The sequence below is a fragment of the Geotrypetes seraphini genome, chromosome 9 (genome assembly GCF_902459505.1).
Source record: "Geotrypetes seraphini chromosome 9, aGeoSer1.1, whole genome shotgun sequence".
In the NCBI taxonomy this organism is placed as follows: domain Eukaryota; kingdom Metazoa; phylum Chordata; class Amphibia; order Gymnophiona; family Dermophiidae; genus Geotrypetes; species Geotrypetes seraphini.
The window spans coordinates 120,234,907-120,376,131 of NC_047092.1; the positions used below are offsets into that span (position 1 = coordinate 120,234,907).

The 141,225-nt window shown below is 44.3% G+C and overlaps 2 protein-coding genes across 3 annotated transcripts; one reads left to right on the plus strand and one right to left on the minus strand.

Moving 5' to 3' along the window:
• Positions 1–4,662: 4,662 nt before the first annotated feature.
• ERFE (erythroferrone) lies at positions 4,663–94,146 on the minus strand. 2 transcript variants are annotated; one of them, XM_033958454.1, is made up of 8 exons: positions 93,302–94,146; positions 90,619–90,741; positions 75,551–75,671; positions 52,088–52,314; positions 47,463–47,571; positions 22,085–22,175; positions 16,714–16,792; positions 4,663–6,690 (listed from the first exon to the last, which is right to left on the minus strand). In XM_033958454.1, exons 1-8 carry the CDS (start codon positions 93,488–93,490, stop codon positions 6,592–6,594), a joined length of 1,038 nt encoding a protein of 345 aa, XP_033814345.1. In that variant the 5' UTR covers positions 93,491–94,146; the 3' UTR covers positions 4,663–6,591. The 2 variants fall into 2 exon arrangements, with proteins under 2 accessions (XP_033814345.1, XP_033814346.1); XM_033958455.1 differs by lacking the exons at positions 90,619–90,741; positions 93,302–94,146 and adding an exon at positions 67,609–68,990 and having other exon boundaries at positions 75,551–75,673.
• Positions 94,147–101,258: 7,112 nt separating this feature from the next.
• LOC117366409 lies at positions 101,259–105,873 on the plus strand. Its single transcript, XM_033957752.1, has 2 exons — positions 101,259–101,681; positions 105,167–105,873. The coding sequence occupies exons 1-2, from the start codon at positions 101,348–101,350 to the stop codon at positions 105,742–105,744; spliced, it is 912 nt and encodes a 303-aa protein (XP_033813643.1). The 5' UTR covers positions 101,259–101,347; the 3' UTR covers positions 105,745–105,873.
• The last annotated feature ends 35,352 nt before the right edge of the window (positions 105,874–141,225 follow it).

Sequence of the window (141,225 nt, forward strand, 5' to 3'; positions counted from 1 at the left end):
CTCAACAGAAGAAATCAAGGTAATAATGGATATATTCTCCTAAACAAATATATGCCCTTCTATACGATTAAAAAATGCAACTAAACATAATACTGCATGTACACAACAAATATGCCTTGATGACATGCTTGCAGTTAGACTCCTGAGGGAGGCTGGTAAATTGTCAGTTGTGGTGTTATCAGGCTGACAGAGCCTAGCACTTCCAGGTAGGGTGACGGCAAAATTTACCGAGAAACATGTAAAATGAAACTTATGCAAGTTATGGATTCCACTTTATCTCTTTGACTTGTGTTTATATTGTCTGGGAGTTTCCATTCAAAATGTGGGAGGGGGAGCAAGTTAACTTAATAATGATATAGGAAGATTCCAGCTGCAACATGTTTTTTTTTACTATTTATACTTGACTTCATTAAAAGGTCCTTTAGCCAGTCTTTCTTCTGTGTTGTATATGTTTTAACTTTTATGGCTCTAAAAGTGATCAAAAATTGACAGTTTGTGTAGCTTCCATTTTTATAAGGCTGTGTATGCAACAAGTTTCAGAAGTGCTTCTGTACTGATCTAGTTTCTTTAGAACATTCTATTATGAAACCAAAACACTGGTTAACTAATTTATGCTGGGTAAGTGCTCCAACACTCATAGAATTCCTATGAGCATCGAAGCATTTACCTCGCCAACCCGCGTTAGAAACCTCTACCGCTATTTAGTAAAATGAGCCCTTATTTATTAATATACCTGTCAATAATGAAAATGTTAGGATCTGATATTAATCTTTTTTCCCACAGACATGGAATTAAGAAAAACCTTAGTAAACCAGGTCCTCTGATTGAGTTACATGTGGTAGTTACAGCGCCCAACATACAAATATTATTTTTGAAAAATTAGCCTATATATAGTTTTATTTAATTTAATATTCTGTGAAACTGTGGTAAAAACAGTGATGACCCTAGCATATATGACACCCGGGCCCCCCCCCCCATCTGTATGGAAAAACATGATTTTTAGTAACAATCCACACGTCACACAAGAGTGTACCTAGGAAAAGGAAGCATCTTACTTACTGCAGTGAGCAGTACATCAATACAAAACTAAACAAGCCAGACTAGTACAGATCAATCCTACACAGTCAATCCTAATAGAAAACCATGTCTTTTTGAACACAAAGAAAACATCTTGGCCTAGTATGGAATATGTAATCACAAATTAACCACTCCCCCTTTTACAAAACTGTAGTGTGGTTTTTAGCCACGGTGGTAACAGCTCAGATGCTCATAGAATTCTGAACATCAAAGTTGTTACCACCACAGCCAACGCTAAAAAACGCTCTACAGTTTTGTAAAAGGGGAGATAAAATAGAAATACGTAGACAAAGGTTAAACTGAAGTACCAAGAAGCTGGACTCTGTATACAATGCAACACCACAGAAACATCTCCCCTAAAGCAAAAAAAAAAAATATATATATATATAATTTTTTTCTACCTTGTCTTCTCTGGTTTCTACTTTTCTCATCTTCTTGTCACTCTCTTCCTTTCATCCACTGTCTACCCTCTCTCTGCCCCTTCTATATGGCCTCTCCTTCTATTCCCCTTCCAGAAACTTTATGCCTCCCCCTTCCATCTCTCCCTTCACCCCATTGTTCTGGCATCCATCTTCTTTCCTTCCCTCCTCCAATGGTCTGGCATCTCTCTCCTCTCCTTCCCTCTCCCTCACCCCCATGGTCTGTCATTTCACTCTCTCCTCTCCCTTCCCCCCAACTTCCATCAGCATCTACCCCCTTTCTTTTCCTCCAACCCAATTCCATGCAGTATCCTTCCCCCTTGTCTCTCTCCCCTTTCCCTGCACACCAATTCCATCAGCATCTGCCCCTTCTCTTCACCACCCTTCCATACCACCCTGACCCCCTTTCTCACCCTTCACCACCTCTCCATACCACCCTGACCCCCTTTCTCACCCTTCACTACCCTTCTATACCACCCCGACACCCTTTCTCTCCCTCCACCACCAACCTCCTTTCTCACCCTTCACCATCCTTCCATACCATCCTGACCCCCTTTTACTCCTTCCACCACCCTGCTACACTCCTTTCTCTCTCCATCCAAATCAGCAAGGTCCCGCCTCTGCTCCGGAAGAGATAAGTGAGATCAGAGGGGAGTGAGCTGACAAACACAGGTAGTTGTGGCAAGGTCCCACGATGACTGCGGCTGCCAGTCCACCCCCTCCGACGTCACTTACCTCTTCCAGAGCAGAGGTGGTAGACGCAGGCATCGCAGGACCTTCCTGCCCAATAGTAAGTATGGCAACCGCGCTGAGGTGCCATTTAGGGCAGCGCAGGAGGCTCTGGACCCGGCCGGCTGTGCACCCCCCTTGGGCTGGCACCCGGGACGGTCTGCAACCCCCGCCTCGCCCTTGGTATGCCACTGGGTAAAATATATTAGACTGTTAAAATGACAGAAAAGAAAATAGCAGAGAAGTAATGAAAATGTATGTGTTTTATTTTTAAAATATTCAACGAATATAAATATTGAATAAAGATAATATTTACATAGAATATTTCAAACTACCATAATCAGGGTTTTTTGTCATTACAAATGCTGTCTGAATATTGCACAACCTCAATACAACAGCAGAAATTGTACAGAAATTCTGACTACCATTTAATTAGTTCATCATTAAGTTGATGCATCCGAAGTTTGGTAATTACATATTTCAGCCTTCCTTCATTATCTAAGTACAGAATGCCAGATATAATTAAGGGAATTTTGAGGAGACATGTGATGAAGCTTAGCTGAGTGGAGGCTTCCAGCCTGAGCTCCGCTTCTCTCCAGCTCCTAAGTGCTCTATTTACCATCTATTTGGACTCGAAAGATGAGATTTTCTGAGTGATTGGCAGGATAAATGAGTGCTGCCTCTATTTAAGCGAGTTTGCTGGTGCAGTATATCATGACATCTAAGACCTCACGGCCAATAAAACTGAAGGGAATTTTCCCACCTTCATATAAGGGTGATTTGCCTTTATATGGAACACTGACCCCTAGTGGTAATACTACAAGATTACTGCTGGGGTAATCGGTGCCATTTTGGAAACTTGAACCAGATTAGAATAGAGGGGGATTGCTCCTACCCAGTTCTACTAGCTCATGAAGGATGGCGCCAGTTAGTTCCAGGATTTCTCAGTTGTCCAGAGGAAATGTGGGAGGGGTTTTGTATAAGGGGAGGGGCTTGGGGACCAGATAGGGGATGGGATCAAATCCTCTAGGGTACAAGAGGGGGGACTGGACTGACTTGGGGGGATCGGAGGGAAGAAATAGGGGAGTGCACCACCATCATGGCAGTGCACTTTAAAATGTATTTTTAAGTAGACTTGCACCATATTAGTGGCAGATTGTATGTAATGTGGTGCCCATGAGGCAAGTGTCTGCTCTATGTGGTCAGATGGTTTTGATGGTTTAGAGAACCAGAACAATCACAGAGTCCCTGGAGAATAAACCCACCGCAATGAGTTTCTTTCAGAGGTCCGAGATGGGTATCAGATAGCCCAACCAACCACAGCGGTTAGAGGGAAATATGTTCTTCATATACCCCACGGAACCTCCTCCTCCGTATTTACTCTTTTATATTTTTTTATATTTAAATCTTTTTCATCTTGTCATAATATATCTTGTAAATATCTTGTAATAATATTATGGATTAGATTAATAAGCATTCATGCTGCCAGTGCTACATAAATTAGTACTTAGCTTTCAGCTGTACATATTCCCCTAAACGCCGACGCGTTTCGGTTCCTTTATCAAGGCGGCATAGGGAAAGCTAGTCAAGTACATAACACACAACCGTAAAGCTGGCCAAAAGACTTTTGGTCTTTTGGCCAGCTTTACGGTTGTGTGTTATGTACTTGACTAGCTTTCCCTATGCCGCCTTGATAAAGGAACCGAAACGCGTCGGCGTTTAGGGGAATATGTACAGCTGAAAGCTAAGTACTAATTTATGTAGCACTGGCAGCATGAATGCTTATTAATCTAATCCATAATATTATTACAAGATATTTACAAGATATATTATGACAAGATGAAAAAGATTTAAATATAAAAAAATATAAAAGAGTAAATACGGAGGAGGAGGTTCCGTGGGGTATATGAAGAACATACTTCCCTCTAACCGCTGTGGTTGGTTGGGCTATCTGATACCCATCTCGGACCTCTGAAAGAAACTCATTGCGGTGGGTTTATTCTCCAGGGACTCTGTGATTGTTCTGGTTCTCTAATATATTCGCCACTATTTCAAGGACTTGTTAGTTCGATGGCTTTGATGGTTTAGAACAGCAAGACATAGAAACATGACGGCAGATAAAGGCCAAATGGCCCATCTAGTCTGCTCATCCACAGTAACCATTATTTCTTTCTTTCTCTGAGAGATCTCGCGTGCCTATCCCAGGCCCTCTTGAATTCAGACACAGTCTCTGTTTCCACCACCTCTTCCGGGAGACTGTTCCACGCATCTACTACCGTTTCCGTAAAAATGTATTTCCTCAGATTACTCCGGAGCCTATCACCTCTTAACTTCATCCTATGCCCTCTCATTGCAGAGTTTCCTTTCAAATGAAAGAGACTCGACTCATGCACATTTATATTACGTAGGTATTTAAACATCTCTATCATATCTCCCCTCTCCTGCCTTTCCTCCAAAGTATACAGATTGAGATCTTTAAGTCTGTCCCCATACGTCTTATCATGAAGACCACACACCATTTTAGTAGCCTTCCTCTGGACTGACTCCATCCTTTTAGTACAAAGTGGCATGTTTTTCATGGGAAAACATCCAAGTTATGATTTTTGAAACTCAGATCTGAGACTGTTTTCTCCACAGTTCATATTTTGGGCATTTGGATATTTTCCAGAGATAATGGAACAAGATAAAAATGTATAGGGCAAAAATTGGTACTTTTTATCTGAATCCGTTTCAATCATGGCTAAATAAAAAGGTGCCGTAACTGACCAGCTGACCACTGGAGGGATTAAGGCATGACCCCCCTTTATTCTCCAATGGTCACTGACCCCCTCCCACCCCCAAAGATATGACAGAGACAGTACATACCAGGCTTGTGACAGTTTCAGATATTAGAGCACCAGGCTGGTCCCAGAGGTAAGCTAGTGGTCAGTACAGTGAACTGTAGAGAAAGGAACCCAGGTCCATATCTCACTCTAACTAGTACACTTATGGTGGAAATTGTGAGCCTTCAAAAACTCATACAATACCAACTGTACCTTTAGATAGATACCTGCAGACTTGAGGGCATATTGGTGTATAGTTAAATACATTAATTCTAAGTTTTACTAAACTGTGGAAAATTTTCTTACTGTGGGCTGGCGAGATAAATGCTCCGATCTCATAGGAATTGAATGAGTGTTGGAGTATTTACCTTGCCGGCCCATGGTAAGAAGCTCTTCCGCAGTTTAGTAAAAGGAGCCCCAAGTTTGTAGGTATTCCTTGAGGGCTCACAATACAAAATAAAGTGTGTTAAGGTAGAATTTTGCCTGGGTCCCATTGCATTGACCACTAGGCTGCCCCTCTGCTCTGCTGAGATGTCTGTGTGGCTAGTTTACTAGGAATAATGTCATACAGCCATTCCTATGGCTTGTTTTTGCACATTTTTTCTAGGACTTTTTTATGGTACCTAAAGAAATACAAACTAAGCACAAAAACATCTTGAAAATAGCAATTTTTGTAACAAAAATAAACATTCTTTCAGTTTAAAAATTGTTATGTTCAGGTTGAGAAATTTAGATGTTTTCAGAAAAACTTCTACAATTGGACATCATATCAAAAATGCTACACTAAGGGAGAAATCTGTGTGTGTTACTGTTAAGGTGTGTTATTTTACTACAAGTTGTGCTATTTTAGCACAGGGTCCCATTTTATCCAATGAGATCTTGTGTGGTAAACAGTAGCAAATATTGATAAATTCTCCCCTAAGTATCCATTTACAAAAGGGCATTTTAAAGAAAGTCTGACTGGCCTTTGACATAAATGAAAAATAGACTGGAACAAAAAGCATACTTGTTCCACTCTTTATAGAACACATACATGTTTTTAATGCTTCTGAAAACACTGTTAAAATAACATTAGAAGACTGTTTTCTGGAACTTCTTAACTATAGCAGTGGTAAGACTTTATGAATTCAGTTTCTCAGTAGCTGAATTTATTTTGAAATTTAGTGGAGATATTGCTATTGCATTCTAGAAATAAAATAAAGATACTCTATTTTAGAGTTCTAAAATTAGGTTCAAAATACTGTACAACAGGATATGGAAATTAATGTTAGTAAATGTTTCACCATAGACATAACTTATAGTTGACCCAGTATACATACAATATGTATGGATATTTAAATGGAATATGTCTGTGGTGCATGCTGCTTAATGCAGGCTTCTTTCTTTGCTCGATAGCAACCAAGCCAGAAAGTGACTGATACGTAGATGATGTTGACATCTGCAGAATGCTGTATCATTCTGCTGGCTTCTGCTCTAGCCATTCTTGTCTCTTGGAAACCATGTACATGTGGTTTGCTGATGGTAACTGAGAAACTCTCACTTGCTTACACGCCGAGTAGAATGCCACTAAAATCAGAGCTGCATCGTATAATGAGCGATGACCCTGAGGCATTGTCCACAAAAACAGAGGCATATTGACCAGCCTGAAAGAGAAGATGGAAATCAAATAAAAAACAAGATTTTCTTTTCAGTAGAGAATGACACGGGGACAAATTTTTCCCAGTCCCCACAGGAACTCAATTTCCTTGTCCTGTCCCTGTTAGTTTTTGTCCCTATCCCTGCCCCATTCCTGTAAGCTCTGCCTTAACCGCACAAGCCTCAAACACTTATGATTTTAAAGTATTTGAGGCTTGTGCAGATGAGGACAGAGCTTGCAGGAATGGGGCAGGGACAGGAAAAGAACTTGCTGGGATGGGAACATGAGTTCCCGCAAGGACGGGGAAAAATTTGTCCCCTTGTCATTTTGCAGCCAAGAAAACTCAATAGTTTATTAGTGCTTTGCCTAGCCCAGTGACAAGAAAATAGCCATTTTTATTGAAAGTTATCAAGGTTTCAAGTTTATTATATATTTGATATACCGCCTATCATTATGTCTAGGCGCTTTATATTAAAAATACAAGATCCCCCCCCCCAAAAAAAAAAAGGGAAAACAAAGGCCTGACACAAGGGGATGGTGTGGTAAAAGGCAAACTTTTACCACACTTTGATTTATTACGGGAGTCAGCAACATGTTGCTGACTAACATGGTAAATGAATAACACTGCTTGTGAGCTACCTTGCAGGCAGTATTATTCCAGCAGCCTAGGAGCATCTTGCCTCAAAGCCACAGCCCAATGCTCCCAGGCCAGGGTCTATAGGGGCTGTTTGTTCCCATTCGATCAAACTGCCTCCAGCCCCCTCAATCACATCCCCCCATTGTAAGAAAAAGACAATCTGTGCTAGAGCCCTGTAAATCGTAAGGGATAAATAACATGACTTAAGGCCCTAATATAGCTTGATAACGTTCCCCCATTAGAATTACCAGATGTCTGGGAAAACCTGGACATATCCTCTTTTTAGAAAGTTCCTGGACGGACTTTCCAAAACCTGGGAGTTTGTCTGGGTTTTGGAAAGCCCCGATGAGCTCCGGGAGGGCCTCTGAGCATGTGCGAATGACGTCACACACATCCACGCATGCTCCAGGCTCTCCAGTCACAGCTAGAGCTCGGGAAGAGAGAAGGCTGCATGGTAGCGGGGATGGAGACGGAATGGGGCAGGGTCATGTGTCTGAGGTTTTGAGGAAGAAAATATGGTAACTCTACCTCCCATAAATGGTTATTTTAAAATCCTATTCACTATTTATACATGTAAATATCAACATTTATACCTATATCTTGGATACACTTTAAAAACCCCAATTTTAGAAAGATGGTATTTACACATGTATGACATCCCCATTTTAAAAAATGCCTCTGCTACAGAGCAGAAGGCATAGGTTTCGTCAGGTATTCACTGAGTATGTATGTGTGTGGATAGAAGAATTATGTGGGAGGAGTTGGAGGACCCTAACCAGAACGGGAGGGGGGAGTAGCATAAAGAGTAGAAGAGGAAGGAAAGCAGGGTTTTTGGTCATCCTGATTCTCCCACCAGAGCAGTACTGAGGGAGACTCCTGAAAATGCTGACTGCTGTTATGGCAAACCTACACAGCCTTTCACTCCACAAGCTAACAGCAGAGTGTTTCAACTTGGTGGGAAGATCTTGGTCCCAGGCTGAAGGGCAAGGGTGGGACCCAAAGCAGCTCACCAAGAGAGTAATTGGGATTTTACTTTCCCAAGGGTATCATCAGGAGAGGACAGAACAAGGATTGTGTGGAAATCCATCTCAGTGGGAAAGCATGAGTGTGAGAGACCCTGCTTACAGCAGAGCGCGTGTAGAGTGTCAGCTTGGTGGGAAGCTAGCGTGGTCCTGAGCTGAGGAGCCTAGGGCGAGACCTGGAGTGGCTTGCCATGAGTATTGAAAGAGCTGTGTGAGGAGTTGGGAAATACAGTGAAGGAATATTTGAGTTGCCTGCACTATTACAGCTTTTGCCAATTTCTGTATTCATGAAGTTGGAAGAAGAAACTTCAATCGAGTGGTAAAGTTGAGTTATAAATTTGCATTCGGTCTCAACTTAATTCCTTGATAAGAGATTAATTAACTACTGACAGGGCCGCCATCAGAAATTTCTGGGCCCCTTACTGAGCAATCCTATAGGGCCCCCCACGCACCCCTACCCCCCCCCCCTGACCCCCCCCCTTCTTCCATGGACCGAATACACACATAATTTTCTCTGTCGCTGCACTCTTTGACCAAAAGATTTGTAAGCCTGCAACCACGTCAAGGTAGACTCTTTCAGCAGGGCCCTAACCTAACCTAAACTAAACTAATCTATACCTATCTATTCTAAACTAACATAAGTCTAATACTGAAATAATAACAAACTAACAAACATCTGCATAATAAACAACTAATAAATAATAGTGCTAGTAGCTATAATTCACTTTTGAATGTAAAATCTCAGTTAAGGATTTCTTTTGACCTTTGTAGGCCAGAAATAGATCACAATTGCACAATATTTTTTGTAACAAGTATTAAATGTGTTTTTATAAATACTGTAAGCTTAATAAATATATCAGAAAAAACTACACATCTTAGCACATATCTAAACATACACATCTGTATGATCCCATCCTCCTCAGCTTGCCTATAACTGCATCATGCATGTTAAAAATGTACGATATGTTGATATGTGCACCTTCCTTCCTTCCCATCCATCCTCCTCAGCCTGTCCTTACACATCCACAGCTGCATGTTAATGATGATGTATATGTTATGGTGATAAATAAGTGCATATGAGCACATCATTAACATGCAGCTATGCATGAATATAAAAAAGAAACAATATTCTGTACAATTGTCAATTTATAAATCAGTGTCTTCTCCGCACTCTCTCTTCCCCATTTCCCTTCAGCGTCCTCAGCCCACTCTCTCTCCACTTTCCTTCAGCGCACGCACATAAAAACAAGCAAGTAATTTATATCATTTTCATTCTATTCATTCATAGAAATTAAAGTCTAAATAATGTCAGTCACATAACAAAACATGATTTTACAAAAATAATTCCCTGCACAGTCAAGCCTGCAAGGATTACTAGATGTCTTTCAGCAGCTCCCCTCCCTTCCTCCCCCTACCTTTGTGGCCAAGTCAAAATGATCTACCAACAATAAAATTTTAAAAACACAAAGCACGCTGTACACAGAGAAAATGTTAATTATCATTTATATTCCGCGGGTTTTCAAAGAGGTCAAGGCAGATGACTTTATGCAATGTCACCTCAGTAACAACTATACAAAAATAGATAAATATTCCCCCTCCCTTTTTACTACAACGCGATAGCGGTTTTTAGCGCAGGGAACTGCGCTGAATGCCCCACGCTACTTTCAACGCTCATAGGCTCCCTGCGCTAAAAAACGCTATTGCGGTTTAGTAAAAGGGGGCCATAGTGCACAATATAGACAGCATATATAAATTCTCAAAGCAGACACATTTTGATCACTAAATTGAAAATAAAATCATTTTTCCTACCTTTGGTAATTTCATCAGTTTCTGGTTGCACTTTATTCTTCTGACTGTGCATCCAATATTTCTTCCCTTCTTTCAGCCTCCTTGTATGCTTCCTCTCCTCCAGACCTCATTCCCTCCCCAAACTTTTTCTTTGTTTCACCCTGCCCTTTCTTTCTTTTTCTCTCTCTCCATACCCCCTTTCTTTCTGTATGTCTGTTTTTCTCTCTCTCTCACCCTGCCCCCTTCTTTCTTTCTCTCTCCACACCCTCTTTCGTTCTGTATGTCTGTCTTTCTCTCTCTCTCCATGCCCCATTTTTCTTTGTTTCACCGTGCCCCCTTTCTTTCTTTCTACCTGCCCTCCCCTACGCCACCACCATTGGGAAAATGCTGCCACCGCCACTGGGGAATAGGCTGCCACTGCCGCCATCGAGAACAGGCCGGCGCCGAGTTCGCCCTGCTTCTCTTCCCCGCAGGGCCGACCAACTCTCACCACCCGATGTCAATTCTAACATCGGAGAGGACGTTCTAGGCCAGCCAGGCAGCGACTGGCTGGCCCAGAACGTCCTCTCTGACGTCAGAATTGACGCGAGTGGCAAGAGTTGGTCGGCCCCACAGGGAAAATCAGGGAGAACTTGGCACTGGCCTGTTCCCGATGGCGGCGGTGGCACTCAAGTGGCTGAAGAGCCGCAGTTTGCCGGCCTAGGGAGAACACTGGAGGGTGGCCAGCTGTGCACCCCTTGGGACGTAGACCCGGGGCGGGGCCGGGCGGACTGCCCCCCCACCCTCCCCCACCTTGGTATGCCACTATCTGTACCTCACTTCCTCCCTATGACCAAAAATTCTCCTTTCTTCTATTCCCCATGTACATAACCATCTCTTTCCCTCCCTTCCTCTCTCCCAAGTCCATGCCTTCTGTGTCCAAAAACACATTCCCTCCCCACCTCAGCATCTCTTTCCCTCCCTTCCTCTCTCCCAAGTCCATGCCTTCTGTGTCCAAAAATCCATTCCCTCCCCCACCTCAGCATCTCTTTCCCTCCCTTCCTCTCTCCCAAGTCCATGCCTTCTGTGTCCAAAAACCCATTCCCTCCCCCAAATCAGCATCTCTTTCCCTCCCTTCCTCTCTCCCAAGTCCATGTCTTCTGTGTCCAAAAACCCATTCCATCCCCCACCTCAGCATCTCTTTCCCTCCCTTCCTCTCTCCCAAGTACATGCCTTGTGTCCAAAATGCACTCTCTCCCCCCTTTTGTGTTCCGCGTTTGCCTCCCAGCCCATCTTTGCAACTTTCTCAGCAAAACGGAGCTCGAGCCGAGAGGCTTGTCTCCTGTTTCCTGCCTGCCCTGCCACGCACAAATAGTCAACCGGAAGTATTCTCCGATGTCAGCGCTGACGTCGGAGGGCAGGCTTTGCTTAAGCCCTCCCTCCGATGTCAGCGCTGACATCGGGAAACACTTCCAATCAGCTTTATGTGAGCGGCAGGGCAGGTAGGAACAGAAGACGAGCCTCACAGCTCGAGATGTATTGAACTCCGCGGATCCCCCATCCAGCTCTCTCCTGTGCACCTGGGGCGGACTGCCCCCCCACCACGCCCCCTAGGTACGCCACTGGGACCGGCACCGGTCCGCGGACCGGCGGTTGAAGAACTGTGGCCTAGGACCCTGGAGGAGCCCAGGCCCCCTGTCAGCTCCGGGCCTCTGAATGCAGGACTGGTAGTACTGCCCTGATGGCGGCCCTGACTACTGATTGTGATGACTGAGTCCTGGGAAAGTGATCCTTCGGCCTTCTGGATCCAGCCCTGTTTTATGCCCAGCTCCAAAGCAGAACTTTTATTTTTGTGAATCCTGGTCATGGGTCTCTGACCAGAAGAGCTAGCTGGTGCCTGAGACTGCATATGAGTGAGACCAGGGTTACACATGCAAAGCTGAACTACTTGCAAGATATAGAGGCAGAGCTTGGTTGAGACTAAACTCCTACATGTATACGCCCCATTTCAGAAAGAGAATGTACATGGATATTTTAATTTATCGATGTTAGAATTTACTCTACTCCTGGGTACATATACAGTAAGTTTTCTAAAAGGTGCTCTTTTTGGGCAGCTTTTTAAGGAATCATCCTCCAATTGTTTTTTCTTCCTCAAAATTTAAAGTACAGAAAGATTGTGAGGTGTAGTTATCAACATGGGCTATCATTAAGGCATGTTATTATACCACTAACTTGTGCAATGAGACCTAATTGCTGCTAATAACTGGGTTTATCCCAGGACAAGCAGGCAGCATATTCTTACTAATGAGTGACATCACCGACGGAGCGGACACTTGAAAAGTGAATCGCAACTTTAAGTTTAGAAAGTTTGCGATTAGCCCATACCACGCATGCGCGAGTGCCTTCCCGTCCAACGTAGGTGCGTGGTCCCTCAGTTTTCTAGTTTTCGTGGAGCTAGAAAGATGCGTTTTTCAACATCTGTTGAATTTTTTCTCTCGTTTGCCTTCCTGCTCTCACAGATTGTGACTTTTTTTTATCACAGTTCTTTCGGTTTTTTCTTTACTTTTCTGTATCAAATTAAAAAAACACAAAAACAAACCTTTTTTCTTTTTACTTTGCCGTCGCGGGCTTTGGCCCAGCGGGGCCTTATGGACTCTTTTCGCCATAGAGTTTGATTTGTCAACAGCTGTCTTCCCGTCCATGTCCTGCCTGCCGACTGGTTTCTAAAGTGTGGTCGCTGTGCTTGGGCCATTTCTGTTACTGACCCTCACCGCTGGTACTTGTAGTGTCTGGGACCCGAGCACCGTGCCGACTCCTGCTCCCGCTGCTCATCCCTTCAGAAGCGCATTCTCAAAAATCGGTTGCTTCAACAAAAACAACTGTTCGGCGCCACAATGGACACGGATCCCAATTCATCTCCGACACTGTCTGCACCGACCAAGACCGCACTGACCAAGATGGCACCAACTTTGACTCCGGTGTCACAACTCACTCTGGGTAAGCCGGCTAAGAAGCCTTCCACTACCCCTTCCGGGACGCAGGTCGAAGCTGCAGTGAATCAAGTCCTGTCGACCTCGCGTAAGTCCCGTAAATGCACGGCTCCGATATCGCTGAGCGCCTCCTCTTCAGCCTCATTATCCCTGGACAGTGTTGACCAGCCGTCCATACCGGCCAAAAAGAAGCAAATGATACTGGCACTTTCTCTTAAGCAGAAAATTGACAATCTGCTTCGGAAGGAGTTAGGAGAACATTTTACCCTCTTGGTGCCTTTTTAGCAAGCACGGCACCGACCCTCCAGACTCCACCGGTGCGGACATCCTCGACCCAGGACTCGAGTATTCCACTTTGGCACTGATTGACCACATCTCAAGAGGCTACTCCAGCACGGTCAGGCAAAATCTCCAGTAAATCTAAACATTTGTAGACCTCAACACCGAGCCGTCGACACCGATCCCATCATTTCAGAGATTCAGATTTATTGGGAGATACTGAGCCTGAAAAGCCATCCACTACAGATGTGGATTCTTCTGAGTCACCTAGACGTTCACCTACCAGAGCTTCTTCTCCTTCAGAGAAACTTTCTTTTTCCATATTTTTGCGACAGATGGCACATGATCTGGATGTTTCATTGGAGGCTGATTCCAAATACAGCAAGCAGTACTTGGACACATTTGATTATGATCTTCCTCCTAAGGAACTGTTAAACCTTCCACTCCATGCCATTCTGAAGGAAACTTTCTATAAAAATCTGGAGACTCCTCTCTCTGTGCCAGTGGCTCCTAAACGTTTGGAATCTCTGTATAAGATGGTACCCTTACCCGGCTTTAATAAGCCTCAATTGCCCCATGAGTCTCTCGTGGTTGAATCCACTTTGAAGAAATCCTCTGGGGCAAGTGTGTATGCGTCCATTCCTCCTGGTAGAGAGAGTAGGACAATGGACAAATTTGATAGACGTCTCTACCAAAACTCAATGTTGGAAAACAGAGCATCCTATTATACCTTTTTCTTTTCCTGTTACATGAAATATCTTCTTAAACAAATTTCATTGCTTCAGTAATATCTGCCTTCATGAAAAGTCAAAAAATTTTAATCTCTTGTCTCTACCTCTCTGCAACTTCAAAAGTACACAGTGAGATCTGTTTATGATACTTTCAAATTCTCATCTCGAGCAGCAGCTATGTCGATGACAATGAGACGTCTGGCCTGGTTACGTGTTTCAGACCTTGACGTTAACCAAAAAGACCGTCTAGCTAATGCTCCATGCTTTGGAGCCTCCACTGCCACTGCCACCCAAAAGCTGTCCACTCATGAGACCAGATGGGATGTGTTGGTTAAGCCCAAAAAGAAGCCTCCACCTGCTTGACCTTTTAAGCCTGCTTCCTCTTACCAACGCAGATATACTGCCAAGTCTACTCCTCAGGCACCTATCCAGTCTCGTAGACAACGACAAGAGCCACGTCAACAACCTAAACAACTGGCTGCTCCTCAGAAACCTGCACAGCCTTTGTCACTTGCTCCTTCAGAGCATAGCCAGCATTCCTCTGCCTCAACCCATAGGGGGACGTCTTCAGATCTACATCAATCGCTGGGAGCTCATTACATCAGATCTTTGGGTCCTCAACATCATTCGTCAGGGGTATATTCTTCATTTTCACACCCTTCCTCCAGACCATCCTCCAAAGAGTCTGCTTTCAATCTGGCACAGTCCTCTCTCCTACTCCAGGAGGTTCAATCTCTCCTCCTCCTCAATGTCAGCGAGGAAGTTCCTCCCTCTCAACATGACCAAGGCTTTTACTCCCGATATTTTTTGGTCCCCAAAAAGACAGGTCTGCAGCCCATTCTGGATCTCCGAACTCTCAACAAATATCTTGTCAAAGTGAAGTTTCAAATGCTCTCTTTCGCCCTCCTATATCCCCTATTGGCTCAGAACAAATGACTATGCTCTCTGGACCTCAAGGAAGCCTACACGCATATACCAATTCATCCGACTTCCAGGAGATACCTTCAATTTCAAATCAGTCGTCGTCACTACCAGTACAAAGTTCTTCCGTTCAGCCTGGCATCTTCTCCCAGAGCCTTCATGAAGTGCTTGATTGTAGTGGCAGCAACCCTCCGACCCCATCATCTCACGAGGTGACCCTGGTGACGACTCACACCCTTTCCTTCAAACCTTGGGCTTCAAAATCAATTTCTCAAAGTTCAATCTCCAACCAACTCAACGTCTTCAGTTCATCGGGGCTGTTCTGGACACTACTCTCATGAGGGTGTTTCTTCCTCCAGATTGCCTAGCTATCTCCTATGGGCGGGGCCTAAGGCAACTGGACCAATTCCGGTTGGCCCAGGCACCTAATGCCCCTCCTGTGGACGGGGCCTTAGGCGCCTGGCACATTCAGGCCCTAAGGCCCACCATTCGGAGGATTGTGGGCCTGCCGGGCAGACGGGCTTGGGACCCGTCCGTTCGTCCAACTTACTGTAAGTGAAGGGGGATGTCGGGGGTAGGGGGTCGCAGGGTTTGGGGGGGCAATCGGGGGTTGAGGGTATTCACGGGGGGTGCGCCATGGGCAGAAGGGCATGGGATCCCTCTTGCCCATATTTTAGGGGGGGTGGGGGGTGCGCCATGGGCAGAAGGGCATGGGCTCCCTCCTGCCTGTATTTTATCAGGCTTCGGGGGTGGGGGTGGATCGCGGTAGGAGAGATTGGGCATCTCTCCTGCCGCAATCATGATTCCCCACCCCCAAACTGCCACGAACCGTGGTAGGAGAGATTGGGCATCTCTCCTGCTACGGGTCGCGGCAGTTTGATGGGTGGCGATCGTGGCAGGGGAGATGAGCCATCTCTCCTGCCGTGATTGTTGCGGGGGGGGGGGGGGTATTCTGTAACCTGGGTTGTTTTTGACAGACACCGGTTACAGAATCCAGCTTTTAGGTGAAGGACTGGCCTCTCCTTCACCTAAAAGGTCTTGTTTTGGGCGTTTGAGACTTGGCCAATTTTTTGGTTGATAATGTGTTCTAAGTTTAGGCGTAGTGGTGGTCTGGGCGATTAAACTGCTGATCATAGAGGTAGGCCATTCTCAAAAAAACACCTAATTTTGGATGTTTGGGGTTTTTTTGAGAATGGACTTTTTCCCTGCTGCTACTTTCAGCGTTTAGGGCCTTAGGCCAAAAGGTGACTTAGACTTTTTTTTTTAATTATGCCCCTCTATTTGTTTATGCTGATTACCACAAGATTAGAGCATGACCATTAATCCCAAAAAAATAGAAAATCAGCCATTTTACTGCTACAGTAAAAAGGGCCTTGTAAGGGCACACTAAGGCTACATTTTACCACAGCGTAGTAAAAGGACCCCTATGTCAGCCAGCTGATTCTTCCCATCTAGAAAAGAGGGGATCCCTTTCACTATCAAGGGGCCATTACGAAAAATACACTGTATAAAAGTGAAATGTAATTGGAGTGTTCTTATGTAGATACACCAATCATCACTACCAATATCCCTAAGGTACCACCTACATGTCCTTATATAGAGAGTTTGAGGTTAGTCAAATTTTTTTCTAGTGTTCAAACATGGATGAGTTTTACAATGCTGTGGGAGTCCTCGTAAGTTTACCTGCAGGTACAGGACTCCACTGACTGTGACTGTGAAGATCTCACTGTTGCTTTCTAGTCCTGTCATGGTCTCCAGAGATCTGGATACCAAAAATAAAAAGACAAGAAACTTAGTTAAAAAAAGGTGTAAAGTCACACCTGGAAGCAGTTTCCTATTTTATGTCTCTGATTCATTTACAAGAGAAAGTAGCTTGAAATTCTGGAAATGTTAGCTGATGAATTGCATGGACAATATAATATTCAGTAACAGACCATGAGGTGTGGTAGTAATGCCCAGTGAAAAGCTGAATTCCAGTAAGGCTGTGAATTGCAGTGAGGTCCACCGTATGATACAGTTCTGCTTAATAATAATGTCCTGTAGCTAATAGATACAGTAGACTATGCTAATTAATACTCAGGTGCTAACTGAAACTAATGCTGCCCGAGTCAGGAAAAAAAAATTTGATTCGATTCGATTCAGCCTATTGAATTGGTTTTTCGATTCAATTCGATTCGATTTTCCTGCCCAATTGGGTGTTTTTTTCAAACATCCTGGTGGGTTTATTTTATAGCCTCTTCACTCCCTTTGCCTTCTCCTAACCACACTGGCACTGTGGTGTAAACAAAATAAACAAACAAAAAAGACTTTTCCTCTCTCTGTTAAATCCTAGCTCACATTTGCGGTCTAACACCAGCTCTGGCAGGATACACGCTTCAAATCTGACATATTGTAATCACAAAACAGAAAATAAAATTAGTTTTTCTACCTTTTGTTGTCTGATCATTATTCAAATCTTGTTGGTCCCAGGCTCTGGTTGTCTTCTGATAACTTGCTTGCCAGGATCTCCTTTCTTCTTTTTCCGTGCTAACCATCCATCTGCCATCTCTGCCCTCCCCTTCCGTTTCCCTTCCCTCCCCCGGAGGTCTGGCATCTTTCTTTTTTTTCATCTCCATCCACAGATCCACCTTTTCTTAACTACCCTTTCATCCAGCATCTCTCCCTCTTTCCCCACCATCCCAGGGCCCACCATCTCTCCCTTTCTTTTCCCAACTACCCTCCTATCCAGTATCTCTATCCCCCCCTCCACACCATCCCTTGTGTCCAACTTCTCTCCCTTTCTGTTCCTTCCCTCCCTAAATCCCATCGTCCATCATCTCTCTCCCTCTCCTCTATTTTTAGACCCATTATTTCTTCCCCCCCCCCAAAGTCCGGCATATGCACATCTCTTTGAAACCCCCTTCCCTCCCTCCCTCCGTGTACTTCTACACCACGGCCCCCCTCCCCTGAAGGCCTGCACCCCACCCATGAAGGCCTGCCTCCCCCCTTGAAGGCTTGTTCCCCCCTTGAAGTCCTGCCACCCATTGAAGGCTTGTCCCTCCCTTGAAGGCTTCTCCCCCCTTAAAGGCTTGTCCCCCCTGAAGGTCTATGCCACCATCCCTGGCCTGTCCCCCCTTTGAAGGCCTGTCCCCCCCCCTTAAAGACCTGTCCCCCCCTTGAAAGCCTGTCCCCCCCTTGAAGGCTTGTCCCCCCCTTAAAGGCTAGTCCCCCCTGAAGGCCTATGCCACCATACCTGTCCTCCCCTCCCCTTAAAGGCCTGTCCCCCCCTTAAAGGCTTGTCTCCCCCTGAAGGCCTGCCTGTCCCCCCTGAAGGCCTATGCCACCATCCCTGGCCTGTCCCCCATTAAAAGCCTGTCCCCCCCCTTGAAAGTCTGCCCCCCCTTGAAGGCCTGCACCCTCCCCTTGAAGGCCTGCACCCCCCAAAGCCTGTCCCATTGAAGGCCTGTCCCAACCCAAAGGACTGCGCACCCCCCTCCCCCGGGAAGGCCTCCGTTCCCCTTGGCCTCCCTGCACCGTTTACCTTATAGGTGAAGCCTGCAGAGCAGATCGCGGTACTAGCATCTTTGCAAACTGCTTTGAGCTGTTTCCTCTGCTGTGGTCTTGCCCCTCCTCTGACGTCAGAGGCAGGATCGCAGCGGAGGAAACAGCCTCAAAGCAGTTTGCAAAGACGCTAGTACCGCGATCTGCTCTGCAGGCTTCACCTATAAGGTAAACAGCGCAGGGAGGCCAGGAGAGAAGCGGGAGGCCAGGGGGGAAGCCGGACACCAGGATGGGAAATCAGATGCCGGGGGGTAACCAGACACCGGGGGGGGGGGAAGATGGACAGCAGCACTTCCCGACTGACCCTCCCTCTTCGCCCTCTAAAGCAGGTGTGGCAACGACCAGCCAGCAAGAGCAACGCTGCTGCTCCTGCTCTAGGGGGCGAGGGGGGAGGGTCCAAATTGGGAAGCCGATTTTTGGGTGTTTTAAATCGATTCAAATCGATTCACCCGAAGTGAATCGGTGAACCGATTTGAATTGTGAATCGGGCAGCACAACTGAAACCCCTTAAACTTGAGGCAGTCACTGGACAAAACAGTGCCCTGGGCCAGAGTTCCTTTCAGTGCCCCTTAGCACTCCAGGCTCACTTGCTATTGGCATCTCAGACTGAGTCAAAAAGGTAGTGAAGGTCCCTTCCTATCTTGGCACCCAGGAGAGTCATCCTTCTTGAACATTCCTTATATCAGTCCTAAGTGGTACCTTACGAATGGGTGAATCTTGGTGCAGTTCCCTGAGATACACACTGACAAATTTGGTGCTGAAGTGAATCCAGCATGATTCTCACAGGGAAAATAATTTTCAAATTGATTTATGCATGTAAGAAGCAATTTTAGCTGGCTATCTGAAAATAATTTGTGGGCTAATACTAGCCATGGACTTTGTCCTGGTGCAAACAGTTTGAACATTCTGCCTGTAAGTCCAAAGCCAGAGGCAGGAGTGGATATCTTTCCTGTCTCATTTAGAGGTACAGAGTCTGGAGGGCCTGGGCATGAGGTCAGGTGGCGGAGGGGTCTCCACTAGACACCAAGAACTATTTTTTTTAAAAAAATCAAGTCAGGTCAGTTGAGAAAGATACCACTAGATATCAGGGCAATATTTTAAGTCAGGAGAGAGGGGGCTGATCAGTTTATTGATCCTTTTGAGGTACAGAGGAAGGGAGGGAGAGGTCCAGTTGGTCCCATCAAGGGGAGGGTGATTGAAGGGTTCATGTCGAGGGAGTAGGGGGAAAGTCTCTAGACATCAGGGACATTTGTTTTTAGTAAATTGGAAGTAGCCATTGTTTTTATTCTCAAGGTGGGCAAGAGGGGTTTGGGATTTTTTTGGTTTTTTTTGGGTTTTTTTCAAATATCACCTTACTTGTTAATACCTGAATCAATCACCACTCATACACTGACAGGTAGGATGAGATTTTTCATTGAGCTCTGGATTAGCAGTAATTTGCATGCTCACTGAATACCACATCCTGTGAGCAATTTTTGCAGAAATCTCATGGTAGAAGCCCTGCAGACAGCAGCTCTACTGCACAGCTTTCTTTATCAGCTCCATTGTTTGTAGCTTCACTGCAGTGTGAATCAGTCTAGCACAGGGTTCTCAACTCAGTCCTTGGGACACGCTCAGTTGTGTTTTCAGAATCTCCACAATAAATAGTCATGAGATGCAATGGAGGCAGTGTAGACAGATCTATCCGTCTCATACATATTCATTGTTGACATCCTGAAAACCTGACTGGCTTGGGTATATCCCAAAGACTAGGTTGAGAACAGAGCAGCATAGTAGAACTTTTTATCTGAGCAGTACTGACTCTAATTCAATCTGCTGTTCAAGAAAATTTACAAAATCTATGCAAGATTGGCTCCCAGACAGATAATAATAATAACAATAATTTATTTTTGTATACCGCCATACCCAGGGAGTTCTAGGCGGTTCACAAAAAATAGATGAGTTACATACAGTGCAATTAAAAAAGAAGAACATAACAAGGCAATCGAAGGGTCAAACTAGTTTACATTGACAATGTAAGTGAAGGAAGGGCTAATACAGAGCACATACAGTATGTACTGTAAGAGAGTACAATTGAATTTATGAGAGGGGGGAACAAAGCATATTATATGAGAGGGAGGGGGCAGGGTTCTTGGAAGGGGGGAGGAGGGGGAAAAAGTAAAGAAAGGTGGGCAGTGTTGAGGGGGGAGGGGAGAGTTAAGGATTTGATCTGATGCAAAGAAGAGTGTTCAATCTGTTTTCTAATGTGGAGAGGGGGAGCGTTAAGGTGGAAGAGGGGAGCATTAAGGATTTGGTCCATTGAAAAGTAGAGTTTTGAGCTTTTTCTAAAGTGGAGGTATGAAGAGGCGTCAAGTATAATTTGGGCGACATCCTGTGAAATGGACATCCTGTGAAATGTCCATTTGTAAACATTAATACTTTTTACCTTGTTAGAAATACCACTTTGCCAATCAAGGAGCACTCTTCTCCCCAGTGGTATACCAAGTATCTCCTATCCAGCATGTTTCCACCTCTCCTCCCTGTCCACGGTCTTCATCCTTCCTCCAGGCAGCTCTCAGATAACCTTGGCATGGGGACATCAATGAGGTTGAAACACCCCATAGGCAACCTAAGAGTTGCCTGGAAGAAGAGTGCAGGACCACGGATGGGGAGGAGAGGTGGAAACATGCTGGATAGGGAGAAATGGTAGACCATTGGGAAGAGGAGAAGAATGATCCTCGATTGTCATTGAAGTTTGAGAGTCTGTTCGGCAAACTGATAATGCCAACGAGGTAAAAAATTATTAATGTTTACAGGAAGCCAATAGACACTTCACAGAATGTTGGCCAAATGTCCGTCAGCCATCTGTCCAGCCACAGCAAGATCAGGTTCCTAATAGGCTTGTTCATTAAGTGATATGATTCTGTTTCCTTGTAGTCCTGTTCCATACCCTAACTTTTTATGTATGTATTTATTTATGTACCTTCTCCCTGAATAACATTCATTTGAAGTGGTTTACACAATGAATAACACATTCAGAGGTTGAAATCAAAAGATATTCAAAATATGCTCTTCAGTCACTGAACACAGAAAAATGAAGGCAGATAAAGACCATATGGCCTATCTAGTCTGCTTATCTATGCCATCTATTATCCCTTCTTCTCCCTTAGATATCCAATATACTTATCCCAAACTTTCAGATATTCTTTTTGCCTCCACCATCTTTGCCAGGCCATTCCGTGCATTCATCACCTTTTTCATGAAAATTATTTTCTGAGCTTACTTCTGAGTCTATCCCCTTTCACTTTCATCCTATGCACCCTCATTCCAGAGTTTCCTTTTAATTGAAAGAGACTCGTTACGTTTGCATTTATGCCACATAGGTATTTAAACATCTCTATCATCTCTCCTCTCCTGCCTTTGTGGCTCATTTTCAAAGCATTTAGACTTTCAAAGTTCCTTAGGTTACTATGTAACTTTGTAAGTCTAAGTGCTTTGAAAATACACCTCACATCTGTCTATGGCAATTACTTACGCATTACTTTGGCAGAGTGACTGGATACAGATTAAGACCCGCAGACAGTCTCGGGGACGCTGCTGTCCTCTCATCTGGTGTTCTCCATTAGCTAAAAAGAAAAATGATTTGAAAAATAAATGTGACTTGAAATCAGTGGCATACCAAGGGCAGGGTGGGAGGGGTGTTCCACCACATGTGCACACTCTAAGGGGGAAGACAGTGGAAGAGATTGAAGAGAAGATGAGGAAAGCAGAAACCAGAGAAGACAAAAGTAGAAAAAAATTTCTCTTTATTTTTTTGCTTTAGGATAAACTAGTATTGTAGCTGTATTGATAAATATTTATAAATAGAAAATGGAAATAAGGTGATCTTTTTATTGGACTAATTGTAATACATTTTTGACTAATTCAGAGACCAAAAATCTCTTCCTCGGGTCAGAACAGGATACCGTAACAGCAGTAACCTGAGAAAAGAGATTTTGGCCTCTGAAAGCTAATTTAAAAATGTATTAGTCCAATAAAATGGTATTAACTTATTTTCCATTTTTATTTTACTCCCTCCCCCCCCCCCTTTTGGCCCCTTTTAATGAAGCTGCGACAGTAGTAGCTCAGACACTCGTAGGAATTCTATGAGCGCCAGAGCTTTTACTGCCAAGGCTGGTGATAAAAAAGGCTAACGCGGCTTCATAAAAGGGGGGGGGGGATTTATGAAGCCACATTAGGGTTTTTATCGCTGGCCATTATGGTAAAAGCTCCAATGCTCATAGAATTAATATGAACGTTGGAGCTTTTACTGCCGTGGCCTGCAAAAAAAAACCCCTAATGCAGCTTTATAATTGTAAAGTGATGATTGCTATTTCTCTGTTTTTTCAAATTTACATCTGCTATCTTTATATTTTGAACAATATTAGGGGACATTCATTACTGTTTCTGTGGTGTTGCATTGTATGCAGAGTCCAGCTCCATGGTGGTTCAGTTTAACTTTTGCCTACATATTTCTATTTAACCCCCCCACCTCCCCTCTTTTACAAAATCATAGTGCATTTTTTTAGCACCAGTCGTGGTGGTATCATAAGAACATAAGAATTGCCGTTGCTGGGTCAGATCAGTGGTTCATCGTGCCCAGCAGTCCGCTCATGCAGCGGCTCTTAAGTCAAAGACCAGTGCCCTGAGACTAGCCTTACCTGCATACGTTCTGGTTCAGCAGGAACTTGTCTAACTTTGTCTTGAATCCCTGAAGGGTGTTTTCCCCTATAACAGCCTCCGGAGGAGCGTTCCAGTTTTCTACCACTCTCTGGGTGAAGAACTTCCTTACGTTTGTACGGAATCTATCCCCTTTTAACTTTAGAGAGTGCCCTCTCATTCTCTCTACCTTGGAGAGGGTGAACAACCTGTCTTTATCTACTAAGTTTATTCCCTTCATTATCTTGAATGTTTAGATCATGTCCCCTCTCAGTCTCCGCTTTTCAAGGGAGAAGAGGCCCAGTTTCTCTAATCTCTCACTGTACTGCAACTCCTCCAGCCCCTTAACCATTTTAGTCGCTCTTCTCTGGACCCTTTTGAGTAGTACTGTATCCTTCTTCATCTACGGCGACCATGGCCAATGCTAAAAATCGCACTATGGTTTTGTAAAAGGAGGGGGAGGTGTTAGTTTGTGATTAGATATTCCATATTGGACGAAGGTGTTTTCTGTGTGTACGAAAGACGTGGTTCTCTGATAGCAAAGACTGCAGGATCAATCTGTACTAGTCTGGCTTGTTTAGTTTTACAGTTGGTGAGTATATAAGATACTGCCTTTTCCTAGGTACACGCTTGTTATACAATGTGTAGATTTTTACTAAAAATCATGTTTTTCATTTAGATGAAGGGGGTGTCAAAAAATGATGGGCCCAGGGTGTCACATATGCTAAGTATGCCACTGCTTGAAATTACTGTTAAGCTAAACAATAGATATTAACTATGTCAATTCTATTCAATTTGTAACATTTTTTTTAATCACTGTAAACCGCATAGAACTTCACGGTCCTGCGGTATATAAACCTTTATTATTATTATTAATTCCAAAAATAATTTTCTATTTCATTTAAATCTGGCCTATTCATAGTAATTGAGACATGTCTTTTCAAATTACCTCTATTAAAAATAGATTAAGCTACATATTTTATATCTTATTGCTGTAAATATCAGTAGACTAATCAGTAACATCCATAACCAAAGTTCTTAAATATTTAAATATTTATAGTCTCAGCAAGTAGAGAAAAGATGTATACCATCTGGTCACAGCATCCCCTTTCTGTGGATAGCTGCAATGGTAGTGTTTACTCCAGTGATTCTTAAACCTGTCTTGGGGGACCCCCAGTCAGTTCGGTTTTCAAGATATCCCTAATGAATATGCATAAATTCAATACAAAAGAGCTATGAATCCAAACTAGTAATATATTTTATAAATATTTATCATTTTATTTAATTATCTTTATTGCACCATCATGCCTTAAAAAGTTCACTATTAAATAACATTGCTTCATACACTACATACAAACAAAAACCGTACAAGTGAAGCCCTCCCAGTCTGCCCAATTCATCTACAATTCATGAAATGTTCATCCACTAAATGAAGTACTCTCCAAACAGCAAATCGTAAGATCTTCATCACTGAGCCAACTCTCAGTTATTTTTCCTCATTCAGTTGTTAACTCTGGTTAACAAGCACCACAAGCACCATACTCGGTAATGCTTGATCATTAGGAGCAATTAAGCCTGACACAGTTCTGTGTTTCGCCCATCGGCATCATCAGGGGCTTTAGACTGATAACAGCTCCACTTCTTCACAATCTCTATGATACATAATATCATTGTTCATATCATACTAAACCAAATATGCTTACCATTTAATCAAAACACATCAATCTAAATAAATCAAAATAAATAAATAGCCCTAACATACCTTATAATTCATAATACTTTGTATATTGGAAGCAAGCAGGAATGAGAAATACAATCCAGGACCTTTCCACAGCTAAAACGCTGGTGAGACTAAGTTTCTCTCTACTAAATCATTTCCTTTTCCTTATTTATACTCCATCCATACCTGCCCCTAATTATAGCAGGTGCCAATCAACTTCTTTATTCAAACCAAAGGGTTCAACTGTCCCCCAGCAGTGGATTAATTTTTGCTCTTTTCTTAATAATATCTCCAAAACATTACTACCACGAGCCAGTTGAACAGTGATCAATACCATGAATATCAGATCATTCACCTCATGCTTATATTGAACCCAATGAGCCACCAGCTGGAGATCAATTTTCTCCAGCCGCAAATTGCTCACATGATGTGCAATTCACTCTTTGATTTTCCTCCTAGTCTGACCTAAATACCAGAGTCCACACGGACACAAAATCCCATACACTATTGATATGGAAATAAAATACCTTGTCACTATTGGGAATGCTATTGCTGACTCTATAAACCATTAATGCAAAACCATTAATGCAAAACGACAATAAACATACCCACTACATCTGCAATGCCCAACCCCACTCTCACTTCTGTCACTACTCTTATTAGACAGCAACTCACAAAGATTACGCCCCGAGTTTATGCAAACCTGGGCATATCCAGAAGCCCCTCATTAAGTTTCAGGATGTGCCGTATCACCTGTCCCAACTGACAGGACTGGAAGGAACAGGGGAGAGTGCATGTCAAGTATTTATCTTCAAAACATATTGTAAATTATATTTAGTAGAAGGGCTTCATTCATACCACATAGAAAAAAAATACGGACATAACACAATCTTAGGTGAAAAAAATAATAAATAAAAAAACGGAGAAAAACAAACCTCAATTGCAAGCAGCCGGGACTACACAAGTACCCTAAGCCGCTTGCATCATCACAGGATTGTGAAAAAACTCCGTAAAATTATATTTTACTTTCAATCATCCATGTGCAATATTTTCATTCATGTGCAACAAAGCTTATATTCTTAGTGTTCCGTTGATCTTCAAATATCAAAAAAGGTGAATGAGAGCCCAATCTATCTAAAATATAGGGGAAAGCAACAACTCCAATTCAAACTTTTAACAGGGACTGACGGCGTGGAATCAGAAGTACTAGTGTCAGTTATTGAAAGGTATCACTTATCTAAAAATGTTCTCAACCAAAACCTTCTCATCCAAAATCTGGCTTCTTCTCCCGACAGAAAAGTCTTTCTGTTTCGCCAAACTGGCTACTTCAGGGGATCCATTTAATGTCCAATTTTCTCCACGCTTTTGCAAAACACCAACAATGGAACTGACTCCTCTCAAGATGGCTCTAGGACTGTGAGACGCGCCCAGCTTGTTCAAGAAGGCGAAGGAGCCAGGCGTCATGACATCATCACAAAACGTGATGCATATTTTGCTAAGCATCAATTCAAATCGGAAGGGACATTGTAAATGGAAAATTCTAAATATGCGAATATATTCCAGTACCCCAAAAAAACATAATAAGGCCAATTCAAAAGAATGGTTGCCACTCATGGGCAGTATTCAGCCCCTGAGGATCAATTGTTTGCAAGCGGTGGATCCACTGTTGCTCTTTCTGCCATAACAATCTTCTAATGTCTCCTCTCCTTAAGGATGGAACTAATTTTTCAATCACCCAGCATTTTAGATTTTCAAATTTATGTTCAAACTGAACACAATGAGTAATCATAGGAGCTGTCATCTTGCATGTGTTTAGACAGCTTTTGTGTTCAGTTAACCTCACACTGAAAGTGCGAGATGTTTGGCCTATATATAATAGGTCGCAAGGACATTGAATTGCATACACAATGTTAAAGGATTGACATGTGGAGGTATGTCGTAAAACATAGTTCTTACCATCACTGGGGTTGACAAAATTGGTGATTATGGCCATTACTTTACAGTTAGAACAGTGCCCACATGAACTATGTCCCAATATGGTCTCCCTTTCATCATGATCAAATCGTTCTTTAGAAGTGTGACATAACCAGTCACTCAAGTTTTTATTTCTCGATTGAGGAAAGATAAACTTTCTATTTTCAAAACATGGAAGGGTTTTAAGTAAAGAAAGATTTTTTTATTCTTCTTAATAACTTGTTGAGACATTTGAGTTTGCTTAACTATGCATGGAATGACCTCTGTTTCTTCCTGGGGTCTTCTATAATCCAAGAGAGATTCTCTAGGGTTGTTAAATGCTCGTTTTTTTGCTTTTTTGACTATCGAATATGGATAATTTCTGGATAATAATTTTTGATCTAAGATCTTAGCTTCTTGAACAAAGCTTTCTTTAGTATTACAAATCCGTCGATATCTCAAAAATTGAGCAAAAGGGATACTGGTTTTAAGATGAGCTGGATGCATACTGTAGAATCTCAATAATGTGTTTCTGTCCGTACACTTCCGATAAATAGTAGTTTCCAGACTATTTCCTTTCCATTGGAATAAAACATCCAAAAAGCACAGTTACTTACCGTAACAGGTGTTATCCAGGGACAGCAGGCAGATATTCTTGACTGATGGGTGACGGCACCGACGGAGCCCCGGTACGGACAATTTTAGAGTGATTGCACTCTAAGAACTTTAGAAAGTTCTAGCTAGGCCGCACCGCGCGTGCGCGAGTGCCTTCCCGCCCGACAGAGGCGCGCGGTCCCCAGTTAGGATAAGCCAGCTAAGAAGCCAACCCGGGGAGGTGGGAGGGACGCAAGAATATCTGCCTGCTGTCCCTGGATAACACCTGTTACGGTAAGTAACTGTGCTTTATCCCAGGACAAGCAGGCAGCATATTCTTGACTGATGGGTGACCTCCAAGCTAACAAAAAGAGGGATGGAGGGAAGGTTGGCCATTAGGAGAATAAATTTTGTAAAACAGATTGGCCGAAGTGTCCATCCCGCCTGGAGAATGCATCCAGACAATAGTGAGATGTGAAAGTATGAACTGAGGACCAAGTAGCAGCTTTGCAGATTTCCTCAATAGGAGTGGAACGGAGGAAAGCTACAGACGCTGCCATAGCTCTAATTTTGTGGCCCGTGACAGAACCCTCCAGTGTCAGGCCCGACTGAGCATAACAAAAAGAAATGCAAGCAGCAAGCCAATTGGATAGAGTGCGTTTAGATACAGGGTGACCCAACTTGTTAGGATCAAAGGACAAAAACAGTTGAGGAGATGATCTGTGAGGTTTGGTGCGATCAAGATAGTAAGCCAGAGCACGTTTACAATCCAAGGTATGCAAAGCCTGTTCACCTGGATTAGAATGAGGCTTTGGGAAAAAAACAGGAAGAACGATGGATTGATTAAGGTGAAACTCAGACACAACCTTAGGAAGGAATTTTGGATGTGTACGAAGGACAACCTTATCATGGTGAAAAACAGTGAAAGGTGGATCAGCCACCAGTGCATGGAGCTCACTGACCCTCCTGGCAGAAGTGAGAGCTATCAGAAAGACCACTTTCCAAGTTAGAAATTTAAAATGCGTTGTGGCCAGAGGCTCGAAAGGAGGCTTCATTAACGCAGAAAGAACCACATTAAGATCCCATACAACAGGAGGGGCCTTAAGAGGTGGTTTTACATTGAAAAGGCCTTTCATGAACCTTGAGACTAAGGGATGAGCTGAGAGGGGTGTTCCATGGATCGGCTCATGAAAAGCTGCAATGGCACTAAGATGGACCCTTATCGAAGAGGATTTAAGACCAGAGTCAGATAAGGACAAAAGATAGTCCAACACCAATCCCACTGCTGTAGATATGGGATTATGGTGATGTAACAGGCACCAGGAAGAAAACCGAGACCACTTCTGCTGGTAACATTGAAGAGTAGACGGTTTCCTGGAGGCATCAATAATAGAACGGACAGGCTGAGAAAGGAGAGCATGAGGTGAAGTCAGCCCGAGAGATACCAAGCTGTCAGGTGCAGAGACTGTAAGTTGGGATGAAGAAGCGTATGCTGATTCTGTGTAAGTAGTGAAGGAAACAGAGGAAGAGGTATGGGTTCCCTGGAACTGAGTTGAAGTAGAAGGGAAAACCAATGCTGTCTGGGCCACCGTGGAGCGATGAGGATCATGGTGGCTTGTTCCCTCTTGAGCTTGAATAAGGTGCGCAGCATGAGCGGAAGAGGAGGGAATGCATAAAGGAAGAGATTGGTCCAATCCAGAAGAAATGCATCGGGTTCCAGACGGTGAGGAGAGTAAAGTCTGGAGCAAAACAGGGGCAGTTGATGGTTGTGGGGAGCTGCAAAAAGATCCACCTGAGGAGTGCCCCATTGAGAGAAAATGAACTGGAGAGTCGAGGGGTCGAGAGTCCATTCGTGAGGTTGAAGAATTCTGCTGAGATTGTCTGCTAAGCAATTCTGTTCCCCTTGGATGTAGACTGCTTTCAGGAATAGGTGACGAGCAGTCGCCCATGTCCAAATCCTTTGAGCTTCCTGACATAAAGGACGGGATCCCGTCCCTCCTTGTTTGTTGAGGTAATACATTGCAACTTGGTTGTCTGTGCAAATGAGAAGAACCTGAGGAAAGAGGAGATGTTGAAAAGCTTTGAGGGCGTAAAATATCGCTCTGAGTTCCAGGAAATTGATGTGGTGCTTCTTTTCCTGGGTGGTCCAAAACCCCTGAGTTTGGAACTCGTTCAAGTGAGCTCCCCATGCATAGGGGGAGGAATCCGTGGTGATGACTAGTTGATGAGGAGGTAGATGGAACAGTAGACCTCTGGATAGATTTGATGAGTTCAACCACCAAAGAAGCGACTGTCGAAGAGACGAGGTCACAGATATGTGTTGTGAACAAGGATCCGTCGCTTGTGACCACTGAGTCGCTAGGGTCCATTGAGGAGTACGCAGGTGGAGACGTGCGAAGGGGGTGACATGCACTGTGGATGCCATGTGCCCCAAAAGTACCATCATTTGATTTGCAGAGATGGAAGTTTTCTGGAACACCTGCTGACAGAGATGAAGGATGGTGTGAAGGCGGTTTGGAGGAAGAAACGCCCTCATCTGAACAGTATCCAGAATGGCTCCAATGAATTGAAGTCGCTGAGTTGGAATGAGGTGTGACTTGGGTAGATTGATCTCGAACCCCAACAGTCGAAGGAAGGAAATGGTCTGATTGGTGGCTATGTGAACGGACTGAGGAGAAGGAGCCTTGATGAGCCAGTCGTCCAGATAAGGGAAGACTTGAAAATTGTGGGAGCGGAGATAAGCTGCGACCACAATCAGACATTTGGTGAATACCCTGGGAGAGGAGGCTAAGCCGAAGGGTAGCACCTTGTATTGGTAATGATGTTGGTTGACAAGAAAGCGAAGGTATTGTCTGGACATCAGATGAATTGGAATGTGAGTATACGCCTCCTTGAGATCGAGGGAACATAGCCAGTCTTCCTGAGAGAGAAGAGGGTATAGGGTGGCAAGAGATAACATCTTGAACTTCTCCTTGACCAGACATTTGTTGAGATCTCTGAGATCTAATATTGGTCTGAGATCTCCGGTTTTTTTGGGTACAAGAAAGTACCGGGAATAAAATCCCAGGCCTTGCTGGTCTAGAGGAACTGGTTCGATGGCATTGAGAAGGAGGAGGGATTGAACCTCCTGACCGAGAAGGAGGGACTGAGCCTTGTTGGAAGCAGACTCTTTTGGTAGACTTAACGGTGGAGGAGTCTGAAAGTTCAGGGCATATCCGTGAGCGATGATAGCAAGTACCCACTGGTCGGAGGTAATTGCTTCCCATCGAGACAGAAAAACCTGTAGTCGACCTCCTATGGGCTGAGGTAGAAGGCATGAGGGAGGAAGACTGGCAATGTTCTCGAGAAGAGAGTCAAAAGGGCTGTGTAGACTTAGGTTGAACAGCCGGTTTTACAGCAGGCTGTTGTTGTTGACGAGCCTGTTGCTGCTGTTGACGCTGCCTGCGAGGTTGAGGAGGATGAGTCTGAGCCGGGCGAGCAGAAAACCTTCTTTGATAAGAAGGTTGTTGCCTGAATGGACGAGGAGGAGGAGGTTTCTTCTTGTTTTTCAACAAGGTGTCCCACCTAGTCTCATGCGCGGAGAGCTTTTGTGTGGCGGTATCCATGGACTCCCCAAACAGCTCATCCCCCAGGCAAGGCGCATTGGCCAGTCGGTCCTGATGGTTTACATCCAGTTCTGAGACCCGTAGCCATGCCAACCTTCTCATTGCTACAGAAATAGCAGTGGCCCGTGACGTCAGTTCAAAAGTATCATAAATGGAACGGACCATAAACTTCCTGAGTTGCAAAAGACTAGAAGTACATTGCTGAAAAGCAGGAAGTTTACGGTCCGGAATGTACTTCTGAAAAGAGGTCACCTGTTGAATGAGATACTTCAGGTAAAACGAGAAGTGGAATGCGTAATTACCTGAACGGTTGGCCAGCATGGCGTTTTGGTAAAGGCGCTTTCCAAATTTATCCATGGCCTTTCCCTCTCTGCCAGGAGGGACAGAGGCGTAAACACTGGCACCTACAGACTTCTTCAGGGTTGATTCCACCAACAAGGATTCATGGGGAAGTTGTTGCTTGTCGAATCCTGGGATTGGAATGACTTTATAAAGAGATTCCAATTTTCTTGGGGCTCCCGGGATGGTTAAGGGAGTTTCCAAGTTCTTATAGAAAGTTTCCCTCAAGATATCATGGAGGGGCAACTTTAAGAACTCCTTAGGAGGATGATCAAAGTCCAAGGCATCTAAGAATGCCTTGGACTTTTTAGAATCAGACTCCAAAGGAATTGAAAGGGTGTCTGACATTTCCCTTAAAAATTTGGTAAATGAGGAGTGCTCTGGCTTAGTAGCAGGGTCTTGCACCGATAGATCCTCCTCTTCAGATGAATAATCTTCCTCGGTACCGAGGTGATCATCCGAGTCATCCCACACAAGTCAGGGTCCCGTACCGATTGGAGACGGCCCTGAGAAAGTGGAGTCGAGGTGCCAACATGTTTAGTCTTGCGTACCGATTTCCCCGAACGGTTGGAGACGGTACCAGGGGAGTGTAGAACGGTACGGGGTTCAGAGAACGGTACCGGTTCAGAAGTGTCCGGAGCAGAACGTCGTTTCGGTTCCGCTGATAGAATAGGCATGGACATGGATTTGTGCGGTGCCGACAAAGTCGATGTCAATAAAAGGGGTTGATCGACGGTCGGCACCGAAGGCTCATTGGGTACCGACACTGGAGGATTCGGTGTCAACAGAGCCGGGAGCAATTGTTGTAGTTGCTGTTTAAGTTGGGCCTGGAGGATAGAGGCAATGCGCTCATCCAACGTAGGTCCCGATTGCACCGGTACCGGTCTTTTCTTGCTCGGTACCTTCGGTGCCGCTCGACGCTCGGGTGAAGTCGATGCCGATGACGAGGCAGTGACTTCAATGGGAGCGGAGCGTTTACGGGGCCGGCGCTCAGTCTGCAGGACTTGGCTCACTGCATGCTCGACTGGTGGCCCTAGGACAGTAGGGGAAGGCTTCTTAGCCGGCTTACCTACAGGGATCGACGTCGGCGATGTATCTGTCGGTGCCGAGACAGTCGGTGTCGATTTGGAGGAAGTTGCCGATGTCGATACTGGTGCAACTTCCATGTCGGTGCCGAACAGAATTCGTTGCTGAATCTGTCGGTTTTTTAAAGTTCTTTTTTGTAAAGAACTACAGCGGGTGCAGGTGTCAGCCCTATGGTCCGGACCCAGACACTGAAGGCACCACTTGTGCGGGTCGGAGAGGGATATAGGGCGCGCACACCGCTGACACTTTTTGAAACCCGGTGACGGGGGCATGAAGGGAAAAACCGCTGTAGCAAAATCGAAGCCGGAGGCTTCGATGGTGCCAACAGGCCCCGCCGGGGTAGTCAATAAAAAAAAGAAAAAAATAAAACAATTTTTTTTTTTTTTTTTTACAAACGTTAAAAGAACAAGAAAGAAATAAAATGAAGAGAAAAATACGCGCGAGCGGGAAGGCAAGTGAACAGTTTAGAAAAAAACTTCCAACAGCCGTTGGAAACACGCGTCTTCTTAGCTCCGCGGAATTAAGAAAACTGGGGACCGCGCGCCTCTGTCGGGCGGGAAGGCACTCGCGCACGCGCGGTGCGGCCTAGCTAGAACTTTCTAAAGTTCTTAGAGTGCAATCACTCTAAAATTGTCCGTACCGGGGCTCCGTCGGTGCCGTCACCCATCAGTCAAGAATATCTGCCTGCTTGTCCTGGGATAAAACTTATTTCACTCATGTTATAAGACATAGTGAATTTAATGGAATGATGACACTGATTTATTAGTTTATCAAAATCTTGGAGTTATTTAACGTACCTGTCCATATCAGGAATATATCATCTATGAAACACCACCACTTTAATGTGTATTGAAATTCTGGTAGTGTATAGATGAAAGTCTCTTCAAACCACGACATGTAAAGGTTGGCTATTGTGGGTGCAAAAGCACCCATCGCAATGCCGGAAAGTTGCTTAAAAAAATCTCCGTTAAAGATGAAATAATTATTTTTTAAAGCAATAGCACTCAGTTCTTTTAAGAAATGTATTGAAATGCTATCTAAATCTGATTGGGAATTCCACAAATTTTCCAAAACCTGAAGGGCTTCCTCTTGGGAGATATTTGTATAGAGGGAGCAGACATCAAATGTTACCAGGATGCAATCTCTGGGGATATCAGATTCAAGATCATTTAGTTTTTTAAAAAACTGTGTAGTGTCTTGAATGTAAGACTTAATATTTTTCAAGAAAGGTTGCAATTTTTTTATCTATATATTTACTTGTTCGTTCCAAAAGAGACTCTCATGCTGATACTATTGGATGTCCAGGGGGTTGATGGAGATTCTTGTGAATTTTAGGCAAAAGATAAAATATAGGTATCTTAAAGTGTTGAGGGGTAAGAAAATTATATTCTTTTTTAGTTAGAAAGCCCTGTTTCATTGCTTCAGAGCCAATTTGAGCAATTTGTTCAAAAATTTCCAAAGAAGGATCATAACTCAGTTTCAAATATGTTTTTACATTAGAGAGTTGAGAATTAGCTTCTGTAATATATAAATCTTTACCCCAAACAACCACAGCTCGCCCCTTATTGGCACATCTAATGACAATAATAGAATCATTACTTAAATGTTGCAAAGCAGTTCTTTCAGTAAACGAAAGATTATTCAAATATCTATGGTTTTTGGAAACATCTTCGATATGTTGTAATACTTGAATCATAAGATTTTTAAAGGCTTGCACTATAGGATTGAGGGGGCCCGGGGGGTTCCATGTAGACCTAAGTTGAACACAAGATCTATCAGATCCAGAGCTCGGATGTTCATGAAAAAATAAACATAAATTAAGTTTCCGTAAAAATTTTTCTAAATCAATGCGGGCCTGAAATATATTATGAAATACTGTAGGTACAAAAGTCAGGCCCTTCGATAATACAGCTGTTTCTTCCACTGTCAATATTTTGGTCGAAATATTAATCACTATGGATTCCGTCTCTTCTGGGATCGAGTTCGAGATCGTCCCCGATATATTCCTCTGCCTCGAGTGCCCCTGCCACCGCGAGGTTGCCCTATAGGTTGTCTGCTTCGACCCTGATCCCCATCTGGATCTTCTGATGTGGATGTCCCTTCACTGTTCATATTTTCTGAAGATTATCCCGATGTTGTAAATCTAACGCTTTTAGTTCTATAATTCATATTCATCCATTTATATACATATCCAGTTTGATAATCTTTTTCATCTCTTTGAAATTTCTTAAGTTTATTTGTTCTTACTTCTCTGCGTAATCTGTCCATTTTACTATTAGACTCAAGTAGTTTGTTTTCAAAATCATCACTCTTACGTGCTTCTCCTAACAAAACCTCATGTTGGATTTTGGATTTACTTATCTTAGTTTGTAAAGTTTTAATCAATAACAACATTAAGTCTAAAGAGCAGCGGTTCAAGATTTGATTCCAAGTTGTAATAAAGTCATTATTATCAGTAAACATTTGGGCTGTTCTCATTCTCAGGCCCCTTGGAATAATCTCATGTTTACAATATTCAACTAAACTTGCACTTTGTAACTCAATTTGAATAATTTGTTTCACTGATTTCTCAATATCCAGCCATGCTAAATCAGTATCATGGGTTTCTACATTAGTCGATAATGCTGGTGCTTGCAAAATTTCAGTCCTTTGCCCATCTGAGAAGCCAGAACCACTATCCCAGAGTTGTGCCATCACAAATTCCCACAGCAGGAAGTTGTAAACAACTAAATGTATCAAGGGATACAATCGTATATAATAGCAATAATATAATCCAAAACGTATTGTAAATTATATTTAGTAGAAGGACTTCATTCATACCACATAGAAAAAAATACGGACATAACACAATCTTATATGAAAAAAATAATAAATACAAAAAACGGAGAAAAACAAACCTCAATTGCAAGCAGCCGGGACTACACAAGTACCCTAAGCCGCTTGCATCATCACAGGATTGTAAAAAAACTCCGTAAAATTATATTTTACTTTCAATCATCCATGTGCAATATTTTCATTCATGTGCAACAAAGCTTATATTCTTAGTGTTCCGTTGATCTTCAAATATCAAAAAAGGTGAATGAGAGCCCAATCTATCTAAAATATAGGGGAAAGCAACAACTCCAATTCAAACTTTTAACAGGGACTGACGGCGTGGAATCAGAAGTACTAGTGTCAGTTATTGAAAGGTATCACTTATCTAAAAATGTTCTCAACCAAAACCTTCTCATCCAAAATCTGGCTTCTTCTCCCGACAGAAAAGTCTTTCTGTTTCGCCAAACTGGCTACTTCAGGGGATCCATTTAATGTCCAATTTTCTCCACGCTTTTGCAAAACACCAACAATGGAGCTGACTCCTCTCAAGATGGCTCTAGGACTGTGAGACGCGCCCAGCTTGTTCAAGAAGGCAAAGGAGCCAGGCGTCATGACATCATCACAAAACATGATGCATACTTTGCTAAGCATCAATTCAAATTGGAAGGGACATTGTAAATGGAAAATTCTAAATATGCGAATATATTCCAGTACCCCAAAAAAACATAATAAGGCCAATTCAAAAGAATGGTTGCCACTCATGGGCAGTATTCAGCCCCTGAGAATCAATTGTTTTCAAGCGCTGGATCCACTGTTGCTCTTTCTGCCAATCTTCTAATGTCTCCTCTCCTTAAAGATGGAACTAATTTTTCAATCACCCAGCATTTTAGATTTTCAAATTTAGGTTCAAACTGAACACAATGAGTAATCATAGGAGCTGTCATCTTGCGTGTATTTAGACAGCTATTATTGCTATTATATACGATTGTATCCCTTGATACATTAAGTATTTATCTTCACCACCCCTTTCTCTTTATAGCATTAATCACCTTCTGTCAGTGCGTTTGGCTCTCTTGAAAGCTTGTTTAATTATTTTCTGGGTGTAACCCCTGTGATTGAAACAGTCCGTCATAAGACGAAACTGAGACTGAAATTCTGCCGACTCACTACACAGGCGCTTAACCCTCAAAAACTGCCCCAACGGAACGCTGTCCTTCAAAGACTTAGGATGGTAACTATTATAATGAAGGACAGTGTTCCGTTCGGTCAGCTTACTGAGATTGATGTCATAAACTTTTTATGGGACTGAGTGATTTGAATATCAAGGAACTGAATAGAAGTAAAGGACTTTGTGGTGTGAAACGATATGTTGGGGTCGCAGTTATTAAGATATTGCAAGAAAGACTTCAATGATTCCTCATCTGATGACCATATTAATAACACATCATCTATGAAACGTTTCCAGCTAGCAATACTGCCACTGAACAAACTTACATATACAAAATCCTTGTTCAAACCGTGCCATGTAAAGGCAGCCGATTGATGAGGCCATCGTGGCACCCATCGCCACACCTTTTACCTGTAAGTGATGTTGGTCAGCAAAGATGAAATAATTGTACTTTATTACCAATTTACTAAATTATTTTAAAAGATCCTTGTGCCCCCCAGATAATTCCATAGAATCAATCAATTCATCTAGTAAATCAAAGGTCTGTTGCTGGGAGATATTTGTATATAGTGCCATGACGTCAAGCTTGACCAGTATTACAGGTCCATACTATCCAGTTCCTTGATCAAATGACTTGAATCCTCAATAAAAGAGGGAATCTGATGAACTAAATCTTGTAAATAGAAATCAAGATATTGCGACAGAGGTTGAAATAAAGAGCCAGTGCTAGAAACTATTGGTCGCCCAGGGGGAGACCTTAGTAGACACTTATGCACTTTTGGGGCAAAGTAAATGAATGGTACCTTAGGATATTCTACCATAAGGTAGCGGTATTCTTTCAATGAAATTACTTTATTTACTTTAGCCGCATTCAAACATTCATTCACCTTGCTCCAAAATTCAGTCGGATCACTAGTACTCAGATTTTGATAATATTCGGGATCATTAAGCAGTTTCACTGCCTCTGTATTGTAATCATTCATATTCAACAAAACCACCGACCGCCCCCCCCCCCCTTGTCAGCCCTAGTTATCACACCTGATCAATCTTCTCTTAAACTATTAAGGGCTATAACCTGTTTCTTTGACAAATTGTGAAAATCAAACAGTGTACTGCACAGCATGTGAGCAGTTTGCGGCTGGAGAAAATTGATCTCCCGCTGGTGACTCATTGGGTTTAATATAAGCATGGGGTGAATGATCTGAGATTCGTGGTATTGATCACTGTTCAACTGGCTCGTGGTGGTAATGTTTTGGAGATATTATTAAGAAAAAAGCAAAAATTAATCCACTCCTGGGGGACAGTTGAACCCTTTGGTTTGAATAAAGAAGTTGATTGGCACCTGCTATAATTAGGGGCAGGTGTAAATGGAGTATAAATAAAGAAAAGGAAATGATTTAGTAGAGAGAAACTTAGTTTCACAGCGTTTTAGATGGGGAAAGGTCCTGGATTGGATTTCTCGTTCCTGCTTGCTGTCAACATACAAAGGATTATGAATTATAAGCTATGTTAGGGCCTCATTCTTTCCATCTGCTTACACTAACTGAAAACTGCCTGTGTCCTGAAGATTCCGCTTCAGTTGCGGCCCTATGTCATAGAGGTTACTTCTTCATCCATATGCCTCACCCAGTTGACTACAGAGGTAGTGTAAAGCTGTAACTGTCACTTTCTTGAAGATTTCAACTTATCCTTCCACCTCAGTCTCACTGCTTTTCTTCCTTTGAAGCCCACTCCATCCATCTATTTTCTCCCCTACCTATCTGAGTAGCAGTCACTTACCGACCCCCTGATAAGTCCCTTTCTTCCTTTCTCACTGACTTTGACTCCTGGCTTTCTTTTTCTTTTGAACCTTCATCCCCTTCCCTCATTCTTGGTGATTTCAACATTCATGCTAATAACTCCTCTGACTCTTACACCTCTAGGTTTCTGGCTTTAAAGTCTACAGTCAGCCTTCAGCTGTCCTCTACCACCCCTACTCACCAAAGTGACCACTCCCTTGATCTTGCCTTCTCCAACAGCTCAATCGCCAATTTCTCCACCTCAGTTCTTCCCCTCTAAAACCATCATCTGATAACCTTCACAATTAAAAACCCACCTCTCCCTCCTGGATCTGACCTATTTCCACCAATACATTTAGGAATCTTCAGGCTATTGTCCCTCTCTCCACCATTCTCTCATCATCTCTTCTTTCAAACACTGTTATGCAAGTTTCCAAGAGGCTATCTCTTCCAAAAATTCTATTTTTTCCTCTGCTCTAGATAGCCTCACTTCTCCTATCTCACATTCTGTGAGGTGTACAAAACCCCAGCACTAGCTGAGCTCTAAAATCTGCTTACGCTCCTGTGCCTGATCTGCTGAATGTCTTTGGCTAAAGTTGTGTACTCATGCTGACTTCATGCATTTCAAATTCCTGTTGATCTCCTTCCAGTCTGTTCTTTTACTTGCAAAACAAGACTACTATACCCATTTGACATTTTCTTTTCACCTTCAAACTCACTACTTGTTCCTCTATCTTTCCTACTATCATTCTATCTGTCATATTCTCATTCTTTCATTTTCCACTGCAATTGTTCCTGATGCCTTCAAACATGCCATAGTGATGTCAATCTTTAAAAAGCTTTAACTGGATCCTACCTGCCCTTCCAACTATTACCATATCTCCCTCCTTGAACATGCTCTTCACTGCCATTGTCTTGACTTTCTGTCATCTCAAGCCATTCTTGATCTGCTTTAATCAGGCTTTTGCCCTCTTCACTCTATGGAAACTGCCCTTGCTAAAGTCTCCAATGTTAATAATATTAAGGAGTTAAATAGTAATTACTTGTGTTAATAGGTCAATTTCATGAAAATACTCCACAAGTTATAGAAAAAAACACAGTATACTGTGTAATAGTAATAAATATTCATTAATATAAGTGAGGTTGTACCGTTAAAAGTACAAGCGCCGGTTGTACAACAGGGACCATCATAGCACTCACAGTCCCTAAACCTTCCTTATACAGTAATAATTGTCAAGAAGAAATGAAAAAACACTTATCTTCAAATAAGCAAAAAGAAGGTAGCAAATGCTTTGTTCAAATCCAGCGCTCGTAACAGATATCCATCTCAATAAAGACTCCCCAAATTTGAAACTCCCATAGCCTCCCTTCAACTCGAGTTTCGCAAAAAGCGTTGTCAGGAAGGGGGCACTATGAACAGAAAAAGTGCTACAGCTTAAAGATAAAAACTACAAACTAACTAAATCTCCAACTACACTTTAAACACTACAGTTCAACCAAAATTACCCTCATCCAATTTAAGCATAAATTCATAATCCTTAACTTCATATAAATCTTAATACAACTTACTCAGCTACAGGCTGGAGGCATTCTCCTATCCAAACTGGAGATCAGAGCAGACACAGGAGACTTCATTTTGCAAAACTTTATATACATTCAACAGTCATTCATTTTCTTACAATCAGTTACACAACCAATCAGAGCATGTCATGGGAGCCGAGGAAACCAAAACCCTCCCTCACATTAACCAATCACAGCTGAAACCACTCGATTTCCTTATTCAGTCCCAGGGGGCTCAAAGTTTGCCATTCATAAATAAATCTACATTCCTCAGACAGAAGTCTGTGGGAAATATCTCCCCCTCTAGGTAAATTAATTTGTTTTAGAACAGTGTATTGAAAATCATGAATGGAATGCCCCCTCTTAACCCAATGAGCCACCAAAGAGGCTTGTGTCTGCTTGCGTTTAATATTAGATAAATGTTCCCCAATACGGATCTTAACTTTACGTTTGGTGTGCCCAATATATAACTTCTCACATGGGCAGATTACACAATAGATGACACCCATAGAATTGCAACCTGTATGAGTTCTCAAAAAGAATTTCTTATTTTTATGGGGGATCATTATGTGTCCCTTAGACCATATTAAAGAGCAATAAATACAGTGATTGCAAGGTTTGTGAGGGGATTGCACCACAGTACTTCTGTCAACTGAATCATAATTAGAATTCAACATTTCACCTAATTTCTCCCTCATCTAAATGCAAATTTAGGAATTTGTTGAAAAGGGGGATGTATTTTCAGAATAGGCCAATGTTTACTTATGATTTTGCAAATTTGATGGCTCCGAGGAGAAAAAGGAAGAACACAAACTAAAGGGTTATTAGTTTCCTTGCTAGAAGATTTTAAGAGCCATGTCCGTTGACAAAAATATTTCCGTTTCCAAGCTTTTTTAGAATTTTATCCGGATAACCTCTTTGTTTAAATTTATCAAAGAGGATACTCGCTTGAATTTTGAATTCCCTGTCATCAGAACATAAACGTCTGATTCTAAGGAATTGGCCTATAGGGATACCTTCCTTCAGCTTGGTAGGGTGATAGGAAATTTTTTCATTCTCGATGTTGAAAGTGAACTTAATATTTTCATCAAAGCTATTTAGTTCCATTATGAACATCTTTAAATCATCTTTTGTCCCATTCCATATAAAAAAGATATCATCAATGAAACGTTTCCACATAAACACCTTTCTAAACATCCGGGAAAGGTACACATGAGTTTCTTCAAAACATGTCATAAAAAGACAGGCTATCGATGGTGCTATAGTAGCTCCCATGGCCACTCCTCTAATTTGATGGTAAAATTGATCTTCAAATTTAAAAAAGTTAGATTAAATTACCGAAGCTCCAAAAGTTGCCAATAATTGTTTTTTAAGATTAGAAAGCTCAGTCCTTTGAAAATATTCTTTACTCAGCCGCACAGCTGCTTCCTGCGGAATATTGGCATATAGTGCTGTAACATCTGCAGTGACCAGCAGACAATCCTCCAGCTCCAAATCCTCTATTTCATTAATCAGATTTAAGAAATTGGTAGAGTCTTTAACATAAGATTTGGCTAACGGAACAAAGGGTTTCAAGTAAAAGTCTGCATATTGAGACAAAGGCTCTAAAATAGATTGAATACTAGACAATTGGGCGTCCGGGAGGGGAAATAGTCGACTTATGTTTTTTTTTCTTATTTGAAGATGTGTTTTTTTCATTTCTTCTTGACAATAATTACTGTATAAGGAAGGTTTAGGGACTGTGAGTGCTATGATGGTCCCTGTTGTACAACTGGTGCTTGTACTTTTAACGGTACTTTATGCACGGATCAGTTGGTGACTGAGCACCTCACTTATATTAATTTTTATTACTATTACACAGCATATTGTGTTTTTTAGATATATATTGGTTCTATAACTTGTAGAGTATTTTCATGATAAAGTATCCAATGACCTGCTCCTGGCCAGATCCAAAGGTCTCTCCCCCCCATTCTCTATTCCTATGGTTAACACTCTTATCTATAGAAGCCAGCTCTGTGGGTGTTTGAGCACTCCTAACATTGAGCAAATTCCTTGACTAAGGCCAAGGAAGAGTAATTTCTGTTGGGTTTAAGAATGCCCAATCATTTTGAAAGTGCCTGCTATGCTCTTATCCTCCCAGTCTCATCAGCTCGCAACCTCAGTCATCTTTCACTCATCTCTCCCTTTCTCTGCACAAATCCAACAGACCGCTAAAGCCTGTTTTTCTTTCTCTATAATATCGCCAAAATCTGATTTTTCCTGTCTGATCACATTACCAAAACCCTTATCCATGCTCTTACCACCTCTTGACTAGACTACTGCAACCTGCTTCTCACAGGATTTCCACTAAACCATTTCTCTCCCCTTCAATCTGTTTAAAACTCTGTGGACATCTTATATTCTACCACTGTTGCTATGCTCACATCACGCCTCTTCTCAAGTCATTGTATTGGCTCCCTATTGTCTTCTTCATACAGTTCAGACTCTTCTTATTGACCTACAAGTGTGTTTACTCTGTAACTCCTCTGTATCTCTCCCTATACTCCTCCTCAGGAACTCTGTTCATTGGGTAAGTCTCTCTTAACTGTACCTTTCTCCTCTACAGCCAACTTCAGACTCTGTCCCTTCTATCTTACTGCAACATATGCCTAGATCAGACTACCTGAGTCGGTACATCAAGCTCCGTCTCTGGCAGTTCTTGTAAAATCCTATTTTTTCAAGGCTACTTTTAACTCCTAACTCTATCCCACCTGTAAAGTACCCATATCTATTGTCGCTCTCTTTATAATTCCCTACCCTAGTTGTCCTGTTTGCCTGATTAGATTGCAAGCTCAGTCGAAAAGGGACTGTCTCTTACATGATTGATGTAATTTACAGTGCTGTGTGCATCTGGCAGTGTTACAGAAATTATAAGAAGTAGTATAGTCAGAACATACTGGTTAATGTGCAAATTCTGATAATATAAAATGAAGTGTGGGACCAGTTTTAAAAGGCACAAAAATTGGGATAAACAATTTTCCTAAAAGATGCAGAGCCTCTTAGATATTTTGCTTTATTTTAATACAGGATCCCCCAGTTCTATAAAGTTGCATCCCCAGATTTCTAACTAGCATGCATTTTATAGAATAGAGACAGTTGTATGCCTAACTTAATTGTTAAATTAGGTATCAGTTTGCCTTGAGTACCAGTAATAGCCCTTTAGTGCGTTAATTAGTGCATATTGGCACTATTTTGAAGTTATATGAATAACTGCACTTAGGCTTTAGGCTTATAGAATAGCACCTGATTCTATATGTGGCACCCAAAAAATTGGTGCCAACTAGAGTGGCGCTAAGCATGATTCTATAAAAGTTAGGTGCACTTTACAGAATCATACTCTGTGCCGCCTAAGTGGCCTTAGGCATTGCTAGGCATCGTAACTTTAGGTGTACCCTATTTATGCCAGGGTTTACATGGCCTAAATGCCTGTGCCAAAAAACAACTCGGAAATGTGAAAAGTTAATAATATTAGAATAAACACTTTCACCAAAACAATAGAATGGATGTCACAAAAAATCAGTGCTGCTGCAGTTTCAGTAAAGGAAGTTTCAAATGAATGGAGGAAAAAGCCTCAGATTGGAACCCTTCCACCAACACAATGGTGGTCCAAGGTGGTTGGGCGAACACCTCACTGGCAAAAAACCTCCAGACCGACTCCCAATAGTTGTAAACTTGAAGCAGGGCTGTTGTGCAAAAGATAGAGGAAATATCCACTTATCTAATTAGTTGATCGGTACACCAATGATGGCTAGCGTTTCACATATCAGCTGCCTCAGAGTGTAAAGGGTGATTTTTTGTGACATCCATTCTATTGTTTTGGTGAAAGTGTTTATTCTAATACTAAATACCTGTGCCTACATGCAAAATATTTCCACAATCTGCCCCCTAACCTTGCCTACTTCGTGGTAGGCACCTAACATCCAATTAAGTGCAATTTATGTCAATTCTGAAGTGATAATTGTCAATTATCGGCACTGATTAAGTTTATTAAACAATTAAGTTGATACCTAACTTTAGGTGGACTATATAGAATTTACTGTATAATTCAAATAAGAACTACAAACAATATATAGTAGTTGAAACAGCTATGACAAAGATGTCTGCAACAGAAACAAATAATGACACTTCAAAAAACATGGTGAAAAAGAGACCTTAGACATTATTGAACCCGTTAAACTCAAAACAACATATGTCCTGTATTGGGGCTAAGCATAGTTATTAGTCTCTTAAAGAACTCCACATTTAGTATATGTCCAATCTTCAACTTTCAATATGCAGCAAAACTGTAAATGGGACAACAATAATTTAAAAAACTGGTTCAAAAATGGAGGAAAACTAAGTTTCTTGTAGTGCTGGTGAGTCTAAGTTGGGATACTTCTACTTGTTTGCTGGTTGGCAATTTATTATGAAGAAAATATTGCCTCTATTCTTGATAAAACAAAATATGAAACAAGGCCACTGTTGGGTCTGGCTGGACTTAATTTTTCAATTACAAGTGGCTTAGTTTTCCTCTGTTTTGAACCAGTTATTTTTATTGTTGTTCTATTTATAGCTATGAAGATAAGTGCTTTGCTGCATATTGAAAGTTGAAGATTGGACATATACTAAATAGGAAGGATTTTTTTAGAGACCAATGACTGCTTAGCCCCAATACAGGACACATGTTGTACTGAGATTAACGGGTGCAATAATTTCTGAGGTCTATTTTTCTCCAGCTTTTTCAAATGGGAGAGTGTGGCACAATGGTTAAAGCTACAGCCTCAACACTCTGAGGTTGTGGGTTCAAACCCATGCTGTGGGCAAGTCACTTAGTCTCCCCATTACCCCAAATACATTAGATAGATTGTGAGCCCACTAGGACAGGGAAAAATGCCTGAGTACCTGAATAAATTCATGTAAACCGTTCTGAGCTCCCTTGGGAGAACGGTATAGAAAATTGAATGAATATTTGTTTTTATTAAAGACTTCTTTGTCATAGCTGTTCAGCTACTATACGAGAGGGTGCTAAAAAGTTTTCAGCCCAACCAACCAACTTCCTAAATTCTGAGTGTTATTTTGCCACTGTAGCTGAAAAAAGTGTTATTTTGTTAACTGCCAATGTGCAAAAATGAAATTCTATGTTTTGACATTGTTTTAGATCATTGATTGAACCATATCCATGTCATTCTCTTCTTGGTTGGGCTAAGAACTTTTTAGCACCCCCTTGTATATTGTGTGGTTCATAATCGAAATTGAAATACGTCTAAAAACCCACCCAAGTCGGCACTTGGATGATCTAAAAGACATGTCGTCCTAGTGTCCATAATCGAAATGGATTTTTAGATGTATCCAGGGACCTTTTAGGTCTCTGAATCCTGCTGTGCATCCAGAGCTGAAAGAGGCATTTTTGGAGGAGTGGTTAAGGCGGGATGTGGGCCAACCTAGACTTAGTTGTCCTGCAGGGATAATTGAAGGTTTGACGAGACTGCCTAGACGGAACTTATACGTTGTGGCTTAGACGATATAAAGACATGTATAAGTGCCCAAAAGGTATCCAAAGTGACCAGATAACCACTGCAAGGACAAAGTAAAGACACATACACACCCCATGTTCACTGACCCTGTCGCAGCCCCACAAAGTTCAGAATAAAAGCGTACATACCTGCCTCCGAAACATCAGCACCTGGTATAAGCAAACCTAGAACAGCTACACAGCGGTGGTTTAAGTAGTCTGGGGGGTGGGCTATTGAACCATAGAGAGGAGAACCCAAGCCCATAAGCCACTCTACCCACTATATCAATAGTGGAAAATGTGAGCCCACTAAAAGACCCCAAAGCCCTACTCTACTACCATAAAGGTGCCACCTGAAGCCATAAGATCTATTGGGGTTGTAGGCAGGTGGCTATAGTGGGTTTTGGGGATGTTTTGGAGTGTTCACCATGACCTATAAGGGAGTTCTGGTGAGCGCCCTTTTTGTGAAGTTCACAGTAGAGCCCTGTAAGGTGCCTTACTGCTCTGTTGCCATGGCTGGGTGGCCAGTCCATCACAATGCTGGCTCCTTTCATGTCCAAAGGTCTTGTTCTGGGCGTTTCAGACTTGGATGAATTTTTGGTCAAGAATGTGGTATAAAGATAGACATAGCGGCGGTCTGGATGATCAAATGCCTGGATGTATAGATAGATGATTTTTGAACAAAAATATTTTGGACGTACTTTTTGAGAAAGGACATTTTGCCGCTGTCAACTTTGGGCATCTTGCACCCTACATCCAAATCGGACTTAGACGTTTCTTTTGATTATGCCCCTCTGTTTGTTTTGGCTATATAGAATTTGCCTATAAATGCTCTAGTGTGCAACCACAAAGGGATGTGCACATGGCGGGTCGTGTCGTTACATGTGTAAGTTATGTAGTATTATCTCATGCATGTAAGCTTTAGGCAACAGCATTTATGCCAGCATTTGACATGCTGTAAGTATTTGTGCCTAAAATTTGTCACCCACTTGCTGACATGCTCTGTTAATGACAATTTCATTTGCAATTGCTGCTATAAAATTAGTTCTGGATTCTCTACATAGTGCCAGTTTTTTGGGCGTCGATAGGTGCTCAAGCTGTGTGAGAAATGCCATTTAAACAAGGTTTTAAACTGATTTTCAAGGCGCCTACTGATGCCTAAAAAACTGGTACCGGAATCGCATTTCTGTAGGCATTTTATGGCGCCTAACGCCACTGTAGTTTTCGCTACTGCTGGAAGTGGCATTAGGTGTTGTAAAGCACCTATGGAGGCATGAATCACATCAAAGGTAGGCACCAGAAATGTAGGCCTAAAGAACCCGGCCGTATCGAGATGGAAGAAGAGATTCTCTTTCTCAAAGGACCCTCAGCCACAAGAGGGCATCCGCTCAAACTCAGGGGCGGGAAATTTCATGGTGACACCAGGAAATATTTCTTCACCGAGAGAGTGGTTGATCCTTGGAATGAGCTCCCGGTGCAGGTGATCAAGGCAAAAAGCGTGCAAGAATTTAAGAGCAAATGGGATGCCCATGTGGGATCCCTTAGAGGGTTAAGCCGAGGGAACCTGTCACCAGGAGTGGGATCCCTCGGATAGTAGACTTGGGGGTGGGTCAGTAGAGTGGGCAGACCTGATGGGCTATGGCCCTTATCTGCCGTCATCTTCTATGTTTCTATGTTACATTTCCGGTGCCTATCTTTGCCGAAGGCACAATTCTCTAATTTGCACTGTCGCGTGATTTACATGCAATTGGTGGCCGCTTTTAAGGCGGCCACCATCGACTGAACTGATTAGAGAATCCAGGCCTCAGTGCTTAGCACTCAGTTTTATGTCACTTAACATTTAGCGCCATTTATATAATTCCCACTTATGGGTTTAATTTGCCAAACTCATCTAGAATCTTTTTATAGGAAATTTTCCTACATATCAAATTTAAATGAATTGATACCCTATGTAAATAACAGGTGTAACATTTTTTTGTACCCAGCCAGTGAAATGAAGGGAGTAGGTGGAACACAATTGTATCACTGTGCTGAGAGCATTTGACCTGGAAACCCTGCATGCCCTTACCGATTTGCAACCTGGCGGTGAAAGTATAGAATCCTGTGATAGGTGCAGTGTATTGTCCACTTGTAAAGTTTAGTCCCAGGCCTCGGTGAAATGACCCTTCTTTCTCAGGCTGCAAAGAAAAACAACTTGATCCTTCATTTTCCCTTGGTTAATGAGCAATCAGTTCTTTCAATATTTAATAGGGCTATACCTAATATTTGTATTTGATTCAAACTGCCTCCAAATAGTGCTGCAAATACATTATCCCCCTCCTTTACAAAGCCGCGCTAGCGTTTTTAGCACCGGCTGCTGTGGTAACAGCTTTGACACTCATAGTATTCCTATGAGCGTCCGAGCTGTTACCGTGGCAGCTGGTGCTAAAAACGCTAGTGCGGCTTTGTAAAGGAGGGGGTATATTCAGTAGAATAGTGATTTAAATTCTAATATGGATAATCTGGGGCTTTACCATGCTAAATGCTTCTGAAATAAACACGTGCTCTCTAATTTCACGTTACTTCTTTTATTATTTGTATTTGGTATAGTATTTGTATTCGGCCAAATGGTGAAATATGCTATTTGGTACAGCACAAAAAAAAATATAGACATGCATTAAGTTGTGTAGATCATAGACATGCAATATTTTCCTCTTCTCTGTTTCTTATAGGGATGGGCAATAATTGAAAATTGTTCACAGTTAAAAGTGCACTCTATGCACACATACCTCTGGATTCTAACTATGACACCTAGATTTGCATACCAAATTTGGGTGTGCTCCACAGATGCAAGTTTCAAGTTTATTTGTAATTTGATATACCGACCATCACAAGTATCTGGTCATTTTACAATAATAATAATAATAAAAAAAAATAAATATATATATATATATATAATATATTATATATTCAGTATTTCAGCAAGATATATATATTATATATATATAATAAAAAAAAAAAAATATATATATATATATATTTAAAATTGCATAAACAGCCAAGAAAAAAAAAATTATTCATGTTAATCGATACCCATTAAAATTTGCATGCACAGCTTGCTGTGCACTATTTTATAAGGCATGGTGCCTAACTAATAGCATGTAACTTAAAAGGGGATGTGGCCATGGAAGAGGCAGGGGCATCCCAAAAAGTTACACTTGTCCTTTTAGAATACTATCTCAGCGCGCCTAACTTGGATGCCAGCATTTACAGCAGGTTTCAGCAGATGTAGGTCTGGCACCAAAAGTTAGGTGTAGGAATCAGCACTAAGCATGATTGTATGCCTTTTATATAATTGTTTTTTTATAAATTGCATACCTTTTATATAATTGTCTTTTATAAAATGTTTTAAATAAATAAAATAAATAATTGCACTTAGTGCTAATTTTTAAGTGCCATTTAGAGAATTCCCCCAACAGTGCACACTTTTCTTTAAGTACTGGAGGTGCATGATTTGAACATAGTGCATGCTCTTTCCCTGGGGAGTGCATAGGCATGAACCATCACACATGCATGCTGTCTCAGAAAAGACTGCACACTACAGGCTAGATTCAGAAAATGGTGCTCAATATACAGTATTGGAAAAAAAAATGATGAAGTGCTTCTATAAATGGTACTCAGAGTTGGACACCATTTACAGAATAGCAACTAGAGCCAATTTCTGTGCCAAACTTTGTGTGCGAGGACAGTGGTGTAGCGAGGGTGACCGGCGACCCTCTCCCACCCTCTGCCATGTCCCCCCTGCCCCCCACTGTGCCCCTTCACCATATCTTTTTAACTTTGGCACGAGTAGCAACGAACTTATTGCCCGCATTGGCATCGGAGATCTCTTTGACGTTCTTCCCGAAAGTGAAATAGAAGAAAGCACCGACGCCGACAGCAAATTCGTCACTGCTTGCACCGAAGTTAAAAAGGTATGGGGAAGCGGTGCAGGTGCATGTGGTAGGGGGAGGAGTGAGAAGGGAGGGGCAGAGAGGAGGAGGAGTGCCGGTGCCCTGAGGTAGACCGCGCTCGGGGAGGACCGTCCCTCCTCGCACCCCACTTACTCTGTCACTATGCGAGGATTTACACCAACTGAAACCCAGTATAAATCCTGGTACATAATTTAGGCATGAATCTCCAGTAATCAATATAATAGAATCTCAATTAACAAGCACCCATGGGGATTGACAGACAGATGCCAGATGTACTATTAAAAATATGCCTAACTAATACCATACCCCATACTATGCCATACCATAAACTATTCCAGACAAATTACTGGACATGTGGTAGGCAAAGCGTGGGCATACTCAGCTGTGGCGTGCCAAGTTTACACTTAAATTTCCACCAGAAATTGATTTTATTTTCATTTTTATTTAAAGTATTACAGTATTTCATTGATTTTTTTTTTTTTTTTTTTTGCTGGTTGCTTGAGTTCTGGTTTACAGAGAGTCTACTGTATTACTGTGCACATCTTTAGGAAATTTCCTCAACCTTCTCATGCCTCTCCCATGGTCACATCCCTTTTTGAGTTGCATGTTATAAGAGTTGCACACAGAATAGCGTGTAGGACTTTCTTAAGAGATCAGACTCCACAGGTGACCTTTGAGGGGAAGAATGCTGGCCTAGTGCCTAACCCTCAGTAAGCCTGGTTCTAAGAGAAAGGTTGTAGAGGATCAGCATTAATGATAGCTCATTTCTTTACTTTGTGGCTGATACCAAAATATACAATAGAGTAGACACGCTGGATAATGTGAATAACATGAAGAAAGACCTGGTGAAGCTTGAAGAATGGTCTGAAATTTGACAGCTAAAATTTAATGCTAAGAAATGCAAGGTCATGCATTTAGGATGCAAAAACCCGAGGGAACGGTACAGTTTAAGGGGTGAAGAACTCATGAGTACGACAAAAAAGCGGGACTTAGGTGTGATTGTACGTGATGATCTTAACGTGGCCAACAGGTTGAAAAGGTGACGACGAAAGCTAGAAGAATGCTAGGTTGCATAGGGAGAGGTATGGCCAGTAGGATAAAGGAGGTATTGATGCCCCTGTATAAGACTTTGCTGAGACCTCATTTAGAATATTGTGTACAATTCTGGAGGTCGCACCTTCAAAAAGATATAAAAAGGATGGAGTCGGTCCAGAGGAAGGTTACTAAAATGGAGGGGCCTAAGGCTACTGGGCTGATTCCGGTTGGCCTAGATGCCTCAGACCCAACCTGTGGGTGGGGTTTGAGGCGCCTGGGCCAATCAGGCCCTAAGGCCCGCCAATCGATGGATGGACGGGCTTGGGACCCGTCAGTCCGTCCAACTATTTCCAGGTATGGGAGGGGGGTGTCGGGGGTGGAGGGGTGTCGCGGGGTCGGCGTGTGGGGGCTGATCGGGGGTTCGGGGGGGCAATCGTGGGAGGGGGGTGTGTCGAGGGCAGGAGGGCCTGGGATCCCTCCTGTCCGTATCTTAGTGGGGATGAGGGATAGGGAAGTTGCCTGGGCAGGAGGGGTTGTCAAAAAGACCCTTCTGCCCGGATCGTTTTCGGCCGGGGTGGGGGTCGCCGGGCCAGGAGGGCTTGGGCTCCCTCCTGGCCTGATAGTTCTCGGCCGGGGTGTCACCGGGCCAGGAGGGCTTGGGCTCCCTTCTGGCCTGATCGCTGTCGGGTCCCGGGGAGTTGCCGGGCCAGAAGGGCTTGGGCTCCCTCCTGGCCCGATCATTTCTGGCGGGGGGGATTCTGTAACTGGTGTTCTTTTTGACAGACACCGATTACAGAATCCAGCTTTTAGGCGAAGGACTGGCCCCTCCTTCGCCTAAAAGCCTTTGTTTTGGACATTTGGGACTTCGGCTTTTTTTAGGTTGATTATATGGTCTAAGTTTAGACGTAGTGGTGGTCTGGCCGTTTAAACAGCTGAATGTAGAGGCAGGCCATTATAAAAAAAAACCTCCTTTTGGACGTTTTTTTTTATAATGGACATTTTCCCTGCTTCTACTTTCAACGTTTAGAGCCTTAGGCCAAATGGGGACTTAGACTTTTTTTTTTTAATGCCCCTCTATATGTTTTATGTGTATCTCTGGCACGTAAACATACATGGCAGTTTTATAATAAGCAAAAGTGCTAACTTATAGGCATGCATATTCAAAGTAAATACATACATTCCTTTGTAGATTAGGCTTCTACTAGATGGGTGCCTATTTATGGGCGCCAACTTATAGAAATACCCCCAACTCTCTATCTAGCTCAAGGTCTGCAAACTACTTATCTTGTAAGAGGTCATATTCATAATTCTACTTGCTTCTCTTGTCTTAACTTTGCTTGTTGTCACCTTTTCTTTCTTCCCTGACTTTGCTCTTCTGGCATCTCTCCTCTTTTATCTACCAGACTATGCAACCCTGTGATTTCTCATGTCTGAATTCAGATAACTGACTCTTACTCTACAGTATCTAAACCATGAACCAACAATTAGTTGCTGTATCCCTAGCTCCCGAGCTTAGGTGGGAACCCAGTATCTCTTAAGACTGTTCTCTAGCTTGGATATCAGACTGTACGATATTGCAGAATCCAAATAGTGCCCTCTATCCCCTCTACCATTTACAAGTGTCTTCCACTGATTTTCTCTCATTTCTATTTCCAATTGTCCCTCAATTTTGCCCCTCCTTTTTTGTCTTTCCTTTCATACTCACACTATAATAGATCTGCAGTTCTTGCAGTGATCTTCTTTCCACCGACACATTCCTCCGCAGTCGACAATAGAAAGCTGCCTCTACATGGTGAAGCAGTCTTCTCTCTGCATCCCAGCCTCCAATGAGAGCTGCCGTTTCTCTTTCATCCTTCACTCTCATCCCTTCCTCAACTTTCTCACAATCCTCACAGGCCTTGAACTCCATCATCTCCCTCTGCTGCAATGCCTCTAAAGAAAGAAACATGATATTTATGTGAATTGCTGAGTCATGGACTAAATCTTTAAACTTTACAGATGCTGCTCTTCACAAGGAGTTTTTGGTTCCATAAAACCCTAATAAGGCATTATCCTAGGACAAGCAGGCGACATATTCTCACATGTGGGTGACATCATCCACATAGCCTAGTACGGACAGTGCTAAAGTGTACTGTCACTTTAAGCTTTAAGACTGCCCGCACCGTGGGTCATCAGTTTTTCAGTTTCCATGGAGTGAAGATGACGTATCTGGATTTTAGTCGAGTTTGCCTTCCCGCTACATTTTATCCATTATTTCTCTCTCTTTTTCTTCTTAGTTGTTTTTTTCTTTTAAATCCTTTACATTTTTAATTCAATTTCTTAATTTTCACTTTTGGGGCCTGTAGGTGTTTTTGAAGCCTTTGTCCCCACCGGCAGAATCGATGGCTTTTCAGCCTTCTTTTCACTTGACCCGTGCTGCTTTCTCTTTTCTGCTGGATCTCTTCCCGATCTTCCAGGGCTAAAAAAATCCACAAAGAACAAGAAAGAGAATAAATATTTTATTCTTTTTGTTCCTGCAATTTATTTCTATAAGAAGATGTTAGGCCTTGGGCTGGGCACCCAGCAACTTCGACTTTTCTGTGGTACCAAGCCCAGAAGTGCCATTGCATCAACATCAATCTTCGACATTGGTCATCAGTATAACAGGCATATCCTCACATCAAGTCTCTTGATGCATGCGTTTCCTTGACACCATCGATGCCAGCTGTCATTTCTGAAGCATGTCTTTTCTTGGGGTTGCCAACGCTTCAACACCCTGGTTCACCTATGGTACCAGCTAAGCAACATACAGTACCGGTGCCTCCTTTTCATGGATTGATCTTCTGAGTGGTATCGATTCCCTTCGGTACTGGTGAGCGCATTGACAGTTTCATCGATAACATAAGCATCACGGGCATTTTCACCATCGAGTCTCTTCCATGTTTTATTTAAAATTTGATTAAAATGCTTATATTTCTAAGAGATACACATCCATTAAAAAAAGGGGATATGTAAAAACGTACACGTTTGGATGTTCACTTAAAATTTGACTAACTAGAGACAAGGGGAAAAAGAAGGAAGAACTACAATTTTATAGGAAAGAAGACATTTAAGGGATGAATAAAAGGAGGGTTCAATAAAAACGAGGAAAATAAAAATTAAGAAATTCTTCTGGTTAGAAAAGCTGAGTATTACTGACACCCTAATCATAGCTTTCTAAGGCATCCTTGAAGAGAAAACATTTAAGAGAGTCTTTAAATCTATTTAGTATGGTTTCCTTCCTAAGTTAAATAGGGAGTTCCATAGTTGGAGGGCTGTGACTGAGAAGATCATATTGCATCTCGTGTTGATCACCTTCATTGATGGAATGGAAAGAAGGTGTTGTTCGTTTGATCTAAGAGCCCTCAATGAGCAGTGTGGTATAAGCAGTTTATCAAGAAAGATAGTTAATTTTGATGATCTAATTTTGAAGGTTAAGAGAGCAAGTTTATAAGTATGATATCGGGAGCCAGTGTGTGTTTTTTTAAGAGAGGAGTGATGTGATCAAACTTTTTGGAGTGTGTAATAATTTATATAGCCATATTCTGAATGATTTGTAATCGTCTTAATTCTTTCTGCATGATTCCTTTATATAAAGAATTGCAATAATCCAGTTTTGAAATTACGAGTGAGTGGATTAGAATATTTAGTGCTGGTGGATCGAAAATCCTAGCCAAGGATTTTATCATGCGTAGTTTATGAAAACAGTTTTTAACCACTGCACTAATGTGTTCATGACAGTTTCTGATCGAGTATAATTCCAAGGATTTTGATGGAGTTGATCATTTTTAGTGGTATCTTATCAAGCTGGATAGGGGATGGCATAGTGAGACATTCTTTCCAAGGAAAGAGTGTTTTTTGTTTTATCTATATTTAAGGCTAACATATTTTCACTAAGCCACTTACTAATTTTTTCCATCTTCTGATTGATGCTTATAATATCACTGGGGTTTTCGATGTCTCTTGATGTATGCCTATCATCAATGCTATCATTCACTGATGCAGGCTGTCATTTCTGAAGCGCACTTCCCCTTGGGGTTCCCAACACTTCAACACCCTTAGTACTGCTGCAATCTTTCACCCTTAGTACCGCTGCAATCTTTCACCATATGCAGGGGACCTGCATGGTGTATGGCTGGCCATGAGATTACAATGAATTTCTCTCTTTTTCTCTCCTCCTCAGTACCAATACAGCTTACTTAGAATCAGACTCTGCTTGGCACCGATCCACCCCTGTAACTTTATTTCCAATGATAGGTACTGGTGTGACCACTATCTCTCTCGGTACTGGCCTAACCTCAGCATATGGTCATCAGCCGACATACAGGTTCCTGCGCTCCATAGCTCATCAATCTATGTTGATTTCAACCCTGGGCAAGTCACTCAATCCTCCAGTGCTCACCACTTTGAATGTCAGCTTTGAAAGCCAAAGCCACAAAAAGGTGGTATACAGTCTCCATTCCTCCAGGAACTTGTCTCTAAAGGTGACTTTTACAACTCTCGCAGGGCACTTTCAGTGTCTTGATCTGGACCATCAAGTACTCTGAACTTTCATGACTCTGTTTACCAAATACAATCTTGTCCTGAACTTGTTAAATCACAATGGTTACAACAATCTTTGCTGGTTAAATCCTCTCTTTGAAAGTCCTTCAGATCCAGAGTCTATGCCACTGCACCATCAGGACATGATGGCCATGCTATAGATAAGTTTAGACACCATCTTTACCTCTATGTTGAACAACAGAATTCTCATTTTCAACTTCTATATGTCCTTTTATCTCGAACAGCTGATACAGAAGTTGGCTGATCTTGAGCAGTATATTCCATTTGTCTACCTGCCAGAATTTCCGGATTCTTTTAAAGTTGGATCGCTTTTTCTGCTTATCGTGAACAATGCTGTACATCAGAGGTGTTCCTTCATGGGTAGAGACTACTAATCATGGAACACCTCAGCTGCTTCTCTCTCTCACTGTATTTCCAACAGGAATCCATCAGGGCTATAGAACTTGTTAACAATGGATCACCTATTCTACCCATCATAATACCTCTGCTTCTCACCATATCAAACTTCTAAACTAAGGGATCCACTGGGTGTTGAGCCTGTTAAGCTTGGATCTCCTCGTCTATTTTGTAACACTTTTGGCCATCATTTGACGCCATCTCTGATGACATCACTACTTTTTATCAACGGACTCCACTCTGAGTGTAGACCCTATAAAGTGGATTATTATTTTTCTTTTGCAGTTCTCCTCTGCTAGAACAGCTTACACAATGAATGTATCCATAACACTACTTGTACACTTATGCAAGAAAGGCTTTCAATGCATTGATGTCACATCCAATACATTGCCTTGACTATTACTAAGACACTTCGGTCTCTGATATAGTCTTTATTATTCAAAATCATTTGCTGCATAATTGGAATCTAAATACATTGCACCTACAGCGGAACTCCTTGAGACTCCATGAACTCCATGAGATGAGATCTCATGAGAATCTCGGAGAGGGTGAGAGTCAGAAGTCCTTGAGCATGCGCAGATGCTCAAGGTCCCGCAGCAGCCCAGCAGCGAACCGGCAGCAGGCACTTTCAGCACCGGCGCACGGGTAAGGACAGGGCCAGTCAGTGGGGGGGGGGGGAGGGCGGAGATCGTGGTTGTGAGGGAGGGAGCAGTGCAGGTGGCCTCAGGGGAGCAACAAAGCTGGTTCCCGGGGTGGGGTGTCAAAGTGGAGGACAGCAGTGGGAGAAGACAGAAGAAGAGATATGGGGTGGGTCGGGGGTTGGCTCGAGTCGGGGGTCGAGTCGGAGAGCTCTACCTACCGGTATTAAGTCAGTGGAATGAATCATCCGAGTTGCCATTATGGCCTATGGGGAAAGTTGCTTTGATATATGAGCACTTTGGATTGCGAGCATGCTTCTGGAACGAATTATGCTTGCAAACCAAGGTACCACTGTATTTGTCTATTTTTCTATAGTTATTACTGAGGTGATAGTGCATATTTTAAAGTCATCTGCCTTGACCTCTTTGAAAAAAAACAAAATATAAATGATAATTAACATTTTCTGTATGCTTTGTGTTTGTCATTATGTATTAAGATTATATTGTATGTATATGTAATGTAATGTAATTTATTTCTTATATACCGCTAATCCGTTAGGTTCTAAGCAGTTCACAGAAAATATACATTAGTATGCATTAAAATTATAAGTTAATGAGGGCTTCCGGTGACGTCACGGACCAAGATGGAGGGTTAGAGACGTTGCTCTGACTCTCCACTCTGAAGAAGCTTACCTTTCCCGTGGTGGGAGTTGAAATTTGAGAGGGAGCGAGTCGCGGGGACAGCGTGCAGCCCAGCGCGATTGCGAGATGCCGTCAAAAAAAAGAATTGAGACCGGCAGAGCGTCGGAGCGCGGAGGAGAGCAGGGAGGCCTCCGACACGTGCGAGGGACCGCATGTCCGCGCGCGAGTCGGGAGACAGCGCGTCGGAAGATGACTCGGAGCGCGGTGCCTCCCCGCGGCTACGGCGTGCAGGAACGGCGGCGGCTGTTACAAGAGCCAATCTGCAAATGTGGGCCACGGAGATTAAAGAGGAGGTGGCAGCTGTTAAAGGAAAAATAAAAGAGGCAGTGAAAGAGATCCGGCAGGACTTTGCTGACTTGCTGGGCAGAGTGGAAGACACTGAAAAGAGATTGGGGGAGCAGGAAGAGACGGTACAAGGACTCACTACCCAGGTGAAAGCAGTCCAAAAGGATCTACTGGATTGCTGTGCTCAAGTGGAGGATCTGGAGAATAGGTCCCGACGGAACAATGTCCGGATCCGGGGAGTTCCAGAAACAGCTGAATATGGGGATGCTGCGGCTGTGGTGCAGGAGCTTAGCCGGTTTCTGCTGGCCGATGATGGGGTATCTGATACTGCTCCTGGGGGCCTGAGAGTGGATAGGGCGCACCGCACACTGGGTCCGAAGACTGGAGATTACCCGAGAGATATTATAGCTTGCATCCACCACTTCCCAGATAAGGATCGTCTGGTGAAGAAAGCTAGAGACATGGGTGTTATATCCTGGAAGAATTTGAAAGTGGAGATATTTCAGGATCTCTCCACCATCACTTTGCAGAAGAGGAGAGAGTTTCGACCGTTGCTGGAGGTGCTGAAGCAGAACAACTTACGCTATCGCTGGCTGTTCCCATTCGGCCTGCTGGTTACTTTTAATGGGGTGCATAAGCGTGCGACGACTGTGGCGGAGCTGCAAGCGATACTTTTGAAGGAGGGCCTGGTGAAGCTGGGAGATTCCGTTTTGAGCAAATTATCGGCGCAGAAGTTGGAGCGGTATCAGTGGAAAGCGGTGCCCCAGAGACGGAGAGGACGACAGAGCTCTCGACTTGAGGGGGAGGCAACTGAGCTGAGCGCAGCTGCAGCCCCGGACACCTGAGTGGATGGCTGAGGGTGTTCGTGTTCAACCGCTGCAGGGTTCTGGACCTTGGTGCTGATCCAGTGATGACTTTGGGAGTGTGCCTGAGAGTATATGGTTAAGGGTCTGGGGAGCGAGTGAAGGGGGGATATGGTGTGTGAGAGGCTTGGATGTGGGGACGAGAGGTATATCAAAGGAGACATGGGGGGGTGGTGAAGTCACTTGAAGTCTTGGAGGGAGTGGGGAGAGAGGGAGTGTGGGTCTGGTGGGGAGGGGGGTGGGGAAGATTGGGGAGGAGGGGTGCGGATGGGGGGGTGGGGGGAATGGGGGGAGGGGAGCTTGGGTCACGGAGGGGGATGGTAGGGGGAGGGGAAGGGGTGTTGGGTGTGTTGTTGTTAGTTGAGGATGGGGGGGATAGGGCTCTCAGATTGGGAAGTTTGAATGTTAAGGGGCTTAACATGCCACGTAAACGGCAACTGTTGTTGAAAGAAGTTAAGCGCCTATGTTTTGATATTTGTTTTGTTCAAGAAACTCATTTTGTAAAAGCTGGAGAAAAACTTGTACAGTTCCGGGACTATCCAGTGAGGGTTTGGGCATCTAATAGGGTGGAGCGGAAAAAAGCGGGGGTGGGGATTCTGTTTTCCCACAAGTTGAAGGTGGTCTCAGATGGGGAATGGAGGGATGAGGGAGGGAGATGGCTTATATGGACAGGTACTGTTGATGGAATTCGGGTAACGCTGGTTAATCTGTATGCACCTAACTCTCAACAGGGCCAATTTTTTGACCTTCTCCTGCCCAAAATTTTATCGGTCAAGGTGGGGCACTTGGTGGTGGGGGGGGATTTTAATTTGGTTCTTAATCAGGAATGGGATTCCACGGGCAAGGGGAGTGACAGACTTAAGAGTGATAGAAAATGTCTGAAGAGATTTCTGGAAGTCCTTAATGTGGAGGATGGGTGGCGGGTGCAACATTGGATGGGTAGGGACTACACTTTCTATTCTCCTGTACATGAGGTGTACACTCGCATTGATTTGATATGTGTGGATAAAGGGTGGGGGGGTAAGGTGATAGACTCCAAGATTGATACCATTGGCTGGTCTGACCATGCCCCGCTATGGATAGATCTGAGATGGGGCGGACCTCGGGGGGGAGATTCGTACTGGAGATTAAATGATACCTTGTTGGGTGATCCGAAAATTGTGCAGAAGTTAGAAACGGGGATCTATGATTTTCTAGAGTTTAATAATGTGGATCAGTTTTCCCCCGTGACGATTTGGGAAAGTTTGAAAGGGGTGTTAAGGGGGGAATTGATCTCTATAGCTGCCTATAAGAAGAAGTTTCGGCAGAAGGAGGAATTGCAGCTCCGGGAAACGCTCCGCACGTTGGTGGATCAACATAAGAGGGGACAGGGGGGCCCGCAGCTGAGGCTTCGGCTTCAGGAAACCCGAATGGCTCTTGGGAAGTTGGAAGATGAGGTGATTAAATTTAATCTTGAGAAGTTGAGGCTTAAATATTTTGAATCGGGAAACCGGGCCAGTAAACTTTTGGCTCACAGGGTCAAACTGCACCAATCTAGGAGTAATATTTTGGCTATTAAGGAGAGGGATGGCACGGTTATTACTGATGATGTAGGCATACAAAGGCGGTTTCGGGAGTTCTATCAGGAACTTTATACTCCAGAGCTTGAGGGTTCCGTGGAGGAGAGCAAAGCCTATTTGAGAGATTTGGGATTGCCCACTCTATCTGGTTCGGATGCGCTGGGGCTGGAAGGTGATATTACGGTGGATGAGGTATTACGCGTTATTAGACATTTGAAGCCGGGAAAGTCTCCGGGACTGGACGGGTTTACAGGGCTGTTTTACAAAAAACTTTCTCCCTTGGTTGCGCCTTTACTAACTAGATTATTTAATTCCCTGAAAGAGGGAGCGCGCTTGCCTTTCTATATGCGTTTAGCAGGGATCACGATACTTCCTAAGCCAGGGAAAGATGAGTCTTTGTGTGGCAGCTATCGCCCTATCTCTCTGTTAGGTATTGATACCAAAATCTTGGCCCGTATTCTGGCTGATAGGATGGCGACCTATATGCCGGACCTGATTCACCCGGATCAGGTGGGGTTCATTGGGGGGCGTCAGGCGGCTGATGGTATTAGGCGGGTGCTGAACTTGGTGTGGGCGGCTCGTAGATCAAGGACCTCTTGGGTGGCGGTTGCGGTGGATGCCGAAAAGGCGTTCGATCGGGTGGATTGGACGTTTATGGAGGCTGTCTTACGCCAGATGGGATTCGGGTCGCGCTTTATTTCTTGGATTCTCACGCTGTATCATACCCCGTTGGCTTGCGTCAAAGTTAATGGGGTCTATTCCAAGCCCTTCGAGTTACATCGAGGGACGAGACAAGGGTGCCCGCTCTCTCCCCTGCTGTTTGCTCTGGTGATCGAGCCTTTGGCTCAAAGCATACGTCTGTCCCGGCATGTGAAGGGGGTGCAGGTACAGGGGGTTGAGCATAAACTGTCCCTCTTTGCGGATGATATTTTGGCCATAGTGGAGGGGTCGGAGAGTTCACTTCTGGCTTTACGAGATCTGATGCGAGATTATGGGCGGATCTCTGGCTTCAAGGCTAATATGTCTAAGACGGAGATCTTGAACATTTCGGTACCCGAGGTGGAGGCCCTGGAACTGCAACATAGGGTCCCCTTCCGCTGGGTGAAAGGCCCCATTAAATATCTGGGGATTTTGCTGGGGGTGGATTGGGATACCCTGTTCCGCCTTAATTATCTTCCTTTGGGAGCGGCAATGCGTCAAGACCTTGATAGATGGGACCCTCTGTGCCTTTCCTGGATGGGTAGAATGGAGGTGGTACGTATGATGGTCCTGCCCAGATTTCTCTATCTCTTTCAAGTTCTTCCTGTTGAAGTCCCTAAAGCCTATTTTCTTCGCTGGCATAGGTCTCTTTTGCAATTTATCTGGAGGGGTAGGCGACCCCGGGTTGCAAGATATGCAATGTTCAAATTTAAGGAGGAGGGAGGCCTGGGGTTACCCAATTTGGAACTATACTACCGGGCGGCGCAGCTTAGGGCGGTTGTAGATTGGCATGCGATTCCAGCCAAATTGTGGGTTCAGGTGGAACAGGGTCTCTTGGGGGGCCCTAGGGGCATAACGGCTCTGTCTTATTTACCGTGGGTGGGCTTAAGGGAAAAGGAGCTTGCTAATCTTTCTAATCCTTTTATACGGTGGACGCTACGGGTTTGGTTGGGGGCTAGTAAGAAACTGATGGATAGGGTGAGGGGACTACATTTTTTGCCTATTAGATATGCAGAGGATTTCATTCCGGGTAGGGAGGGGGGAGTCTTTTGTAGGTGGGAGCGAGGCGGGCTGAGGTGTTTTGGCCAGCTGTTGGAGGGGGAGAGCATTCGTGGGTTTCCTGAGGTACAAGCTTCATTCCATCTGGAGCAGCGTGATTTATTCCCCTATCTACAGGTGAAGGATTATGTTAAGCGACTCAAAGCGGGGGACCTCACCGCTTATAAGCGCTCGAGGTTTGAGTTACTGTTGGGGGACCCAGTGCGTCGGGGCTGCATTTCGCACCTCTATCGCATATTGCATGCCGACACTGGACAGCTGACATCTTATATGCGGGCTTGGGAGGAGGATTTGGGGCTCAACTATACGACAGAGGAATGGGAACAAATAGCACTGCGAATACACCACGTGGCGGTGGCTCCACAGCTGGTAGAAAATGCTCTTAAGCTCCTTGTGAGATGGTATGTTACTCCTGTGGTGCTTGCTAAGATGGTTACCTCATGTACGGGGGAATGCTGGAGAGGGTGTGGTCTGAGGGGTACGTTATTCCATATGTGGTGGGAGTGCCCTCACATTTTGGAATACTGGACTCAGGTGTTCCACTATGTGGGACGCCTACTGCAATGTATTCTGCCATATAGAGCGGAAACAGCTTTGTTGGGGGTACTCCCAGGGGAAGTGGAGGAAACGCAGGACAAGATGGCACGTCTGGCTTTTACAGCGGCCAGGCTAATACTGGCCTCTCTTTGGAAGAGCCCCACGATACCCACGGTGGCAATGATGAGAGTGAAACTGGGCTGGGTATGTGAGAAATTTCGCCTTTCCGCTTTACTTACCCGCCAGAGGCGACAGTTCGAGGATCTGTGGGGTAGGTTCCTGGAGGTGGAGGGAAGTTCTGAGATTCCTGTAATGGAGGTTTAGAAGGCTTACCCCCGTATGGGGACCTCCTTTGTTTCCTGGGCTTATGTCCCGCTCCTTCTCCCTTATGGTGATTATTGGGTAGGGGGGGGGATCTTGCTGCTTCTTGGGGACGGGTTATTTAGCTGGTTCTTTGGGGGGGAGGGAGGGTGGGGTCTGGGAGGGGGTGGGGGATGGGGGGTTTGGTTGTGGGGGGGAGGGGTGTTTCATATTGTACACGCTGTATTCCTGCTTCTTGGTTTTTTTTATGGTTATGCCATACTGCGGTATTTGTTGTAACAGTGGATACAGTGTTTAAATAAAGAATTACAAAAAAAAAAAAATTATAAGTTAATTAGGTACTTAGAAATTCCCTTACTGTCCCGAAGGCTCACAATCTAACTAAAGCACCTTGAGAGTAATAAATAAGAGAAAGATAGAGATAGAGGAAAAGATAAGAAAATAAACATTCTGACAGGTTGAAGAGAGGAGAGACAGGAAAAGATGCAGGAACCGTTAAACAATAGAATTCTGGGGAAATTCAAATGATAAAAATAAAACAAAACAATTGGCAAAACAATAAATGAGATTAAAATAATTCATAAACTGGAAAGAAAAATAAAAATAAAATCAAAAACATAGTCTTCAATCCACGGTTTCCGCGTCAGTAATGGAGTGGAGCAAGTCAGTAAGTAAGCAAGGAGGCTGCTTCAGAATAGGTTGATGGCGACTGTAGGAATTTCTCTGCTGCGAAAAGTCACCTGGCGCTGGCGCTGGTGCCGTTGGGGACCCTTGCCCTGCTGCTGCCACTGAGGCAACGAGATCTGAGTCAAAAAGTGGCCATTGAAGCCGGGTATCGGCGAGAAACTCTTGAAAAAAGCCGGGCCAATGGACGATGGGATCCCAGGGTAGAAGTTCTCAGTCTCCGGGCCGGGCAAAGCATCGATCTTGCCACTGTCATCAGGGCCAGGTGCGCTGGAGACAGGAGGAGGCGGCGAAGAGGTCTGCATATGAAAAATGGATGGAAGAAATTGCATTACAATTAGTACTATTATTATGGGGGTGGGGTCAGGAGTGTAGCCTGGGCTGGTCAGGGTCAGAGCTTGGGCGGAGTTATTCGGTTGATATTTATTAGACTAAGGAGGTACTTGGCTTGAAGAAGTTGAGACCGCTGCTATTCAATATATTTATAAATGATATAGAAACAGGGACGAAGTGCGAAATAATAAAATTTGCAAATGACACCAAACTATTTAGTGCTGCTCGGACAAAAGAGGACTGCAAAGAATTACAAAAGGACCTGAACAAGCTAGGGGAGTGGGCGACGAGATGGCCGATGAAGTTCAATATAGAGAAATGTAAAGTATTGCATGTAGGAAGCAAAAACCCGAGGTACAGATATACGATGGGAGGGATGTTATTGAGTGAGAGTACCCAGGAAAGGGACTTGAGGGTAATAGTGGATAAGACAATGAAGCCATCGGCACAGTGCACAGCAGCCGCTAAGAGAGCGAATAGAATGCTAGGTATAATCAAGAAGGTATTACCACCAGAACGAAAGAAGTTATCCTGCCGTTGTATCGGGCGATGGTGGATCCGCATCTGGAGTACTGCGTCCAATATTGGTCGCCGTACCTTAAGAAGGATATGGCAATATTCGAGAGGGTTCAGAGGAGAGCGACACGTTTGATAAAAGGTATGGAAAACCTTTCATACACTGAGAGACTGGAGAAACTGGGGCTCTTTTCCCTGGAGAAGAGAAGAATTACAGGGGATATGATAGAGACTTACAAGATCATGAAGAGCATAGAGAAAGTGAAGAGGGACAGATTCTTCAAACTTTCGAAAACTACAAGAACAAGAGAGCATTCAGAAAAGTTGAAAGGGGACAGATTCAAAACCAATGCTAGGAAGTTTTTCTTCACCCAACGGGTGGTGGACACCTGGAATGCGCTTCCAGAGGGCGTGATAGGACAGAGTACGGTATTAAGGTTCAAGAAGGGATTGGACAATTTTCTGAAGGAAAAGGGGATAGAGGGGTACAGATAGAGGACTACTACACAGGTCCTGGACCTGTTGGGCCACCACGTGGGCGGACTGCTGGGCACGATGGACCTCTGGTCTGACCCAGTGGAGGCACTTCTTATGTTTTTATGTAAAGAACTTGGAGGACTGGGAAGGCCTCTTCTCCCTTGAAAAGAGGAGACTGAGAGGGGACATGATCGAAACATTCAAGATATTGAAGGGAATTGACTTAGTAGAGAAAGAGAGATTGTTCACCCTCTCCGAGGTGGAGAGAATGAGTGGGCACTCTCTAAAGTTAAAAGGGGATAGATTCCATACAAATGTAAGGAAGTTCTTCTTCACCCAGAGAGTGGTAGAAATCTGGAACGCTCTTCCAGAGACTGTTATAGGGGAAAGCACCCTCCAGGGATTCAAGAAAAAGTTAAATAAGTTCCTGCTGAACCAGAACTTACGCAGGTAAGGCTAGAATCAAATAGGGCACTGGTCTTTGAACTAAGGGCCGCCATGTGAGCGGACTGCTGGACACGATGGACCACTGATCTGACCCAGCAGTGGCAGGATGCCTTCAATGGCACCATTTACTTTATTTCCTTAATGTCAGTCGAGCTTTTCTCCATTGCATTTCCTCCTACTGCAATGCATTCTATTGTTTTCTTCCTTGTAGATCCCTGAATTACTTTTGCCTTTGGCACTCCATTCTCTGTAAATATAATAGTGACCCACTAGTTACCACAGCTTCTTTGGCATTCTAGGGTGATGGGGTTTCTCGCCGTTGTGGCTCTCTGTGCTTTAGCCTCTTCTCCTACCCTATTTATGTCCTCTTTCATACTTACAACTTGTCATACATTCTGTTATTCCTACGCACTTCTTTTTCAAATCTCCAACGACTCCTATGTTGGATTTAATTTCTGTGGTGCTGTTTTCTATTTCATCAAACACACATGGTCCAAACACAGATCTCTAAGGGAGATTAAGGGATTCTAGAACTTAGTAGTTGGTAAGGCTGGGCAAACTTGTTAGGTCATATGATCTCTATCTGCCATCATTTTCTTCTTTTTAAAAAAATATATATATATTTCTGTGATATGGACATTGCATGGAGCAGTTTAGAAATACAGTGGTACCTTGGAAACCGAACTTAATCCATTCCAGAACCCCGTTCGAGTTCCAAAACATTTGAATTCCAAGACAATTTTTCCCATTGAAAAGAATAAAAACTGTATTAATCCGTTCCTTGGTCCCACAAACTCTGCAAGATCGGGCCTACCTGGCAGAAACAGCAAGATTGGGTTCCCCAGCAGCAGAGGCAGCAAGATTGGGATCCCCAGCAGCAGAGGCAGCAAGATTGGGATCCCCAGCAGCAGAGGCAGCAAGATCGGGATCCCCAGCGGCAAGACAGCAAGATCGTCAACGGCAGCTGTAAGTGGTGTTCAGCCAAAAGCTTCCCTCCCAGGCAGAAACAGCAAGCTGCATCAGAGGGGAAGCTTTGGGCTGAGCACTGCTTGCAGTTCAGATTCCAAAGCAGCGTTTGGATTCCGGGGCAAAAATGAAGAAAAAAAAAAGTTCGGATTCCAAATCTTTTGAGTTCTGGGGCATTCAGATTACGAGGTACCATTGTATATAATTTATGAACAGAAATAAATAGTAGTATGTTCTATGTGATAATGTTCACATAGAATATGTCCCTCCTCCAAAGAGCTTACAATCTAAGTGGGTATCTGAGGCAATGGGAGATAAATTGGCTTGGCCGAGGACAAATAGAATGTCAGTAGCAGGATCTGAACTATGAACTTCACTGTCCACAGCATATTGTTCTAATCACTAGGCCACGTTCTCTCCTTTAGTAACAGTTTTATCCAAATTAGGAATTGTCTGACTTCTGGAAAGAAGAATTGGTTTCTCCAGGCCAGAGTTTTCACACCTTTTTTGTTAACTCCAGCGTAGGGTTACTAGATTTTACAACAGTAAAATCTGGACACACGGCCCTGCTCCTCCAGCTCCGTCCAGTTCCACCCAGACCAGCCCCATTCAACCCCAGCCCTGCCCCCCAAACCTCTTCTCTTCGAGCTCGGAGCCACATTTGAAGGGCTGCTGATATTGCATCGGTGTGATGCGAAGATGTCATATTCATATGCGCATGCATGTAATGTCACCATGTTGCATATTTTGTCACTGGCAGCCTCAGGGCAATGGGTCTTAGGGCACCAGTAACAAAAGGAAAACTCTTGTGAGCCGCTACAGGCTGCACAAGGAAAGAAAAAAGGCTCCCAAAAGAGAACACCACAACACCAGGTAAGTATATTGCATCAAGCAAGGGCTGGGTTTATTCACCAAACAAAAGAAAAACATTCAAATCAGCCTGCTTGCCTAAAGTTCAACAGTTCCACATTGGAGGAAAGAAAATCAATCTTGTCAGGATGTTCAAAAATATAAAGTGTAGTCCAAAGCAAACTGTAATTCTAAACAGTCTGTGGATTAGTGCCAGCCAATAAAGTTCTTGGAAACCCTTTTCCTTGGGTCCCTCAGTATTGGGAACATAATCAAGTTCAAAAACTTATACAGTGGTACCTTGGATTACGAGCATAGTCCGTTCCAGGAGCATGCTCGTAATCCAAAATGCTCATTTATCAAAGCAAAGTTCCCCATAGAAAATAGTGGCAACAGCAACGATTCGTTCCAGAACCCGGGGTCTGTACCTGTCAGGTGCCGGGTGCTGCAGCGCCGTCTCCTCTGTCTGCCTCCTCCGTCCGTAACCTCACAGTGTCGCTTTGGGGGGATGCCCTCCACGTCGGATGCCCCTCGCATGCTGGAGAGCCCCCACTCGATCCTACGCAGCTGAGCGCCGCCCCACCTGCAAGCCGTGCACGACACGCACAACACCGATGATTGACGCTGTGCACGTCACACGCAACGCACAGGCGGGACGGCACCCGGCCGCGCAGGCCCAGACAGAGGTCCTCCAACCTGCGGAAGGCACCCAACGTGGAAGGCTGGCCGGAAGACGGAAGAGGAATCCCCCGAAGCGGCGCTTCCTGGGCTGTAAGTGCTCATTTATCAGGGCAGTGCTCGGTTTGCGAGTCAAAAGTTTGCTGAGTGTTTTGCTCGTCTTGCAAAACACTCGCAAACTGGGTTACTCGCAAACCAAGGTTCCACTGTAATTCAGGCTTTTCAAAGCTGCCGCTGGTTCTCCAGCAGATTAATGATTCAAAACTTTCAAATATTTCAAAAACAGTCTTTTGGGCTGATATCACTACCTCAGCCTGCGCTAGGGCTACGGCACTATGCCCCAGCATTCGACTTGCTGGCCAGGGAGTGTGCTCTGTGTGGTCACAATTTGCAAATAATATGCCCTCAAACCCATCACAGAAGACGCAGAGCAGTCCCCACTTCCTGGGACTGGTAACAGTCCTTCCTCCCACCCAGAGGGAAGAAACCCCCCACAAAATCCAAAAACAGTTCTTTAAAGTTCTTGTAGGTGCCCCCAAGCACCACGCCTTCTTCAGGGTTACACAACAAAAGGCATTTAGTAAGCTTAGACAAACAGTGTCCAGGTTACACATTTAGGCAGTTTAATTTACTTGCCTTCAGTCCAGCAAACTTCCGTTGGCAGGGCTCCATTCAGTGGTTCAGCAAAGGACTCCAGCCCCATGGTCTGAAAATCCTCAGGCATTAAGTTTGGTGGCTTCAGACCAGCCTCTGTCAGCTCCATACATTCAGGCTGTTCACTGCCATCCAGAACTCTCAATCCTGAGCCTCCCTGCCTCCTCTGTTGCTCCTTCTTTTCCTTCTACCTCTCTAGCTGTTCTGCTCTCTGATGTAATAGCCTGCAGCCACGCCCCAAACTCTCAGGTGAACTCTCAGGTGAAAAGGCTTTCTGGCTGGTTCTGCCTCCAGCCTGCAAGGTGACTGCTGGGAACTAAACTAGAGCTGTGGGGAGGGGGGGGGGGTTGTGGAACAGGCAAATCTGCTCTCCTGCTCCCTCTAGAGACCAAAGAAGAAAATTCCCCAAAATGGTTAGTTTGGGGTTTTAAATGAGCTGTTTCTAGTGCCTTTGCTCCAGGTTTCTGCACTGCTCTGGGGACAGACCTAGCAGACATAGGCTGAATACCACATCGTGCATGCACAGATGCCCTCCGGATGTGGCCCTGAGCTCAAAACTTTTCAAAACCTGGACATAGTGCCGGTATTGACAAGCCATTTGGTCGCTAGGACAGTCCTCTAAAAAGAGTTTATGTACTTTATATGTAAATCCGGACGTCTGGTAACCCTACCCCACAGCCAGTTAGGTTTTCAGGTTATCCATAATAAATATTAATGAGCTAAATGTGCATACATTTGAAATCCAGTATATGCAACTGCATCTCATGCATATTTTTTATGAAGAGCCTGAAAATGCAATTGATGGTGAGGTCACCAGGACAGATTTGGAAAGACATACTCTAAGGACTATTTAGAGTACATGGTTGTGCTTGTATGGAGCATGGGAACGAAATATGTAGTTTCTCTTTTTGACTTTTTAGAGAGTGGAGGGGTATTTTCCAGACACAGACAATTCCCTCCATACCTCAGGTATAGTATTACCATTACAGAAGCTCATGTATTGTAACACTGTTATAGAAGCTAATGTACACTGCTCTGAATTGACTACCCAGTCAGTAGCAGAGGTATAGAAGCTTTCAATAAACATAAATATACGATTGGTCCAGCTAGAAACTTATAGATCTCTCTTCAGTATCAAGGGATCTAAACTTTGGAATGCAATGCCTTCAGCTCTCTGTACATTGTCCAGCTTTGGATCGTTCAAGAAAAAATTCAAGACTTCTTTTCCTTCGTGCCTATGGGATATTCATCCGTGTTCCCACTGTCTAACCGTCTTGGTTCGGTGTTTTTGTTAATTGTCACTAACTGTTCATTGTCTGTTGTTTCATTTAATGCTGTGTATGTCTCTTGTAATCCACCTAGAACTTGAATAGTGAGGAATAGAAATGTATAAAATAAAATAACTTGGATTTGTATACATTATATGAGTATAATGAAATATTCTGCATTTATGTATCAAGTTTCATCCACTGTGATTTATTGGCTTATACTCTGCATGCTTGCTTCGGAATGGATGAAAAAGCATTATTATTTTACAGATATAACTTAGGCCCACTTTTACTAAGCTGCTGTAGAGGCTTCTTCTGTGGTCTGGAGCGCTAAATGCTCTGACGCTGCTCCAGGCTGCGGTAGAAGCCTTTGCCATGTGGCTTAGTAAAAGTGTGTGTGTGGAGTTAATAAACTTAAGCGTCAGGAGAAAACTTGTCAGAGATCATACATAATCAATGGTGATAATGAGATTAAATCCCAGGAATCTTTCCAAAGATGTCTACTTGCATGAAAGATACTACAACATATAAAAAGCCAACTATTATTAGTACACGTGCAATTATACACAAGAGGTATGCTCTGAATGTCTTCTCATTTAATCATGTTTTTCATTTTGTTTTCTATTGGGTTAATTTTCAAATGGACATATATTTACCAGTGGCCAGTAATGGCCTCATTCTAATAAAAAAAACACAACACTAAAAAAACTGCATGCATAAATGTAGGTGTGCTCTTAATTTGAATGTGCAGTTTAATTGAATAATGAGCCAAGTAGCAAAGAGAACTGGTATCTTCACAAGCAATTATTAGTGCTAATGGGAATCAATTATAATTTGTATTTTTAGGCACAGGATTCACGGCTTAAATTTTATGCATGGTTCCAATAGAGGGTATGATCATGTGAGGGTTAAGGGTGTATCAGGAATGTTCCTGTAGTTTACAGGCAAGGTTATCGAATAAGGAGGGATACGAGCATAATTTAGATGTGAGGATATATGCCACATTTGAGTTAGTGTAAATGGCTGCACCTACAGTTAAGTGCAATTCGCGATGCCAAGCACTATTCTACAAAATGGCACCTAACTTTGAGCCCCTGAAAGCCTTCACCGCACACCACAGTGAAACACTGTCCACATCTTTTGTGAATGCACCTGACCTTCCCAAGCTCCCTTTTCAATTATATCTGATCCAATTCAGCTGTCCACTGTTACAGAATAGCGTGTAGCCAATTAAGTACTTGTTAGCTCTAGTAATTAAATTACTGGAGCCTATTAACTAATTATTTGGGTGTTAATCTGAAATTTGGGTGACCTTTAGAATCCAGGGGATACAGTACATGCATATAGGGCAATATTCTAATCATTTATGAACATTCATGATGCCTAAATTATTCTGTATAATGTCTCATAGAAATTTGCCCAATTGTATCTATCCCAGAGCAGAGTCACAATTAATGAGTATACTTTACAAAATACATATGATTGCATATAGTGTAGCCACATAAAGTTATATGAGCTCATTTTAGCCCCCAGGTTCTGAAGGATTTCTCCTAATATCTAGTATTTTATAAAGGTACATAGGCACCTAGGTGCCTTTTTAAAATAGGCTACAAATATGCACCTTCTTGCCTTTTAAACAGGTGACATTTGATAAAATTACCCTAAGCCAGTGGTCTCAAACTCAAACCCTTTGCGGGGCCACATTTTGGATTTGTAGGTACTTGGAGGGCCGCAGAAAAAAATAGTTAATGTCTTATTAAAGAAATGACAATTTTGCATGAGGTTAAACTCTTTATAGTTTATAAAACTTTCCTTTAACAGTTTTACCTTATGCAAAATTTTCATTTCTTTAATAAGACATTAACTATTTTTTCTGCGGTCCTCCAAGTACTCTATTTTTTCTGCAGCACTCACATTTAAAGTTTAATATCTTTTCTTTCTCAAAACTGGCACATTTCTATTACTAAATTGAAGATAAAATCATTTTCCTACCTTTGTTTGGTAATTTCATCAGTCTCTGGTTGCACTTTATTCTTCTGACTGTGCATCCAATATTTCTTCTCTTCTTTCAGCCTCCTGTATGCTTCCTCTCCTCCAGACCTCATTCCCTCCCCCAACTTTTTCTTTCTTTTTCTATGTCTGTCTTTCTCTGATTCCTTGTCCCATTTTTTGCTTTGTTTCTGGCTCCTTGTCCCCCCTTCTTTCTTTTTTCCTTCTGGCTCCCTGTCCCCCCCCCCCTTCTTTCTTTTTTCCTTCTGGCTCCCTGCCCCCCCTTCTTTCTTTCTTCCTTCCTGCCCTCCCCCATGCCACCACCACCGGGGAATAGGCTGCTGCTGCTGCTGCCGCCATCGGGAACAGGCCGAGATCTCCACAGGGCCGACCAACTCTCGCCACCCGACGTCAATTCTAACGTCGGAAAGGACGTTCCGGGCAGCCAGGCAGTGATTAGCTAGCCAGAACGTCCTCTCGACGTCAGAATTGAGGTCGGGTGGTGAGAGAAGCAGGGAGATCAAAGAGCATGGTGCCGGCCTGTTCCCCGATGGCAGCGGTGAGAAGGGAAGGGAAGCAGTTGGGCACCCCTGCTCTAGACGAGCCGCGAGCCGCACTCTAGGAAGAACAGTGGAGGGTGACCAGCTGTGCGGACCACCCCCCCTTGGTACGCCACTGGAGCAGCAGCGTGTCTGGCCGGCTCATTCCATTCAAAGCCGCGGGTGGCGGCTCCTTGCGAGATCCGCGCCTGCGTCTGAAGCCTCTCTGATGTTGTGATGTCAGAGAGGCTTCCGATGCAGGAGTGAATAGCGCAAGGAGCCGCCAACCCGCGGCTTTGAATGGAACGAACCGGCCAGACCCGCTGCTGCTCCAAAAGGAAGGGAATGATCCAGTTCAGACCGCGGGCCGCAAATAAAACTTGGAGAGCCACATGTGGCCTGCGGGCCGCATGTTTGAGATCGCTGCCCTAAGCATTCCACCACTATCTATAGTAGAACAGAAAAAAGGTAGAGAACTAATATTATCTGGATAATGATGATTTATAAACACTCTTCAGATAAGCTATACTGTGCATTCAGTTGAGGCACCAGTGGTCAAAGGCAAATATGTGTATTTAACATTGCTGAATAGATATGAATTTAAACACTGGCACCAGCATTTCATTGCCATGCATGAATTCTTTTTTTGCATTTTAAAAAGAAAAAGAAATTAGCAAAATGTCATGTCAACCCATCCCTCCCATACAAGTTGTTATAATTGTCCCCTTCCCAGGCTTGTTACTAACCTACAATGCCCCAAATACACTAAGGTCAGCGATCATTGCTAAATCTGTTTTCACAGCTTTAGCGACGATTGTTATTACCAACCCAATTCACGAAATGGCTCACCGTGTGTTTTTCCCCTCGATCGCCCATTTTTGATCTGGCTATGCAAATTAGCTAAAACCCCATGCAAAGTAGCTATGCGATTGATGCACTAACATTGCTTGGCTATGCAAAAAGAAAAAAACCAAAACAGGGGTTTTAGCTGTCGGAAAAAAACAGGTTAGACCTGTCAGTAACTGTCTACCAAAAAACAAAGAAAAAAGGGGGTATATAAAGGATAATTTATACAAAATCTACTTCAATTAATTTTTTGACATATTTAGTGTCTAATTTTTAAGATAATTCATGTATTATATTCTAATAACCCACTTTTTATCATGTCAGTAAAACCCTTTTGTAACAACAAACTTACCCCAACACATAAATTAAGAGGTTGAAGTATCACGGTAACATCATTGGGTCACTTTCCTTGTGGACGGTATAGTCTCTGTAGCATTTCATCTGCAGGGCAGTTCTTACAATTAAATGGACAAACTATCACTTTAAACCACACATCAACATGTGAAACACCACAGATAGTATATGCAATCTGGTGTCCTTGTGATCTAGTTTACATTGGGGAAATAGTACGTATCCTCAAGTTATGTTTAATAGAACACAGATCACGCCTTTGGCAGGGCGATATTGCAGCCCCCGTAGTTGCGCACTGCCTAGAGTTCTTGAGAAAGTAATTAGAGCTGAGATTCACTGTTCTTGAGAAAGTAATTAGAGCTGAGAGAGGGGGTGACATTAACTGTGTTCTTTTAAGGAAAGAAAAACGGTGGATATTTAATTTAAAAACTTTGACACCTTCAGGATTAAACAGGGAATGGGACCTTTAATCTAAGGTCCGGTTCCGCTGATAGTTTCGATGGCCTTTGAGAATACAATTCGTTTGACAGAGGTACCTTTGTCACGTGGGTCAATCATTTGTTCTAGATTTGTTGTAGAATTGATATCTTCAGTTGTATCATATATCCAATTGAAACCACAATTTCAGTTGTGCCATATCTCCAATGTTAATCCTTCTGTTTTTGATATCACTATGGTCCCTTTAAACCACAGGTTATTTCCAATTGAAATTAGTTGTTTTGAATTTCCCTCCTGTCACAGTGGTGTGCCCCACGTCATCACGTTGCTACGTTTTGGCCCAGCTGTAGGCAATTAAGTCAAATATCCCGCAAGGACTTCAACCTTTATATAGAACGCTGACGTTGAGCATACACACAATACCAATGAGGTTGATATTTCAAGAAGGTAAGGCAGTTTGTTAGTGGAATCTTTCTTTCTTTTTTATACATTACTTAATGAGACTTCTTTTTAAAAACAGCGACACTACATGCCGCTATTACCGACATCAATTTAAAATATAAATAGAAGGTAATAAATAAGTGCATTGTTTGCACTGATTGTTTTTTGAATTCAAAATAGGGGCCTTTCTTAATAGGTTGCCTTTACTACTCTGAGAGGGTTGAGATGTAATGTTCTTTCTAACTAAGGGTGATACAAACACAAGGTAGTTTTTTCAAACTGGTAGTTTTTATCGGCTAAGTCCTTTGGTTCATACATTAGTAGGCAGTCTATATCATAGAGATCTTTTTTATATATATACACATATTGTTTCATTTTTACCTTTATTTCCATTTTTCTGCAGTGGTACAGCAGCAATATTGTCCCCCGATGAAGGCTAGCTAATAGCTGAAACGCTCTAAAACAGTTTGAGCATCAGGTAGTTCATGACCCACCAACGCTGGTTCTGGCTGGGAAGCCACTAAGATAAGTGTTGCTGTTCTTCTTCAATACATGTAAACATATTCATAAACTGAATGAATTGATTTGAGGTTTGGATATTATAATCATAATTGCTAATACATTGACAAGCTGATTGAAATGTTTTTAGTTTTGGATATTTTGATTAAATTAATTAATAATAATGCTTTAATTAAATAAAAGATAGGTTTATTCTCCTAGTTAATCAAACTAATAAATTAAAATAAATTAAATTAATAAATAGTAATTTGGGTAGGAAGGAGGTTTGAAGTAAATGATTATACCACATGCATTCAGGATGAAGACTTGAAATAACATCCAAGTTATAAGAGATCTCTTTACTGAGAATAATGCATCCTTTATGATACTTCAACCTCTTAATTTATGTGTTGGGGTAAGTTTGTTGTTACAAAAGGGTTTTACTCGCATGATAAAAAGTGGGTTATTAGAATATAATACATGAATTATCTTAAAAATTAGACACTAATATGTAAAAAAATTAATTGAAGTAGATTTTGTATAAATTATCCTTTATATACCCCTTTTTTTTCTTTGATTTATGATAGTTTTGTGGGTTGGATAATTTATGAATTGATCCGTTTTTTGTTAGTTGAATTTCGGTAACTGTCTTACCGACAGGTCAGCCTGGGGTTTTTTTTTTCTTTTTTTTTCAATGACACAGATATTTTGGGTGTGTTACACATGCAAAATATCTGTCCCATAAAATAAGTAAAAAAGCACCTCCAGGCAATGACAGCCCTCCCTCCTCGAAGAACCAGCAGGAGACATGCCCATTTCCTCCTGCTATACCAAGCCCCCTGAAAGAAAATTGGCAGGAATGATGCCCACTCCCTTTTGCTAATACGACACACTCCACCCCCCCCCCCCCCCGTGGCAGTGATGTGGATGCCCACTCCCTCCTGCCACTGAAGGTCTACTCCCAAGCCAGGTGCCCCCCCAACATTCTCTACCCTCCCCCTTTCCTCCCCACACCCGAAAAAAGGCAGAAGGGATACCCACTCCCTCCTGCCACCGGAGGTCCCCCGCCATCCACCGCCACCCCCTGAACCTCCCCGTACCTTCTCAGAGACATTGGAGCAGGACGGGTTACAGAGGGAAGAGCCTAAGGCCCTGATTAGCATCTCTCCTGCCTTTTTTAGGGGGGTGGAAGGGGGAGCATAGAAGATGTTTGGGGGGGGCACTTGGAGTGGCAGTGGGCCTTAGGTGGCAGAAAGAAGTGGGCATCCCTCCTGCCATATCACTGCCGTGGGGGGATCGCGGTGCCATAACAGCAGTGACAGGAGGCTGCTTCCCCTGTCACTGCTGTTAGGGCTCTGCACATGTGTATATTGCTCACTGAGCAATTGATTGGTCACATTTGCATACAAATCATTTGCACCTCCATGCAAATCATTTGCATGCAAATTTGATAGTGCAATGATTGCTGGAGAATCGGCCAACAGTGATCAAGTCAGTATCTTTAGTGCATCTAGCCCAATATCTAGTCCAAAGAATAATAGGAAATTTGCCTACCTTTTAATAACAGTCGGAATTCCTGCAGCATCTTCTCCTTTGTAAGGAGGGCTCCAGGTAACCCTGGGGGTCCTTGAGAACCAGGGGGACCCGGAGGACCTGGGAGACCAGGAAGTTGATGCTGAAAATACAAACAAGTTAAAAAGACATAGAAAGACTGATCTAAGAAAAGAAGGAAGAGAAAGAAATGCCAAGATAGGTGAAGATAAAGGAGACCACAAATAATGAATCTATACAAATAATATATACATTAAGGAGGGGCTTGAAAATTTAGATAGCTGAATATGATCTTTTTAGTTTGTCTTACAGATGGTTCCTGTAGGGCCCATTTTATGGTGGAAGTTTTTCTCAAGCAATTGATTGTTTATGCATTTTTTATGATTTTCATAATTTTTATGATTACAGGATAATGTTTTTGAATTTGTTATAGTTTTTATTATATTCTATTATTAATTTGTTTTTTTATAATTATTGAATTAAATTAAAGAGCGCTTTTACTAAAATGTATTAAAAATGGGCTTAGTGTGTTTTAACATGAGACTTTCCTGTGTGCTGCTATAAAATAAAGCTGTATTCTTTTACATTTTTGCAGGTCCCCCACTAATATTTTCATTAGTATACAATACCTACAAAACTTGGAAGTACTTACCATATCCTATTTAGGAGACACTAAAATGCTCTCACATTAAATCTGTGTTAAGTGGTTGGTGTATGCTAATCAGAATGCACTAGCTGATTACCGCAGACACAGCCATTCCAAGCCCTTCCTCAAAAAATATTTTTAAAATTTCATTAATGTGCATTTAGGGCCTGATTCTAACAGATGCCTAGTGACGCCTAACTAAAATCTGCATGTAACTTAATTGTTTTTTAATGGGTTAAATGGCATGGGTAAATATTTTTTGGTATATGAGACTCTGGGGTATTTTTACTAAGGCACGCTAACCGATTTAGCGCACGCTAACGATTAACACGTGCTAAATGCTAACGAGTCCATAGAATATAATGGGCACATTAGCATTTAGCATGCGCTAATCATTAGTACACGCTAAATCGGTTAGTGCGGCTTAGTAAGAGGGGGTTTGTAATTTGTTTAAAGGAATGAAATTCAAATGATTGAAAGCTACTATAAGGATCGTGATCTGAAATAATTGTGTTATAAGAGATCCAGTGATCCCCTTATTACTATATAAGCCACTCTGATGTCTCTCTCTCCTTGAAGCATATATTATTTAGTCATTGTGGATTTTGACACCATATAGTTGAACTCATTTTACTTATTTTATGCTATTGCGTATTTTTGGTACTCTCTCTCCTTTCTGTGCAGTGGTAATTGACCATGCCATTAAAAACCTACTAAAAAAACAAATTTTTTAATTGCCAATTTAATGTTGCACGTGGATATCAGCATGGTGACTAGCAACGTATGAGTTGAGGGAGGCGCCCTCCAATGCCTAATGACACCTATCTGAAAAGTGAATGTTGTTAGGGGTAGAGAATAGACATCTGAGTTAGGTGCCAGTAAATTAGGCCTGGTAAGGGCACTTACCTCTAAGATACCTAATGATGTCTCAGTATGCTTATGTTCCACTAGACGTGATTCTATAAGTTAGGCATGGTTAGGCCTATTTATAGAATCAAGCCCTTAGTCTACAGAAAATGCAAAAATCCAATGAAATGCTTTAACACATTTTGCGGCATTTTCCTGCATGCTAAATACATATTAGGGCTTAATGCCTTCTAGTAAAGGTACCCCCCTTTATGAAGAATAGTTACAGTGCCCTATATATACAGACAATACAGCTGAACTCTGCTCTAGAGGATGTCCCACTACAGAGAATATTTCTTGAATGTATGAATCTAAGAATTGCCATACTGGGGCAGACTGAAGGTCCATCAAGCCCAGTATCCTGCTTCCAACAATGGCCATCCCAGGTCCCAAGTATCTAGCTAGATCCCACGTAGTAAAACAAATTTTATGCTGCTTATCCTAGGAATAAGTAGTGGATTTCCCCAAGCCATTTCAATAATGGCCTATAGACTTATCTTTTAGGAAATTATCCAAAACTTCTTAAAATCTTGCTAAGCTACCTAATTTCACCACATCCTCTGGCAATGAATTCCAGAGTTTAAGTATACATTCTGTGAAGAAATATTTTCTCCGATTTGTTTTAAATCTACTACTTAGTAGCTTCATCGCATGCTCCCTAATCCTAGTCTTTTTGGAAAGAGTAAACAAGTGATTTACATCTACCATTTCCACTCCACTCAGTATTTTATAGACCTCTATCATATCACCCCTGAGCCATCTCTTTTCCAAACTGAAGAGCCCTAGCCATTTTAGCCTCTCCTCATAAGGAAGTTGTCTCATCCCTTTTATCATTTTCGTCGCTCTTCTCTATACCTTTTCTAATTTCGCTATATCTATACATGGTGACCAAAATTGCATACATTATTTGAGGTACAGCCATACCATAGAGCGATACAAGGGCATTATAACATTTTCATCATTGTTTTCATTCCTTTCCTAATAATTCCTAACATTCTAATTGCTTTCTTAGCCACCACTGCTGCACATTGAGCTGAGGGTTTTAATGTATCCTCAACAATCCTTTTCCTGGACAGTGACTCCTAACATAAAGCCCAGCATCACATAGCTACAGTATAGTTTGGGTTCCTCTTTCCCACATGCATCACTTTGCATTTGCTCATATTAAACGTCATCTGCCACTTTGATGCTCAGTCTTCCAGTCTCACAAGGTCCTCTTTCAATTTTTCACAATCCTCTTGTGATTTAATAACTTTGTGTCATTAGCAAATTTAATTATTTCACTAGTTTTTCCCATCTATAGATCTTTGATAAATATGTTTTAAAAACAGCGGTTGCAGTACAGACCCTTGGGGATACTTACTATTTACCCTTCTCTGCCAAGAATATTGGCCATTTAAACCTACTCTCTGTTTTCTGTCTTTCAACCAGTTCTTAATTCATAATAGAACATTACCTCCTATCCCATGACTTTCTAATTTCTTCAGAAGTTTTTCATAAGGTACTTTGTCAAATGTCTTTTGAAAATCCATATACACACTATTGTAATGTAATGTAATTTATTTCTTATATACCGCTACATCCGTTAGGTTCTAAGCGGTTTACAGAAAATATACATTAAGATTAGAAATAAGAAAGGTACTTGAAAAATTCCCTTACTGTCCCGAAGGCTCACAATCTAACTAAAGTACCTGGAGGGTAATAGAGAAGTGAAAAGTAGAGTTAGAGGAAAAATAAAAATAAAATAAACATTTTAACAAGACTGCATTGATCTAAATACTTTGGAAGGTAGAAGAGAGGAGAGAAAGGAATAGAAGCAGAGGGGGGAGCCGTTGAACAGTAGAATTCTGGAGAAATTTAAATGATAGAAATAGAACAAAACAAAGACAAAAGGCAAAACAATAGATAAGATTAAAGATAAATCATAAGCTGGAAAGAAAAATAAAATAAAACTTTGTCTTCAATCCACGGTTTCAGCGTCAGTGATGAAGTGGAGCAAGTAAGTTTAGGAGGAGCGATTGACGTTTCCAGAAAGGGCTTCTTCAGGGAAGAGACTTGGCCGACAGTCCCAGGATGCCTATGTCTCCTCCCCTGCGATGTTCTCCCATCCATGCATTCCCTCCCAGACACACTGCCCGTGCCCCAGCCGCTCCAAGGAGGCTGCCCCAGATGAGGCCCACGGTGAATGCAGGATTCTCTCCTCTGCGGGAAAGCCGCCCGGAGCCGACAGTCGATCTTCTTAGCGGATTGCAGGGGGGGAAGAGTTCACACTCTTGGTAGGATCGGGTTTGTGTGCTCTCGTTGCTGCTTAGGTGTAAAAGCAGTTGATCTCCACTGCTGCTGATATTTAAAAGCAGGCAGATTGATCTCTCCAATGGACTGCAGGGGGAGGAGTTCACACTCCTGGCAGGATCGGGTCTGTGGGCTCTTGGTGGTTGCGGTAGGTCTTGCTGCTGCTTGTATGTAAAAGCAGTTGTTTTTCTACTGCTACTGATATTTAAAGCAGGTAGATTGATCTCTTAAACGGGATATAGGGGGAGGAGCTCACATGCCTGGCTGGATCGGGGCAAGGGCTCCTATTATAGGCAGCTGGTCTTGCTGCTACTTAGGTGTTAAAGCAGTTGATCTTCCTAGCGGACTGCAGGAGGTGTGGAGCTCACACTCCTGTCATGATCTGGTCTATGGGCTCTTGGTAGTTGCGGTTGGTCCCAATGCTGCTTAGGTGTAAAAGCAGTTGTTCTCCCACTGCTGCTGATATTTAAAAGCAGGTAGATTGATCTATCCAATGGAATGCTGGGGGAAGATCTTATATGTCTGGCTGGATCGTGGCAAAGGGTTCCCGGTAGTGGCGGCTGGTCCTATTGCTGCTTAGGTGTAAAAACAGTTGATCTTCTTATCGGATTGTAGGGGGAGGCGGATCTCACATTCCTGGCAGGTTCGGGTCTGTGGGTTCTTGGTGGTTGCGGATGGACCCGCTGCTGCTTAGGTGTAAAAGCAGTTGTTTTCCCAATGCTGCTGATATTTAAAAGCAGGCAGATTGATCTCTCCAACAAATTGTATGGTGAATAGCATACACGTCTGGCTGGATTGGGACTATCAATAATAATAATAATAATAACTTTATTTTTATATACCGCCATACCACAAACAGTTCTAAGCGGTTTACAAGGGAAGAGACTGTATACAGACAGTGACTTTACAGAGAACTTTCCAAAATTACATTGGCATGCTAAGTTTAGTCAGGTTTATCTGGAAGTGTTTTGGAAGTACATCAGGTTCAAGTGGGATCAGAGAAATTTGTCAAAGAGATAAGTTTTTATTGACTTTCTAAACGTTTGGTGTGAAAGTGCATTTGAGATGAAGTTGGTTAAACATTTGCTCCATTTGCCTGCTTGGAATGATAGTATTCTATCGAGGTATCTCTTGTAGGTGCAGTCCTTTAGGGATGGAAAAGCAAACAAGTAGGTACTGAGTATATTAGTTGTGCCTGGGAATTTGAATTGGTGAGACAGATAGGATGGGGATGAACCTGTCATGGTTTTGAAGCAAAGGCAAGCAAACTTAAAAATGACCTTTGCTTCCATAGGCAGCCAGTGTAGTTTTTTGTATAATGGGCTTACATGGTCTGATTTCTTGAGGCCATAAATGAGATGGACTGCAGCATTTTGGATGGCTCTTAGCCGTTTGATGGTTTTCTTGAGAGATCCTAAGTATATAATATTGCAGTAGTCTAAGGTACTTAAGATCAGGGATTGAACCAGCAGTCGAAAGGAAAAGAAATCGAAGTATTGTTTAATGGTGCAAAGTTTCTATAGAGTGAGAAAGCATTATTTGACTTGAGCATTAGTGTGATCTTCAAACGTCAGGCTTCAGTCCAGGGTGACGCCAAGGATTTTGGTTGTGAGATTAATTGGGTAATCTGATCCAATTAGTCTCAAGGAGGTGTTCACGATCTTGTTATTGGGACTTGCCAAGAAGATCTTGGTTTTTTCGGGATTCAGTTTTAGTTTGGAGTGTTCTACCTTGGTAAGGACGGATGAGATGAATTGTTCTGTCTCTTGGGTCAATGAGGTTATGGGAATAATAATTGTTATAACATCCGCATATTTGTACGATTTCAGTTTTAAATCGGATACCATATTTCCCAGTGACGCCATGTAGATATTGAAAAGTGAGAGGGAGAGTGGGGAGCCCTGTGGCACTCCGCAGGGATTGGACCAAGCTTGAGAGTAGGTTCCTTCACTGTAGACCTGGTATGTACATTTTTTAGGAAACCCGTGAACCAATTTAGAACCTGTCCAGAAATGCCAATGGAATCAAGGCACCTAAGCAGGCGGTCATGATCAACAAGGTCGAAGGCATTGCTCAGGTCGAACTGCAGAACCAGTGCACTTTTTTTCCCAGGAAAACAAATGGAAAAGATGGTCAGTCATGGAGGCCAAAACTGTTTCAGTGTTGTAATTTGTTCGGAAGCCAGATTGAGAATCGTGTAGAATGTTAAACTTCTCTAAATATTCTGTGAGGTTGATGTTAACCAGACCTTCCATTAGTTTAAGAAAGAATGGTATGTTGGCAATGGGTCTGTAGTTGGCCGCCAAGGAAGCGGACTCCTTTGGGTTTTTGATAATAGGAGTTACGAGGATATGTCCAAGTTCCTCCGGGAATTTACCAGTACGCATGCATGATGAAACCCAACTAAAAAGTTCAGCCTTGAAGGAGATAGGAGCTGTTTTCATAATAGTCGGTAGGCAGTTGTCCAATAGGCAATTGGATTTTACATATTTTGAGTAAAGCTTGAGGAAGTGGCTTCAGTCTGGGTTTTCAAAGTGATTCCAGATCATATCAACAGCTCTACCTTCTTTGTCTAAGGCAGGAAACATGATAGGTAAATCTATGCTTGAACCTGCAAGAGACGATCTCAATTTGTAGATTTTTGTAGCAAAAAAGTCAGCTAATATCGCTGCAGGGGGAAGAGAGTCTATATTGGAGCGCTTGTGGAATTCAATATCAAACAAAGAATTGACTATTTTGAAGAGTTCATGTCTATTTATAGTGGGAGAATTAATTTTTTGGGAGTAATGTTTGCTACGCTTTTCTTTGATCATTATTTTGTATTCTTTAACCTTTAGTCGCCAAGTAATCTATCCTCATCTTTCCCTGTTTTGCACCATATTCTTTCCAATTTAGGTAATTCTCACTTTAAGACCATTAAGTCAGTATCGTACCAGTTGTCTGATAAACGTCTTTTTTTACTTTTATTCAGAGGGGCTATGTCGTTTAAGACCTGATCACTAAAGTTTTTCCATCCTAAAATGAAGTTAGGGTCAAAAGCTGGGTTGGAGATTAAGCTATAGTGCGTCCAAAATTCTACCGGGTTCAGCTGTCCTCTTGTGCAAATAGTTTTCTCTTTGAAGTTGTTCCTTGGTTTTGTTTTAAGTTGTCTTTTAATCCAGCATAGTTCAAAGTTGCATAAGAGATGGTCCGACCAGGGAGTACTGGACCAGGTTTCATCTTTGAGACTTATACTGGGGGTCATTGGGGCATTAGAAAGGAATGTGATCAGATCTAAGTGGTGACCTTTCTGGTGGGTTTTAGTCGGGGATGGTTTGGAGAACCCTAATGATGTAAGGAAGGAAAGTTACATTGGAATTGTCTGCCTGTTCGAGGTGTAAATTAACATCCCCGGCTATAAAGTTGTAGGCACTGGCTACCGAGTTTGCAAGGAGGAATTCGTATGATTCCTCTTTTGCTAGGTGCCATTTGTTGGGGGGAATGTAAAATATTGTGAGAATCAAGTTGTCTTTGCAATCCTCTTTAGATATTTTACAGGTGAGAATTTCCAGGTCAGTAGTCAATTTGGAGTATAACACTTGGAACTTTAAGTGGTCTCGGAGAATTATTACTAAACCACCTCCTCTTTTTTTTATTCTTGATAAAGTGATAATTTTATAGTCTAAAGGTAGTATATCACCTATGATGATATCCTGATCAGAGATTAACCATGTTTCAGTTTGACGTAGAATATCCAGATGAGTTTCTTCCATCCAGTCTTTGACCTGTTGTGCCTTATTCATGACTGAATGAATGTTCAGGTAAGCTCCAGATAGCTTGTAATGATCTAGAGCAGTGGTTCCCAACCCTGTCCTGGAGGACCCCCAGGCCAATCAGGTTTTCAGGCTAGCCCTAATGAATATGCATGAGAGAGATTTGCATATAATGGAAGTGACAGGCATGCAAATCTGCTCCATGCATATTCATTAGGGCTAGCCTGAAAACCCGAATGGCCTGGGGGTCCTCCAGGACAGGGTTGGGAACCACTGATCTAGAGGAGCCAACGGTTCTGAGTGTTGTAGGTTTTTTAGAAGTCGTTGTTTTTTGTGCGTTGGTCTTAAGGGACGGCGGAAAGAGTTAACCACAGGGATTGGAAAGGAACCTGGCTTACCTTTAGCCACGCATTCATTCACCCCTTTAAAGAAATACAGTAGATTGGTGAGGCAAGATTTCCCTTGACTAAATCCATGTCGGCTTTCTCTCATTATTCCATGCTTATGTATATGTTCTGTCATTTTGTTCTTTTATAACAGTACTAGTCTTTAAACCCGTTACATTAATGGGTGCTAGAATAGATGTGTGTGTCTGTCTTTCTTTCTCTCTCTCTCCTTAGACACTGTCTGTCTGTCTTTTTTCTTTGTCTCTCTCTCCTTGGACGCTGTCTGTTTGTCTTTTTTTCTTTGTCTCTCTCACCTTGGATGCTGTCTGTCTTTTTTTCTTTGTTTCAAGTTTGTTAATTTTTAATATACCATCTACGGGAATCTAGCCGATTTACAATAAAATATTAAAAGAAGAATAAAAATAATACTAGTAGGGAATAAGTTTAAAGAGAGGAAGGGAAGTGTACATTGAAGATACTGACAAGACGAACTGGAAAGTGATGATAAAGAAAAGAAAGGAAGGGGGTTAAAGTTACATTATTAGAGGTTAAAAGCTTGGATGCTGTCTGTCTTTTTTTCTTTGTCTCTCTCTCCTTGGATGCTGTCTGTGTTGCTTTCCTTTCCAAGAATAAAGCATGATTGCTGTCTGCCCCCCAGCACACCTCTCCCCCCAAAGCAGCCCCCTTTCCCTCTCCCCATGGCCCCCTGTTGTGCCATGCCTGCCTGCTCTGTGGCCCCCTTCTGTTCCCCCCTCCCAGAGCAAAGCATGATTGCTGTTTGCCCCACAGCACACTCCTCCCCCCAAAGCAGCCCCCTTTCCCTCTCCCCCTGGCCCCCTGTTGTGCCATGCCTGCCTGCTCCGTGGCCCCCTTCTGTTCCCCAGCACACCCCTCCCCCCAAAGCAGCCCCCTTTCCCTCTCGCCCTGGCCCCCTGCCTGCCTGTATTGCTCCCTCTTCTGGCCCACCGGCATGAACCGCCGCTGCTGCTCCTCTTCAAAGCAGCCTGCTGAGGATCACGGCTGGCTGTAGCGAACCTCGCAAACCGCTCTCCACCTCAGTAGCACATTCCCTCTGACGCATGGGAGCAGCAGCAGCGGCAGCGGTTTGTTGTCTGGGTGAGGGCGGGAGGGGGGAGTCGCTGGCATGTTCCCTGCCTCCGTGTTCAAAAATGAAATTCGGCATGGAGGGACACATCACATTGTCAGGGAACACGCCGTCCTAAGTGTGCATGCGCGCTTAGGATTTTATTATAGAGGATTTACCATTTTGCCCTGCATAAATTTCAGACTCACCAATCTAGAATTTCCCCAATCAACTCAGGAACCCTTTTTAAAAATTGGCATCACATTGGCCACTCTCCAGTCTTCAGGTACAATGCTGGATTTTAGGGAAATATTACAAATTACTAACAAGAGCTTTGCAAGTTCATTTTTCAATTCTATCAGCATTCTGGGATGTATACCATCAGGTCCAGGTGATTTGCTACTGTTCAATTTGTTAAATTGACTCATTACATCTTCCAGTAATACAGAGATTTGTTTGAGTTTCTCTGATTCATTAGAATTGAATACCATTTCTGGCAATGGTAACTCCCCAACATCTTCCTCGGTGAAGACTGAAGCAAAGAATTAATTTCATCTCTGCTATGGCTTTCTCTTCCCTGAGAGCCCCTTTTATCCCTTGATTGTCTAGCAGACCAACCAATCCTCTCTACCCTACCTGTCTTCTTCATTTTAATATACCTAAAAAAAGTTTTTACTGTGTGTTTTTGCTTCCAGTGCAATCTTCTTTTCAAGGTCTCTCTTTGCTTTCCTTATTAGCACCTTGCATTTGACTTGCCATTCCTTGTGTATTTCACAATTATTTTCAGTTGGATCCTTCTTCCACTTTCTGAAGGATTCTCTTTTGGCTCTTATAGCTTCCTTCAACTCACTCGTTAACCACATTAAACTCACTCATTAACATTGGTTGTCATTTTGTCTTCCTTCCTCTTTTTTAATACATGAAATATATCTAGTCTGGGCTTCCCGGATGGTATTTTTGAATAACATCCATGCCTGATTTAAATTTTTGACCTTTGCAACTGCTTCTCGAAGTTTCTTTTTTTTTTTTTTTACCATTCTTCTCATGTTATCTTAGTCTCCTATTTTAAAGTTAAATATCTTTGTATTGGATTTCTTGTGTAAACCTATTCCAGAGATTATATCAAATCTGATCACATTATGATCACTGTTATCAAGCGGCCCCAGCACCATTACCTCCCAAACCAATTCTAAAATTGCTTCACCTCATGTTTGTTTCTGAACCGGCTTCTCCACAAAGCAGTCCTTGATTTCATCAAGGAATTTTATTTCCCTATCATGCCCTGAAGTTACATTTACCCAGTCAATATTGAGGTAGTTGAAATCACCCATTATTATTGTGTTACCCGGTTTGGTATCGTCCCTAATTTCTGATCACATTTCAGCATCTGTCCATTTATCCTGGTCAGGCAGATGGTAGTACACTCCAATCACTATACTTTTCCCCTTTACACCTGAAATTTCTATAGGGATTCCAAGGTGTGTTTCTTCTTCTGTAGAATTTTCAGTCCATTCAATTCAAAGCCCTCCTTAACATATAATGCCACGCCTCCACCAATTTGATCCACCCTATCATGGTGATATAGCTTGTATCCTGGTATGAATAGTTTCCCCTTCCCCAGTATGTCATCCAGTTCCTACCAAACCTAAAACCCTCCTCCCTGCACCATCGCTTCATTCACTCATTGAGACTCTGGAGCTCTGCCTGTCTCATGGTTCCTGCACCTAGAACAGGAAGCAATTCTGAAAATGCTACCCTGGAGGGCCTGGATTTTAACTTCTTAAATTTGGCTCCTAGAACCTCCCTACCACATTTCCCTATGTCAATGGACCACATGTACCAAGACAGCAGACTCCTCCCCAGCACTGTCTAAAATCTTATCTAGGTGATGTGTGAGGTCCGTCACCTTCACACCAGGGAGGTAAATGACCAAGCAATCCTCATATCCACAAGCCATCCAGCTATCTATATGCCTAACGATCAAATTTCCCACTATAACATCCATCCTAACTCTTCCCTTCTGGGCAAAAGACCCTGGAGACACATCCTCAGTGTGAGAGGACATTGTATCCCTTGGTGGCCAGATACTAGCTACAGGATTAATTCCTGCCTCACGAGAGTGATCCTCTCCTTCCTCCTCTGAGGCAGCACAGAGACTGCCAGACCGGAGGTCTCCTCTATGTAACTGTCTCACTCTGCTTCTACAAGTCTGCTACTCTAGCCTCAAGAGATTGAATCTGTCCCCTGAGTGCTAGGAGCACTTTGTACTGAGCACACACATAAGACCTCTCACCAACTGTGAAATAATCGAACATGTGGACTGAATCGAACATATGGACTGAATCCATCTTGCTTCTTGCTGCTGGACTGCTACCTGTATCTTAATATTGGTGATTTTTTTGTTAAGTTGCTAAGGGAGTTGAAAAATGTACTGTACATTAAGGTCTCTTAAGATTGCTAGCTTTATGTTAGGCTATGGTAATGTTTAATTTTTATTATTATTTTGTAATGTTGTAATTGGTAAGTTATCCTCCCAGGATTTCTTAAGACTATTTCTTAAGAACTAATTACTAGCTAATAGAGATTAGCTAATTACTTTATTAGTCTTTTAATTGGTTCAAGGACCTATAAATCTAAGATCAGGCCAGGGGTGGGTGGGAATTAAACACTAAACAAAGAACATAAGAATTGCCACTGATGGGTCAGACCAGTGGTCCATCGTGCCCAATAGTCCGCTACTGCGGCAGCCCCTAGGTCAAAGACCAGTGCCCTGAAATCAGCCCTACCTGCGTACATTCCGGTTCAGCAGGAACTTGTCTAACTTTGTCTTGAATCCCTGGAGGGTGTTTTCCCCTATAACAGCCTCCTGAAGAGTGTTCCAGTTTTCCACCACTCTCTGGGTGAAGAAGAACTTACCTACCTTTGTATGGAATCTATCCCCTTTTAACTTTAGAGAGTGCCCTCTCGTTCTCCCTAACATGGAGAGGGTGAACAACCTGTTTTTATCTACTAAGACTATTCCCTTCAGTATCTTGAATGTTTCGATCATGTCCCCTCTCAGTCTCCTCTTTTCAAGGGAGAAGAGGCCCAGCTTCTCTAATCTCTAGCTGTATGGCAACTCCTCCAGTCCCTAAACCATTTTAGTCGCTCATCTCCAGACCCTTTCGAGTAGTAATGTGTCCTTTTTCATGTACGGCGACCAGTGCTGGACGCAGTATTCCAGGTGAGGGTATACCATGGCCCGGTACAGTGGCATGATAACCTTCTCCGATCTGTTTGTGATCCCTTTCTTAATCATTCCTAGCATTCTGATCGCCCTTTTCGCCGCTGCCGCACATTGTGTGGACGGCCCCACCGACTTGTCGACCAGTACTCCCAGACTTTCCTCAACTACTATCTGTGCCCTAATCTGATTTTATCTTATGCTCTGAAATGCAACCTGAGAAGGACGGAAACTGTAGTATACAATGTTCTTGAATTGTTCTTTATTGTAGAATAAAATTGAATCAAATCAAATACATCCACTATGAAGGGCAGCTGACCCAGTTGGTAGCAACGGTCCCGACATGGTCCGTGTTTCGGCTCTTACAAGCCTTCCTTGGGGATCCAAGTCAGTAAGCACACAAGTAAATGGTAGGGTGGATGTGAATAAAATTTGAATATCTTCTACAAGTCAAGAACATTGAATTCCACAGTTTCCGGTCTTCTCAGGTATTCCTTCTTCTACTGTGGAACTTTTAGGCTTCTTGTTATTTGCCACTGAAATGCAACTTAAAATACTAATCTAGACTTTACATTTTTTTTATATAAAACCCCTAACAGAGACTCTAAAGGCTGCACTTTTGCCTAAACTGACTTTGCTGAAAATCCAGAGTACTAAACTAAAAAGTAAAAGAGAAGGACAATAAAATAACCTACTGAAGGCCAAGTTTTATCTTTTCCCAAATTTGAATGCCAGCAGGTAAGATATTCCAATGGAGTTTGTCTTCCTCTTAGCAGATCCTCACTCAGCATCATATAAAAATATATCTATTTCAGTATGGCCTTCAGTATTCAACTCCAGACTCAAATCCTACTTCTTTGAAGATACTTTCAGTTCCAAACTCCAATCCACCTGCTAAGTACCAATATCTGCGTTATCATTCCCTCTATAATTCCCCTACCTGAGCACTGTGTATTGATGCACCTTCTTATCCAGTTTGTCTGTCTTGACTAGATTGTAAGCTCTTTTGAGCAGGGATTGTCTTTCTATGTTCATACAGCACTGCATATGTCTAGTAGCATTATAGAAATGAAGTGGTAGTAATAGTACATATATGCAGAACCTTTTTCAGTTTAAGCCTCCCATAAAACTCATGTGGTATTTTGGGATCTTAAGCCCCCTTTTACAAAGCCGCGGTAGGTTTCTACTGCAGGCCAGCGAGGTAAATGTTCTGACACTCATATGAATTATTTATTCAATTTTCTATACTGTTCTCGCAGGGTAGCTCAGAACGGTTTACATAAATTTATTCAGTTATTCAAGCATTTTTCCCTGTCTGCACTGGTGGGCTCATAATCTATCTAATGTATCTGGAGCAATGGGGGAATATAGGGCTAGATTCACTAAGCAAACCAATCATGTAATGATTGGTTTGCGACCCCTTTGTGGCCTGATTCACTAACCTCTGTCCCGATCATCCTCCGATCCACACATGCAAATGAGAGGAAACAGCATTCAAATGTAGGCAGACAGCGATTCACTAAAAAACAAAACAAAACTGCAACACCAGCTGGGCTGGCCGATCAACAAACAAGCGACTGCTGGGGACCAGTCGTTCACATCGTTTCCGACTGCATCTCCTGCTCTCTGGCCGACTTTCCTACTGTCTGCCCCTACTTCACAGCTCTCTCTGCCCTGACTTTCCAGCTCTCTCTGCCCCGACTTTCCAGCTCAATGCCCTGAGTGCTGCCTTGCTTCTGCCCCGGCCTTCCCCCGCAGTGCGATCGCGTGGTTTTAACATGGGCTCACTAAAAAGTTAAAAGTTTAAAAAAAAAATAGTCACTGTTCTGTGACACATGTGTAGACCATCTACAGATGGTCTGCGATAGCGTAGGGATCACTATAGAGCAATCCAGGCAGTCGGTTGGGGGCGTGATTCCAATTGCCCTCATTTGAATGAGGACGATTCGTGAATCAGACCCTGGACACAGGGTCGGATCACTCACAGATCGGATCCGACCCGTGCCCTTAGTGAATCTGGACCTAAGTGACTTGCCCAGGATCATAAGGAACAGCACGGGTTTGAACCCACAACCTCAGAGTGCTGAGGCTGTAGATTTAATCACTGCACTACAGTCTCCTCTATGAGCATTGGATCACTTACCTCACTAGGCATGGTAGAAAACTGCGGATTTGTAAAAGCCAGAGTTAGTGTGCTATTAATGCAATGGATCTCAGTGTGGTATTAATACAACAGCTGCTATATTGTAGCTTAATCTATTTAAGTCTCATTAGCGAAACAGCAATCCTAACTTTAAATGCATAAACATATTATACTTACAAGGTATACAGATAACTTATTCTTATAAAGTTCTGCCTCTATATTCAGCAGTTTGACATATAGAGATAGGCTGGTTGAAAATTTGCATAAAGATATAAAGACAACATATCCACCCCATATTGATCTCTGTATGTTCTGCTCTATAATCCCCCTATTTAGACAGATGTGGTAAACTGGGTGCAAATTGATTCCAATTACATGGAGTAACTTTTTTTTTTTATATATAATATGAAAAATAGCTCAGAACAGTTTAAAAAAGTATTGGGTTCAGTCTTAAGAAATAGAAGCTACCTTTGTTCTAGTATAAATTCACAACATTCATTCAGCACATTGCATTCTGTATCAGTGCATATACGCCTGGAGCTCTACAATGAGTATAGTCATCAATGTAGTTTTGTAATTTATTCATATAAATGAAATCTGTAAACATTTAATAACTGGAGGAACTGGGCTCAGTTTCACCTTTGACTTCTTGGAGTTCCCTTTGCTTCTTTTCTTGCTGTTTACTCCCTTATTCGAGTGTTTTATGAACAGCATCCATGCATCATGTGGATCTATGTAGCGAGCACTCTCTGGGACTATTTCCTTTAAAAAATGACCAAAAAAATACTGTTTTAGTGCAATTAACAGGAATTTTGGAATTAACTTCTATGGCCCACAGCCTGCTGGTTTTGTTCCCATGCAAACAAGTAATGCAGTGGTCCTCAGATGGATCAGCGGAAGCAAACTTTATTAGAGGACCCAAAAAGGCTCATGTTTTGGCTTATTGCCTGTGTCAGGGGTTAAATAATGGTTTCATAATTATATAGTTTCCTAAGGTAAGTTCACAATGGAAACATAATGCAAAGAGCACATATAACAATGTGCCATCTTGTTGATGTGCATACTTATATTTGCATATTTGGCCACACACTTTCACAAGGGCCATTTTCTACTTCCAAAATATGTTCCTGAAAAACTATTTGGGTATATATATACTGTATGTGCCAATGAGCAAACATGTGAAAAGCATGCTTAGTTTTACATAAACTGTGCATGAGCATTCCTGGGGTGTAGTTTGAATGAAGTAGCAGTTGCCTCACCAATCTATTACATTTCTTTGAAGGGGTGAATAAACATAGAAACATGACGGCAGATAAAGGCCAAATGGCCCATCTAATCTGCCCATCCACAGTAACCATTATCTCTTTCTTTCTCTGAGAGATCCCACGTGGATAAAGGTGAGCTGGTTGATATTATGTATCTTGATTTTCAAAAGGCATTTGATAAAGTATTTTATGAAAGACTCCTCTGGAAATTAGAAAGTCATGATATAGGAGTTAATGTCCTATTATGGATTAAAAATTGATTAAAAGATAGAAAGCAGAGAGTAGGGTTAAATGGTCAATATTCTCAATGGAGAAGGGTAAATAATGGGATTCTCCAGGAGTCTGTGCTGGAACTGCTGATTTTTAATGTATTTATCAATGATCTAGTGATGGGAATAACTAGTGAGATAATTACCAACCCCCCAGCCATTTTTTTTTTTAATCAAGTTGCAATGGAAGTTTTTAGTGTGGGCCAGTGAGGTACTATTATTAATATTTCTAAAATGTTACCAGATGTATGCAGCACTGTACTGAGTCACAAAGAAGATAGTCCCTGCTCAGGAGAGCTTACAATCTAAACAGACAAGACAGACAAATAGGATATCATGGATATAGTTAAGGGGAACAGTTAATCTGTTAGCTTCTGAGAGCCCAGTGCCTGCACTTCATCATACAGGAAGCTATCAAAAGCTGAGTCCTTGGCAGGACCAATCCATGCTCTAGGCGAACTAGGCATCCACCTAGGCAGAATTCAGGGAGAAGTGTAGAGGTAGGTATAAGTGTAGAGGTAGGTATAAAATTAGTCAGGGACCGCTGCTCAGGCAATATGCCTGATGGGCCGCCGCGTGAGCGGACCGCTGGGCTGGATGGACCTCTGGTCTGCCCCGGCGGAGGCGACTACTTATGTACTTATGTACTTAAGTGGAGTTCAAGGGTGGGGGTGCCTGGGCACACCTTACATATCAGGAAGTTTGCATCAGAGGGGCCAAGATGCATCAGGTCTTTACGTGCTGGCATGCTCTTAAGAACACAAGGCATGCACTTATGGGTTTTAAGAAATGCAAAGCAGCAGCACAGGAGGAGGAGGGAAGCATGAGTGTCAGTAAGTGGAGAAGTGGGGAAAATGCTGGCTTTAGTTGGGCAGGGGAAAAGAGGATGCTGGAAACTTGGGAGGGGGGTGTAGGGAAGTGAATATGCTGGAATCTTGAGGTGAGAGTAGGGAAGGGAAGGAAAATATTGTATAAGGCAGAAGTGGTAGGGAAGAAGATTAGGAGGAAGGGCCTTGATCCGAGATGGTCACAAGACTAAAGGTCCCTGATATCCTTGGCCAGCCTTGGTCCTGGGTAATTCTTCCAGAAGCAAGCACTAAGAAAGTGGCGTAGCAGGGGAGGTTTGCACCCGGTATTGCCGCGCCATGTGCACCCCATCCGCTCTTCCCCGCCATTTGAGCATCCCTCCCCACCCCTCAGATACCTCTTGAAATGATCGCTGGTGCAAGCAGCATCTTCCACCAGCTGCTCGCACCAGCCTCAGCTCCCTTCTGACATCAACATCCTGGTCCCGTGACTGGGAAGTAACATCAGATGGGAGCCAAGGCCAGCGCAAAAAGTAGGTGAAAGATGCTGCTCGTGCCAGCAAACGTTTCAAGGGGTATACTGGGGGCGGAGAGGCGCAATTGCCCCTGTGAAAATGGCACATGGCGCAGTCTGCCCCCCCCCCTTACTATGTCACTGCACTAACAATCTGCAAATTCATGTCTGCATTTATTCTCACACTAAGTTCAGCCTATTGTTTTAAACAATTGCCCTCAAGAGTTCAATTGGACTTGATATTTTACATTTGAGTACCCCCTTACACACACGCCTAGACGCATGTCTTACTACTTCCTATCCCCCCACTCAAGACTCCTCGTTTGGGTTCTCCAGTGTGCAATACTTTCTTAAAACAATAATTCACAACTGAAACAGGCTTTGTTGAATTTACGCGCGGAATTTTAACTCCAAAGTCCTCATCCGGTCGAGTTCTTTCTTATCCTATCTTTTTAACGTACAACTTACCGGATCATTGGAGGCTGGTAGCCTCAGGTTCTCCCCTTGCCCCAGCGGGTATTCTTTCCATTGCGACTTCTTTTCTTTCAGCTTTTTGCTTCTGTTTCTCTCCCGCGAGCCAGAGCAGGAAACCACCACCAGGCACCCGACGCACAGTAACAGGAACCAGCAGCCGGGGGGGAGGGACCCCGGAGCCATCCTGCAAAGGTTAGCCACGTGCACTTTCAGATCCGCAGCTGGAGGAGGATATGGGCCACTTCCCGACTACATCAGCATCAGCTCCAGCTCCCTAGCTCTACACTCTCACTTTCTCTGTTAGCTCAAGGTCGATGGAATTTATGGGTGAGAGAGAGGCTTTTAACCTTCAATCGGCAAGCACGGGCCGCCTTGGCTTTTTCTGGGACAGGGAGAGCAACGTGTCATAGTTGTCTTGGGGTTTTTTTAAGTCTTCAGGTTAAGCTTGGCTCCGGCTCTAACTCGATCCTTTTATGAGAGAGATCGGAGCCAAGAAGCGAACGTGCCTCTGACTCCTGACACTTAGCGGTGCATTTCTGGAAGGAATAGTCCATTATCCAGTGCCTGATTTCCTGATGCTTTGTCTGTCACTGCCTTTTGGACATTAAGGTTCAGAGTGTCTCTACCCTCTCTGCAGCTGACTTCTTGCTTTCTGTGCTGCAGTCTTCAGTGAAGCCTGGAAACGGGAGCCACTGGTGAAGTCGCCAATGCTTTTCTGTCACAACGCCCTCTGGCTTTTCTGTGCTTCAGTCACTTTCTGTCAACCTGTTTCAGTGCTTCTCGGGTCACTTCAGCCATATCCTAGGAGAATCCCCTACAATTTCTCTCGCATATCAGCTCCTTTTAATATGCTTGAATTCCCCGCCTCGTAGCAGCTGTTTGCTCCTCCTACATACCCTCCTACTAACCTATACATCCCACCTCCAGGTCAGGGAACTGCTGGGGTGCCATCCTATGGTTTCCCCTATGTACTGCAGCTGATATTAACTTACCAGTACAGTACATAGTCAAGCTTCATATCAATCACATCCCATATACAAGGAAGCAAAGTTGACAATTTAAGTATTAACTGCTAAAGAAATATAGGATAACATTTGTTACTTTTGCTGAAATAATAAGTTCACCAATTTTTACTACTTTTACAGAGCTACATCTGATGCTTAGAGTTAAAAGTAGAAGGGAGATGTAAATGACAGTTCCACAGTAAACTAAATGAAACATCAAAATTGGGAACAGAATTTTACAAAGGCAAACCTGGTTATGCAAACAGTGGATCATCTCATCTTAAATTTTGCTGTTCATAAATATAGCCGCCTATAAGAAGAATGCACTTGCCTGTGTTTGTTGAGCTGGTTACTAGCCAAATAAATTAGTGATGAATTGGTTCACTTTAAAGCAGAGATTAAGCTGAAGCTGGTAGCAATTCTTGGTGAACAGACTGCTGAAATATTTTACATTGGGTTGACTGTCCACTGGATTGGTGGAGTCTTTAGAGGGGAAGTCTGCTTGTCTGCCCTTAAGACTGAAGGGTTCCCACACATTTGATGTTCTTGTATCAGTTCTTGAAGATATTCAGAGTTTGCCATTCAATGAGAAATTGTTAGAACAAAAGACAATAACTCCAACTTTGCGAAAGTCTTCTTTGCAATTGGACAACATTATCTAATCTAATCTAGTATTAACTCAACTTATTAATCGCACTGTACCCAAAAAGTTCAAGGTGATTTACATTCAAAGAGGTTGTAAAAGCTATGGGAAAATACAAAAGAAATCAATAATTAAAATATCATCATAACATAGATATTATAAGAAGTCATATAAAAGGAGGGGGGGGGGGGAACCAAGATGGCGGTGGGTTAGCTGCCAGAATAAGCGTCCCGTCTTAACCCGACCATTTTACCATAAATAGAACCTGATACTGTTCGGAGTTCTATACATTTTCTTATCAAGAATGCCTCATGCCAAAAGGAAGGGCTCTGTCCAGCCAAATCTCCCTACACCAGGACAGTTGTCAATGGACTGCTTCATGGTAAGCTCCCCCATCCACAATCAGAGTTGAGCTGCCTGCATTTGCTCTGAAGGAAGGAGCCTCCAGAGTTTCTGGACTAGAGACATCTCTATATTCTCTGTTTACTCTGCCTCCACCGTGGCCGACATCAGGATTCAGTGACACCATGGCGTCTCCAATTCAGGGAAGTCTGTTGCAGATGCTTGAAGGGAGAGCCGAGCTGTTGCCTGCCGCCGAAGTTCGAGACAACCAGGGAGCGAGGGAACTGTATCTAGTATGTCCTACAAATCCTGGAACCTGCAGTTTATAAATTAACATCGGAATTTGCCACAGTTGTGAGTAAAATTGATGATTTATCAAACTCAGTAGAATTTATTAAAAAGGAAACAACCAAGAGACTTGATCAAATGGGTAAAGAAGTTTCATCTCTACAGCATTTAACTGGAAACTTGGCTAAAGATAAAATTTTCATTCAAAGAAAAATTGAACAGATTGAAAATTTTAATAACAGGTTGAATCTCCAATTTCTTAATTTCCCTAAAGCCAATGGGATGACTCCGTGCGACATGCTTAAGAAGTATTTGTCTGAAATTTTAAAATTTTCATCAGAAGCTATGCCGCCCATAAACCGAATTTATTATCTTCCGGAAAAGAAGAAGTTGGATAATATCCCTGAAGTTGAAAAATTATAAACTGGTGATTTAAATAATATATCTTTGCTGTTGGAAAAATCCTTAGAAATCCAATCTTGTTCAACTCTTCTTGTCTCGTTTGTATTTGAACAAGACCTAAATTCTGTTATGCCTATGTTTTTTCATTTTTCTCAAGCTTTATTCCTGGGACAGAGAATTTGGGTCTTTTCCGATGTAACTAGATCTATGAGACAAGAAGTTAAAACATTGGGGGCTACTTTCTTGCTAAGCTACCCATGTAAATACTTAATTAAATATACTGGGATAAAATATGTTTTTTTGTACCAGAACAGCTTAGGGCTTTTTTGGACACTAAGAAGCCAGTCCAGGAGATTGAGGGTTAATATAAAATTGGAAGTTGTTATAACCCATTAAGTATATTTCTTATTATTTTATTCATTGGTTGATCTCCTTATTGTATATTTTTCCCTCCCAGTTTTAATTGTGGTCTGAAGAAGAGATAACAATTTCTTATTATTAATGGGAATGTTGTTAAATTCCTTTTCTTTGCTTTAATACTTTATTCTTTGTATTTCCAAAACAAGTGAATACTTGTAAATTTATTCATAAAATGAATAAATAATAATAAAAAGGAAAAAAAAAAGAAGTCATATTAAAAAGTTTTAAAATTTTTACGAAATGTAAACAGGTAACTTATTCCAAATTGTAATGGCAACATAAGCAAAAAAAGAGAAGTTGAGCTGTGGAAAATATAGTCATAAAATACCACATAATCTGGTGGAATAATAATGCAAATGAGAAAAAAAGCAAAATCAGATTATCTGAATAGTCAGTCTGTAATATGCAATGAACTATGCAAGCTGATTTAAACGTACTCCCTCTTCTACAAAGCTGCGCTAGTGGCTGCCGCACAGCAACAGCCCCGAAGCCCTTTAAATCTATGGGCTTCGGGGCTGTTACTGGGCGGCTTTGTAGAAGAGGGGGTTAATTCGCCTCTCAACCGATAACCAATGAAAATTCTTATATGCTAATGCACTATTTCTAATGCAGATGATAATGGCAATAAAGTATTCTTTGCTATATGAAAGTCAAGGGGTTCATAATCAAAAAAGAAAAACGTCCAAAAACCGGCCTAAGTCGGCACTTGGATGAACATTTCTCAAAAACGTCCAAGTGCCGATAATAAAAACGGGTTTTGGACGTATTTCTAAATGACCTAGGCCTTCATAGTGCCACTCAACGTCCAAAGCTAAACGGGGCGTTTCGGGACGCGTGTCGAAGGTGGGAGTTGGGCAGGACGTGGGCCGGCTTAGACTTAGTCGTACAGCATGTATAACCGAAAGTTTAACAACAGAGCTTAGACGGAACTTGGATGTTGTGACTTAGATCATGTAAAACATGGTCTAAGTCACAAAAACCCACCTAAACTCACCAGATAAGCACTGAAAACACATAACACAGACCCCCCACACACTACCTCAGTGATCACCAACCCCCCCCCCATAAAAATTTTATTCACAACTTTAAATTTCAGCCTCCAGACCATCATCACCTGGCCACCTGGCAAAGGAAAGCCTAGTCGTCCAGCCCAGAGGCAGCTGAAGTAATCTTGGGTGTGGGTTAGGGACCCATAGAGAAGAGGACCCATGCCCATATGCCCCTATAATCACTGCATTGATATTGAAACATGTGCACTGCCCTATACACCCCCAAAACCCTTTTTGACTGGCATATAAGTGGCTCCTGCAGCCATAAGGGCTATTGGGGTGGTAGATAAGTGGGTCTAGGGCAGGGGTGCCCACACTTTATGGGCTTGCGAGCTACTTTTATAATGACTAAGTCAAAATGATCTACCAACAATAAAATTTAAAAAAAACACAAAGCACAATGAAAGGCAGAGAAAATGTTAATTATTCATATTCCGGGTTTTTTCAAAGAGGTCACGGCAGATGACTCTATTCAATGTCACCTCGGTAACAAAATACAAAAATAGACAAATACACCCCCTCCCTTTTTACTAAACCACAATAGTAGGTTTTAGCACAGGGAGTTACGCTGAATGCCTCGCGCTGCTCTCAATGCTCATAGGCTTCCTGTGCTAAAAAACGATATTGTGGTTTAGTAAAAGGGAGCCATAATGCAAAATATAGACAGCAGATATAAATTCTCAAAACAGACACATTTTGATCACTAAATTAAAAATAAAATCATTTTTCCCACCTTTGCTGTTAGGTGATTTCATGAGTCTCTGGTTGCACTTTCTTCTTCTGACTGTGCATCCAATCTTTCTTCCTTTCTTTCAGCCTCCTGTATGTTTCCTCTTCTCCAGACCTCATTCTCTCCCCCAACTTTTTCTTTCTGTCTCCCTGTTCCCCCTTCTTTCTGTCTCCCTGTCTGTCCCCTTTCTTTCTTTCTCCGTGCCCTCCCCCAAGCCACTCGGTTTGCTGCCCCCAAGCCACCGCTGTCCCAAGCTTTCCCTGCAGAAGCGTCGCGCTGACCAGCATTCCGCTCCCTGATGTCAATTCTGATGTAGAAGAGGAAGTTCCGGGCCAACAAGGCATTTCTCCTCATTCCATCCAGCCTGAGCCCCATCTCTCCTTGATCCAGCATTTCCCTTCTGTGTTTGTCAGAATTACCATTCCACCTATTTTCCAGCATCACCCTTCTTTGTGTCCATCTCACCTATATCCCTATCTCACCACTTTTTCAGAATCTTCATTTGTCTCTGTCCTTGTCTTTACCCCATGTTCACCATTTGCCCTTTCAATGTCTTTATCTCCCCCCCACACACTTTTTCAGCATTGCTTTTATGTCTCTATTTCACCTCCTCTTCATGTCCCCTCTGTATCTCTATCCTTATTCAGTAGGTCCTGCTTACTCTTTCTCTTCTTTGTGTCACTATCTCCATTTTCAGCTTTCCCCCTTTTCCTTTGTTAATGCACCCTGTAGCCAGAATCTTTCCACCCTCCCTCCACTCCGGCCCAGCATGAAATATTTCCTTTTGTTTCCCTCCCCTCTCTCTCTTCTGCTCCCTCACCCACGAGTCCTGCATCTGGCCCTCTCCCTTCTACCTGCACCTGGCAAAACCCCCCTGGCTCCCTTTCTCTTACCCCTGCTTACCCCCTATCTCCATTTTCAGCTTTCCCCCCTTTTCCTTTGTTACTGCACCCAGTAGCCAGAATCTTTGCACCCTCCCTCCACTCCGGCCCAGCCCAGTATGAAATATTTCCTTTTGTTTCCCTCCCCTCTCTCTTTCTCTCTCTCTTCTCCTCCCTCACCCACGAGTCCTGCATCTGGCCCTCTCCCTTCTACCTGCACCTAGTAACACCCCCCTGCTCCGCGGCTCTCTTAAGCAACTCGTCAGCAGCGGTGATCAAGACAAGCTGCCGACATCGAGGCCTTCCCTCTACGAGTCCCGCCTTTGTGGAAAAAGGAAGTTGAAACAAGCGGGACTTGCAGAGGGTAGGCCCCGACATCAGAAGCTTGTGTCGATCGCTGCTGCTGAGTTGCCGAAGAGAGCTGCGGAGCAGGGGGTGTGGCCGGAGAGCAGGTAGAAGGGAGAGGGAGATAGGAAGACTGTAGAAGCTGCGGAGCATGATACCGACCCCGGCCAGGATGATTTCTTTTTCAGGCTGCTGCTGCCGCTGCCACGCTCCCTCCCCCCCCCCCCCCCGAAATGACAAAAACAGCCTAAATTGGATGCCCGGCGTCGGCGTCTTTGATGTTGGGGAGAGGAAGGCTGATAGGCCCGGTAGATCGGGACGGCAATACGAGTCTATCACAGAGCCCGGGATGGGCTCTGCGATCGACTCACGTTGCCTTTCTGAGCTACTGGTGGATCGCGATCGACGTGTTGGGCACCCCTGGTCTAGGGGATTCTGGAGGTGGTTTGGGGGCTCACCGCCACCTATAAGGGAGCTGTAGTGAGGAGAAGCCATGGCACCCTTTTTGTGAAGTTAACAGCAGTGCCCTGTAAGGTACCCCAATATTTAGGTGCCATGTCTGGGTGTTCAGTCCATGACTTTACAGACCCCTCCCACGTCCAACAGGACTTGTTCTAGGCATTTTGGACTTGGACAGAAAGTTGGACGGAAATGTGGTATAAAGATGGACGATTTAGCGGCTTGGACGATCAAATCAGCAGGACGTATAATTAGACGATTTTCGAAAGTAAAAAAAAGTTGGACGTCTCTTTCAAAAAAGAGTAGCCCGAGACCCCTGTGTCGATGGGCGTAGAATAACACGGGGCTGGCTGGCCTGCGTGTTGCCCATCGGCCGGGGCGGTAGGAGGGGCGGTGATAGAGGAGGGGCGGTAGGATTGGCGGGGTTAGTGCAGGGGATTCAAATGGATTGGTGGAAACGGGAGCGCGCGGTGGGGGGGGGTGAGTGAATTTATAAAAGGGGAAAGTGTGGAGGACTCAACCGTCGTGGGTCCTCCTGAGCCGAATTTCGCGTTTGCGTGCGTTCCGGTGCCCCTCTTCGTGTGTGTGATGGCGGACCGATCGGCGGTGGCTGAGGAGCGGGAGCGCGACGTGGCCGAGATTTCGTTTCGGGCGGGGGACTCTCTGGTGGAGGACCCGGCGGAGCAGGTGGGTGTCGTGGGCGGGCATGAACGGAGCAGGCCGAAGCGACGCTCTAAATCTGCTGCGCTTTCGGTGATCGCTTTGGCCTGCTCGGCGGGCGTGGTGAGTGGGCGGGCTTCTGGGAGCGAGAGGCCGGAGCGCGTTGCGACGACGAAGGGGGCTGGGCCCAAAAAGTGCTCGGGGAAGACAAAGTCGGGCGGGCAGGCGTCTGCTCGGCCTGTGGACCGCAGCGGGGCAGATCTTGGCTTTGCTCAGGAGTCGGTGGAGGAGGTACACGGTGCAGGGCCAGCCCCCCCCTCCGTGTTGGTGCAGCCGGGGTTGATGGGAGCAGCTTCTGAAACAAGAAATTCCTGAAACAGCAATAACAACACGACCTCTAAATGCTCTCAAGATCTACAACTTACCTCTCTAGCTAATCATTGTAATTCTGTCTTTTTTTAAATTAACCTTTTGTAATCCGCCTTGAACCGCAAGGTAATGGCGGAATAGAAATCCCTAATGTAATGTAATGTAATGTAATGTATTGCATGCAACGCCCGGGTTGGGGGCGGATAGGTTATCCCAGGGGGACAGGGGACAGTCTCAACCCTCGCCTCAGCCTTCTACTAGCTGGGGGTCTGGTGGTTGGGGTGGGGGTCACATGGGTCCTTGGGGGTCTCCCTATGGCATGATCCCTTGGTGTTCTGGGCAGCAGGGTTGGGGTTCAGGTGTTTTCCCCCCGTCCTGGGGGGGTGGTGTGAATCCTGGTTGGTTGGGTGGCTCATTACCTTTTGGTGTGGGAGGCCCTGGTTGGGGTATGCAGGGGGGTGGCGTTCCGGGCTCTGTTTCTGGCTGTGGTTTCTTTTCGCAGAGTCCACCGATGGTTCCGGAACACCAGTGGAGTGCGGCGGGAGCTGCTTCGGGCCCCTTTCTTGGCAGCATGGATGGCGTCCCTGAACGACGGCGTGGCGTGGGTGCATCGGTGTCTTCAGCATTGGAGGCAGCGGCTGTTGTCGGAGGCGTCGCTGGTCCCGTGTCAGGAGTGGTGGTTGCTGGCCGTGGCGTCACTGTTGAGGAGCGACGATCGGTGGCGTCTGCTGAGGCTGCTGCTAGTGGCCTCTCCTTGGCTGAGGCTGGACCTTCCACTTCAGGTACTGTTGCGCCTGCTGGGGATTCTGGGGTAAAACCCGGGGGGAGGAAGGGTAAGGGGAAGCGGCGGCGCAGAAGGGATTCGTCCTCTTCGAGTCGGTCTTCCTCTTCGTCCTCGTCTTCCTCATCGGCGTCTTCTTCTCCTCGGGCTGGACCGGTTAAGGAGGGAGGTCCGGTGGGAACGGGGGGAGGGGTGCACCAAGGGGATGGTAGAGGGGTGCCTGCGTTGGTTGCTTTGACAGAACTATGGGAGCGAGTACCGCGCGATTTACGGCGCAAGATTCGGCACCGTGACTGTATTGACATTTTTCGTCTCTTGGAAGGCAGGGCACATCGGCGTAGTAGGAAAAAATCTAAACGTGCGGGGAGTGCGGTTAAACCTTTGCCAGTCTCGCGGTCCATCCTTAACTGGATACGGGCCTTCATGCGGCTAGCCAGTGTTTGGGGGAGGTCCCGTCCTGAGGATTATGGTCTATTGTTAGCATACGCCGAGTCGGTGCTTGATGCGTATCAGCGATTTGGTGGCTGGACGTGGTTAAACTATGACGAGGCTTTCAGGGATAAGATGGAAGAGAACACGCATATGTCGTGGGGCACGCAGGATGTTAATCTGTGGCTCACCCATATGTCCTCAAAAGCTGGGGGGCCCCCTTTGGGTGTGGGTCGTGCGTCGGCAGTTACTCCGGGCGGTGGGCGGCCCTTTCGGCCCGGGATGGGAGGGGGGGCTGGCGGAGGGGGGCTCGGTGATGTGTGTTGGAGATTCAACAAGTCTAGCTGTTCCTTCACGGACTGTAGATTTCGACATGCGTGCTCGCAATGTGGGCAGCCGCATCCCCTCCTTAAATGCCCTAAGAAGCCAGCGGGTGGTCCTCCGGGGGTTGGCAAGTAGAGGTGGGCCGAGTGTGGTACCTACTCCGGTTCTAGTGAGCATGTTGCTCCCGTGGCTTCGCAGTTATAGGCCGGTTCGTGTTGCTCTTTTATTGGAGCGGGGGTTTTCTGTGGGCTTTGAGATTCCGTTTCGGGGGGAGTTGATGGGGGTTCGGGCGCGTAATTCATCCTCTGTTGCTCATTTGAGTGCTGTGGTCCGTCACAAATTGGAGGAGGAATTGCGTCTGGGCCGGATTGCGGGTCCTTTTAGAGAGCGGCCTTTTCCGGTTATGATGGTGTCTCCTCTGGCGGTGATTCCTAAAAAAGAACCCGGTAAGTTCCGGCTCATCCACAATTTATCCCGGCCTGTAGGGTCTTCTGTGAACAATGGGATTACGAGGGATCTTTGCACGGTTCGTTATTCTTCCGTTGATTGTGCCTTGAGGCTCATTCTTAAGGCAGGCCGCGGTGCTTTGTTAGCCAAGGTGGATATTGAATCTGCTTTCCGACTGTTGCCAGTTCATCCGCAGTCTTATCCGTTGTTAGGTTTTCGCTTTGACGGTGCTTATTTCTACGATCGTTGTTTGCCTATGGGATGTTCTATCTCGTGTTCTTATTTTGAGATGTTCAGCTCCTTCCTCCACTGGGTGGTGGTTCAGCGGGCTGGGTTGGATGCGGTCGTTCACTATCTCGATGATTTTCTGTTCATCGGACCGGCAGATTCGGATGACTGTTCGCGTCTGAAGGGTGCCTTTGAGTCCATGGCTGCGGAGTTTGGGATACCTTTGGCGCAGGACAAGTCTGAGGGTCCGGTGTCGTCTTTGGTTTTCCTAGGAATTGAGTTGGATACGGAGAATTTGGTAACTCGTCTCCCGGTAGGCAAGGTCAGACAGCTGCTCGGTCTGATCGAGCGGGTTTTGTCGGCGCGTAAATCTACTTTGCAGGTAGTTCAGTCCTTGATAGGCTCTCTTAATTTTGCCTGTCGGGTTTTGCCCATGGGGCGGGCCTTTTCGCGTAGATTAGCGGCTGCCACGGCGGGGGTTAAGGATAAGAGACATTTTTTGCGGCTGTCGGCGGGAGTCCGAGCGGATCTGCGTATGTGGGCTTGTTTTTTACGCGATTTTAATGGCTACTTACCTATGCAGGCTCCCGAGGTGTCTAACTGCGACTTAGAGCTGTTCTCGGATGCGGCTGGAGGTGTTGGCTTTGGGCTGTACTGTCAGGGGGCATGGTGTGCGGAGCGCTGGCCACAAGCTTGGGTGGAGAGGGGTATTACGCGGAATATTACACTCCTGGAATTGTTTCCTTTCATTGTGGCCTGTGACTTATGGGCGGATAGATTGCGGGATAGGAGGGTAGTGTTCTGGTGCGATAACCTGGGAGTGGTGGAGGTGGTTAATAGACAGGTGGCGCGTTGTCTAGCGGTGAATGGGTTGGTGCGGGCCTTGGTTTTACGTTGTCTGCGTCTTAATTTGTTCCTTAGAGCACGACATGTCCCTGGCTTGCACAATGGCATTGCTGACGCTCTTTCTCGTTTCCATTTCTCGCAGTTTCGTCGGCTGGCGCCCGGGGCTCACGAAGAAGGTGCTTCGATGCCGGCGCATTTGTGGAACCTGGTCGAGAAGGAGTGTGGGACATGCTCCGCCTGTCGGTAGCGCCGGCTACTTGGTCTCATTATTTAGCGGGATTCCGTTTGGTGGCTAATTTTCTGTACAGCAGAGGCTGGGCACCTGGGGATGTGGCCGAATCCTTGCTAGAGGATTTCGTGTTGGATTCCTACAGGTCCCAGCTGTCACAGCGGGTGGTTCAAGGGCGTTTGGCAGGGTTTGCCTTTTTCTGTCGGGCTTTGGGTTGGTCCTGTCCTGCATCGGGTTTCCTGGTATGTCGCCTGCTTCGAGCCTTGGGGAGAGTGGTGCCTTGTAGACCGGATTCTCGTTTACCTATTCGGCATGCCTTGTTGGTGCGGCTGTTGGCAGTCTTGCCGGATTTGGCCCACTCCCCTTATGAAGCTAGCATGTTTCGGGCAACTTTTTCCCTTGCTTTCTTCGGTGCGTTGAGAGTAGGGGAGTTGTTGGTGAGTGCAGCTGACAGGGCCAGGGGGCGCGGTTTGTGTGTGCAACATGTGCGGGTAGGTGACAGCAGGGTGGAGATTCATGTGGTTAGCTCCAAGACAGATCAGGCGGGACGCGGTCAGTGGTCTCCATAGGATTGAGGGTTGTATTTCCTGCCCGGTGTCTTGTTTGCGAGAGTTTTTGTTGCTGCGGACGGTGGAGTCCCCGATTTTGTTCGTTCATGCGGAGGGGGTTCCTCTGTCCCGGTTTCAGTTTCTGGCGGTCTTGCGCCTAGCTCTAGCCCGTTGCGGGGAGGATCCTAGTTGCTATGGCACGCATTCTTTTCGGATAGGTGCGGCCACTAGTGCTAGTGCGGCTGGGATGCCGGAAGCCGGTATCCGGCAGTTGGGGCGTTGGGCCTCAGGAGCCTTTCGCTCTTACATTAGACCAACTGAGTTGGGCAGAGGGCGGAGGGGGAGAAGGGAGAATTAGTAATTTGGGGATTGTTCTGTGGTATGTGGGTGGAGTCATGGTTTTGGTCTGTTGAATTTTTGTTGTTTGCTTTGCAGATGCCGAGCGGAAAAGTACGGCGGTGTGGATCATTGGCCATTCCTTCATCCACTGGGCCGGCGAGAGGGCCTTGTTGCGCCCGGGAGGTCGACATCTTGGGCTGGGACATTTGGGCATCCGGGTATCCTGGTGGGGGCAACGGGGTATGCGGTGGCATCAGCTTTTGCCGTTTTTGTCGCGTTTGCGGTCCTGCCCTCGTCGTCCGGACGTGATGATCCTCCATTTAGGGGGTAATGATGTTGATACATTGCCGGCTAGGCAGTTGCTCAACATCATTAAGGATGACTTGCGGGTTCTTTTTGACTGGTTCCCGAGTACGCGGGTTATTTGGTCGGATGTTATTCCGCGGCCTCGGTGTTTGGCGTCTCGACGCTGGACGCGAGGTTTGGCCAAGTTTAATCGGCAGATAGGCAAGTGGGTTGTGTCCAGGGGAGGTCTGCAGATTTTGCACGGGTGGGTCGAGGTCGGTTGTGCGGGGCTCTTTCATAAGGATAAGGTGCATTTGTCTGATGTGGGGTGGGACTTGCTTTTAGATGACTTTGCGGTGTGTTGCGAGAGTGTGCTGGGTTTATGTTAGCCGTAGCTTGGTTTCTTGGGGGGTGGCCTGTGGGATCACAGGCCTGTGGCGGATCTCCCGAGCTACTGGGTCATTGGGGCTCATCCGGTGATGAGCGGTGGGCCGGCGGGGTGCCGTGCCTGGTGGGTCAGGTGACCTGATAATGGGGCATGAGGGCCATGCCACCCCTCTGACCCTTGCTGTGGTGGCAGGGTCGAGGGCACTGAAGTTTATGGGTAGCTCGGGAGGAGCTCTGGGAGTTTTGGTGAACTAATGTTATAATGTTATAATGTTATTATGTATATTGGAAATTATATTATGCTAATTGTTATGATTAATAAATTGAGCTGCGGTTAATTACCAACAATTGTTGTCTGAGTGTTATTGGAGTAATACATGGGGTATGGGGGAAGGGGGGGGGGGAGTCAAGGAGTTGGGTTATAAGGCAACTGCGGACATGTCCAGATCCCGCTGTTAAGAGTAGCCCGAGACCCCTGTGTCGATGGGCGTAGAATAACACGGGGCTGGCTGGCCTGCGTGTTGCCCATCGGCCGGGGCGGTAGGAGGGGCGGTGATAGAGGAGGGGCGGTAGGATTGGCGGGGTTAGTGCAGGGGATTCAAATGGATTGGTGGAAACGGGAGCGCGCGGTGGGGGGGGGTGAGTGAATTTATAAAAGGGGAAAGTGTGAAGGACTCAACCGTCGTGGGTCCTCCTGAGCCGAATTTCCCTCCCACCCACCCCATATTTTCCGATAGTTGTGAGTAGCTCGGGGGCGGATCTCCCGAGCTACTGGGTCATTGGGGCTCATCCGGTGATGAGCGGTGGGCCGGCGGGGTGCCGTGCCTGGTGGGTCAGGTGACCTGATAATGGGGCATGAGGGCCATGCCACCCCTCTGACCCTTGCTGTGGTGGCAGGGTCGAGGGCACTGAAGTTTATGGGTAGCTCGGGAGGAGCTCTGGGAGTTTTGGTGAACTAATGTTATAATGTTATAATGTTATTATGTATATTGGAAATTATATTATGCTAATTGTTATGATTAATAAATTGAGCTGCGGTTAATTACCAACAATTGTTGTCTGAGTGTTATTGGAGTAATACATGGGGTATGGGGGAAGGGGGGGGGGGAGTCAAGGAGTTGGGTTATAAGGCAACTGCGGACATGTCCAGATCCCGCTGTTATGTGTCTTAGGCTCTTTTTAACTTTGGACTACTTGCGAGATGGACGTAAACGGACTTAGACGTCCCTTTCGATTATGCCCCTCCACGTGTTTAAGAGATTCCCTTGATCATAACCTGCAGACTCAGGCAGAAGACATCAGTAATATTGTAACGTGGCCCGATATGAAGAAATTTTTTTCTCAGACTGAATAATCTACTTTCTGCTAGTGCAGTTGTTGAACCTTTTTAGCTGTACAGGATTAGTAACTCATAACATAACATTATACTTATAGACCGTGCTACCAAAAAGTTCTACGCGGTTTACAAAAGATTATAAACATTAAACATAATCGTATATTTGAATGAATCAGCTAGTCAGGTATTTGGAAAAAAGATAGGTTTTTAGCTGTTTTCTAAAATGTCTGTAAGAAACAGCTGTGAGCAACAATGATCGAAATTCTTTTTCACAAACGTACTTGCATAAATGAGAGTCATTCTCAAAATTTTAGTTTTACTGAAAGCAAAGTGGATTGAATTGAACAACAATAAAGTTGTTGGTATACAAATGTTAACAATAGTTGCATTCACTGTGGTTGTGGTACTTTTACTCTGTACTCAAAAAGTATTATATTAGGTAACAAGCCTGGATTCTCTTTAGGACGCCTATATCGGTGGCCACCTAAAAAGTGGCTGCCGATCACATGGCAATCATACAACAGCACCCTATAGAGAATTGCACCTCCAAGAAAGATAGGCGCTGTAAACGTAGGCCAAGGTTTCCCAGGCATATATTTCCAGTGCCTATCTTGCCGTGAATCATGCTTACATAGATGCTATATGACACCTAATGCCATTTCCGGCATTAGACATGCCAATTGTAGTGTTAGGTACTGTAGTGTACCTATGTAGGCACGATTTTGGTGCCTATTATTTAGGCACAAGTAGGTGCATTAATGTTGCGGGGTTTTGCCGTTTTAAATGGCATTTGCTAATTAATATAGGCGCCTAAGTTTAGGCGCCATTTCTAGAATTTCCTCATTTTTACTTTCACTTAAATACATTTTTAATATGTTCTTCACTGTACTTTTAAACTTAAGTATGAAAATATACATTTAATTTTACTTTTACTTAAGTACTATGACCTAATACTTTGAACAACACTGGTGATATATAAAGGGTTTTCTGCCCATATTTCATGTACTGATGATGCTAAAATCAGCCAGTCCTCCTGCCAGGAAGGTTTTCAGAACTCTCCATGAATATGCATAAGAAGTGTTTGTATGTATGATTTCATTCATGGGATATCCTGAATACCCTACTGATTGGGGTGGTGAATCAGTCTGAGTACTAGTTTATAGAAAAGTCCTTAGGGGGAATGGGACGTGTATACTAGAGAATGACACGGTGACAAAATTCATCACCGTTCCCGTCCCCGCGGATAACCGCGGGAAATCATCTTCATGTCATTCTTTAAGGAAAGAGGGAAGAATCAGAGTATGAATGGCCACAACCACTGACCCTCAAGCTTTGCTTTGAATAATGCTGGTGTAGAAGGACTGAGGCTGAAATAGACACTAAAAAATGACATGGGATTATTTCCCGTGGTTATCCGCGGGGACGGGAACGGTGATGAATTTTGTCACCGTGTCATTCTCTAGTGTATACCACCTTTTTGTAGTTTTGTAGTTTTCTTTATGTAGTAAAGCCCTTATATACAGTAGACTAAGAGGGGCATTTTCAAATCATACATCTAAGTCCAATTTGGACGTCTGGCACTAGACGTCCAAAGTTGCAGTAAGAAAATTCCTATTTTTTGAAAGGCAAACCACCATATATCTAGAAATAATTTTTTTTAAAAAATCCTCTATCTGGACATCCAGGCCAGACTGTCTAGACGTCTATCTTTATATCACATTTTTAACCAAAATTTCATCCAAGTTCCAAACGTCTAGAACAAGACCATTTGAGTGTGGGAGGGGCCAGTACTGTAATGGATTGGCCACCCAGACATGGTATCAGAGCAGTGGGGCACCTTAGAGGGCACTCCTGTGAACTTCACATAACAGGTGCCAGATAAACATCTTACCAGAACTCCCTTATAGATGATGAGACCCCCCAAAACCCATTATACCCACCTGTCTACAACCCAAATAGCCTTTATGGCTGCAGGAGACATCTATATGGCAGTAGAGAAGGAGGGGAGGGGAGTTGATGGGCTCCCATTTTCCACCATGAATGTAGTGGCGCTTATGGGACTTGCTACTCCTCTTCATGGTTCACTAGCCCACCCACAGTCTACTTAAGACACCTGTGTACAGCTTTACTAGGCTTTCCTATAACATAGTAACATAGTAGATGACGGCAGATAAAGACCCGAATGGTCCATCCAGTCTGCCCAACCTGATTCAATTTAAATTTTTTAATTTTTTTCTTCTTAGCTATTTCTGGGCAAGAATTCAAAGCTTTACCCTGTACTGTGCTTGGGTTCCAACTGCTGAAATCTCTGTTAAGACTTACTCCAGCCATCTACACCCTCCCAGCCATTGAAGCCCTCCCCAGCCCATCCTCCTCCAAACGGCCATATACAGACACACCGTGCAAGTCTGCCCAGTACTGGCCTTAGTTCAATATTTAATATTATATTCTGATTCTAAATCCTCTGTGTTCATCCCACGCTTCTTTGAACTCAGTCACAGTTTTACTCTCCACCACCTCTCTCGGGAGCGCATTCCAGGCATCCACTACCCTCTCCGTAAAGTAGAATTTCCTAACATTGCCCCTGAATCTACCACCCCTCAACCTCAAATTATGTCCTCTGGTTTTACCATTTTCCTTTCTCTGGAAAATATTTTGTTTTAAGTTAATACCCTTCAAGTATTTGAACGTCTGAATCATATCTCCCCTGTCTCTCCTTTCCTCTAGGGTATACATATTCAAGGCTTCCAGTCTCTCCTCATGCGTCTTCTGGCGCAAGCCTCCTATCATTTTCGTCGCCCTCCTCTGGACCACCTCAAGTCTTCTTACATCCTTTGCCAGATAAGGTCTCCAAAACTGAACACAATACCTCAAGTGAGGTACTACCAATGACCTGTACAGGGGCATCAACACCTTCTTCCTTCTACTGACTACGCCTCTCTTTATACAGCCCAGCATCCTTCTGGCAGCAGCCACTGCCTTGTCACATTGTTTTTTCGCCTTTAGATCTTCGGACACTATCACCCCAAGGTCCCTCTCCCCGTCCGTGCAGATCTTCGGACAATATCACACCAAGGTCCCTCTCCCCATCCGTGCATATCAGCTTCTCTCCTCCCAGCATATACGGTTCCTTTCTATTATTAATCCCCAAATGCATTACTCTGCATTTGTTTGCATTGAATTTTAGTTGCCAGGCATTAAACCATTCCTCTAACTTTTGCAGATCCTTTTTCATATTTTCCATTCCCTCTTTGGTGTCTACTCTGTTACAAATCTTGGTATCATCTACAAAAAGGCACACTTTTCCTTCTAACCCTTCAGCAATGTCACTCACAAACATATTGAACAGGATTGGCCCCAGCACCAAACCCTGAGGGACTCCACTACTCACCTTTCCTTCCTTTGAGCGACTTCCATTAACCATCACCCTCTGGCGTCTGTCCAACAGCCAGTTTCTGATCAAGTTCACCACTTTGGGTCCTAACTTCAGCCCTTCAAGTTTGTTCAACAGCCTCCTATGAGGAACTGTATCAAAGGCTTTGCTGAATTCCAAGTAAATTACATTTAGCATATGTCTTCGATCCATCTCTCTCGTCACCCAATCAAAAAATTCAATCAGGTTCGTTTGGCACGATTTAGCTTTTGTAAAGCCATGTTGCCTCGGATCCTGTAACCCATTAGATTCAAGGAAGTACACTATCCTTTCTTTCAGCAACACTTCCATTATTTTTCCAACAACTGAAGTGAGGCTCATTGGCATGTAGTTTCCTGCTTCATCCCTGTTACCAATTTTATGAATAGGGACCACATCCGCTCTCCTCCAATCCCCAGGAATCAAGTTTCAAGTTTATTAGGATTTTATATACCGCTTATCAAAGTTATCTAAGCGTTTTTTACAATCAGGTACTCAAGGATTTTCCCTATCTATCCCGGTGGGCTCACAATCTATCTAATGTACCTGGGGCTATGGAGGACTGAATGACTTGCCCAGGAATCACTCCCATCTCCAGAGATTTGTTGAACAAGTCTTTAATAGGATTCGCCAGAACCTCTCTGAGCTCCTTTAGTATCCTGGGATGGATCCCGTCTGGTCCAATCGCTTTGTCCACCTTCAGTTTTTCAAATTGCTCATAAACACCCTCCTCCGTGAACGGCGCAGAATCTACTCCATTTTCTCGTGTAACTTTGCCAGACAATCTCGGTCCTTCTCCAGGATTTTCTTCTGTGAACACAGAACAGAAGTATTTGTTTAACACATTTGCTTTCTCCTCATCACTCTCCACATATTGGTTCCTAGCATCTTTTAGCCTAGCAATTCCATTTTTCATCTTCCTCCTTTAACTAATATATCTGAAAAAATTTTTGTCTCCCTTTTTTACATTTTTAGCCATTTGTTCTTCCGCCTGTGCTTTCGCCAGACGTATCTCTCTCTTGGCTTCTTTCAGTTTCACCCTGTAGTCCTTTCTGCTCTCCTCTTCTTGGATTTTTTTATATTTTATGAACGCCAACTCTTTCGCCTTTATTTTCTAAGTCATTAGATTGGAGAACCATATTGGCTTCCTTTTCTCTTGTTTTTATTGCTTTTCTTCACATAAAGGTCCGTAGCCATTTTTATCGCTCCTTTCAGCTTAGACCACTGTCTTTCCACTTCTTTTATGTCCTCCCATCCTAACAGCTCTTTCTTCAGGTACTCTCCCATTGCATTAAGGTCCGTACGTTTGAAATCTAGGACTTTAAGTATCGTGCGGCCACTCTCCACTTTAGCCGTTATATCAAACCAAACCATTTGATGATCGCTACTTTCCAGGTGAGCACCCACTTGAACATTAGAGATACTCTCTCCATTTGTGAGGACCAGATCCAATATCGCTTTTTCCCTTGTGGGTTCCGTCACCATTTGTCTGAGCAGAGCCTCTTGAAAGATATCCACAATCTCCCTACTTCTTTCCGATTCCACAGATGGAACATTCCAGTCCGCATCCGGCAGGTTGAAATCTCCCAACAGCAGAACCTCCTCTTTCCTTCCAAACTTTTGGATATCCACAATCAGATCCTTATCAATGTGCTGCGATTGAGTCGGAGGTCTGTAGACTACACCCACGTAGATAGAAGTTCCATCTTCTCTTTTCAGAGCAATCCATATCGCTTCTTCCTCTCCCCAGGTCCCTTGCATTTCAGTCGCTTGGATATTGATCTTTACATAGAGAGCTACTCCTCCACCTTTTTGACCATCTCTGTCCTTCTTAAAAAGATTATATCCCGGTATGTTTGCATCCCATCCATGTGATTCACTGAATCATGTCTCTGTGATAGCGACAATATCTAGATCTGCCTCTAACATCAGGGCTTGCAGATCATGAACTTTGTTGCTTAGACTGCAAGCATTTGTGGTCATCGCTTTCCAGCTATTTTTCAGCGATAATCTCCTTTTTCGTATGGATTTTTTGTTTCGTTTCACTTTACGTTGCAATAATAAGAAATGAGTTGCTGATATTGTTTATGTTGCAGTCTTTACTACTACTTTTCTTTTGCCGGGGGTGGTCTCTATAATTGTCCTTCGTACATACACCACCCCCACCTTCTAGTTTAAATGCCTAGAAAAATATTGTCTAAATTTCTCTGCAAGGTTTCTTTTTCCTGCTGTATTAATATGTAGCCCATCAGTGCAATATAGCTTCTTGTCCTTCCATGTATTTCCCCATCCTCCTATGTACCTGAAGCCTTCTTGATGACACCAGGCTTTGAGCCATCTATTAAAGTCCTCTGTGTTTTTCACTCTTTGCTCTCCCTTTCCATATGCAGTCAGTATTTCAGAAAAAGCTAGTCTTTACAAAAGGTTTCACATCCTCACCAAGCTCCTGAAAAACTTTCTGTGCTGCAAGTGTGGAGTTGTTGGCCAGGTCATTTGTTCCCAGATGGATAACAACATCAATGTTAAAATCCTTAGTTTCTTCCTTAATTATAGTCTGGATTTGCCTGGAACTCCTGGTAGCTGAGGATCCTGGAAGACATTTCACTATTTTGGTCTCCTTGCCTTGTGTTACAAGGTTAATGCCTCTGGTGATGGAATCCCCCAACAGTAATAGTTTTCTGTTTTTGGCTTTTTTATTTGTGCTTAGGGTGTGCTTGTTCTCTTGAGTTACCTTCATTGGTTCCAGTCCCACCTCCCTTCTATTTTCTTGAGTATCGCAGTGCACTAGTGGAGCGAAGGAATTCTATAGAAGTAATATTAGTGAAGGTGGATGTTTCTGTGTTACATGTCGCAGTCTTCCTGAGCCTACTGTGACCCATTTATTCCTGGGCTGTTTTATTCTTTGAGGTAGAGGTGGTAAGTTGGTATGATTTTGTGGAGTGATGGAAGCTGCTTTAATTGTATTCAATTCCTGTTTAAGTTTGCAGAGCTCCTCCTTAATACTAGCAAGTTGAAGACAGATGGGGCAAGCCTTAAGCCTCCAAATAATATGTCTTGGAATTAAAGCACCACAGTGATTGCATAGAATAAAGGTCATCTTGATTGGTTGTGAAGTGACTTGATTTGAGTAGTCCTGATTATTTGGGTCTCTATATATGAAAAATGGTCCCTGGGGTTGGTGGGTGCTGATGTTCTGGAGACAGGTATGTACGTTTGTATTCTGATCTTTGTGGGTGGGAGCGGGTCCGTGAGCACTGGGGGAGTATGGGGGTGTCTTACCTTGATGCATGCAGTGGTCATCTGGTCAGTTTAGGCACCTTTGTGGCACTTAGACCCTTCTGAAACAGGTCTAGTTCGAAATATATAAGTTCTGTCCAGGATGTTTGATTATCGCTGCAAGATGTCCATGTCTAACCTGCCCTTGACACTACAAAGCCCGCCCATAACACGCCTCCACCACGCTCATCTCATGCTGGAACACCTCGCTAGACACAGAGAATGATGGTTTATCAGCACTTGGACATCCTGGCGATTAGGACGTCCAAGTGCTGATTAAGGAAACGTTTTGAACATCTATGTATTTTTTATTATGGACCCCCAAGTGTATTAAACTGCAATCCAGGAGCGCCACAAACTATTCAAGTTCTCAGGCTATCTGTAATGGCAAAAGCAGGCTGGTTGGTTGCTCTCTAGGACTGTAGTCAGTCACCCCTGCACTAGACTCCCAGCAGCTCCAGTCTGCTGGATGGGGCAAATCTCATTTAGAAATATACCATTTGTTTTAGCTCATGTGAAGGTTTCACATTTTACCAGTTCCATCCATCTGGGATTTTTCCAAGTAATTTATCTGTGACATGTAGTTGTCAAGTTGTAGCAGAAGCTGTAGTAAATTTCATCAAAACAACCAGCACCTCCTGAGTACAAGCTCAGAAACATTTGCCAGTACTTGCTCTGGTTAGAGTATGGTGAATGTTCTTTATTTACAACATAACTGCACAAATGATCTCCGCTGTACTGAAAATGCCCCAAACCTAATTTAATGAGCAGTTTACATCTGGGGTAGGGAGAGGGAGAAAATGGGAGCATAGGAGAAACAATTTGTACTAAGTATTTTTCCTGTAGACACAAAATGGGAGAACACCTTTAAAACACTAGGGGGTTCATAATCAAAAATCAAAGACGTCTAAAAAAACCGCACAAGTCGGAGTTTGGACGTTTTACCCGGCAAAACGTACAAGCAATCATAACCAAAAGTCGGCCAAGCTGCACGTCCTATGCCACAAAACGTCCAATGTAAGTCGTACAACATGGGGGCGTTCCGAGGGTGGGTTATCGTACAAATACAATAACCAAAGCTAAATCAGTTTGCTATGTGCGTTCTAAGTAGCTTTTCCAGTTAGACCTACTTCCACAGCATCTAAGCTATTCCTGAGTGTGTGCCATCCTCTGTACAGGTAATGGAAGGGTGTGTAATTTCGTGTGTGTACCCCCTCACTCTGACCATCTCTATCTGAACCTCCCTACTTATTTTCTCACTGCCGTTTGTCTCCCTACGTTTCATTGACCTCTACAAAAACCCCTCTCTCATCCCACTTACCTCCTATCAGCATCACCAGCTCTTTCTCTTCCATCTATTTCATCTTACTCATTCACTGTGGTCTCTATCGTTTGGCAGGAGCTGCAAAGGAGTGAGTGCTCTGTTTCACCACCTGGCTTAATTCCTGGGGGGAGGAGGGTGTTGGGTGACTGCCTGGCTGGGGTCTGTTTAGACTCTAATGAGCTCTGCTTTCTTTGGCAGGTGGTAGTGGCCTGCACCTCTTTGGGCAATGGAAGGGCTCAATGGTTGCAGCGGAAATCCTTCTGCAGGAAGAGGAGAGGGAGCATGAGCCATGGTGAGACCTCATCTGGAGTACTGTGTGCAATTCTGGAGGCCACATTACCGTAAGGATGTGCTCAGAATTGAGTCGGTTCAGCGGATGGCCACCAGGATGGTCTCGGGGCTAAAGGGTCTCCCGTACGAGGAAAGACTGAGCAAATTGCAGCTCTACACTCTTGAAGAGCGCAGAGAGAGGGGAGACATGATTGAGACATTTAAGTACATCACGGGACGGGTCGAGGTGGAAGAGGATATCTTCCTTCTCAGGGGACCCTCGACCACAAGAGGACATCTGCTCAAACTCAGGGGAGGGAAGTTTCGTGGAGATGCAAGGAAGTACTTCTTCACGGAGAGAGTGATCGAGCATTGGAACAAGCTTCCAGTGCAGGTGGTCGAGGCACGCAGCATCCCAGACTTCAAGAACAAGTGGGATACCCATGTGGGATCCCTACGGGGTCATGCCAAGGGATAGGGTCACTAGGACTTGAATGAGCGGGTCAGTAGAGTGACAGTATAATTACAATTATACTTAAGGGGTCAGAAGACTTAAGGGGATGGGTAAATAGTGTGGGCAGACTTGATGGGCTATATGGCCCTTATCTGCCGTCATCTTTCTATGTTTCTATGAGAGGCGCCATCACCGAGCCCACCTCAGGAGGGTCTTTAGACCTCGCTCCTGCTTCCTTGAGCTGACAGACCAGCATTGCCTGGAGCGATACCGCTTCGACAAGGCCACCATACAGGATCTCTGCCTCCAATTGCACCCCCTCCTACAAGCCCGCACTCGGCATAATTACCCAATCCCAGTGCATTTAAAAATAACAACAGCCCTCACTTTCCTGGCAACTGGGAGCTTCCAGTCTGTTCTGGCAGCCAACACTGGGCTCACTCAGCCTGCCATTTCAAACTGCCTCACCCAATTTCTTCATGCCTTCCTAACCCACACCCATGACTACATTTCCCTCCCCACCACTCCCCAGGCCCTACAGGGCAATATAAGGCAGTTCTATAATGTGGCACAATTCCCCTCCATCATTGGGGTGGTAGACTGCACCCATATTGCCCTCAGACCCCCCTCGTGCAGATGAGGCCAGTTAGAGGAATAGAAAGGTGTACCACTCAATTAACATGCAGGTGGTGTTCAATGCACAGGGAGAGATCCTGGATGTGTGTGTCAGATACCCTGGCTCGACACACGACGCCTACATCCTCCAGCATTCTGGCCTCCACAGGAGAGCAACCCAGGGGGAATTCAATGGCGGTTGGCTTCTTGGTAAGCACCTCAGGGACACAGCTACTCTGTTCCCCCTCACCCCCCCCCCCCCCCGCCATCCCAGCACTCTCTTTCTGCTCCTGCAAATCACTGCCACTCATCATTCCTCCCCTCTCTCTCTCTCTCTGTTTCTCTCTCTCTCATAGGTGACAGGGGATATCCTCAGCGAATGTGGCTCATGACCTCAATTGTCCACCCTCACACTGCAGCTGAAGAGGAATACAGTCGCCGTCACAGAGCCATCAGGAGCATCATCGAGCGAACATTTGGCCAGTTAAAAAAACGATTTTGATGCCTGGATCGATCGAGGGGCCAACTGCTGTACAAGCCTGAGAAGGTGGCTCAGATCTTCGTGGCATGCTGCATGTTGCATAACCTTGCAGTACACAAATGCCAGCCACTGCCAGATCCCCCACAGCAACACCTTCAGCAGCCACCTGATGCCAATGATGAGGAGCCTCCCCCACCCCCACAGTACAGAGCCGAGCAGAGTGCCTTCCAGGAAGGGGTCAACAACGTTTAATACAGACCCACTTCCTGTGAAATGGACGCTGTACCCTTAACTGTACTGCAAAAACACCCTATGCTAATGTCAGCTTCAGTGCCATATAACTGAGGCTTTAAAACCCCACTAACCCTTCCATCAGTCCAGTGCCACTTAACTGGACTGCAAAAACACCCCACGCTATTGTCAGCTTCAGTGTAGATAAGCTGAAGCTGGTAAACAGCACGGACAATAGTCAGCTTCAGTGTAGATAAGCTGAAGCTGGTAAACAGCACGGACAATAGGTTCTTTTAAACAAACACCCTTATTTTCCCACATTTTGTGCAAAACACCACCCCTATATACACACATCCTCACCAAACCCACCCCCACCTAAATACACCAACTACACAAGCCCCTTACCTACCTCCCCCTTCCCTCGCCCACATGGTCTCCCACGGCCCCTGACAGCCCTCCCAGCTCCCCCTCTAGGTAGAGATGAAGCTTCTAGACCAACTGGGGCCACATCAGTGTCTGAGCTGACACTATCACTGCTGGAGTTAGTGTTCTGATGTACAAAAGCTGGCCATGTAACTTGAGTGGAAGAAGGCAGGTGTGGAACAGGCCCCAACATATGGGGGTGGTTTCTTTTCTCCGTGGCTTTGCATCCTGTTGCCACTGAGCCAGTGCTGGAGGGTGGTGCAGGCACCCGATTAGTGTGCTGGCTTGTGGAGGGAGTACGGTTTCTAGCTCTGAGCTCACTGTGGAGGCCTTCCAGCTTTGCAACGATGCCAGTGTTGGCATGCAAAAACTGCCTCAGAAGTTCATTGGTCTCCCGTTGGGCCTCCAGTGACTGCTGTTTTGCCTCCAGTGACTGCTGTTTTGCCTCCACACCCTGTCTCAGCAGCTGGAGCTTCTGCCGATATTCCTCCAGGCTCAGATTGTGCCCCAGTAGCTTCTGGGCCAGTTTAAGTAGGTGGCGACGCTGGCGACTGGGTGCCCTCCAACGGCCAGGCTGTGCTCCCTCACTTCCCTCCTCAGTATCCGCAGCCACATCAGCAAACTGCTCAGGCGGTGGGAGAATTAGCAGGTCCTCATTCCCATTGGCAGGCTCCTGTGTTTGGGTGTCCTGGGACTCGTCAGTTGCCTGCACATCTCCCTCATCCTGCTACAGTTTTTAAATAGTTCAACCGGTATTCAGTGCACCGGAATAGTTAGAAGATCCGGCGTTCAGTTCGTTGGGAACAGTAAGAAGAAGCAATAATTGTTTAGTGTATTTGCTATTGTGTTTAAAGTTAGTGGTGAGTTCCTTCCTTTGTATTTAGCCATGCAGAGTTTGTAATAGAATGATAGTAATGAGATTTTAAACGTTTGTTCAAATAAAAATCAATAGTAACAAAGTATTTTTACCTCTTGTTTCAGAATCTTCATCTCCAGTTTAATTTGTATTTAAATTTAATGTAGGTTCCCTGAAGCAGTACCGAAACGTGGCACGTCAGAACCAGATAAAAGTCTAAGCTAAGTCTCAGTATTTTTAATACACTTTTAAGTGATTTAAAAAGAGATGTTTCTTCATAGCTCGTGTAGCTAGTTATAGCATAATGAATCACTATGAGTATTAGCTGGAATTTGCATTGAACACTGCGATGATTGGGTGAGGCAGAGTTTTCAGCCTTCATGTCTCTGAGCAGAGTTCTACCGAATATGCAAGCAAATTAAATTTATGTTGTATTCAATTTTTGACTTTAACGGAGTGACTTTCTTCAAGATTTGTAGTTGCATCTTTGGTCACTCAACAGTGAACTAGTTGAGTTTATTACCCCTACGGTGATTTTTGACCGAGCTACTTGTGAGCTGTCAGGGACACTGTTGGTAACATAATTGGGGCCTCAGCTTGGCCTTAAGTTTAGCCCCTTCACCTCCTATACTGCAGGGTCTGCATTGTTTCGTGCCTCCCCTACTGCAGTTCACTGCGCATTTGGCCCACAATGTTGAGCAGCTCCCCTCAGGAGGGGGAGGGGAGGAACTACTGGGGCCTCTGGCTGCACATCATGGCATGGGGCCGGGGCTGCTGCCTCCATAACCACCTCCTCATCCCCTTCAAGAGGGGGCATGTCCTGATATAGATCAGGGACCTCCCATGCTCTCTGCTCCACAACCACATGCTCGTGGTCCACCTCTGCCACAACCTGTGCCTCCACCTCCGCCACCACCTGTGCCGCATCCTCCACCTCTACCACCTGGGCCTCGTCCTCCACATCAGACACCTCCACAACATCCTCAGGTGGCAGACTTTCCTCCGATGCAGAGTACCCTTCCACCTCCTGTTCAGCCTCTGCTTCTGCCACTGCCTCTCTGGCTGCCTGTAGGCACATTTCATGGACCACCTCCTGGGCTAGGCCCTCAGCAGCATGCTGTGTGTGACCTGTGTGCAGTAAGAATATGAAGTTAGGGTTACCATAGCATGCATTGGTTGCATAATACATACACAATTACGTATCAACCCCCCACCCAACCCATTGAGACTAAGTGGGTGTAGGGACACATGTCAGGCCACTATGTGAACAAATAAGTAAACTAATTTCTGTGTACAGTTACATTGGTATACATCTAAACAAAAGGTGGCAGGCATATACAGGTGACACTGAATGGGCTTGATGTATTTGTTGACACAGTGGACTGACCAGTGTCTCATCACCCACATTTTGTGTGGCAATAGGTTGCATACTAGAACAGCTGCCAAGGAAGAGCACATTCACAAGGAGGTGAGTTTTGAGAGGTGCCAGACATGACATGACATAGGATAGAACATGACAGGTGCAACTATGAATCACAGATTATGCTTTGAATCGGATAGTATCTCTCTGAACCCCTTATCTGCAATCAACTGCATTTTCAAGGAGGCATACCTGAACAATGGAAATATGCCTCAGAAACAGTAGGCCTGACATTGGTCTGGAGCTATGAAGGTGAGCTCCAGTCCAGACCAACATCTGCCCAGCAGCTTCTGAGGCGTATTTCCCTTGTTCAGTTATGCCTCCTTGAAAATGCAGTTGATTGCAGATAAGAAGTTCAGAGAATGAGCACTCAGTATGCTTCCAGCGCCGATGTCAACTGGAGAGATATTCATTGATCTAAAGATTACCTCCCGTTCCTCCATTATAGCTTTTTAGCATCTGATAGTCACCTACACGTTTCAGGGTTTCTGGTATGTCTTACAAGGCAGCTGCCATTCCTGTGCTACTGGGGGGGGGGGGGGCTGCCACTTACGTCCAGCTCTGAGGCAGTGTCTGGTGCGCTGGATGAGGCCTGGATTATCCTGGTTAACCCTGCGCCACTGCACCTCAGGGACTCGAAGTCACGGTACACACCATAACGCCTGCAAGAAGAACATGGTGGAGAATGGGGTCAGGTGACAGTCCTTTGCAGCCCTCCTTTTCAAACATATGCAGGGTTATGAGGGCACTAAGCACATCACATCTGTCATGTATATTCTGATGAGGTAGGGACATATCCAGAGATGAAACATCTGCCTGCCAACATATTGTTATCCTTCTTTATCTATCTATGTTTTCTTTATATCTGATATATATATTGTGACAGGGAAGCTCCTGTCACGTGGAAAACCACTACTAGAACTCCCCAGAATGCAGCACAAGGCTGGATAAAACCAGGCATGGAGTCAGGACAGCTGGCTCAGGCAAAAGAAAGCAAGCCCAGGCAGGTTCCAGCACAGCTGAAGAGCCAATTAAGAAAGGCTCTGCAGACCACTGATTTCCCCTATCACTCCTTTCCTGAAGTTAGGGAGAAACCTGAGGCTAATTTAGAAGGGGGTGGAGTCAGACCCCGGGGTTGGCCTTATAGGAAAGATCAATTTACTACAGGAGGAGGAAGGGAGGAAACGAGAGGAGGAACGAGAGTGAGGAGAGAGGAGAACCAGAAGGAGTGGTTGAGAAGCCAAACTACTCACGTGGGTTCCAGGTCACAGAGGGTGCCTCAAGCCCAGCAGGAACGGAGGGCAAGAAGCCCACACCTAGGGAAAGGTGTTACTGGCCTGGAGAGGTATTGTGACTGGCAACTCAAGTCCCAAAGAGCAGGGCTGGGAAAGTCTCCCCAGAGAAAAGCTGCAGATAGTTTTGCAGACGAACAGAGAGGGGGAGGGGAAGCACAAACAGAAAGAAGTGAAGAAACTTCAAGCCAGAGTTCCCGGGAGTGTGAATGGGAAATGGGCAGCGTGCTAAGTAATGAGATAAGTGAAGAGGGCATGGACCTGGGAGAATATGATGTTTGCATGTCCTAAGTTAAACTCCTGAAGAACGGTCTCCTATTGTTTGTATACCCGACAGCATGAGCAGTGCGGGCCAAGTTAACAGGGTGCTAATAAAGTGTTAAACAAATGCAGAGAGCTGAGAAGGAAAGGCTGGACGCCAGCCGGGCTCAGCTAACTAGGCTCGTAAAAGGTGAAGACCAGAGTGAGAGCAATCAAGCCCGACAGGGGCTACGAGCCAAGGAAAGCATTAACTGACTTATACGTTTGCTGGTATTTTACTTGTGATAAGGAAGTACAATCTTGCTCCTTAATAGCACCTGGACTGTAAGAGTATAAGGTGGGAGAAGCACTCGAAGCACTGTAACCAACTGAAGTGAATGTTTTATGTTTTTCCTTCTGCTGTTTTATTTTCTTTGGGTTTCTTTGGGTTTCTTTGGGTTAGTAATAAACCTGATACTTTATTCTAAAGAATCCGGTATCCGGGTCTTCCTTCCACTGCCCTATAAAAGGCGTATCAAAAATCTTACTTGTGGTACGGGCCGCAGTTTCCCACTTACTCAGGGACGGGCCCGGCCGCAAGAAGTTGGTGGCAGTGGTGGGATTACGCCGCCCACAGGTTAGTGGAGGAAGTACGCCCCGAGGTTGGAAAGGAAAACCCCAAGGAAGGAAAAAAAAAACAAAAAAAAAAACGGCAAAACCACAGAAACACGAAGGTTGGGTTTTTTTTTGTGCAAAGCAACAGCTGGTTTTGGCAGGGGAAAATAGTGCCAGAAAGGACTGTGTTCACCCGCCGGTAACACAGTGGTGTGGAATGTAGGAACAATTCGAGCGTGGTTTGGATTTTTTTTTGAAAAGCCATAAATTTCTTAACCGGACTTTCTTGGAGACTGAGGATTAAAAGACCCAGAGGCAACATTAAGGCATCTGGAGGCCCACGTCAGCAAGAGAGTGGAGCGGAGGCCGGAGGAGCGGTTCCAGGTTCCGGAGTTCCTGGTTGCAGGAGTGGCTGGGGAGGCCCTAATATCCCAAGGCTGAGACACATCAGTCCCTAAGGTAACGGTACTTAGGGGTGGCTGATGAGGATTGGTGGGTAAGGGGGACCAGAAGCTTGGGGACCAGAAGGGGAACACCATAGTTGGAAAAGTCCGCACTTGGGTTCCTGTTCTCTCTTGTTTGTATTTCAGGATGGAGGCGGCCAAGTTCCGGACTGGTCTGGAAGGGGAGATGCATCGTATGCAGCTGCATTTCCAGGAGATGTTGCAGTCGCAGGCAGAGCTTTGGAAGGCTGATCACCAGGCGCAGCAAGCAAGGCACACGGAACTTTTGCAACAAATGACTGCTCAGATACAGGCCATAAGCAACCTGGCGCAGAGGCCTGCAGTACCGGCGGCCGGCAGCGGTGATGGTGTCGTCGGGCCGGTAGGCGCTCCTTTTGGGGAGCCAATAAGACTGCATAAAATGAATATAGATGAGGACATATCATATCGTACTTTGGGTACTGAACCAACAGTAAGCTATCCTATACTTAAGCCAAAGTTGCTAGAAGGGGTAGAGAGTGACCCAGGTCCCTATCGGAGCCAATCACGGGGAACCCGTTTGGCCCCGAAGGAGAACCCTGGAGCCGTGAGACAAGGCCTTGACAGATGTTTTAGGAGGTCTGGGGGAAGGTACCAGGGACGGGCCAGGGTTAAGCGGGCTGGTAATGGTGTGGCCTGTGGTCATCCGGGACATTGGCAAGTGCAATGCCCGGTCAGGAGGAGCCTGACCAACAAGGTTGGGTCCACAACCCTGGTTTCCCTGAGAGAGTGGATGATTCCGATAAAAATAGAGGGAATCCCGTTAGTTGCCCTAATAGACTCAGGGGCTGATCAGTCCATACTGGCCCAGAAAGTATGGCAGCAGGTTTTAAGAGCCCGGGGTCAGAAAATCGATAAACCCCAGGGACGGTTGGAAATACAATGCATGCATGGGACCTCCTTAACCTATGAAATGAAGGAGGTGTGGATAGAGTATGAAGGGAGAAAAGATGCTCTAAAAATGGCCCTGATGCCTAGGCCCCCATACGATGTGATCCTGGGACGGGAATGGCCCTACTTTAGGGAGTGTTTTGGCATGCGAGGGGTGGAGGCGTCCCCAGTGCAAGAGGAGCAGTTAGCCCAAATCTTCCCTCTGGCAGAGGGGGTCCTAGAAGAACCCTCCCATAAAAGAAGGAAAAGCCGAGCAGAGAGGCGGGAGGACAAAAGATCTTGCTCGCAAAGCAAGGGAGGGGGGAGTCACTTATCGTGGAGACCCTGGGTGCCTTACGAGGTGGCCCAACGATTCCCTACTCTAAGCCGGGAACATAGGAAAGATCCCTCGTTAGAGCCGGCTATAGAGCAGTGGGAAATTGCTGGGGAGGGGGCTTGTGCGTTCCAGGTGGTAGGAGGACTTCTCTATAGGAGAGGATGGAATTCTAGGGCCCAAAAGGCACAAAGGTGCTTAGTAATACCAGCCAGCTTTAGGAAACAAATATTATCCCAGGACAAGCAGGCAGCTATTCTTGACTGATGGGTGACGGCACTGACGGAGCCCCGGTACGGACAATTTTAGAGTGATTGCACTCTAAGAACTTGGAAAGTTCTGGCATGCCGCACCGCGCACGCGCGAGTGCCTTCCCGCCCGACAGAGGCGCGCGGTCCCCAGTTTCTTAGTTTCCGCGGAGCTAAGAAGACGCGTTTTTTCAACGGCTGTTGAAAATTTTTTTGAACTTGCCTTCCCGCTCGCGTAAACCTTTTTGGCTTTTGCCTCTTTCTTTTTCTTTCATTTTTTGTAAAAAAAAAAAAAAAATCTTTTGTTTTTTCATTCAATTTGGCTTTTCCCCTGCGGGGCCTTCTGCCACCATCGAAGCCTCGGCCTTCGATTTGGCTGAAGCGGTGTTCACGTTCATGCCCCCTCAGCCAGGTTTTAAAAAGTGCCAGCGGTGTGCTCGGCCCATATCTCTCACGGACCCACACAACTGGTGCTTACAGTGTTTGGGTCCTGAGCATCAGGCCTCCACCTGCACCCGCTGTGCCACACTGAAAAAAAGAACATTAAAAAATCGCCAAATACAACAGCGATTACTGTTCGGCGCCGAGATGTCCGATCCCGTTCCATCGACTCCGACTTCGGCACCGGTTCAGTCGGCACCCTCTTCTTCGACGCCGCGAGATTCCGCGCCGGCGTCCCAACATGCAGGTAAGCCGGCTAAGAAGCCTTCCCCGCTGGAACGTCCTCCGGTCTCAAGTGCAGTGAGTCCAATCCTGCCGACTGTGAGGCGCCAGCGGAAGCGCTCCGCCCCTATTGAGGTGAGTCCCTCGACATCGGGCTCCTCATCTCCGGGGCGTCGAGCGGCACCGCAGGTACCGCAGAAGAAAAAAGCGGTACCGGTGCCATCCCTTGATGACTGTATTACGGCCATTCTCCAGGCACAGCTCAAGCAGCAATTGCAACAGCTCCTTCCAACTATCCTGGCACCGAACCTTCCGGTGCCGGTCCGCACTGAGCCGGTACCGATAGTGGAGCAACCTGTATTGTCGGTATCCACTCCCTCGGTACCGATTCACTCCACCTCATCGGCATCGATGCCAGTCCTTGCGCCGGAGCCGAGAGCTCAGCATCAATCGGTGCAGACTTCGGCTCCGGTACAACCGATTACATCGCCTGGGTCGATGTCGATGAGATCGGGTAAGTCGGTGCGCAAGACCTGGCATGTAGACCCAGCTACCCCTGAGTCTCGGGATCGTTCTCCCCATGTCAGGGATCCTGATCTGTGGGGAGATTCAGAAGAGCCTTTTCTCTCTGAAGGAGAATGTTCCTCAGATGAGGAGGAGTCTGCTGTACATGACCCGTCCTCTAAGCATGACACTTCATCTTTCTCCAGTTTCCTGAAAGATATGTGTGATTCTCTGTCTATTCCTTTGGAGGCTGAATCCAAAAAGTCTAAATCTTTTTTGGACGCCCTAGACTTTGACCAACCTCCAAAGGAATATTTGAAGCTCCCTCTTCACGACATCTTGAGGGAGACTTTTTACAAGAATTTAGAGACTCCCTTAACGGTTCCAGGGGCCCCACGTAAGTTAGACTCTCTGTACAAAGTAATTCCCATTCCTGGGTTCGACAAACCACAACTTCCTCATGAATCTTTACTTGTCGAATCCACCCTTAAAAAATCTGCAGGAGCCAGTGTATATGCTTCTGTTCCTCCTGGCAGAGAGGGTAAAGCCATGGATAAATTTGGTAAGAGGCTCTACCAAAATGCAATGTTGGCAAATAGAGCTGGAAATTATGGCTTTCATTTTTCTTTCTATCTGAAACATCTCCTTACCACCATGGCTTCCTTTGAGAAATACCTTCCTCAACGGAAACAACAATCTTTCCACCATTGCTTGTCTTCTCTGTTTCAGTTACGTAAGTTCATGGTTAGATCCATTTATGACACCTTCGAACTTACATCCAGAGCGACAGCAATGTCTGTGGCAATGCGTCGCCTGGCCTGGCTTCGGGTATCTGAACTTGATGTTAATCATCAAGATCGGTTAGCCAACACCCCATGCCTAGGGGATGAGCTTTTTGGGGAATCCATGGATTCGACTACTCAAAAGCTGTCGGCTCATGAAACACGTTGGGATACCCTTCTTAAAAATAAGAAAAAGCCTCCCACAACAAGGCCTTTTAGACAACAGTCAGCCTATCAACGCCGTTTCACAGCTCGACCATTGCCAACAACTGCTCAGCAACCCAGGCGTCAACGGCAGCAACAGCGTCAGCCTCCCAGGCAACAACAGCAACAGCGGCCTGTAAAGCCAACTCCACAGCAGAAGACACAGCCCTTTTGACTTACTTCTCCAAAGTATAGCCAGTACTCCTATATCTGCTCTCCTGCCTCAACCTATAGGAGGTCGTCTCTCTCTATTCCTCAGCCGGTGGGAAGTTATCACTTCGGACCAATGGGTCCTCAACATCATCCGCCACGGCTACTCTCTCAACTTTCAGACTCTTCCATCCCAAAACCTGCCAAAAGAGTCTGCTTTGAACAGTCCTCAATCTGCCCTCCTTATTCAGGAAGTTCAATCCCTCCTTCTTCTAAACGCTATAGAAGAAGTTCCTCTAGATCAAAAGGGTCAGGGATTCTACTCCCGTTATTTTCTAGTCCCCAATTCTAGATCTTCGCGATCTCAACAAACATCTGGTAAAGGAAAAATTCAAGATGCTTTCCTTAGCCATTCTTTATCCTCTTCTCAACCAAGACGACTGGCTATGCTCCCTCGATCTCAAAGAAGCATACACTCACATACCAATCAATGTAACCTCAAGACAGTATCTCCGTTTCATGATCAATCAGTGTCATTACCAGTACAAGGTGCTGCCCTTCGGTCTTGCTTCCTCTCCAAGGGTGTTCACCAAATGTCTCATCGTGGTAGCTGCTTTTCTGCGCTCTCACCACCTTCAGGTATTTCCTTACCTGGACGACTGGTTAATCAAGGCCACATCCGCTCCAGCAGTTCTCCTGGCCACCAACCAAACCATCCAGTTTCTACAAATATTGGGATTCGAGATCAATCTACCCAAGTCTCATCTCATTCCCACTCAAAGACTCCAATTCATTGGAGCGATTTTGGACACACTCCTCATGAGAGCATTTCTACCATCCAACCGTCTTCAGACTCTTCAGTCTCAATGTCAGCAGGTACTTCCACAACATTCCATCTCTGCCAAACAAATGATGATACTCTTGGGTCACATGGCATCCACAGTTCACGTCGCACCCCTCGTACGTCTTCACCTGCGAACTCCTCAATGGACCCTTGCTACTCAGTGGTCCCAAGCGACGGATCCTTGCTCACGAACATCTCTGTGACATCATCTCTTCGTCAATCTCTACAATGGTGGTTGGTATCCTCAAATCTATCCAGAGGTCTTCTGTTCCATCAGCCTCCTCATCAACTAGTCATCACCACCGACGCCTCTCCTTATGCATGGGGAGCTCATTTGAACGAGTTCCAGACTCAAGGTCTTTGGACAGCCCAGGAAAAGAAGCATCACATCAATTTCCTGGAACTCAGAGCGATGTTTTATGCCCTCAAGGCCTTCCAACATCTTCTCTTTCCTCAGGTCCTTCTGCTGTGCACGGACAATCAAGTGGCCATGTACTACATCAACAAGCAAGGGGGGACAGGCTCTCGCCTCTTGTGCCAGGAAGCACAGAAGATCTGGACTTGGGCCATAGATCACCATCTCTTCCTGAAAGCTATCTACATTCAGGGAGAACAGAATTCCTTAGCGGACAAGCTCAGCAGAATTCTCCAGCCTCACGAGTGGACACTCGATCCTGTAACTCTACAGTCTATCTTCGCTCAATGGGGCACTCCTCAGATAGACCTCTTTGCAGCTCCTCACAATCACCAGCTGCCCCTATTCTGCTCCAGACTCTACTCCCCTCTCCGTCTGGCAGCGGATGCATTTCTCCTCGATTGGTCAAATCTGTTCCTGTACGCTTTCCCTCCTCTGCCTCTCATGTTGAGAACCTTATTCAAGCTCAAGAGGGAACGAGCCACCATGATTCTGATTGCTCCGAGGTGGCCCAGGCAACATTGCTTCTCCCTTCTACTTCAACTCAGTTCCAGGGAACCTTTTCTTCTTCCACTGTATCCTTCTCTGCTTACACAGCATCAGGAGACCCTTCTACATCCCAACCTCCAGTCTCTGCACCTGACGGCTTGGTATCTCTCGGGCTGACTTCTCATGATACGCTTTTGTCTCAGCCTGTTCGTTCCATTCTAGATGCCTCCAGGAAGCCAGCCACTCTGCAATGTTACCATCAGAAGTGGACGAGATTTTCTTCCTGGTGTCTTCTTCATCATCTTGATCCAACTTCCCTGGCAGTGGAGTCGTTGTTGGATTATTTGCTTTCTTTATCTGACTCTGGCCTTAAGTCTTCTTCCATCAGAGTCCACCTCAGTGCCATTGCTGCTTTTCATGAGCCGATCCATGGAAAACTTCTATCAGCTCATCCCCTGGTGTCCAGGTTCATGCGGGGTCTTTTCAATGTGAAACCACCTCTTAAAGCCCCTCCTGTTATCTGGGATCTCAATGTGGTTCTTTCCGCCTTGATGAAGCCTCCATTTGAACCTTTGGCTACCGCTTCTTTCAAGTTTCTCACTTGGAAGGTACTTTTCCTTATTGCTCTTACCTCTGCCAGGAGGGTCAGTGAGCTTCATGCACTGGTTGCAGATCCACCTTTTACGGTCTTTCACCATGACAAGGTGGTTCTGCGTACGCATCCAAAGTTTCTCCCTAAGGTTGTCTCTGAATTCCATCTCAACCAATCCATTGTTCTGCCTGTTTTCTTTCCAAAACCTCATTCCCATTCTGGGGAACAAGCTCTGCATACTTTGGATTGTAAGAGGGCTCTAGCTTACTATCTAGAGCGTACGAAACCCCACAGATCAGTTCCCCAACTCTTTCTGTCCTTTGATCCAAATAAATTGGGACGTCCTGTTTCTAAACGTACGTTGTCTAATTGGCTGGCAGCGTGCATTTCATTTTGTTATGCTCAGACCGGACTGACACTGGAAGGTTCTGTCACGGCCCATAAAGTCCGAGCTATGGCAGCATCTGTAGCTTTCCTCCGTTCCACTCCTATTGAGGAAATCTGCAAGGCTGCTACTTGGTCCTCAGTTCATACTTTTACATCTCATTATTGTCTGGATGCTTTCTCCAGACGGGATGGACACTTCGGCCAATCTGTTTTGCAAAATTTGTTTTCATAATGGCCAACCTTCCCTCCATCCCTCTTTTTGTTAGCTTGGAGGTCACCCATCAGTCAAGAATAGCTGCCTGCTTGTCCTGGGATAAAGCACAGTTACTTACCGTAACAGGTGTTATCCAGGGACAGCAGGCAGATATTCTTGCGTCCCTCCCACCTCCCCGGGTTGGCTTCTTAGCTGGCTTATCATAACTGGGGACCGCGCGCCTCTGTCGGGCGGGAAGGCACTCGCGCGTGCGCAGTGCGGCATGCCAGAACTTTCCAAGTTCTTAGAGTGCAATCACTCTAAAATTGTCCGTACCGGGGCTCCGTCGGTGCCGTCACCCATCAGTCAAGAATATCTGCCTGCTGTCCCTGGATAACACCTGTTACGGTAAGTAACTGTGCTTTTTGGTCCATCCATAGGGACCGAGAACTAGACCATTTGACCCCAGGTTTAACCATTAAAGAGATCCAAAGGAAATTCTATTGGCCCGGACTCGTCCAAGAAGTAGGGACCTGGTGTAAGGAGTGTCCGAGATGTAGGGACAGGGGCGGAGAGAGGTCGTCCGTTAATCCTGAAGAGGCAAGCGTACATAAGGACAGGGGCCAAAAGAGTTCGCCCGGGAGACCTGAAGAGGGAGGTCAGAGTTGGGACCCGAGAGAAAAGAGTTCGCCAGAGAGACCTGAAGAGGTAGGTCAGAATAGGGACCAGAGAGGAAAGAGTCCGCCAGAGAAACCTGAAGAGGGAGGTCAGAGTAGGGACACGAGAGGAAAGAGTCCGCCAGAAGAACCTGAAGAGGTAGGTCAGGGTAAGGATCAGAGAGGAAAGAGTCCGCTAGAGAAACCTGAAGAGGTAGGTCAGAGTAGGGACACAAGAGGAAAGAGTCCGCCAGGAAAACCCGAAGAGGTAGGTCAGAGTAGGGACAAGAGAGGAAAGAGTCCGCCCGGACAACCGAAAGAGGTTTCCTTGGCCAAGGCTACACCAGATAGGGAGAAGCCCATTTTAAGGGTGATGCGTCTATCTCCCAAGGCTATATTGCCAGTCCGCGTGACGCCAGGATCCGTGGGCTGGGACTTAAGCAGTATCCAAGAAATAAAGGTGCCAAAAGGGGGCAGGAAGGTTGTGGATACGGGCTTAGTGATCGCTCTCCCAGAAGAGTGTTATGGGCACATTGCGCCAAGGTCGGGTTTGGCCCTCCGGCAGGGCATACACATAGGGGCTGGAGTGGTCGATCCCGATTATCGGGGTACCCTTAAGATTTTGGTAATAAATCTAGGGGAGAAGGAACATAGTATAAAAGAAGGGGATTGTATAGCTCAATTAATATGTGAGCGAGTGATGATTCCGGAACTGCGAGAGGAAGTGATAGATACAGTCACTGCTCGGGGGGAGCAGGGCTGGGGCTCCACAGAGGAGAAAGAAGGGGTGGTAAAGAAATCCCTAACCCGAAGAGTCCCGTTAGGGTTAGGGGAAAAGGCCTCTAAGAGTGTAAAGGAAGAAAGGACCGATAGGGGTTTAAGTAGGGGGGTATGTGACAGGGAAGCTCCTGTCACGTGGAAAACCACTACTAGAACTCCCCAGAATGCAGCACAAGGCTGGATAAAACCAGGCATGGAGTCAGGACAGCTGGCTCAGGCAAAAGAAAGCAAGCCCAGGCAGGTTCCAGCACAGCTGAAGAGCCAATTAAGAAAGGCTCTGCAGACCACTGATTTCCCCTATCACTCCTTTCCTGAAGTTAGGGAGAAACCTGAGGCTAATTTAGAAGGGGGTGGAGTCAGACCCCGGGGTTGGCCTTATAGGAAAGATCAATTTACTACAGGAGGAGGAAGGGAGGAAACGAGAGGAGGAACGAGAGTGAGGAGAGAGGAGAACCAGAAGGAGTGGTTGAGAAGCCAAACTACTCACGTGGGTTCCAGGTCACAGAGGGTGCCTCAAGCCCAGCAGGAACGGAGGGCAAGAAGCCCACACCTAGGGAAAGGTGTTACTGGCCTGGAGAGGTATTGTGACTGGCAACTCAAGTCCCAAAGAGCAGGGCTGGGAAAGTCTCCCCAGAGAAAAGCTGCAGATAGTTTTGCAGACGAACAGAGAGGGGGAGGGGAAGCACAAACAGAAAGAAGTGAAGAAACTTCAAGCCAGAGTTCCCGGGAGTGTGAATGGGAAATGGGCAGCGTGCTAAGTAATGAGATAAGTGAAGAGGGCATGGACCTGGGAGAATATGATGTTTGCATGTCCTAAGTTAAACTCCTGAAGAACGGTCTCCTATTGTTTGTATACCCGACAGCATGAGCAGTGCGGGCCAAGTTAACAGGGTGCTAATAAAGTGTTAAACAAATGCAGAGAGCTGAGAAGGAAAGGCTGGACGCCAGCCGGGCTCAGCTAACTAGGCTCGTAAAAGGTGAAGACCAGAGTGAGAGCAATCAAGCCCGACAGGGGCTACGAGCCAAGGAAAGCATTAACTGACTTATACGTTTGCTGGTATTTTACTTGTGATAAGGAAGTACAATCTTGCTCCTTAATAGCACCTGGACTGTAAGAGTATAAGGTGGGAGAAGCACTCGAAGCACTGTAACCAACTGAAGTGAATGTTTTATGTTTTTCCTTCTGCTGTTTTATTTTCTTTGAACTTTGGGTTAGTAATAAACCTGATACTTTATTCTAAAGAATCCGGTATCCGGGTCTTCCTTCCACTGCCCTATAAAAGGCGTATCAAAAATCTTACTTGTGGTCCGGGCCGCAGTTTCCCACTTACTCAGGGACGGGCCCGGCCGCAATATATATGTATTTATAGAACACACAATAAGCAAGAAGTTCCTTGAAAGATGGGGTGGGGCAATAGGTGACAGGTTTAGAGACTAAGACACACTGGCTACATAGTGATAGGTACTGGGTGATTCTCACCTATGGAGGGTGTCACGTATTCTTGACCAGGCCCTCATCGCAACATTGCGGGGTGGTCTTCTGCCATTGTGGCCAAACACCCTGGCCTCATACTGGAGGCACAGCTCCACCAGGGATTCCGTCTCCCCTAGGGAGTACATTGGTTCCCTTCTTTCCACCATCACACCCCACCCACTCACACAAGCTCTCATACACACACTCACACACCCTCTCACACACTCACCCTGGTGGCCACACACTCTTCCTAGCACACCCTTCCTCACTACACGATCTCTCACTCCCACAATCACTCACACTGTCTTTCCTGTCTGTCACTCTTACACTCTCTCTCACTTGCTCTCACACACACACTCACAGAATCACTCTCCAATCACTCAATCCACTCAGAAATTGAAACAACTAAACTCTCCACTAACTAACTCCTACAACCCTCCTAATTCTTCACACAACGCCTACTACACCCACAAGGGTCGCACTTCCACTTGAAGGTTTATATATGGGCGCGCAGAACGTTATTGGGGACAGTGTGACATCAGTAGGACATGTGCCAGGGCAACTAATAGATAAGGAGCACTATACGACTAGCAAGTTGTCCAGCGGATAGCGCTGAAAATATTTGTACGTCATTTTAGTCGGTAATTTTAGGCGCTTCTGTATACCGTTTGTAGACGTGTTTATGTTGGACGTCTTTCGTGCCGATAATCAAATGACTTTTAGACATCTTTCCATTATCGGCACATTTACCTGGACATCTTATGGTGCCGACGCACAGATCTTTTATACGACCTATTGATTATGCCCCTCCACCTCTTTAGAGTACTAGCCCCTAATACACAGTTTGCACCTGGTGAATTTCTAGAGAGCAAAAGAAAGCCAGTTTCTGAAAAATACATATAAAATGTATTTTTAGCTTTTGTCTAAGAAAGACAAGGTTGTACAAGTTCCTGCTGAACCAGAACGAACACAGGTGGGGTTGGTCTCAGTTAGGGCACTGGTCTTTGACCTGGGGGCTGCCGCTGGGTGCGATGGACCACTGGTCTGACCCAGTAGTGGCAATTCTTATGTTCTCATTCTAACCACTACATAAGAACATAAGAAATGCCTTCACCGGATCAAACCTTAGGTCCATCTAGTCCGGCGACTCGCACATGTGGAGGCTAAGCTAGGTGTTCCCTGATGAAGACCTTGTTTACCCGTATCCTTCAATGTGATTTGCAAGAAGGTGTGCATCCAACTTGCCCTTGAATCATAGAATGGTGGTCTCCGTCACAACCTCCTCCGGGAGAGCATTCCAAGTGTCCACCACTCGCTGTGTGAAACAGAACTTCCTGACATTTGTCCTGGGCCTGTTGCCCCTCAGTTTCAGTCCATGACCTCTTGTCCGAGTCACATTTGACAATGTGAATAACGATGTTTCTTGCTCTATTTTGTCGAATTATTTTAGTATTTTAAAAGTCTCTATCATATCCCTTCGCAGTCTTCTCTTCTTGAGGGTGAACAATCCCAGTTTTCCAAAGCGTTCTTTGTAGATCAAATTCTCCATACCTTTTACTAGCTTTGTGGCTCGCCTCTGCACCCTCTCCAGCAGTGTTATAACCTTCTTTAGGTAGGGAGACCAGTGTTGGATACAGTATTCCAAGTATAGTCTGACCATTGCTCTGTAAAGCGGCATTATGACGTCCGCCAATCTACTCATGATTCCCTTCTTTATCATGCCCAACATCCTGTTTGCTTTCTTTGCCGCCGCTGCGCATTGAGCCGACGGCCTCAGGGTCCTGTCTATCAGTACCCCCAGGTCCTTTTCTTGTTCGCTCTTGCCCAATGTTATACCTAATATTTTATATTCATGTTCCTTGTTTTTTCTGCCCAGGTGTATCACTTTGCATTTTTCTATATTAAACTTGATCTGCCACTTTTCCGCCCATTTCTCTAGCTGGTTCAAATCTCTCTGGAATTCTTCGCTGTCCTTTTGTGACCCAACTGCCCGACATAGTTTTGTGTCATCTGCAAACTTGATTATATTACTTGTTGTTTCTTCTTCCAGGTCATTTATGAAGATATTGAATAAGATGGGCCCAAGAATCGAGCCCTAGGGCACATCGCTTGTTACCTTCTCCCAGTCTGAGAACTTTCCATTTATGCCCACCCTTTGCATTCTGTTTTCCAGCCATTTGCCTATCCATCTTAGTATATCCCCTTCTATTCCATGGCTTTGTAGTTTCCTCAGAAGCCTTGCGTGTGGAACCTTGTCGAATGCTTTCTGGAAGTCCAAGTATATTATATCCACCAGTTCTCCACTATTGATTTGTTTGTTCACCTTCTCAAAAAATTGAAGTAAATTAGTCAAACATGACTTCCACTTCCTGAAGCCGTGTTGACTAGCTCTCCTCAGGTCGTGATTATCCAGGTGTTACACTATGCTATCCTTAATTAGTGCTTCAACCATCTTCCCAGGAACCGATGTTAGATTCACAGGTCTATAGTTGCCTGGTTCTCCTCTCGATCCTTTTTTGAAGATTGGGATGACATTTGCTATCTTCCAGTCGTCTGGTATTCGCCTGGTTCTAATTGACATGTTAGCTAGGGATTGTAATAGTTCTCTGATTTCTACCTTAAGTTCCTTTAACACTCTCGGGTGAATTCCATCTGGTCCAGTGGATTTGTCACTTCTTAGTTTGTCAATCTGATAGTATATCTTGTCCAAATCCACATTCACTGTGGTGAGGCTTCCTCAATTTCTCCCTTGAATATTCTCCCTGTTTCGGGCATTGATGCAGTGTCCTTCTTGGTAAAGACAGATGCAAAGAATGAATTTAGCCTATCTGCAATCTGTTTGTCTTCCTTGATGCACCCTTTTCTTCCTTGGTCGTCAAGAGGGCCTACCGCCTCCCTTGCTGGCTTTTTCCCTTTTATGTATCTAAAAAAGGGCTTAAAAATTTTGGCTTCTTGCGCTATCTTTTCCTCATAGACCTTTTTGGCGTCTCTTACCGCCTTGTGACACTTCTGGTCGACCTTGTGACTGTTCCAGGCCTCCGTTGTTTTTTCACGTTTCCATTTTTTAAACGAGTTCCTCTTTTCCCTTACTGTATCCTTCACCTCTTTAGTTAGCCAAGCTGGTTCTCCTTTGTTCTTATTTTTCCTTCCTTTGGATATCTGTGGAATGTAGAGATTCTGTGCTTCGGTGATGGTATTTTTTTAGTAGGGACCATGCTTTATTGACCGTTTTGATTTTGTCTGTCCTATTCTTAAGCAATTTTTTAACCATGGCTCTCATGCTGTCATATTTTCCTTTTCTGAAGTTAAAGGTTGTGGTTAGGGTCTTGGTTTGTTTCCCCTTCCCGATGTCGATTTTAAAATTGATCATGCTGTGATTGTTCGTCCCCAGCGGGACCGTGTCTTCTACATCTGTTGTCCTTCCAGTTATGTCATTTAGGACCAAGTCCAAGGTTGCGGTCCCTCTTGTCGGTTCTCCCACCATTTGTTCTAGGAAGCAGTCCCCTATCATTTCCAGGAACTTTGTTTCCCTGCCACAGTTTGAGGTTCCTAGGTTCCAGTTTATCCCCGGAAAGTTGAAGTCTCCCATGATCGTTACGTTTCCTGTTCTACATTCATGGTTGATTTCCTCTATCATTTCTGTGTCTGTTTCTTCCGTCTATCCTGGGGGTCGATAATAGAGGCCAATTTTTGTGTCTGCTTCGTTTTGTCTAGGAATCTTTATCCAGAGGGACTCCAGTTTTTCTTTTCCTTCCGTCGTCCCTTCTCTGATAGACTCTACTCCTTCTTGGACATATAGGGCAATACCTCCCCCCTTTTGCCCTATTCTATCTCTTCTGTATAGTTTGTATCCCTGCAGTACTGTGTCCCATTCATTTTCTTCATTCCACCATGTTTCTGTTATTCCAATGATATCCAGTTCTTCTCGTCTTGCTAGTGCTTCCAGTTCCCCCATTTTGTTTCTCAAGCTTCTGGCATTTGTGTACATACATTTGAGCTCCCTTTGTGCTACCTTCTTGGACTTTTTAGTCTTCACATCCCTTTTTGTATCTATTTGCCCTCTTTCTCTGATGGAACATGTGCGCCCACCAAAACCCTACTCATATTGTTAGCACCTGCAGCCATAAGGGCTATTGGGGTTGTAGACAGGTGGTTAAAGTGGGTTGGGGGGGCTCACCATATAGTGGGTTTGGGGGGGCTCACCATAACCTATATGGGAGTTCTGGTGAGATGTTTTTCATTTTTTTTTCCATTATCTCCCTTTGCCCTATTGTTGTTTTCCATTTACGTCCTCTTTCCTTTATTCATTGTAGTTTTCCCCCTCTCCTCATTTTTGCACGCTTCTTTTTGTGTTTGTCCACGCTTTTGTAATTTTCAATATTTGTTGTTTTTAATTTGTCTTATCCCTTTAATTTTATTGTTGTAAAACGCTTAGTATTTGATAGGTGTTCAATCAAATTTTTAATAAACTTGGAAACTTGGCACACTTTTTGTGAAGTTCACAGCAGTGCCCTGTAAGGTACCCTACTGCTTTGTTGCCATGTCTGGGTGGCCAGTCCATTACAAGATTGGCCCCTCCTATGTCCAAATCAAGGGTCTCAAAGTCCCTCCTTGAGAGCCGCAATCCAGTCGGGTTTTCAGGATTTTCCCAATGAATATACATGAGATCTATGTGCATGCACTGCTTTCAATGCATATTCATTGGAGAAATCCTGAAAACCCGACTGGATTACGGCCCTCAAGGAGGGACTTTGAGATCCCTGGTCCAAAAGGTCTTGTTCTGGGCATTTGAGATTTGGATGAAATTTTGTTCAGAAATGTGCTGGATGTCCAGATAGATGATTCCCCCCCCCAAAAAAAAAAAAAAAAATTCTAGATGTATTTTTCAAAAATGGGCATTTTCCCACTGCCAACTTTGGGCGTCTAGCGCCATCTGTCCAAATCGGACTTAGACGTATGTTTTGATTATGCCCTTCCATGGTTTTCAGATTGTCCTGGTAACTGAGTTGATCTTTTCATGGCAGCTATGACATCACTAACATACCTCAAGAGGTTAGACATAAACTCTTTAAAGATGAAATAAGATGTTTCCTCCGTTGTCAAGTGAGAAAAAAAATATTTTTACAAACAGTAACACAGGGATGAATAATGTCATGAGTTCCTTCTGAGCCACGGCTAATCAGTTTTGTGCTTGACCACTGCACATAGATTATGACCTGTGAAGAGACCCAACTTTCAATGCTCAGAAAGTTTCTGCCAATGTAATCTTGGTAGACATGTGGCAGCACTTCTAACTGTTCTCATCTGAAGCCATTGATTAAAGAACTATTGCACCTTTATCATAACATCCATCTAGTTTCTCTTCAAGAGGCTGTAAAACTTTCTGGTTTAGGTTTTAAGAGAAATAATAAAAAAAACACACTGTCAACAGCCAATTTCCTAGCCAAGAACAACAGCTGCATACTCATGGAATCCTAATTTAAATGCATGAAAAATAATGTAGGATCGGGATACCAGGGGGAGGGGCATGCTGAACACAGGGAGAGAAGGACACAGAGGAGTGATGCTAGAAATAGGGAAGAGATAAAAATAGAGATATGGAGGAGTAAGACTGGACATGGGGGAGGGATATGGATACAGAGAGATAATGCCGTACATGTAACATAGTAACAAGTTACTATGTTACATGTACGGCATTATCTCTCTGTATCCATATCCCTCCCCCATGTCCAGTCTTACACAGGGAGAGAAGGACACAGAGGAGTGATGCTGGAAATAGGGAAGAGATAAAAATAGAGATATGGAGGAGTAAGACTGGACATGGGGGAGGGATATGGATACAGAGAGATAATGCCGTACATGAGGTAGGCACCACTCCTCCGTCCCACAAAAGTGTCCCAATGGGGAGATTCAAGTGGTGAACTCCTCACCGGTCTGTTCAATTTAAATAATGTGCAATTCTTATTATATATTTTTTTAAAGATTTTTAGTATTCACTTATCTCAGTAATGGCGAAATTTCAGTTCTCTATATAGGCTAGCGGTGAGACCCAACATGTTTCATGAGAGTTTCATCAGGGGTCTGCCCACCACCGCAGCTATCCACCTCTATTCTAGCCTAGATTTGAATATTGCCAGAGGGGGAGCTTGACATACTGACTCAGGCAGTCTGTTCCAGACATACGGTGCTGCAAGATAGAAGAAGGATGGAGTCTGGAGTTGGCAGTAGAGGAGAAAAGTACAGATAGGAATCTTACCCAATGATTGGAGTTTCCGAGGAGGAGTATAAGGAGAGATAGAAAGGAGAGATACTGAGGAGCTGCAGAGTGAATGCACTTGTAAGCCAATAAGAAAAGTTTTTGAATGTTTGAGGAAATGGATAGGGAGCCAATAAAGGGAAGCCTCAAAAGCAGGAAACTACTGCTCACTTGAATCATGTCTATGGTATGCAAGTAAATCTAGTATCGTCCCTTACACCTTTGTATTAAGCAAAATATTTTATTTATTCCCACATACCAAACAATGGCAACACACTTCTCATAAATACTTTTATATTATGTTTCTCAATAAAATGATAAGGGTACCCCATGTTTTATATTTAATACTAGATGAACTTATTTTTTTAAAAGAAAAGAACAGAATATACATAATTAAGAAATACATTGCCAATACTTTCATTGACTGCCTATTCTCAAAAGGTTTTCAAGATCTTCCTTTATTTCTATGTGAATAACCAGCCCTCTGAGAATGTCCCTAATCAGGCTTAGATTTAAAGAATAGGCAACTGCTTAGGGCACCAGATTAGGAAGGGACCAAATATCCAGGACAAAGAGAAACCTGCTACAGCTTACTTTAGAACTGTTTGCATGCTCTGATTCAAAGGGAATTGCTATACCGCTATGGCTTTCCTCTGCTCCTCTTCTGATTTACCAATCTTTGGGATCTCTGAAATCTCCCTCCTCCCCCTCCCCTCAGTCTCTGGCATCTGCTGTCTGGTCTTGCCTATGAGCACCAAAATATTAGATCTGACCTTTTCTCTATCTCTCCCTACCCCTTTTCTCCTCTAAGATATACAAAATAGGTCATTAAGTCTCTTTTCATATGACTTTGGAGGCCCTACATCATTTTGGTGGCCATGTTCTCCACCCTGCCTATATCCTTTCAGATGTATTTCCTTCAGAAATGGACATAACATTCCAGAAGAAGGCTCACCAATGACCTGCACAAAGGAAGTATCACCTCTTTTTTACTACTCGTTATGTTTTTCCTTGTGCACCGTAACCTTAACTGGCTTGGTGCACTGGGATGGGATCATAATCTTAAGCCTTATAGCTATTATTAAATGTATACATTAGACAATGTGTTTAGAAGAATCAAGAGATTTTCTATGTATGATAGTGTGATGGATCAGAGGGAGAGGGGTAGAAGTTAGAAAGCCCCTTTGCCTTTTCACACTTTCCTGAAACATAATCTTCATTCTTCAGCTTCTGTGTCACTTTTTGGCCCAGGGATCTCAGCAGAGTGAAGGAACCAAGCTGTTCTCTTTCATTCATGAAGAGGAGAGCTGGGCTGATGAAATCATGGGAAAAAGCCCAAGTCTACTTTCTGTTATGGAAATGAAAGACAACAGCAGAACCAAAATACATGTATATCATCCTCTGAACCTTCCACAACCCTGTGCTCACAAATGACATAATTGAGTTGTTAGACAACATTCATCTCTTTTCAGTGAATCATTTCTAGGGATTTAGTGAGATTGCACCATCTGTCTTTCTAACATCGGGGAAATGTGAGTTGCATGTGGGTGTGAGTATGTGTACAAGTGTGTGAGAGAGGCCAAGTGTGTAATATACACCAAGAAGAGACTTGAATGAGGAGGAACAAGGATATTTGTCAAAGAACCACCATTTTCAGACATTAGAAGACCAGAATGTGTTAGAGAGACCATGAGTGAATCTAAGATACACAACATCTCTGTATTAGATAGCATGCCAGATATTAGGTTAAAGAGAAAACAGGTCACAAAAATCTCATTGACGAATATAGGATGTCCGGGGGTGGGAGACCTCCCAGGAAAGAGACTTGGGGGTTCTGATCGACAAGTCGATGAAGCCGTCTGTGCAATGCGCGGCAGTGTCGAAAAGGGTGAACAGAATGCTAGGAATGATTAAGAAGGGGATCACGAACAGATCGTAGAAGGTTATCATGCCACTGTACCAGGCCATGGTGTGCCCTCACCTGGAGTATTGCATCCAGCACTGGTCGCCGTACATGAAGAAGGACATGGTACTACCTGAAAGGGTCCAGAGAAGAGCGATTAAGATGGTTAAGGGGCTAGAGGAGTTGCCATACAGTGAAAGATTACAGAAACTGGACCTCTTCTCCCTCGAACAAAGGAGATTGAGAGGGGACATCATCGAAACATTCAAGGTACTGACTTAGTAGATAAGGACAGGTTGTTCAGCCTCTCCAAGATAGGGAGAACGAGAGGGCACTCTCTAAAATTGAAAGGGGATAGATTCCGTACAAACGTAAGGAAGTTCTTCTTCACCCAGAGAGGGTAGAAAACTGGAACGCTCTTCCAGAGTCTGTTATAGGGGAAAACACCCTCCAGGAATTCAAGACAAAGTTGGATAAGTTCCTGCTAAACTGGAACGTATGCAGGTGAGGCTGGACTCATTTAGAGCACTGGTCTTTGACCTGGGGGCCGCTGCATGAGTGGACTGCTGGGCACGATGGACCACTGGTCTAACCCAGCAGCGGCAGTTCTTATGTTCTTATGTTCAATGGTAAATAAACATCTGAGACAGCATGAACATGTATAAGATACCAGGACAATAGCACATGTATGAGGTGCTATGCATAGTATTAATCTGCCCCATTGATTCCTGACCTAAGCATGTTATTAGAGACAACATGACATGCCAGAGCGGCCAGCAGCTGTGAAGGTCTCACATCCCTGAGCAGGTGATCTTTAGACATAGGAAATCAAATATTATCATTGCATGCCTAAGACTCCAAGCACTGCAAGCAAGATGGACATTTTCATCTTCAAATCTGACACAAAAAAATAAACAGTCTACTCTATTTTACGTTTGTTTATTTACAAATTTATATACCGTATATTACCTATATGGTTTCCATAGTAACAAGCATAAAATGTTAAACAAAC

Coding starts and splice junctions, on each gene's coding strand:
- LOC117366409 (XM_033957752.1), top strand. CDS start 101,348: ATGCAGGGGGGTGGCGTTCCGGGCTCTGTTTCTGGCTGTGGTTTCTTT. Junction 101,682..105,166: donor GGCTGGACCTTCCACTTCAG/GTACTGTTGCGC, acceptor TTTGCTTTGCAG/ATGCCGAGCGGAAAAGTACG.
- ERFE (XM_033958454.1), bottom strand. CDS start 93,490: ATGGCTCCGGGGTCCCTCCCCCCCGGCTGCTGGTTCCTGTTACTGTGC. Junction 90,742..93,301: donor TACCAGCCTCCAATGATCCG/GTAAGTTGTACG, acceptor CATTTTTTAAAG/GAAATAGTCCCAGAGAGTGC. Junction 6,691..16,713: donor GTGGAGTCCTGTACCTGCAG/GTAAACTTACGA, acceptor CTTCTCTTTCAG/GCTGGTCAATATGCCTCTGT.